This window comes from Diadema antillarum, unplaced genomic scaffold (assembly GCF_040938485.1).
Source record: "Diadema antillarum isolate AM-2024a unplaced genomic scaffold, OU_Dant_1.0 scf00000020, whole genome shotgun sequence".
NCBI classification, from domain to species: domain Eukaryota; kingdom Metazoa; phylum Echinodermata; class Echinoidea; order Diadematoida; family Diadematidae; genus Diadema; species Diadema antillarum.
Genome location: NW_027270909.1, coordinates 1,059,783 through 1,170,596, shown reverse-complemented (window position 1 = coordinate 1,170,596; position 110,814 = coordinate 1,059,783). Strand labels below are relative to the sequence as shown.

At 39.2% G+C, this 110,814-nt stretch overlaps 5 protein-coding genes across 5 annotated transcripts in view; 3 read left to right on the top strand and 2 right to left on the bottom strand.

Annotated features, from left to right (window-relative positions):
* The first annotated feature begins 5,502 nt into the window (after positions 1-5,502).
* On the top strand, positions 5,503-15,593 carry LOC139729381 (uncharacterized). The gene is made up of 3 exons (XM_071640311.1): positions 5,503-9,677; positions 14,271-14,412; positions 15,570-15,593. Exons 1-3 carry the CDS (start codon positions 5,503-5,505, stop codon positions 15,591-15,593), a joined length of 4,341 nt encoding a protein of 1,446 aa, XP_071496412.1.
* Positions 15,594-25,290: 9,697 nt separating this feature from the next.
* LOC139728862 (UDP-N-acetylglucosamine--dolichyl-phosphate N-acetylglucosaminephosphotransferase-like) lies at positions 25,291-36,916 on the top strand. Its single transcript, XM_071639802.1, has 10 exons — positions 25,291-25,341; positions 26,513-26,706; positions 27,834-27,954; positions 29,166-29,379; positions 31,129-31,275; positions 32,075-32,159; positions 33,061-33,249; positions 33,961-34,031; positions 35,049-35,221; positions 36,500-36,916. The coding sequence occupies exons 2-10, from the start codon at positions 26,531-26,533 to the stop codon at positions 36,569-36,571; spliced, it is 1,248 nt and encodes a 415-aa protein (XP_071495903.1). The 5' UTR covers positions 25,291-25,341; positions 26,513-26,530; the 3' UTR covers positions 36,572-36,916.
* A 7,126-nt stretch (positions 36,917-44,042) lies between these two features.
* Positions 44,043-64,307, bottom strand: LOC139728852 (signal recognition particle receptor subunit alpha-like). Its single transcript, XM_071639795.1, has 14 exons — positions 64,162-64,307; positions 61,714-61,797; positions 60,985-61,179; positions 59,768-59,873; positions 58,828-58,975; positions 56,896-57,058; positions 55,295-55,434; positions 52,381-52,490; positions 50,988-51,074; positions 48,290-48,462; positions 47,570-47,783; positions 46,283-46,368; positions 45,376-45,552; positions 44,043-44,602 (listed from the first exon to the last, which is right to left on the bottom strand). The coding sequence occupies exons 1-14, from the start codon at positions 64,276-64,278 to the stop codon at positions 44,474-44,476; spliced, it is 1,929 nt and encodes a 642-aa protein (XP_071495896.1). The 5' UTR covers positions 64,279-64,307; the 3' UTR covers positions 44,043-44,473.
* Positions 64,308-72,742: 8,435 nt separating this feature from the next.
* On the top strand, positions 72,743-99,412 carry LOC139729886 (uncharacterized). Its single transcript, XM_071640812.1, has 7 exons — positions 72,743-72,930; positions 86,325-87,897; positions 88,316-88,430; positions 89,133-89,346; positions 90,934-91,082; positions 91,649-91,951; positions 99,231-99,412. The coding sequence occupies exons 1-7, from the start codon at positions 72,789-72,791 to the stop codon at positions 99,270-99,272; spliced, it is 2,538 nt and encodes an 845-aa protein (XP_071496913.1). The 5' UTR covers positions 72,743-72,788; the 3' UTR covers positions 99,273-99,412.
* An 8,907-nt stretch (positions 99,413-108,319) lies between these two features.
* LOC139728842 (CST complex subunit TEN1-like) overlaps positions 108,320-110,814 on the bottom strand; it is a 3,634-nt gene continuing 1,139 nt past the window's right edge. Inside the window, exon 2 of the mRNA XM_071639784.1 lies at positions 108,320-108,940. Coding sequence (XP_071495885.1) covers positions 108,643-108,940 — 298 coding nt within the window. The 3' untranslated portion in view covers positions 108,320-108,642. The remainder of the gene's footprint in view (positions 108,941-110,814) is intronic.

Genomic DNA, 110,814 nt, shown 5'->3' with positions numbered 1-110,814 from the left:
TTGCCATCGTTTGTCCCAAGATGTATAAAGGAGCGAAGAGTCCTCCAAGAATGTTGATGACCGCAAGGACACCGAAGGTCAGACGTATGAGGCGATCCAACCCACATTTTTCATCCTTGAGAACAAAGATGGTGAAAGTGTTGAGTAAAAGTGCGAGAATAGTGGATGGAACGAGAAGTACCAGTTGACCAGCCAAGAGTGGTAGCGAACCCCGGAGAGGAGTCTCCATTGATGTAGTTGAATTCATCTTGAATGTTTTATTGGCTGCAGAATGTCTGCGGCTAAAACACTACAGCCAAATGGCGTTACCAGGAAAAGTTAGCGCGTTTCCTCCGCAACTTCACAAGTTGATGCAATAGGTCTCCCGATTTATACCATGTATACCTCTTTCTTTCAAGCGCGTGTATAAAACCAAGAGTTTAATTGGAGAGAGAGAGAGAGAGAGAGATACGGATGCTAGCTCGCCTTTTACTGAGACGATCAATAGTGAATTCAAATATTGCATTTTGGATTCCTTTCAGAAATCTGTGACGACGAGCTTAGCAAAGTTATTAATTTTGGTTGACAGTTATTGCGGAGAGCTAATGTCGTATGTCAACGTAATCAACTAGTAATGCCTTGTCGCTGCTGTTCGCTGGTACGTCAAGACGGGTGCAGTGTGTTGTGATACAGTGAATCAGTGCCCAAAACGTTGCTAGGAAACGTACGTCAAACATTGAGATGTGGAAAATATCAACCAATATATTATGCAGGGCACATGATACGTTGTATTTTTGGTGTCAGTCACCAGCGTCTCTACATATGGGTTGTGTATGGAGTCGTTTCTAATGATACCAATAAAGGAGGTGTTAAAGGCAAGCCTAGTACCCCATTTATGATACCTTTATTCTGGCTGTGTCATGTCGCAGCACCAATATGGGTAAACGCTCACAGATACCTATTCATATGAAGCAAATATCGAATTCTATACAAACAGAAAAATGTGTTAACACTATCTAACAAATGTTTTGCTAATCGGGATGCAGGTTGGTCAAACGGGCACACCGTGGCCCCCTGGATTATCCCCAGGGCCCATCAAGTCTCCCCCATCAGAGAATCTTTAAATCAAATTTCTTTCTCTAAAACTAGAAACGATAGAGCCAAATTATCGGTATATTCTATATGTATGATGGGTGTACTTTTAAAGGTTGGTTTGTTGGTGTTAACGAACCAATTTGGGGGCCATATCAAGTTTCACAATCTGATCTTCTTTTTAAAAAACCATAGTACAATTTGTTACAAACATGGCACGTATTCTTGTCAGCTGTTATAGAGTATATAAATGGACACCATGCCGCACTGAAGCCCTCCGAAAGCCTTCAGGTTTGCGACGGTTTTTCGATAATTGAATACCTAGTATATAGTAGGATATAGGCCTACTCGTCTGCAGGACCGTGCGTGAAACGTGAACTTGATGTAGTCAGGTGAGCAATAGATAGACAAACTGGATCTCTTGTTTTCTGGGAAGATCGTAACCTGGAGGGATAGATCTGTATGTATCTAAATATCTCTTGAGACATTCTTTAAGATATGCTTGGTCTATGGCGCCTGCAGCTTTTAATGGGTTCTCTTGGAATGCAAGGAAACCCATGGGTTTCAAAAGTCCGATTCCGTAGAGGTGAAAACGACGCCAATCGAGATGTGGCTTACCGGAGAGTTATATTGTGTGTCCGTTATTCATCTGTGGCTATGCCTTACCATAATTATTGTAGGCAGCTATAATAGAAGCCTGCTGTAAGATGTCAGGTACTCAGTACATACTAGCTAGCCAGGGGCGGGCGCTTTATTTTATCACAATCGGCGTGGAAAGACTCTTCTATAGTTGGCTTTGATGATACCAAGAGCTGTGTTTCTGTACTCAGTATTGGTAACCATGTAGAGTAAACCGTTCCACCACATGCTGCAGATCACAGGAATGTTACAGAGAAAATTGAGCCAATCTGGAACAAAAGCACTTCTCACTGAGACGTGAATCACAAAAGCTAGTACGGATGGCAGCCAAGACGTATACGTTGCTCCAGTCAAAATTGCAGTAGTGCGTACGCTCTTCATGTTAATTCTTCCCCGCTGATGAGGACGTGCTCCATCTCGGCCATGATTGCCATCATAGACATTGGGGAAAGTTTGTTCGGAGTGCGCTACTATCCGTCGTAAGGCGCGCTCGGTGCAGAATGTCTTCAGCGCGGTTCGTAGGATGAAAATATTTGCGCAAGTCGTGATGACGGACGGAACAATCATAACCATCCACAGCACAGGCATCCATTTCAGCTGATTGCTCTTCAACTCAGCGAATTTCGCTTCACAAACTGCCATGTACATAGCTCTATAGGGCAAAGTGTGAGATAGAGTAGCGCTAAGAACTACGGCCACTGCTGTTACCGGTGTCACAGTAAGAACGACAGTAATCACATTCTGTGTGACAATAAGACTGTAGCGCAAAGGACGATAGATTCTAATCGCTCTGTCCACATTGATAATGGTGAGAAACCAGAGAGACATGACTAACGATACGTAAATGCCATTCATTCCTCCGAAACAAACGTTGGTCTTTCCTAGGGTTGGTCCCAAGATATAGAAGGGTACGCATAACCCTCCTATAATGTTGTTGACCGCAAAGAAGCATAAGGTGAGACGAACGAGACGGTCCAACCCACATCTCTCGTCTTTGAGAACAAAGATGGTGAAAGTGTTGATTAAAATTGAGAGAATAGTGGAGGGAACAAGAATTCCCAGTTGACTAGCCAAGAGTGGTAGCGATCCCCGTGGTAAAGTCTCAATTAATGTAGTTGAATTCATCTTTACGTTTTAAGGACTGGTTTAATTACTTGGTACTAGCATAACTTAATCTTAATGCTGCGTCCATGCACGTTGTTATAATCACTATGTCTTGTGCTAAATTCCACATTCGGCAACTCTGTTCTCTATCTGCTCAGCTCAACGTCTGTGGAACTCCAATATCACCATGAATCATTCCACTGAGATTTTTATCAGTTTCCACGGCTGTGAAATTTGAGAAACAATTTTTCGAGTTCACTTAATGCGCGCAATCCCACCTTTGATAAACGTATGTCCGATGATCCATGGCATCTACTGCACTGCATCTCCGGCGGCGGAAAGGGCGGAAAATCGAAAGCTGCAGAAATGATACTATAGTAGCCAGAGATCTTTATTGCCTCCTTACACTGACCAGAGGTGACAAACTGAACTAATAAAGAATGACAGGCTAAAAAGAGCTCCGTCTTTGTCAAGGTATCAAGTCGTCTGTGTCGACATCGATATTACGTACTGTAGGTGACTGATTACTCTGACTGAAATTAAACTTTGTGGAAGTTTTGTAGATGATAACAGAAAAGCAACTGCATTACTGCGTGTGAAAAGGGGGTAGGTGCACTACAAATATCAACTTGCTCTTTAAATCGGAAGCGTGGTATGGCATGGTATCTAATGGTATACTACATGCAGGCCTACATCCATACATCCACGTACAATGTTTATACGACACACCATGGATGGTACATTGAAAGCATCTTATGAGACATAACTATTGGCTTATCTCATTAGGATACCATTTTGGCGGGCATTTCGATACCTTTTTGGGTGGGGGGGGCTGATTTGACAAATTTGTTCCACTGCAATGCAAAGAAAAATGAGAAGTATAGGTTTTCATCCTGGTTTTGACTTCCTAAATTACCTAAAAAGCGCAATTTTCACCATATATGTATACAGTAGAAATACCCTGTGTATTTAGCGGTTCCTGTCTATAAACGCAGCCACCTTCCACCAATTTTTGCTTTCCGTGGTAGATCTTTAACCTGTGCTTGGCTGTGACGAATGTGACGAAGCATATTAAAGGAATATAGGGTCTATAATGAATATGACTAATAACATATTCATTGCACATTATTGTGCTTGGACATAGAGCTGTAGATCGGCCCAGGCAGACCATCCAAAGTAGAAGAGAAGCCAAACTGCTGATGAGTGTCTTTCTTGAAAATGAGAAATGCTGAAATTGCTGAGAAGCTTCATTTTGGGAGACAATGTATATAATAACAAATTGTTCCTGGTAGACAATGTACAGAATAAGAAAGTGTCTCAAAGTGCTGATATGACCCTTCTTTGTACGTTACATAAGGTATCCTGAATTCGATGAGAGGGATCACACTTGTTTTAATGGTCAGCTGTAGGCACCTGGAATCGAGACAAGGGAATACCAGTTGTAAAGAAAAGGTATAACTGGTGGAAGTCTGACACTGGTCAAAACAAGATGAGGAGTGACAGTTTTATCTGCCCCATGAGTACTAGCTTTAAGTTGACAAGGGGGTAATGTGCTGACATTAGTCCCTAGGTGCTGACACTAGTCTTTATTGTGCTGACACTAGTCTTTATTGTGCTGACACTAGTCCTTATTTTGCTGACAGTGCCTTGTGGAGTGTCCACTTCATAATTATTCATCAGATGACCAATGGTCATCTATATGATTGGTTAATTGTGTCGGCAAGGGGAGGGACATCTATGTGCCATATTTAATGTTACATCTTAATTTGGTTTCCAAGAGGGGCGGACTCGGTAAAATAATCATATGCATGAAGCTTGAGAGCCTGAAACAAAACCAGGGTGCAAGACCCCAAAATAGTTAGTTACAACTCGACATCTTCAAGTAGCTCATTGAGTGAAGAATCATTTCACTCCAACTGTACACATCATTTTTCGGCTGAATAAAAGTCCAGCGGACACCAAGGTTCACATACGACTTGTGTGGAATGGGACTTTGATTTTCAACGACTGCCGGTGTGTGTGTGCAGGTGAATGATGCGTGAAAGGTACGCCAACATCCATGAATGTTGAAAACCTCGTTACACTTGGTGGCAGCGGTGGGATGAACTCCCATGAAATTGCAAGCAAGCAACCATCAGTTGAGACTGTTTCTGTGTGATCCAGAAATATCACCTGAGTACCCGAGTAGCAACCATGCTGGTTGTGATGTTGCTGTTATAGAACAGTTTCTTGAGACTCAGAAGTTTGGCGAGTCCCAACATTGAGAGAACAATTTGAAAAGCTAAGCTGAGCTGCATGAAGTCAGTCGTCTGCAACGCAGTTGTGATGTCTTCAACGCTTCCGACATCGGGCTGACCAGGTTGCAGACAGACGCCGGTCCAGGGACGGGCTGAGACGAGGACGTGGACGGTGCCGTCAGGACGGAGTCTGGGACCCAGGAGGGACGAGACTACACTGAGCAGCAGACAGCTGAGCAGGGTGACCACAACACATCGCCAGGGACGATTGACAGGGAGAGCAAAAGTCTCATCGTAGGGGGTAAGTGAGCTTCTCCTGGTCAATTTCACGGCAAGGCAGAGGGGGTAAACAGTACTACAAATAATCACTGTTATATCCTAAGTGTTGTGACAGGTTGTTGTTAAGACTGTATTAAGCATGGAGGGGGAAAGCAACTTAAGTCAGTTAAGAATGCAAGAGTTGAGGCAAAAGTGTGAAGAGTTGGGGCTGCCACATGAAGGACTGAATAGGAACCAGTTGGTTCAGAGCATAGAAGAGGCAAATAAAGGGCAAGTTTCATCTCAGCCAGGGGCGACTGTTGTTAGCACAGATGGGGATGAGGCCCAAAATGCTGCTGCACGCAAAGAGTCTCTAGAAGAAACGCGCATGCGCTTTGAATTAGAAAAGTTGAGAATGCAAGTGCGGCTAGCAGAGCTGGAAAAAGAAAAGCGTGAAAACATGCCTGTCGCAGCACCTGGAAATGCAAGCGTGGTGGAGGGAGGTATTAGGCGGCAACTTCCCTTTTACAAAGAAGGGGAGGATGTAGATGTATTCCTGCGTACTTTTGAAAAAATGGCCCATTTGAATAACTGGCCTAGGGATGTATGGGCACTACAACTGGCCCCACTGTTGTCAGGAAAGGCCAGAGAGGCATATGCCAGACTGTCATTAGAGAGTAGTAGGGACTACGACGCGGTGAAAGCAGCCATACTGCGTAGATATGACCTGACCCCAGATGCGTACCGGGTCAAGTTTAGAGAATTAAGAGTCGACAAAGAAGAGACGTACACAGAATTCTCTGTGAAGCTCTCCGACCTGTTAGGGCGTTGGCTAGAGGGGGCGGGAGCAGACACAGATGCTGACAAATTGAAGGAGCAAATCCTTATGGAGCAAATGTTGAAGCAAGTCCCCTATGACTTAAGAGTATGGCTCCGGGATCATGAGCCGCCAACACTTCAGGCCATGGCGAGGCTCGCAGACCAATATGTGCAGAGTAGAAAAGGAATGGGAAAGCCCCAGGGATACACAGGAGGCAGACAGGACCTCAGATCATTCCCTAAATCTGGAGGAAAGCCCAGTTTTGGGAGCGGGAAAGGGGAAAACATACCCCAGAAACCGGTACACAACCAAGAACAGAAAGGCAGTCGGGGGAAGATACAGTGCTATAAGTGTGGCAAGCTAGGGCACATAGCAGTAAACTGTCAGAATGCTCAAAAATCTACCCCTAAGGAGGAAAGGGATGCAAAACAAGACCCTGCATACTTCTGTAGATCTAGACCCCACAAATTCTTAGAGGCATACACTAGCCAGGCTATGCTAGGAGGAAGAAAGGTGAGCCTATTGCGTGATTCAGGCTGCACCCATTCCCTTGCTAGAGTAGACGTAGTAGACCCTGACCTCATTATCCCAGGAGAGACAATCCATGTTAGGGGTTTATTTATTAAGAAAGAGCTACCAGTGGCCAGAGTACATCTGAGGAGTGATGCCTATGGTATTCAGAAGTGGATTCGTGTGGGAGTGGTCGATGATATTGAAGTAGACATGATACTGGGCAATGAACTTGTCCATGAAGAGGACCCTGAGTTGAAAATGCCCGTAGTGAGTGGAAAGGAAGAGGGCTTTGTAGTGACACGGAGCCAGGCTCGCGTGGAGAAAGAAAAGGTAGAAAACGAGAGAACAGAGAGGGAGAACTCTCAAGTTCGTGTGAGAGACTTGTTCAGCATGAATGAGAGAAATGATGAAGTAGTTGATGCTGACAAAGCTCGCATGGATGGGGAATCTCACGAGGGGGAAGAAAGTAGCCACAAAGCAGGAGAACAGATGGGGAAGAAAGAATCCATAGACTCGAGAAGTAGAGGGCACAGCCAATTAGACATAGGGGTAACAGAATTAATTCAAGCCCAGCAAGAGGACACAGGCCTAAAGTCAATTTGGGAGAAAGTAGAGGAGGAGGATGGAAACAGGAAATGCTACTTTTATGTGGACAAGGGGGTGCTCATGCGTAAATGGTCTGGTGCAAATCAAGCCCAAGGGGAGGGATACAGACAAATAGTGGTCCCTAAGCAGTACAGAGGAAAGCTGCTACATATTGCACATGACAATCTGACGGCAGGTCATTTGGGTGTTGGTAAAACACAACAGAGGCTGATGCAAAATTTCTACTGGCCAGGGATATTCCGGGATGTAGCAGAATTTTGCAAAACATGTGGTCCATGCCAAAAGTGTGCAAGTCAGTACCGGGGAGGGAAGGCAAAACTAGTATCAGTCCCAGTGATCGGCAGGCCATTCAGGAAGGTTGCTATGGATATTGTGGGCCCCTTACCAAGAAGCAAAAAGGGCAATAAATACATCCTTGTCCTCTGTGATTACGCAACACGTTATCCCGAGGCAGTACCCCTCCCCTCAGTAGAGGCTGAAAAGGTGGCAGACGAACTGATAAAGATCTTCAGCCGAGTAGGGATTCCAGACGAGCTCTTAACAGATCAGGGGTCAAACTTTATGTCCCTCCTAATGAAACAGCTGTGTAGTAGTCTGGGTATCAAGCAGCTAAGGACCAGCCCTTATCACCCCCAAGCCAACGGACTGGTAGAGAGATTTAATGGGACTTTGAAGGGGATGCTGAAACCCTACACTACAGAAGGGGATGTGACCTGGGATGAACTCATCCCCTATGTGTTGTTTGCATACCGGGAGGTTCCCCAAGAATCAACGGGATTCTCCCCATTTGAACTTTTGTATGGGCACAGAGTAAGGGGACCCCTAGATATCATTCGGGAGACCTGGACAGGTGAAATTCCCTCACAAGAGAGCATAGTGACGTATGTGCTAAGGAGCAGAGAAAATCTGGCCGCAATCACGAAAGCAGCCCAGACAAACCTAGCCATGGCCCAGAAGAAACAACAAGTGTGGTATGATAGGAAAGCCAGAGCAAAAGACCTGAATGTAGGCCAAAAAGTGCTGGTGCTACTCCCATGCAGCACTAATAAGCTAATGGCTAAATGGCAGGGCCCCTATCCAGTGGTACAAAAGCTGAGTGACGTTAACTATGTGATTGAGATGGGGGACAAAAGAAAGAAACACCGCGTGTTTCATACAAACATGCTGCGTGAGTGGCGAGAGCGGGAGAGTACATTGTACATAGACGTTGAAAGTGCCGAGTGTGAGGAATTAGACGAGGTCATCGAGTCAATGACCTGTGAAGTGTCCCCATCTGAGGTCAAGATACCAGACTACCTCTCAGATGCACAGACGAAACAAGTGACTGACCTAGTGGGGGAGTATAGCGACATCCTTAGTGACAAACCCGGACGGACGGATGTAGTGAGACATGACTTAATCACTACAAATGACCGCCCAATCAGACAGAGGGCGTACCGACTCCCACATGCGTTAAAAGATACAGTAAAGAAAGAACTAGATGAGATGTTGGATGCGGGAATCATCTCCCCTTCTGATTCCCCATATGCTAGCCCCCTTGTGATTGTTAGAAAGAAAGATGACACCCTTCGACTTTGCGTCGATTATCGCAAACTTAACCAAGTAACTGAATTTGACGCATACCCAATGCCCAATATTGAAGCCATCATAGATGAGCTAGGAAAGGCCAAATTTATGACCACGATCGACCTGACAAAAGGGTACTGGCAAGTTCCCCTAACCGACAATGCAAAGAGAAAGTCTGCATTTATTACACCCTTTGGCCTCTTTCAATTCAATGTGATGCCTTTTGGGATGCAGGGCGCGCCAGCCACCTTTCAGCGGCTTGTAGATCAGGTGCTGCGTGGATTAAGCAAGTTTGCGACTGCGTACATAGATGACATTATCATCTACAGTGAATCTTGGGAGCAGCATCTGGTCCATGTCCGGGAAGTGCTAGAAAGGTTGAGAGCAGCAGGCCTAACAGCAAAACCCAGTAAGTGTAAAGTCGCCAGGAGGGAGGTACTCTATCTGGGGTTTGTTTTGGGAGGGGGTTGTGTGAAACCCGAACCAGCTAAAGTGGAGGCAGTAATGAATTACCCGCAGCCTGCAACAAAGACGGATGTCAGAGCCTTCTTGGGCCTAACAGGCTATTACAGGAAGTTCATTCCAAACTATAGCAAAGTGGCAGCCCCACTCTCGGACCTCACTCGTAAAAGTGAACCGAGACTAGTTAGGTGGAACAACGAATGTGGCCAGGCATTTGAGTCCCTGAAGAAGTCCCTTGCTTGCTCACCTGTGCTCAAAAACCCTGACTTCTCCAAAGAATTCATTGTACAGGTAGATGCCTCAGAAAGGGGAATTGGGGCAGTTTTGAGTCAAAGGGATGATGAAGGTGATGATCACCCAGTGGCATACATAAGCAGAAAGTTACTGCCAAGAGAGCAAAAGTATGCCACTATCGAGAAAGAGTGTATGGCAATCGTGTGGAGCATCCAAAAATTCCAGCCATACTTGTTTGGACGACAGTTCCTCGTACAAACCGATCACAATCCTTTGAAATGGCTTCACACGATGAAAAATCAAAACCCAAGACTGATGAGATGGAGTCTGGCACTACAGACACACTCAATGAAACTTGAGCACAGGAGCGGTAGCAAAAATGGGAATGCAGACGGTTTGTCTAGAATGTAATATATCTGAGATGGCATGATATGACTAAGATGGATGAGGAAGTACTTGTAAGTCATATGTCCAGTTAAGATATAACTGTAAGTATGTCTATATGCTAATTGTATGTTAGTTAAAAAGAAATAAAGGCCAAGTTAGGTATCCGTGTAACTGGCTAATTTCAACTCCTAAAGCAACCAATCACGGGAAATATTATACATGTTATAAAGCCAGACTAGGCCCGGTAAGCATGCAATACTTACCTTTTGAATGAAATAATTATGTGTGTCAACTCTGCCTTGCCAATAGTGAAAGAGAGCTCACAATTGTACCCTAGACATGACATGTTGAACATTGCTATCCAAAGGAAACCGTGCATCAAGAGACTGAGTAACTAGAAGTCAAGAGATTCGAACAATCAGCGATGAACCCGAACACACATGCATAATTAACTAGCATGGACACTTTGAAAACTGGAGGTGTGTCGTCATTAAATGTGACTAAATATGCACTGACTAAAGAAATATGATCGATTATGCTTCTGGTGTTATGTACAAATGCATGAGTAATAATGTTTATGTGATTTCTTGATTTATGATTTAATGATGATTGTTTCATTTCATACAGAACAGTGACTCTCAGGTATCCATCCAGCTATTGTAATTGGGATATGAAAAGGGTCTTAATGAAGTGAAAACTTTCAACAGCATTCCATCCCCTTTTCATTGTCTTGGGTAGGGGGATGTCTGTGACGAAGCATATTAAAGGAATATAGGGTCTATAATGAATATGACTAATAACATATTCATTGCACATTATTGTGCTTGGACATAGAGCTGTAGATCGGCCCAGGCAGACCATCCAAAGTAGAAGAGAAGCCAAACTGCTGATGAGTGTCTTTCTTGAAAATGAGAAATGCTGAAATTGCTGAGAAGCTTCATTTTGGGAGACAATGTATATAATAACAAATTGTTCCTGGTAGACAATGTACAGAATAAGAAAGTGTCTCAAAGTGCTGATATGACCCTTCTTTGTACGTTACATAAGGTATCCTGAATTCGATGAGAGGGATCACACTTGTTTTAATGGTCAGCTGTAGGCACCTGGAATCGAGACAAGGGAATACCAGTTGTAAAGAAAAGGTATAACTGGTGGAAGTCTGACACTGGTCAAAACAAGATGAGGAGTGACAGTTTTATCTGCCCCATGAGTACTAGCTTTAAGTTGACAAGGGGGTAATGTGCTGACATTAGTCCCTAGGTGCTGACACTAGTCTTTATTGTGCTGACACTAGTCTTTATTGTGCTGACACTAGTCCTTATTTTGCTGACAGTGCCTTGTGGAGTGTCCACTTCATAATTATTCATCAGATGACCAATGGTCATCTATATGATTGGTTAATTGTGTCGGCAAGGGGAGGGACATCTATGTGCCATATTTAATGTTACATCTTAATTTGGTTTCCAAGAGGGGCGGACTCGGTAAAATAATCATATGCATGAAGCTTGAGAGCCTGAAACAAAACCAGGGTGCAAGACCCCAAAATAGTTAGTTACAACTCGACATCTTCAAGTAGCTCATTGAGTGAAGAATCATTTCACTCCAACTGTACACATCATTTTTCGGCTGAATAAAAGTCCAGCGGACACCAAGGTTCACATACGACTTGTGTGGAATGGGACTTTGATTTTCAACGACTGCCGGTGTGTGTGTGCAGGTGAATGATGCGTGAAAGGTACGCCAACATCCATGAATGTTGAAAACCTCGTTACATTGGCAACCACAGACCCATATCGAGCCATAGGAGACCCAATCAGTGTGTTTTCTGCTTTGCCGCTACGACGGTCTGTGCATGGAGCCGGGTTTTGTAAAAACGCCGGGATTTGTAAAAACTCCTGGATTTGGAAAAACTTCTCGCCGGGATTTGTAAAAACGCCGGGAATTTTAAAAACATCTCGCCGGGAAATGTAAAAATCTCGAAAATTGCGTCAACGGGATTTGTAAAAACGTCTCACCGGGAAATTCAAAAACGTTCAATTTAGGCGGGAATTGTAAAAACGCTGCCGGGAAATGTAAAAATCATGTACTAGTACTTCCACGGTGTTACGTAATGTACCGATGGTACATGTATATCATCTCGATGTCTAACAAAATTCCTCATGAACCTTTACCGTTATAATTTTCCTGTAAACTCCAAAACGTATTTTCATCAAACTTGGCAGATGACATCTTCATGATGATATGATCTTAATTTGTTTGAGTAGATAAGCCCCCCCCCCCCCCCCCCGCCGAAGGGGGAGGGGGGATTTGAAGCCTCAGTGTCCATAAAGTCTGGAATTTTTCCTATTATTAGTCGAACCGAAAAAGGTAGAGTTAGTTAGAAGTTAGAGGTATGAAGACATTAATGACTGCATGAAATTTCGCGTTTGATTATGGCGGATCCATGGGTGCCCTAATTAGGGGGGGGGGGGGATGAGGGGAATTTTCTACATCTTCAGCATCTTCTCGAAAAATCTATGACGGATTTTAACCAAACTTGGCAAATAGTATCTATTATGATGATATTCTCTTAATTTGTTAAAATGACCAACCCCCCCCCCCTCCCAACTCACACCCCCGAAGGGGGAGGGATGCGGGGAGTTGAAGCCTCAGAGTCCGTAAAGTCTGGAATTTGTTATCTTCGTATAGTCGAACCAAAAAAAAAAGAAGAAGACAGAACTAAGTTAGTGATATGAACCTATGAGGACATTCATGACTGAAATTTCATGTTTGATTATGGCGGATCCAGGGGTGCCCAGCTGATTGGGGGGGGGGGGTGTGGGGGAGGAGGAGAATTTTCTACATTTTCGGCATCTTATTGAAAAATATATGATAACACCACCAAAGAGGGAATGGGGGGGGGGGTGTTAAAGCACTAACTTACCTCTATCTGTTTTGGTTTGACTAAGAAACTGAAACATTCCAGAAGGGACTCTGAGGCTTCAACTCCTCCCTGCCCTCCCCCTTCTCCTTTGGCGTTGAGAGGGCATATATCTAAAAAAATTAACATCATATCACCATAAAGATGCTATTTGCCAAATTTGGTGAAAATCCGTAATAAATTTTCAAGAAGATGCTGAAAATGTGAAAAATTAATTCCCCTCCTCCCCCTCATCCCCAACCCCAAATCAGGGCACCTCGGATCCGCCATAATCAAACATGAAATATCAGTCATTAGTGCCTTCATATAACACTATCTTAGCTGTATATTATATCTATTTCTTTATTCGACTTCGAAGATTTAAAAAAAATCCAGATTTTAAGGACTCTGAGGCGTCAACTCCCCCATCCCCATCCCCCTTCGGTGGTATGGGGGGAGTTAGGGCTCATTTTAACAAACTAAGGTCATATTACCATAAAAATGGCAAAGCAACAGCGACATCTGATATCATCTGTTCTTTCTTCTGCGCAGATGTTCTATAGTGGACGATGTGTATCTAGAAGACAATAGGAGTGCAGTTTGCCCCCTGTGGGCTGAACATTAAGTACCGGTACTCGTGAGCTTAACTGCAAAACCAGCATGTTATATATGATTATACTTGCACTCCTACGGTTTTGTTCTGACTGAAAAAAAAAAGCTTTCATTGGTCTGTCTTGCGAGATTTTCTTCTAATCATCATCACTATTATTATCGATGTTTCAAGGTTTTAGAAATGGCGATGTAAGATACAGTGAAAGACTCTTCTGATGATGTTCATAGAGCTTCGTCTGTAATCCTTGTTGGTAAGCATGTACAGAAGTCCATTCCACCACGTACTGCAGATAGCAGGTATATCAGACAGAAAAATAACCCAAGTAATTCCAATCTGGCTTCTTCTTATGACATGAACGATGTAGACGGTCTCCGCTGGTAACCAAGACAGGTAGGTGGCGCCAGTCAGAACAGCCACCGTTCGAAGTCCTTTCATGTTCACACTCTTCCAATAGCTAGGTTCGCTTCCAACCTTCCGACCACAAGGTTCAACGAAGCCCCGATTGGATTTTGCTACGACCCGTCGTAAAGCGCGATCGGTGCGGAACGTCTTCATTGCGATTCGCATAATGAAAATATTCGCACAAGTCGTAATGAATGATGGAGCAATGAAAAAGAGCCACAGCACCGGCATCCATTTCAAATGGCCGTTCGTCAACTCATCAAACCTCGATTCACACACCGCTTTGGTGAGTGCATGAAAAAGAAGACGGCGAGAAAATAGGTAAGTTAAGACAGCGGGAGCTCCCGATATTGGTATGAAAACAAACATAACAATCCTCATCGTATACTGCGCGACGAAAGGAGTGTAGCGCAACGGTCTGTGGATCCTTAGAGCTCTGTCCACATTGATGATGGCTAGGAGCCAAAGGGACAGCATCAGACCTGAGTACGTTCCGTACATCCCAATGATACAGACAGTGTTCTTTGACAGCGTTTGTCCCAAGATGTATAAAGGAGCAAAGAGTCCTCCAAGAATGTTGATGACTGCAAGGAAGCCGAAGGTCAGACGTATGAGGCGGTCCAACCCACATTTTTCGTCTTTGAGAACAAAGATGGTGAAAGTGTTGAGTAAAAGTGAGAGAATAGTGGATGGAACGAGTAGTACCAACTGACCAGCCAAGAGTGGTAGCGAACCCCGGAGAGGAGTCTCCATTAATGTAGTTGAATTCATCCTGAATGTTTTATTGGCTGCAGAATGTCTGCGGCTGAAATACTACAGCCAAATGGCGTCACCAGGAAAAGTTAGCGCGTTTCCTCCGCAACTTCACAAGTTGATGCTATATAAGTCTCCCGATTTATACCATGCATGTATACGTCTTTCTTTCAAGCGCCTGTATAAAACCAAGAGTTTATTTTGAGAGAGAGAGAGAGAGAGATACGGGTGCTAGCTCGTCTTTTACTGAGACGATGAATAGGGAATTCATATATTTGCACTTTGGATTCCTTTCAGAAACCTAGGATGACGAGCTTAGCAAAATTATTAATTTTGGATGAAAGCTATCGCGGAGAGCTCATGCCGTATGTCAACGTAATTAACTAGTAATGCCTTGTCGCTGCTGTTCGCTGGTACGTCAAGACGGGATTGTGCAGTGTGTTGTGATACAGTGAACCAGTGCAAAAAACGTTGCTAGGAAACGTACGACAAACAATGAGATGTGGAAAATATCAACCAATAAATCCTGCAGGGCACGAAATAATACGTTGTATTTTTGGTGTCAGTCACCAGCGACTCTATGGGCGAGGAGTCGTCTCTAATTATGCCAATAAAGGAGGTGATATATAGGCAAGCCTAGTACCTCATTAATGACACTTTCTAGCTGTGGTATGTCATCGCAGTGCCATGATTGTGGGTGAACGTTTACAGATACCAATTCATATGGAGCAAAATATCAAAGACTACACTGTACAAACAGAAAAATGTGTGAAAAACATCCAACAAATTAATGTTTTGCTAACCTGCAGGTATAGGCTGGTCAAACGGGCACACCGTGGCCCCCTGGATTACCCCCAGATCCCTCTAAGTCTCCACATCAGATAATCTTTGAATGAAATCTCTTTCTCTAGAACCAGAAACTATATAGAGGCAAACTATCAGTGTATGCACGTTGAGTGTAATTTTAAGGGTTTGTTTTGTTTTTGTTTTTGTTTTTACTGGCAGATCCAGGCAGATCCCGGCCTTTAGGGGCCGGGACCACTTTGGGGTCCATTACAATTTTCACAATTTTATCTTCTTTTTGAAAACCCATGGTACAATATGTTGCAAACATTATAACACGCAATCTTGCCAGCTGCAATAGAATATATAAATGGACACAATGCCCCATTGGAGCCCTCCAAAAGCTCCCAAGTTTGCGAGGGGGTTTGCATAGTACTCATGTCTACAGGACGCCGTGAAACGTGAACTTGCGATCGTCAGGTGAGCAATAAACGCACCGTGAGTTGGATCCCTTGTTGTCTAGGCAGATTGCAACCTGGAGGGATAGATCTGTACGTATCTTATAGAAATATCTCTTGGGACATTCTTTTGGAACTGCTTGGGTCTATGGCGCCTGTAGCTTTTAATGGGGTCTCTTGGAATGCACGGATGGGTTTCAAACGTCCAATTTCTGGAACTGAAAACGACGCCAATCGAAACACGGCCTGATGGAGAATTATATTGCTTGTCTGTCATTCATCTGCGGTTAGGCCTTACCACATTGTAGGCAGCTAGAAGTCTGCAGTTAAGGTATCACTGCTAACCAGGGGTGGGCGCTTTATTTCATTACAATCGACGCGGAAAGACTCTTCTATAGTTGGCTTTGATGATACCCAGAGCTGCGTTTCTGTACTCTATATTGGTAAACATGTAGAGTAAACCGTTCCACCAATTGCTGCAGATGACAGGAATATCACAGAGAAAATTCAACCAATCTGGAACAAAAGCACTTCTCACTGCGACGTGTATTGCAAAGATTAGCACGGAAGGCAGCCAAGACATGTACGTTGCTCCAGTCAGAACTGCAATAGTGCGTACGCTCTTCATGTTAATGGTTCTCCCCTGATGAGGACGTTCTCTGTCTCGGCCATGATTGCCACCATAGACATTGGGGAAAGTTTGTTCGGAGTGCGCTACTATCCGTCGTAAGGCGCGCTCGGTGCGGAATGTCTTCAGCGCGATTCGTAGGATGAAGATATTTGCGCAAGTCGTGACGACTGACGGAACAATCATAACCATCCACAACACAAGCATCCATTTCAGCTGATAATTCGCCAACTCAGCGAATTTCGCTTCACAAGCTGTCATATACATAGCTCTATAGGGCAAAGTGTGAGATAGAGTAGCGCTAAGAACTACGGCCACTGCTGTTACCGGTATCACAGTAAGAACGACAGTAATCACATTCTGTGTGACAATAAGACTGTAGCGCAAAGGACGATAGATTCTAATCGCTCTGTCCACATTGATAATGACGAGAAACCAGAGAGACATGACTAACGATACGTAAATGCCATTCATTCCTCCGAAACAAACGTTGGTCTTTCCTAGGGTTTGTCCCAAGATATGGAAGGGTACGCATAACCCTCCTATGATGTTGCTGACCGCGAATAAACATAAGGTGAGACGAACGAGACGGTCCAACCCACATCTCTCGTCTTTGAGCACAAAGATGGTGAAAGTGTTGAATAAAATTGAGAGAATAGTGGATGGAACGAGAATTCCCAGTTGACTAGCCAAGAGTGGTAGCGATCCCCGTGGTAAAGTCTCCATTAATGTAGTTGAATTCATCTTTACGTTTTAAGGACTGGTTTAAATACTTGGTGTAACTTAATATTACTGCTGTGTCCACATCACGTTATGATCACTTTAAAAGTGCCAAATTAATTCCACATGCGGCAAGTCTGTTCTCTGCCTGCTCAGCTCAACGTCTGTGGAACTCCAGTATCACCACGAATCATTCCACTGAGTTTTTCATCAGTTTCCACGGCTGTGAAATTTGAGAAACAATTCTTCGAGTTCACTTAATGCGCGCAATCCCACCTTTGATAAACGTATGTCCGATGATCCATTACTGCACTGCATCTCAGGCGGCGGAAGCGGCGGAAAATCGAAAGCAGCGGAAAATGATACTAGTAGCCGGAGATCTTTATTGCCTCCTTGCACTGAGCAGAGGGGACAAACTGAACTAATTAAGAATGACAGGTTAAAAAGAGCGCCCTCTTTGTCAAGGTATCCAGTCGTCAGTGTTGGATCATAGGCTATCTTATAGGAGACTGAATGCTCTGACTGAAATTAAACTTTGTGGAAGCTTTGTAGAAGCTTTGTCTCCTCCACTTGTACACTTAAAGATCTGTAATGATATTTATGTATTATTTCACATGATTACTATATTTGTAATGTGAAATTTTGTTTGTATTTTCATGTCTTGTGCATAAAATTATGTTCGATATTGTTATACTTATTTTCTGTTATGTACAAGTGGAGAAATAAAACTTACTGAAACCGAACTGAAACTAATAACAGAAAAGCAACTGCATTTCTGCGTGTAAAAAGTAGGTAGGTGCGCTCCAAAATATCAACCTGCTCTTTGAAACGGAAGCATGGTATGGTATCTAATGGTATACTATACATGTATACATTGATACATCCACGTACAATGTTTATACGACACATCATGGACACATTATGTCATTTCCTCCAAAATGTAATATAATATGTTTGTATTGTATTCTGAATATTCACCTCACCTATTTGTGGAATTCTTTCATGGGTAATTCATTTAGACAATATCTAAAAAGATATCATAGACTCTATCAATTATATTTCAGAATAATCTGGTAGATCAATCCCCATCAAATATTTCATTTCATAATAGCAAAATAGGGGTAGCGGAACGGTTTTAGTGGTGATGCGGGCTTTTGGCGGGCATTTTGATATCTTTTTTTTTGGGGGGGGAGGTGGTTTGACAAATTTGTTCCACTGCAATGCAAAGAAAAAATAAGAAGTATTGGTTTTCATCCTGGTTTTGATTTCTTGAATCACCTAAAGAGCGCAATTTTCACCATTTACAAGGAAATACAGTAAAAACGACCCTGTGTATTTAGCGGTCACCTGTCTAACGCGACCAGCTTCCACTAATTTTGTTTTCCGCGGTAGATCTTTATCCTGTGTATAGCGACCTCAGATCCATATCGAGCCAACAGGAGACCCAATCAGTGTGTTTTCTGCTTTACCGCTCTGACGGTCATCCATGGCAAACAACAGAGTGATCGCCACTACTCCATTCTCCCGCCATTCAGGCATCGTGATGAACTGGTGAACAGCTTGCTTGCTGTTATGCACACTAGTAGTGTGCAGTAATGGCGTTGTTCAATGCGCGAAACACATTCATTCATATACACAAATGATATAGAGATGTAGAATAACTTTTCTATAGCTGCCACCTGTCTAAAATGGCTTATTTTATTCGTTTCCCTTGGGGGCCACTACACAGGTCGACTGTATCATAATGATATAGGATTTCAGACTTTGACCGCCAGTTTGCATATCTTAAAAGGACGCGATCATTGATGGTTCGAATGCGGTAGCCTACTCTCAAAATAGGGTATTTTTTCGGTTTTCAACATTTCTTTATTTGTAATATAGGAAATATTTAAAATCTAAAATAGGTAGTATAGAAAATAGGCCCTATATTTAGAATACAGAATATATATACAGGATATTTGTGTCAGTTTTCAACATTTCTTTTAATTTGTAATATAGGAAATATTCAAAAGATGTGTTAATCTTTATGGCGATTTTTCACCACTTATAGGAAAACTTGGGGAGCCGTTTCAGTGACTGTGGTTATAGGGTAGACCTAAATCCAATTCATTTGTCTTTTTATTTGGCCATTTTCATGCAGGAAAGTGTAATATTGGAATGTCAGTTTGGGGGATAACAGAGTAAATCCATTTCATTTGTAGGATGATGGGAATTGCCGTTTTTGACGGCCATCTTAAATACATTTGAAATGGCGTATAAAAGCATATAATCATGGTCATTTGGCGGCAAAGCACACACTTATGTCTCGAATATATTATTCTCGTATTCTCTCCAGTACCATTTATACTTGAATATTTCAAAGTCACTTATGGTGGAAAATGTACATTGAGTGTTTGAAAAAAAGAGATACTGAGTCATAATTGTGTCTTTGCGTGTCACGCTGAACTTTATAAGTTTGGCTATCATTCTCTTGGTTTAGTTTGGCATTAGGGCGGTGGTGTGTGGCTAGTGGTGGTGTGTGGCTGGTGGTGGTGGCTGGTGGTGTGTGGCTGGTGGTGGTGGCTGGTGGTGGTGGCTGGTGGTGGTGGTGTGTGTATGTTGCTTGTATGATGTGTGTCGGCTGTGGCGCCACGGACTTTTGATGCGCATCCACTCATGGCGGCCACCAGGGAGAATTCCGCCCGACCATCCATTTCCATTTTCCATTGTTATGTTTAATGGGGACCTATCTATTGATAATTTTCCCCAAAATGTGCGTATTCTTTATATAAATTCATGAGTTGTTAATGAGGATGGGTGGTATGTTAGGTGAAATGAGGGATGTAGCGATATATAATTAGGTTCATTAATTCGTAACAATTTAAATTGGTTTTTTCTATATACATGTGGGTTCATATAACATGAATTTATAGTATTGAATGGTAATATATAAGCTGCCGAGGCTCTCCTGCCCAGTATGGGTTCATATTATATACGTGGGTTTATATAGATGCGCTATGATATACTGGTATTATATCATTACGCATATCATATAAATTCGTAATGATTTATACGTGTGGTTTGTATTTTATAAATGCGTAATAATATAGATTCTAATCAAATAAATTCGAAACTTTAGATATTTCTCTGTTTGTTTTGTAAAACACCAAAGCTGTCACCTAGGAGATCAAATTAACAGACGCCTATCCGGGGGGGGGGGGGCGTTTTTTTTTTTAAGACGGCACAAATTGGGGCATGGCGCGTGTTAAACCTATGGGAAAAACATTGGGTTAGGGTTTTTGGTTAGGGTTTATAGGGTTAGGGTTGGGGTTAGGGTTAGGGTTAGGGTTAGGGTTAGGGTTTGATGGTTAGGGTTAGGATAAGGATTAGGGTGAGATTTAGGGATAGGGTCCCCAATAGATTTTTAGGGTCCCCAATCTGCGCCGTCTAAAAAAAATACGCATCCGGGGGTTGCATCTCTTCATTGACTTCTTGATGGCGTTCTGCATCAGTGATCCCAGAGTACCTTAGTCTTTTCTTGCTAGCCGCTTTCTACAATAATCTAAAGATGACAGTGTTTACAGTGTCAAAGCACGGGTTATAGTCTATCTTCTTGCCCACCGCTTTCTCTAAAATTTAGGACAACATAGCAGTAATCACATTATAAGAGTGATTTTAAAAAGACTTGCGTCCTTTATTGTCCCGATCAAAGTGCCCACGATAAAGCTTCAAAATACAGAATTAACTTCCTCGAAACCACAATCTCATAGTTCTATTGATATTGTATACAACAGGTTTTGAATAGAAATTACAGTTTCAATACTCCTTTGTGAAGACCTGGCTAATTATCCCGTCGTTTGACACCAAGCATTCTTCTGGGATATGAACGAGGACTGAAGTTCAAATAAAAGACTGGGTGGACAATAGATAGTGCAAGCCAGGTTTTCTCTGATTGCGTAAGAATACCAAGGTTAAGTGTTGAGGCTTCTTCCCGTTATTCGCTCCACATTTAGGGCAGTGCGGGCATTATCATGTGAAAGCTGTATCTTTCGTTGACATGGATCAACGAGATTACACAATTCACCATATGGAACGCGTGTCGCACCCAAATTTTTATCTCATACGTCGCAAAAATCCAGCGAAATTTGAAAATGACTGCATTTACAGAAACTGGGGTAGAATAAAAAAGTACTGAATCAATTTCATGATTTTGGTATCATTTTCTTCTGCGGAAGATGCTCTTTCAAATGATGTAGAAAATAATCATTTTTAGAACGCAAGGCACTGAAAATCCACCATTCCGCTTTTTTTTTTGACACCCGGTATAAACGATAATAATATATAGATTTGATAATCTGTATTCAGAAGATCTCGCATTTGTATTTTTTTCCCAACCCAACATGGCTTGAAACCATAGTTTTATCTTAAATATGATAATGGGACACGACATGGATCATTTTAAGGGGTTCTTTTTTCCTCTCTTCGGACAGAGTTGCCCTAATCAATGATGCCCTGGACGCCATCGGTAGATTATCGGAGAAAGTTTTTCGTCATTACGGTATTGTTATCTATTTACCCATTGCTTTTTATACTTTTTTTAATACTCGACATTTTTTCATATAACCCTGAATTACTTCTTTACTTTCTGGTAAAAAAAAAACCCAAAAACAAAAACAAAAAACAAAAACAAAAAACATTGCCGTGAATAATGAATGTGACTCATAGAGACTAATTCGACTAGATGTCGAAATTGAAGGTTATGAGGAGGGATTCTGTTTTCCTCGTCATTGAATTTGTGTAATTTTTCATTCATTGCAATAATTGGGATTTTAAGTTCACTGTAACCATTGTCTTTCAAGGTAATTTGTTGTATGATATTTTTTATGGAATCTATAAAGTAGATGTATTCCGACAGTCTCAATGCTCAACGAATCAGCTCTCTTGAAAGACTTTGCAATGTTTGGGTTGAATTCTCGGGTGCTGTTCGTTATTCAAAAGGTTCGCTATTCCGAAGGTTCGTTAATCCGAAACACTCAAATTCCCTATACCTAGAGGTTCGTTAATTCGAAAATGAAAAAAAAAAGGGTTCTTTAATCCGGACATTTATGGCGTTATACCGAAGGTTTGTTATTTCGGAGATTCGTTAATCCGACAATGAAATTCGGAATTACGAGCTGTAACCGAATTCTCGTCCACAGGTCATCGTATGGTCCTTGTGGTGACATTCATAGACAATTTTAGACATCTCCACGACGTGTTGAAAGACGACTACAAGCTGAAAGACAAAATCCGTGGACGCGTTCATGTTCCGATAGAAAGCAAAATGGCACATCTCGCCTATCTGCAATGAAATTTGAGATGAATGCGCACCGCAGTGGAGGATCCAGAGGGGGCGCACCGCCCCTCCCCCTCTTTGTGTTAAAACAGGAGAAATGAAAAGAACTAAGGGAGGGGGCCAAGTGCGCCCCCTTTCATTTTGTAAAGACGCCTCCCCTTTACGGAATTCCTGGATCCGCCTATGCACCGCACACAGAAATGGTTGACAAGATGGCCGGGCTAACATTAAATTTGCTCACAAGAATATTATTGTTTATTTTTGATCTGATTTAAGACATTTTTCTTTTTTGCTTTTCCATGCACTCTCATGACCTCACAGTGGCGGATCCAGAGGGGGGCGCAACCGGCGCACCCCCCCCCCCCCTTTATTTTTCGTAAAAAAAACCAAAAGAAATACCCGGAAGTGGCACCAGAAATATTGGTCACGCCCCCCCCCCCCCCCTTTACAGAATTCCTGGATCCATCCCAGCCTCAGAGACTATTTTTCTCTCAGAAATCTAATTTTATACGAAGAAAAAAATACAGACAATTAGAATGTAATTTAATTCTTCATCAATATCCAAGCATTTCCTTAAAATAATGTAGGCTATAAATGGGAATGTCCATGTAGGTGCCACAACACAGCCGTGATCGGAGTCTTTTTGTTATAAGTTTTTGGCATTTATTATGTTACAATATACAATGTATAGGCATGTTTTACCATCATAGATTGAACGAAAATGTGTAGTGATACGAACATTGGCTACGCAGTCATTATTTTGCTGGCATGTCACCTTGCATTGGTTTTGTTGAGGACAGTGGAAGTTAAATATAGGACACATGCAGGTCCGTGTCACTGGTAGGTATACAGGCATGTTTTACCTTCACAGTTGGCTCTGCAGAATGAAGTCTTTGAGAACACGAATTTAAGCAGACTTTTTTTTTTCTACCCTATGTGTTCCGCTGATATTTGTTGTTTGTACCCTGCAGAGGTGAACAAGTCAATGTGTCGTGATAATTTTGTGAATGATGTCTGTCACATTGTGGGATCCAGGCGTCTTTGAATGTTTCTAAAGATAAATGGCGCTATTAAATAAATAGTAAATGCTGTTTCATCATCATCATAATCATCTATATAATCTTTATATATATACTTGGTCGTCGGCCCGTGGTTTAGTTTTGTATTTTTTTTTTTAAATAATTACGTGAATTGAGTGATGAGGGTTCTCTGTACCTTTTGGCTGACATTTTAAAACCATCTTTTTATGGTTTTTTTTTTTTTTTTTGTTAGCATAGGTCTAATAACATTTTTAGCCATATCTCTGTATTTGTATTCGTATAAGTGTCAGACTTCAATATCTTCTAGAAAAGATGTTAATGGCAGCAACCTTTTCAATTAGCGTGAAAACATCGTGAGACAAAGGGCCTTCATTAATGGGATATCATAATATAGATTTTCATTGTGGCAGCCATTTTGGATACAATTTAGGCTGATTTGACAGTTTCGCTCTATTGAAATATGTTTGTTGGAAAAAAAAAAGTGCGAGTTATTTTTTTTTTTTCACCCTGGGTCAATATCCGAAATCGCTTTAGAGCACATTTTTCACCACTTCAAATAAATATGTAGGAGATCCCTAAATTTTGAATAACTTGAAGTTATCATGCAAGAATGCAAGATTTGATTCAACCAGATTCGGATTCAGCGACCTATGCATGTAATGAAAGCTAAACAATCATTTTTTTTTTTCTGTTTTTCATCATACATCATGAAATGCATGCATAGGGAGCCTATACATTCGAATTTTGACTGCCACTTCGCAGTCATTGGCGTCCATTTTGATCAAAATCGTCAAGGGTGGAAATGTGGTAGAGTTATCCATGGGCGTTACAGGCCCTGTTTGGATTCAGCACTACAAATCCCTCGAAATATGTTAAAACCGTCATTTTCACCATTATCAGGAAAATAATTACCTAGGAATGTCAGATTTTCCGGCTGTCTTGAAAATTTCAAAATCCTTAAGAATGCAAAACGGTTGCATCATCCAGATCTGTTTTCAGCACCCTCGATATAGGGTAGGCCCTACAACCATAAAAAGCACCAATAAAAAAACATAACCCAGCTGTGTTGGGGAAACTGAACAGAAATAGGTACCTCTTTAACCAAGCTGTTCACGTTTACCACTTTTTCATCACTGACACTGTGCAAAAGTACGAAGGTACCCAGCATTATTTTGATATGAAAAATTAACTTCGATATTTGGTGTCAAAGGCCCAGCTATTCATTTTTTTTTTTACATTGAGCTTGCTTTTGTTTTGTTTTGTCTTGTTTTATGAACGACTTTTACCGTGGGGAAAACACAATGAGCTGTATAGGCCTAATTAATCATCTTGAACATGTTTAGAAAACTTTTTAAAAACGTGAAATATGATCATGAATCGATCAAGTTTCTCACAAATTAGGCCTACTCTATCCTGTATTTTACCCTGTACATATATACATTGACAGGACCAATCTTGTTGAGACATTGCATAAGATTTAGTATGAATTTTTTTCTCCATTGATTTATTAAGCCTTTTAGTGCAACCATTTGGACATAATCACAGTTAAAGAGAAGACAATATGACCTGAATACGAAATACTCCTCAAGTTTGCATCACTCAATGTTGACGAGCTCAACAGGCGTGTGGGTTTCCCAGAGTGACACGTATTCAATCAGCTGAACGATAAACTCTGCAATCTAACCCTTTATTTACACTCGGGAGCTTCCCTCGGTGCGCTTCGCTAGCCGAGCTCACACGCACGTACGACAGCAACTTCACTCTAGCGTTTGATGCCCTCGAGCTCGAAACTAGTCCAGCGACACCGGCACCGGGAGAAGCCAGAAATCGTCAGGTTTGTTTCTAATGATTCAGATGATCAATGCATTTTAGCTGACAGTCCGGAAGTTATTTAAGAAGATTAGAAAATTACAAGTTATTCATCATAAACGGTTTTATTTGTGCCCTGCTCGTAGGTCATGTTGCGTTGCTTTTCAGGTTGGTGAAGGTCGCTAGCGTAAGTCCCAGGCGTGCGAACTCATGTTAGTAAAATCTCTTCCGCTACTTAACCCTTTTTAATGCTATATAATATAGAAGTATTTAACATGAGTGGACTTTCAATTATAGAACATAGCGCATTGTGCAGCGAGATGTTGTGTGCAAGGTATCCCATCCCAGTCTGGATACAAGGGCCGTGGCCGAGGTGTTATGTCAGTTAGAGAAACAAGAGGTCGATTAGAAAGAAGAATGCTTTCATTTTTTTAGGAATGAAATGTCAGTTAAACATGCAAATTCCGCGAACAGAGCTCAGACTCGGAGAAGACATCCAACCAACTTACTGAAGACACTGTTAGTGTTATTTTGACGAGGTCATATATATAGACATTTTCGTGAGATGTAGACACTAGTTTTCATGAATAGAGACCAACGCAAACATGAATGCAGTATAACCCTAGGCCTAGCACTGACTGGATACATTTTCATGTGTTGTTAATTTGTGATCCAACTGCTATTCGCAAGATTTGTGAAAATTAATCCCTCGCCAAAATAACGGCTTGTACATACAGTAAAATACCGACAGGATCTGTATCTGTAGGTCTAGCCTAACTAGGTCTGCAGTACAAAAAGGCTTAAATTAAAGCCTGTGACCTGTGTTTACTATCATCCATAGGTATTCGTACAACATGGAGACTGTATGTCAACAAGATAGCCACCATCACGAGATAGAGATATACGGGTAGGCTCAACTAGGAACTGGGTGTCCCAGTTACTCCATCATTGACGAGGCTTTCTAGCAGTGTGATAACAAGACACCCTTTCACACTCACTCACTTCTGACCGTGGCGTTGTATCAATATTTCTTTTGAAGCAAAAAAAAAAAAATGCTTGAAACACATTTCTGGTACTGTATTGACATTGATGAGTTAAATAATATACTCGGTTATATGTATGGGGTCAAATCAGCATTATTGATCCATTATCTGATTTCCTACGTGAAGTGTTGTTTTATTTTCTTTCCCCTGCAGCAACCTTCACCACAAGCGATGGAATCAAGAACGACGGCCTTTTGGCCGGTCTACGTCAATGCGGCAATGTCCGTCTGTGCTTTCGTCCTGACTCTGCGGTTGATTCCACGATTCTACGACCTCTTCATTGGAGCAGGGATGTTTGGGAAAGATATGAGTAAGAGAGTGCCCAAAGGAAAGGAACCTGCCAAAGTGTGAGAATTTTTTGTCATTATTTCATCAGGAACCTCATGTTGATATTTTGTTAAATATAATTTGTACCATCAAAAGATATGAACAAATCTCTGACAAATGCTGTGGGCTTTTATAATTTCAAAGTGTACTGAAATATAGATCTACTATAAACATAAATTACTGACTGTGTTTTTAAAATCAAGTCACTCTTTTGCCACTTGCTATCGAACCCTTTCCCGAATTTGTAAAAATAAATAAATAAATAAATAAATAAATAAATAAATCATGAGTATGAGTGAAACAGGTGTACATGTATGAAAACTAGTCAGGGTGACAACATGATTACCCAAAACAATTATGTACAATGTTTGTGAGTTTGGTATTCACCAGATTGCGACAAAAAAAGGAGATTACAAGTTATTGTTTGAGTTGTGCCCCCCCCCCCTTGTCAAGTAGAGTAAGTCCTTCATTGTTTACATGTAGAACATAGAAAGTCAACCAGAGTGCTATGGAAATCATCCTTCTGTACTCTGCATTGGAATGTTTTTCATTGCTTTGTGAATGCAGGAAAGTATGAAATAACACTGATAATCTCTAAATATGGTGATCATGATGACACTAATGTTGATAATAAACTACACTTTCATTTAGTGTACACTTTGATAGCATTTAATATTTTGATTTCTTTTAGTACTATTATCATCAATATCATTACTATTGCTATGCCCATGACATCCAATTTCTGTCATTGCAACTAATTGACAAATTATCTTACATCGACGTAAATAGGCACCAAATTGATCAGTGCTTTAGTAGAAACTATGACAACAGAGATTATGGGCATTACCGGCATTACATACTCAGGCAGGATTTGAACCTATAATCTCCTGATCTCCAGACAGGCGTCATCTCCACTGGACCACTAAGCTTCCACCAGACAGCAAGTGTTGGTTCTTATCCTTATAGCATGCAGCGGGTACTGCATAATCATTCAAATTCATTGAATTCTTCTGTCAAGTTTATTTACATCGATGTAGAGCAATTTGTCGATCAGTTGCAATGAAAACAACTCACTGTATGAATTTCATGAATTTGAATAATTTCTACTATTTCTGTACCTTGACTGTCCCTGTGTCTCCCTCTACAGCCCAGAAGGTCTTGGGGTGATCACCGGTGCTGTCTTTCTCATCGTTATGTTTCTCTTCATCCCAGTCCCGTTCTGGCGAATGTGGAAACCTGACAGCAGGGAGGATTTCCCACATGACAGGGTTAGTGTTAACCCGTTAAGGACGGGCTGATTTTACTACAAGCTTTTCCCATAGACAAACCTGCCCGAGTGTATTTGGGACTAGTCTTCAACGGGTTAAAGCTGCAATCTTGTCGTTGGCTCAATGGATACAGGGCTTTGTCTGTTAAACCGTTGAGGACGGTTTGATATTGCTACAACACGCATTTCCCATAGACGCTTGCCCGAGTATACTCGGGACTCGTCCTCAACGGGTTAATAAAGGGAAAGTTTCTCCCAATATACATGTTGATTGAGTTAATAAGGCAATGTCAGTAGAACATATCAGTGAAGTTTGATGATGTTCGGACAATTTAATAATATCATTCCTCCTACCTTCTGAAAGAGGTAAGTCAATTGCTCTGTCATTATGCTAAAAGAAGGAATTTATGCTGAAATCTCTTTACATTTTTAATATAACAATGTTTTGCAGTGATGTCTCAAGCTGTTGTAATCTTATCAACCAGCAGTTGTGATACAAGAATTTTTAAGAATTGTAACTTTTGAAAGGATTGTCCAGTTTTCCTTAAACTTCATAGACTTGTTCTGTTGATAATGCTGTATTCAATCAATCCACATGTACACTTAGTTGAAACTTCCCCTTTAAGTTGTAGTGTTCAAAATAGTTGTAGCTTTTGAATTACCTGTTGGAACAGATCCCTTCAAGCTGCTGCTTGAAAGCAAACAGTCGCTGATAATTCAAAACTGAAGCTTAATTTCTTCAGACCCGAAACTGTGTAAAGGTCAGATTAGAATAGCAAAGTCTGTATTTGTTGGCAGGATGTGGTAGCAAAATTTTACTTGAAGATGACGCTGATATGTAATATCAGAATAACCATAGAGTGATTTTGGTCGTCAAATATCTGCCACTGGGAATATCGTTCTGTCTATTGGTATGCAAATACAGTGTACAGTTAAACCCACATATTGTGGTCACCTACTGTATGCAACCACTAAGAAATTCTCCCTCGAGACAAATGCTATGTTAAAGAACCTGTCTATGATGGCCACCTGTCTATAACAACCACTCCTTTCTTTCTTCATTTTGTGGCTGCTATAGACAGGTTTGACTTTACATGTATGTAGTGAGGATTGGAAAGGGGAGTGTTAAGTCACTGAATGACAAATAGTTACATAAACCGAAACCTAGCAACATTTGGATCCTGTTTGATTTTTCTCTCTCCTTCAATTTAGTTTGTGGAATTCATCGCCGCTCTCCTCTCCATTTGTTGTATGATCTTCCTTGGTTTTGCTGACGACGTCTTGAACCTGAGATGGAGACACAAGCTGCAGCTTCCAACGATGGCCACACTTCCCCTCCTTATGGTCTATGTAGTCAACTACGGCTCGACCACCATCATCGTCCCTAAACCGCTCAATACTTACATCGGTAATGACCTCAACTTGGGTGAGTATGGCACTGTCTTGTAAATCTCCTAAACCTCTTTCACACTGGCATATATGCATCCCTGTGAGTTTTCCCTTGCTTCACAACCTAATGTTTGAAGTAATGAGGATTTCATTTTTGAGCAGCAGAATGAAATATAGGTCTGGTATGTCAATAATATACTAATTTCATTCTTGTAGACATTTCCTTGTTGTAGGGGATTTAATAGTCATATATGTTGTGAGTGTCTGTTAAGTGAAGGAAAAAATTATAATCACACAACTGAAACAAAACTTGGCAGATGCTTACTGAATGCCATGTTACGTGACTTTCCAGTAATTAACATGTCACAGTGATGGGATCAGTAACTATTCATTCAAGCAAATATTACACCAAACTTTAAAGAAAACCTGTAGGTACTTGGAATGGCTGTCTGGTAGAACTGGTCAAAAGTGCACTAGACTGCATAAAAGCTGAATAGCACATTTTTTCTAAATATCCTCATTTACATGCTGTAGCTGCAAACACAATTCTATTGAGAAGCTGAACTTCATAGCAATCTTTGCATTGCTGTTGCTGTACTGCTGTAGTGGAAAGTGAAACTTTCAGCACATGTTCACTTTGGAGCAAATATTTACACACTTTCCTATTAGCTATCAGTGGTCCGTGCTATATTCAGCTAGATTCCTGTGCACACAAGGGTGTTACTCTGCTCTTCCCTTCATACAGTCACCTGTTGGCCTTCCTGTTAGCTTAGTGGCATCAAATGACTTAACTTATCAACTTAACCGTACAAGGATTTCGGTCTTTTAACCCATTGAGGACCAGTCCCGAGTATACTCGGGCATGTGTCTATGGGAAATGCGTGTAGCAAAATCAGTCCATCCTCAATGGGTTGACAATGATGTGGCATTCTTTTTCTTCGTATGGCATGATGTGCCTGGTTGATACCGTTTCCTGAATATTGTGAATCACCTGGAAGGAACTGGTAGGGATCAGCATCAATTGCTTGATTTCTGGCATGGATCAACATAGCAAGAATACAGACAAAAAGGTGATCAAACATTTTAATAATTGGAATACGGTTTGATTGCCCTGCCCAGTCATACTTACAAGACACAGCTGTTCTACCAAGGGGTGCCTGTCTACATTTTAATTACCTCCGCCAAGGGAGGAGGTAATGTTTTCATTACCATTTGTTTGTTTGTTTGTTTGTCCATGTGCAAAATGAATAAAAAAATTATGAATGGATTTGGGTGAAACGTACAGGGATGTTTGAGAATTACACAAGTAAGAGATGATTAAATTTTGGTTGTAATCCGGGAATTTTTATGGATTTTATGAAGGATTTTTGATATTTTGGAAGGTAGGGTCAATTAACTTGGGTGTTCAAGCTGCGTAGTTTTGAGGTTTTCATACAGTACATGCACTAGAGTGCGTGCTCTTGTTTCTGGTCCAGAGCTGGCATTGATGACGTAACAAAAGGCTTCTATATTAAGAAATAAGGCAATATTCAGCATGCTTACGTATGGGTAAAAATTATTGATTTCTACAGAAGAACAAGATCAGTGGTTGAAATGAGCTGCTTGGCGGAGGTCTGTGCTCTCAGAGTGCTTTTCTAGTTATATCTGTAGTTGTGTACTTTGTAACATTTCATGAGCCCACATCACTCCATCACACGTATTCACCAGAGCTGTCAGTAGAATGGTGTGTTCTCACTGCAAATACTATTCAGATTTCACATTGCATCCCATTTGTATCTGACTGCAGGTGTCTTGTACTATATCTACATGGGCATGTTGGCAGTGTTCTGCACGAATGCAATCAACATCCTAGCCGGGCTGAATGGAGTGGAGGCGGGTCAGTCGGCCGTTATCAGCATCAGTGTGATCATCTTTAACATCGTACAGCTCTCTGGTATGTGAGCAAGTTTCCTCCTCTGTGATCTATTGAACTGTTTTTGATGTGTTGGTTGAGGGCGCTCTTTGATTTCCAGTGACTTTGATTAAAGAGAGTCAAGATAAGACAATGTTTTGAGGCCATGAAATGAGTATGACAGCAATCATTTGATCACATCATACATAATGCTTCTCTCAAAGATGGAAGTATGAGTCAGGCTGCTTTATAATTAGTGCCTGCCACAATTAAGATAAAGAGAAAAGAAAGTACACGAACATGGATAAGTAGAGCTTCATACATTGTAATTATGAAGGTACATACATAGCAGTGATCTTTGTGGCATGATAGATGATAAAGCCATTCTTTGCTAATTATTATCATCATCAGAATGTGAAAGTTGATAATTCAGATCCAAAGGAAAAAAAAAAAAAAAGATGTAGGAAAAGGACTTTAGGATTTGAGGTGAATATCAACACTGATTTTCCTCATTCCAACATCTAAACAGATCAACGATAAACAGACTGCCTCCTCTTCTCTCCACATGATTGTGCTATGTGCCTGCACTCACACATGTGTACCATTTGTAAAGAGAATTTTTCTTTCTCGATATGTCATGTTTTTACTAGAGCTGTTTGTCCCGAATGGATGTGAGTTCTAGTGGTTGTATTTCTGGCACCTGAATTGGCAGCAAGCTCTATCTTCAGCAGCAAGTGATATTCCACATTGGCTTAAAGTTGCATTGTGTGATCAGATATATTGAATGAGCACTGAATAGAGCTGATATAAGTTTTCACGTCATGTTTTACTTTTTTAAAAGGAAAATGGACGGAGGCTCACCAGTTCTCTCTTTATTTCATGATGCCTTTCTGTGCGGTGTGTCTTGCTCTTCTCTACCACAACTGGTGAGTTTCTCCGGGCTTTACAGAGTAACACTGCTGTAGCTAGTTAATGCTGGTAACAAGAGTCCTCAATAAATAGTTGTAAATGTTGCAAATTTATGTGATTCTGTGTCAACATGTGTTGAAATGAAGATTAAATAAAGATTTTATAAATTCACATATAATGTAACCTACTTCATTGGAAGGATGATACAGAAGAAAAAAGATATTTTGTGAATTAAAGTCAGAAAATTGTAACGGTTATATTGCCAAAATTTGCTTTCCACATATTTGTATTCTTTTGTGATCTCTGACTTAAAGAGGTAATGTGATTACGTGCCACATTTATTCGCCATGAAAAATAAAAAAGGAAGAAAAAAACAGGGATAATTTTTAGATATGGAGTTATAACATTGCATTTTCACTCCACATACCACGTGCTGGTATATGATTCGGCACACCGTACCCCGGGGTATCGTTGTAACCCAGGGTACGGTGTTGTGTAGTGCCATCTCGTGTCCATTATCATACACTTGTACAATGTTGTCATGACGACTATTTTCTCATCATCAGGGCCGGCATAAATCGGCGCTGCGATAACGTTCCAAATGCTGATTATGTTGCATAATCACAAACAAGAAAATACTTTTGTGTCCCATAATAATACTAAAAGTTATCACTACACAATCATTTTTAGTAACCCATGGTACAGCACTGAAAAAAAAAGATGATTCACTAAAATGGTGAATTTTCATTTGGTACCCCAGGGTACCAAATACTACATCATATTCTGTGGAATGTGGGACACAGGTAGAATAGTTAATGTATCATATTTGGGTATAACTACATTGCACACAATATGGTCTGACAACAGGTATATAGTCTTGACTACTGATGTGTTTCTTGTTGTATTATTCCTTCCCAGGTACCCGTCAAGAGTGTTTGTTGGAGACACGTTCTGTTACTTTGCCGGGATGACCTTTGCCGTGGTGGCCATCTTGGGTCACTTCAGCAAGACCATGCTCCTCTTTTTCATCCCGCAAGTTTTCAACTTTGTCTTCTCTGTACCTCAGCTCTTCCACATTGTACCCTGCCCCAGACACAGGCTGCCCAAGTAAGAAATCTCTCACTTCTCCAGTGATCTGTTAAGAATTATAATTTTCTCTGACTCATGTATCAAAGCAGTCAAATAGGTAACACGATGGCTAGTACACTATGGCCCAAATTCACGAAGGTGGTCCAAATGAAACCATGGTTTAAGCCATGGACAATTTGTATGGAGCGCCAAGTGTCGCATGGCCTATTTTGTTACAAAATCAGTCATTTCGTCAACAAAATGATCATTTCATTAACAAAATGAACATTTCGACAACAAAATGGTCATTTCGTATATTGTTTGCAATTGCATTAATGGCTTCCTATCACATCCAAACAAAATAGTGAATTTTAACACCAGGCTTCATTGTGGAAAGTATACGGTCTGATGTCTATGATCGAGGTCATCAGTAGTTTCCCTTTTATATTTCCTCATGGAGACATATGGTATATCTTATATTCTTGTTTGATATCTTTAAGATTTATTATATTTGATTTATGTCAGTATTGTCTGGGGCAAATTATTTGTTGTGTAGGGCAGCATTTTTTCTCTCTCTCTCTTCTTTCACAACTGTATTTCTTTGCTAGAAATTCTCTGACCAAGAAATATACAAGATACTTGTGAAGAAATGTCATTCTGATGAAGCTCTTTATCTATGAATAGATTTTAATGGTCTCATCTTTTGACTGATATCTACCTTTCATCTTTGAGTGGCACCTATCTTTTCAGATACAACCCAGAAACTGATCTTCTTGGGATGAGCTATACAAGATTCAAGATGAAGAACTTAGGATTCTTGGGTAGGTGACAATACATCACTGATACAGTGAATAGGTACATTACAGGCAGTACAGCTCATATCATGAATAATTACAGTCAAATAAAGCACATTTTCACCATGTCATGCTGCTGGACGTGCCTTAGAATGTATGACCCCAGTCACTGGAATGGTATCGTCATCTACAATGCTTTCTCTTCATTCCGTAACCCTGCTTAAATGCGCTATTTGAAACCAAGTTTTTATGGGGGGTCAATTTGACCCCAGTTAATATAGCGTTAACTCACTGATTACTCTGTAATGCTGTCTGTTCAAAAGTGGGTTTGAGGTATTGTAGAATCACTATCTTACAAATTTCAACAAAGAAGAAGAAGAAGAAGTAGTGAAATGCCCAAGCATTATGCTATGTACTGTATAAGCTGTTATTTTCGCAAGGGTTTAATTTTTGCATATTTCGCCAACCACAGTTGGATCGCAAATTTAACAACATGCAAAAATGTCACCATGTGCTAGGGTAATAGTGTGCTTATGAAGGCCTCTGTGTCAATTCGCGAAAACAACATCTCGCGAAAATGTCCACGCCCACCTCATTTGCGAAAATAACAGCATGTACAGTATTCAGCAGGGAAATTGTATTTTCAGAGCATATTCACATTTTGCATGTGTTTTTTTTTTCTTTTTTCAAAACCAAAGATACATCCCAAGAGGGATTCCAGGAAGATACATCGGTTATTTACTTTTGGCTCCTTTTGTCTTTACTCCCATTGATGCTGAAATAAGATTTGTTTGTGTTTATTGAAAACTTGTTCAATCAACTAACACCTTCGAAGGCTTTACAGATGACCTAGCCACTACTAATAATTCATTTTAAGCATATACCAAACATGTGTTCCTTCACCACACATACAATGTGTGTCCCTTTGCTGAATAAATGACATTAATGTTATGGTATATTTTCAAGTCAGGTGCATAGACAATTAATGATAATTATAATAGGCTTTATAAATGCAAAATATTATTATCATTATCATTAAATCAGGGCGGCTGGCAGTGAGACTATGCCAGCTGGTGGGCGTGGTCCATGTGAGGGAAGGCATCGGGGAGGACAAGGATGAGACGGAGTGTAGTAACTTCACCATCATCAACCTGGTCCTCAAGGTGGTCGGCCCCACCCATGAGAGAACGCTGGTCATCATCATCCTTGTCATCCAGGTAAGGAGAACAAGAACTTTTTTTGAAAATTAAAGGAAACCAAAACCCAAATGCAAATGTGGGTTGAGTGAAAGCAGCAGTTCTAGTAGAGCACATCAGTGAAAGTTTGAGAAAAATGGGACAATCCATTCAAAAGTTAAGAATTTGTAAAGTTTTGGTGCCGTCTTCACTGGATAAGAAGACTAAAAAGTTCATGACATCATGTATGTATGATATAAAGAAAATGTTGACCTATAGAGAATTCCACAAATTCCATTTTTCATTAAAAGTGCACATTCCATCAACTTGATACTGACATGTATACGTAAAGGGTAATTTTATTCCCCCTGCTTTCTGAAAGAGGTAAGTTAAGTGCTCTTTCATTATGCTAGAAAAGTATACATATGTTGAATTTTCTTTATATTTTGTTTGTATTATTGTCCATACATGATATGTTGCACAGTAGTTTCTTATCCAACAGTTGTGGCACCAAAGCTTTGAAAATTCATAACTTTTGAATCAATGATTTTCCTTTTATGAGTAGAACACAACAGTGACAGTGTAAGGAAATATATATTTGAATATTTTCTCTAATCTAGCACAATCTTTATTCCATTGGTACAAGTGTGTATAAGATCCAGTCAAGGAAAGTAAATTCTGCAGACCTTGAAAACATTGTGTTGTTTTGTCGGGATCACTCAACAAGTGGTAGTTGGAGAGCATTGCGGAAGAAGGAAAAGTAGCCTATTCTGAGGCAGACTTATGGAAATCACAGCATACTTACCATGGTACCTTTCATGCCATATAGTGTGTGTAATATTTGAGTAGAAGCTCATCTGTATTGGAAATTCAACTAAGTTGATGTTAAACATCAGGGCCTTCCAACCTTCTCTCGACAAAGGGGTGGGGGGGGGGGGGGGGGGGGGGGAGGGTACAAACTTCCGAAAGTCTATGACCCGCTCATTGACCATCACATGATGAAGGCAAAGACGGGTCATTCTGTAGATGAAGGCGGTAGCATCAACAGCTGAAAATTCTGGAGGTATGTGTATTGAGATCAAAAGTTTAACACCAATTTCAGAGTATAATATTTGTTTAATTAGCAAAAAATATTGATGTACTCCCAAATGTGCAACAGTCAGTACAAACACTGTGTAGTATACCATGTATCCAGTAATATGCTCTCTGTTACACAAATAACTCTGAGTTTTGACTTATTGTTTGATTACACCTGTTTGTCTCTAAACTTCATGCAATTCTCTCCAAAGTTATTCATTTTGTCACATTTTGTTCTTGTAGGCACTGTGCTCCTGTCTAGCTTTCTTCATCAGATTTTACCTGGCTGGCTTTTTCTACGATGTCATCGAATGAGATTCCTGCTTGATCTGGCCTGGAAGCAAATGAAGCAAATCTGGGCTGTCAGCTTGGAAGACGTACTGATCACGTAAACATTTGTTTTATATTTTGAATGAATTGAAAGCTGTTTATAACTATAAGGTGAAGGAAATGTGGGTTGCTATTTGTATACAAACTAAATCATTGAACACTATCACTGTTTGAAACGAGTGTTTGGTTTGAGAGAATTTATCAAATCTACATGAAATTATCATGCCTATTTTGAGAAAAGAAATGATTTTTTTTTTCATCCATGTTTTTACACTTTATGAGAGAAAATGGTAGGGAGAGATATGAAGCAATCTACATTTTAGTAGAAAGTTGACAGTTTTTTTTGGCTGATGATCAGAAGAGAATTAATTCCACAGGCTTTTTACGGTTTCAATTACTTCTGGTTCTCAATTGACAGTATGTCCTTTTTTGCAGCTGCCAATGAAACTTGGCTGCAAAAAGAAAAAACAACAACAACAATGCTGCCTCTGCTTCTTGTTGAATTGAATATATGCAAAAATATCTCCACTCCATTGAACTTAAGTGTTTGAGGAGTGAGAGTATAGATTATAACTTTACATTGTTGTTACCTACACACGTCAGGGACCAAAGATTGCACTAAGAATTGCTTGCCAACTGCTAGGATAGCCTGTAGGCAATTTAGAAGGATCTGCCTAAGTTTTGACAGAAAAAATGCACATAAGTGCGCCAATCAGATAGTTTACCATGTTATGAAAAGAAGGTAGAAATGTGCATTTAATGTTACAGGCACAGATGAAAAACCAGTACTCCATCTCAATGTATTATAATCTTTTCCATAATTCTTGCGCTCTGTTCCAGATAAGAGCATTATGTATAAATCAAAAATGTCCTCTTCCTTTCTTTGTGACTCTTGTATTTCTCTGTTATTGAAAAAAATCCCACCCAACCTTGCAGGTCATGACTAGAGTGATAAGAGTAAGTTTTTGGAGCCATGTGATGGCAGCAATATATCAGTTTTTCTACTACTCAGAATTGTGGTTGAAATTTTTATCAATTATTTGATGGATCTTGACCTATGCCTTATTCACAGAGATATGCTATTACATTCATCTTTGTTTTTGCTCTATTCTTCAATGTAGACCACTCTTGATAAATATATTCTCATGAAAGTTGTTAGCTATGTATACCATATAACTTGTGTATTATTCAAGGCACATTTGGGTGTAAAACAGGCTTTGATGTTTTCAATGGCTGTTACTCAGAGCATTACTTGGAACTTTATGGAGCATCATCTTGCAGATAGTCAGTTTATGAAAGGTTCACTGTACTCTGTGATAAATCAAATAAGTGAGTTATGTCATTTGTTTTATTACTTTGAATAAAAATCATGTTTTATAGATTAAGTGAATGATAGTGGAGCATTACAATATTTTTCTTGTGATTTCTCATAATCATATCTGAGACTTATTGTGAGCAATGTACATTGGACTGAGTATATAAGGAGGATAGTAATGATGATAATAGGTAAAGTAAAAAAATAAAAAGGAAAATAAGTGGAACTAGAATTCATTACTGTTGCCATTTGTTTTGAGACAGGAATGTTGTGTACTACTAAACATAAAGCAAGTGTGCACTTATGTGTTATGCAGAGATGCCAACTTACTTTTTTCCAATATTTTGTGTGTCTTTTTTTTCCCCCGCAAATACTGCAGGTTTCATGGGAAATATCATTTTTCCCAAATTGTATTTACCGAACATGTTTATTGCAGGAAAGGTAAAACTTCTATTTTAACAAAAAAAAAAATAATAATATGAACTTTCCACTGCTTTTGATGCTTGTTTACGAGGTTGGCATCCCGATGATTACGGGAATATTAAGCAAGAATCATTACCGTTCAAAGTAAAATTTTTGATTGAAGGCAGCAGATCCTTCCGTCTTGCCAAACTTTGACAAATACATTCACATAAGACTTCTGGATTAGAATAAGTATTTAGCTGGAGTGTATTTGCAATAAAGATTTTCACCATATTATGAAGACTAATAGGAATGGCTGTGAGTGTGTATCTAATGCCAAAATCGATACATGAATAGTTTGATTGCAAAAAAAAAAAAAGTTAACTCTATTCTTGTCAATTTGAGATATATGCAATTAAACCTGCTGAAAAAAAGGAAAATATGATACTTCTTTATCATAACATCAAGAATAATCCTTTTTGTGCATCAAGTGAGATAATAATTGAAGAGATTTTAGTTGGTTCCAACAGATAATGGACTTACTGTAAAATGTTTCAAAATGGCACTGAAACCATTTTGCAATTAAACTCTTCATATGTTAAAATGCTGCTAGCAAATCATGAGAAATCATATTCTGACCTCTAAAATGCTCATGAATTACTCATATAGTGATGGACTTGAGATGTAGGGGTAATGGCACAGAAGTACTTTTATATGTTAGCATCAAACAGCCATTTGCAGACAACATTGTAGCAGTAAAAATGAAGACATTTTTCTTTTCCCCAAGTGGATGATGAATGTATGAATTGATCTCCTGAAATCTATATTGATACAAATATATTTGCGACAAATGCAATGTGGAAATCAGAAATGGTTTCAGTGTGGTATATCTTCTTCGTCGCAAGCTTGGATGGTATTCAGAGTGTGAAAATGGAATTTTGCTGAATATCTGAGCAGAGAGATGGGAGTGAGATCTTCCAACGCAAAGTGTGAAAAATCAGGTTTACTCTGACTAATGGCAGATTTTCAAACCAGTTTCCAACCAAGTGATATTAGATACATGACTAGATTCATCATCAGAGCTTACAATACTCATACACTTGTACTTGGAAAAACTGCTTTTAAATATACATAGGGGAACTTTGGAAAGTGAAACTGTCCATCACGTAACTTCTTGAAATTACAGAGGATGACATTGAATCTGCAGTAATCAAGAGTGGATTACGAAATATTTGTTGAGTGGAAAACACTCACTTAAACAAATCATAACAGCATCAGCGAAGGCAGATCAGGTTTCAAAAGACTACAAGTTATCTTGAAAGGAGGAACACAAGAAATAAGTCTGGAAATACATAAATGCACCAATATGTACTTGTAATTAAAACATGAGACTCTGAAAAATCGTGTTCATATTTTCTTCTTTATTACCTCATGCTAACATTACCATTGCATGTTGTCATTGGTGGAAATGTCACCCTGCATGTAATGACCATGAATGAACAAAAACAAAACTTGTGTCTCAAGTGAAAAGAATTGGACTGAAAATTCCATGCAATTGACGCAGACAATTATGTCACAAAATTAATATACCTCACTGGGTCACTGCACAAACACATATGACAGGAAATGTATGGTAGTAGTATTGTACAGTAACTAAAAACAAACAAAAATTACACTTGGCATAGCACAGATTCTGGAATGATACTTGCATGCAAAAAAAAAAAAAAAATCATATCAGTCTCCTTTACTAAATGCCTTACAGTTCGTCTTTCAGTGAAATGATACACATAATTGTCAACATTCAAAACAAGGAAATCACATTAATCATTGTGTGATGACTTCATACAGGAAAGTGAAGAAAAAAAAAACATACAACTTACGGTGACAAAATGGCTCCGAAAGTGTTATTAAACCTTATCGGCCAGATAATAATCCATGCTGATATGCTATATGTGGCAAGTTCTTGCTTACGATACCTTGTAATACTTTTTGCAACCAACCGTCCCAACCTTATTGAGCACATCATTATAAGATTGATTTCCCCCGTGACAAATTTTGTCATATATCTATGGTTTTTAAAATCTTTCCCTTAAATATGAATTGATACTGACCATTCCTCAAAAGTTGAAAATATTTGTAGGAAGGACATTCTTGCGCCATAATAATACATTTATGTGCACTTGAGTTTTCATTTTGGCTTGAAATAAATGCCACATTAAATACTATTTGTTCCATTTCATAAATCCCGCATTGACACTAGGTCCCATTTCACAGGCACAATCAAGAGGGAGCTTATCATATTATACGACTGAACATCAACATTATTGGAAAACCCCCAAATAACTAGCCTGCTTACTACAAGGCTCTACATTTAATGAGGTGAATACGGCTGTCCGGATTATCCACTGCAGTGCGTTCAGCTGGTCTTTGTTTTACTGTATACGCCGAATATTTCGCAAGATTTTTATTTTCGCGAATTTCGCGAGTCGGGTGCTATTCGCGAAATTAAAGACACGCGAAAATATTACCTCTGATCCCGATGTGAATGTGACGTACGCATGTACATTTGTCTGTTCAGTACAGGACTACAAGATTGCGAAATTAACAACTCGTGAAATCGTCGGGAGTGTCTGATTCACGAAAATGTAGACTCGCGAAATGTATGGTGTATACAGTAGTTCATTCTAGTACAACAAGGTATCAATTATGACGAGGTAAAAATTAAAGGGTCCTGGTAACCTCCTTCTGTATAACAGGGTTTCCCCTTCCTATCAACCTATCAACTTTCCCCGCACTACGGGGACAACTGCAGTTTGAGGCTCGGCCTGCAATTTGACACCAGAGTTCACATATGATCAAATTTGATAAACACAGCTTGGTGCTTGTCAATTACACACCCAAGGTCACTCTCCCCTCCAAATTCTGTCCCTGGACCCGACATGTTTTGAACGGACAGCGTGAGAAGTCCTGTTAAGCGTCGATATTGCAGGACTTTCCCCACAGTGCGGGACGTAGTGTATACATAAGGATGGACAATTATTCTTAATCACTTTATCACATGTCATCTAAGACTCATAAACCAGTATGGCTTCCATATCAGTTCTTCAGCATGGGTAATGATAAACTTGTCATCAGGCCACTTAAATATCACACAGTGAAATACAAGGTTGTATGTTAGTAAGCAAATAATCAACGTTGGTGAAGGTGATGGGACAAACTATCACTTCCGAGGCGATCTGGATGTAGCTATCTTTCCGAAGCGCAGCTGAGGAAAGATAGCGTACACATTCAGATCGCCAAGGAAGTGATAGTTTGTCTCATTGCCTGAAACTAAAAGTTGATTATTTGCTTTATATTCCACATCTAGGGTCCTAGAAATTCCCATTTTATTCCACATCTGAAACCGTTTTAGCTGTCTTTAGGTATCCATAGGGCTTAGGCTACGTGTGCGCGTAGATGACAAAACAATGAATTTGCTGCGCGCACCGCGCGGCACCGAAGTGAAAGTGCGTTGCACTGTGTACTATCAAGTGACCTAGGTCACATGATAGTCCACAGTGCAACGCACTTTTATTTCGCGCGTACTCATCTTGCGTTAGGACTGTGTGGACTGTGTGGAGATCAGCGAAACAAAAGGGACTATCAACATAGAGTGTAACAAACTTTTCTTCTCGGGTGATGTGATGGGCAAAACTACGCTTCATCACGTGATCAGCTCTGGACCAATCCTATTGCAACATTCTTAGTATGTGGAATATAATTTGTAATAACTGATAGTTAAGTCCTACTTCATGCATATACATATCCATAATATTGCAATCTCCACTGGCACACCTTGCATAAACCACTTTAAAGTTAGGCAGAGAATCTTAGTCACTGACCAACAAAATCTAACAAGTCTAAAAACATGGATCTCCTTGTATGTGAAGTTTACAATATAAATTTTTCATAGCACAGAAATTAATGTCTGATTTTTCTCTATGCTAGAGTTCCTGAATTTTTGTCTTGCAAAAACAAACAAACAGACTGACAAAAAAGGCAGGGTAGTTTAGTCATGTGATGGAAACTAAGCATCAGGTGATCAAATTTTCACTTTTATGGTGTCTAATATGTGCAGAAAAAATATGGTCAAGAACCATGACACACACAATGTACCCTTTCATCATTTATGTGATGTCTGCAACACAAGAAAAAACAGACGTTTAATGTGAGAAAAGAAGATAAGGCTCATTTTACAATGTATGTTCCCTGCCCATCCCCCCCCCCCAAAAAAAAAAAGTCACTAAATTTCTAATAGAGATTGCACAATAAACAGAGATAAAACTAACACTCTGGTTGCATACATTGGATCAGAGTGATAATGCAATAGTTTTTAAGAGAAAGTGAAGTCACCCTGCATTCAATCCGTATTTCCTTACCCACCTCTTTTACTGTATGTGGCACTAGAGGGTGCCATTACCCCATTTTCCACCAACCACCTGTCCAACACACCCCATCCCAAATCCATACCCCCAGGTCCTCACTCAAAAAGAACTATTTCAGCTCAATTGCTGAAGGTCTCTAATTTCCCTTGTCTGTAAACACTACAGGTTTTACTCATATGAGACTCCTTCATAAAATCACTCACATATCTTTTTTTCCTTGTGGTTGATGTTGTTCTTAGGGCATTTTATGAAGCATTTTGTCAGATATTTTTTTTTTCCTGACATATATAAGCTAGTGAAATCCTTGCATCTGATTGGCTGAGAGCAAATTTGCCTTCCTGAAATGCCCCCCCCCCCCCCGATGCTTTTCTTCCTAGAGGATTCACCCTTGCTCCCACATGGAATGTCAACAAGCTAACAGTATTGTGATGCTGCCAGCCCAAAGAAAAAAAAAAAAATTGAACAAACACTCAAGACTTTGACTGAGCTCCTCAATGGTGCGATCTGGGGGGCATTTCATGAAAGAACTTGTCGGATAAAATGTCCGACAAGTCAATCATATCCGACAAGTTCAGAGAAATCAGCCAATCAGACTAAAGAATTTCTCAAAACTTGTCGGATATTATTGACTTGTCAGATATTTTATCCGACAAGTTCCTTCATGAAATGCCCCCCAGACCATAAGGTCAAAGCTGAGATACTACTAGCCTGTATTAACTCCTTGTGTGCCATGTTCGAACACCCAACTCCTTCGACAGCTTGCCAGTTTTGCTCAATCTCATGATCATGCACAAATCAACTGTTAAATCTCAATACAGTGCACTCCTTTATAACGAAGTCCGCAGAACTGGTGTTTTTGTTGATTTTTTTTTATTCGTTATGTAAAAATGTCGTTACAGTCCAACAGTAGGTCACATAAAGAAATATAGATGATAATTTTGAGTCTTAAATTTTTACTTCATCATACTGAAATTTTGTTATAATCGTGTTCATGATAACTTGAGTGCACTATTATGTCACAGTACACTGAAAGCATCATAGCCACATATTTGTCAGTAAGTTTTCTTTCAATTTTCACTACAACTTTGCTGTGCTGCATTTCTAGCACAGATGCATCTATAAAAAGCTACATGGCTTTGAGAAACAGAATGTTTTCCCAAAGCACTCAAGTGTTGCAGTCTCAGAATAATGTGGAACACTGGAGGTTTACACTGTGGCACACAGGGAGGTAACAGATAAACTGCTAAAGAAACAGATTAAGTATTAATTAATGTCATCTGAGTGTGAAACAAAAAATACCAATTTCAAAGGGGCAACTTAGGCCAACTTTCTTCATCATCAGAGACTAAGTGCAACGTTAAATTCATCCCTATAAGTGAATGAATGGTCAGCACTACCATTGTCCACTTCATGCACCCCTCCCTAATAACACAGTTGACCACAGAGTTTAACTTGCTATAGGCAGTACATGTACTTCATATTGAACAAACCTGCCAACTGTATAACTTATTCAATCACCCAATACCATGATCATCAAGCTCCAAAGTGTGAATAAAACAAGTTTTCTACTTTCACAGCAAGGGAGACTGATTAAAATGTTTCAACAAAATTCTCAACTGCTGAATATGTTTTCTGTGATGTTTGTACTTGTAAGAAGGGATAGTAACAGTCCATAAAAGGAGCTATTGACTTTTTTTTTAATTCAATCTCAATGGTCATCATGCACTGCAGTGGTCATCCAGGACTTCAGGCTTTGAGGAGAGCATTGACCACTGCCTGGACATTGAGGTTGCGGAGGTCACGGTAGGTCTGACCAGTCCCCACAAAGACGATGGGCTGACCGGTGGTGTAGGTCATCGAAATGGCTGCACCAACCTGGTTTGGCAAGGAATAAAAAATAAACACAGATTGTCAAATCAGCAACATCCTGGTTGCATTCCACTATTAATCACTTGTAGTAAATTTCCGAATGCAAAATCACTTGGTAAAGTTAAAAATGATTTACTGCCAAGATTAATATCATACTCCATAACATCATATCAGCAATATTAAGCAATATGCCACAAAATGAAAGACAAAAATTACTAGAATGTAGTGTGATCACAACACCCAAATCTTCCTAAAGAAAGAGAATTTTCTTTCCAAACTTGATTTTTTTTTTTGCAGCATTGACAAAGTATCATATCAACTCTTACATTCAAACTATCATGCTCATTTGGATTGTGCAGTGTTACATTGCCTGGAAAGAATTTATTCACTGGATACTACACAATTACACAAGCTGTATAAATAGTGTTAATGTGTTTACTGCAATAATGTTCTACGTGCTATCAATTCTGCAACTCAGATGACAGTTTTCAGTCAATTTTATTGCTCCTGACTGAAAGGCTCCCTTCGTATACAGTGCACTCATGTTATAATGAATTCCTTGGAATCAGCAGTTTTCTTTCGTTATATTGAAATTTCGTCATCGCCGAACAGTAAAGTGTATAAAGATATATAGATTATAATTTGGGGACCTGAATATTTACTTCGTTAGTACTGAGAATTTTGTTATAACCATGTTTGCTATAGCGGGAGTGCACTGTACGGTTCTGGGGTACACAGAACAGCATGAACAGTCCTTTTTTTTTATTCTATCAACTTACTTTGTCGTCAATGGTATCAAACTTTGTCAGGACTATTCCATCGATGAGGCGGGGGTTTTCAGAGTCGGAGTAGTCCGCCAGAGCCCTGTTAAATTTGGTCAGCTGGTCCACAGCCTCATTCCCCACCAGGGCCTCACCCACAAAGAGGACCAGGTCCGGCCGGTTCACTTTGATCAGCTGGGGGCAGGAAGAAGACACAGATGGAAATCAACAAAGCCACTCTGTTTTCTCTTTTGATACAGAACTTTCGACTTTCAGTATGTTTCATTCCAAACTCAACAGATTTCTGAATCAGGACTGTTGACGCTTCAAGATAAATTCAAACTCGATCCAAACTTCTCAAGGCAGCTTTGGAGGAGGACATGATGATACGTAACATCGCTGGAGTGACAAGACCTTGTATCTCAAATTTTGGTGAAAATGACTATTTTTTTTTATTAATGGTCAAATAATCAGTTCAGTGATGTCCTGTCCAAATCCTAACTGTCATACCCTATTGAAAAATGAAGCCACCACGGCATGTCAAAGGACAGGCTATACCATTCGCTATAGCGCTTTGGCCGCTATGTTTTTGGCTCTCCTGAACATTTGACATTTTGTAGATACAAGGTCTTGTCGCCCGGACACGTTTCTGTTCCGTTGAAAGTCAGAAAATCATGGCCCAGAAAAAAAAACTTACTTTCTCACCTTTCCTTTGATCATTTAGCTTTGAAATTTCGGCAGATGACAGACGATACATTTGACTACAAAATTATGCCCAAAAAAGAAATCCAATCGATTTGACCGATTTTGATGATCTGACTTCCAACTCAATTTTCTCAGCTCAGCCCTCAGCGACTTTCGGATCCTTTTGTTGTGGCAGGTCACATATATCCCTTGCATATCTCACCAGGATCTTGTCACATACCTTAGACAGCGCCCTCATAAGGGGTTCGTTGTCCTGCATTCGTCCGGCTGTGTCAATGAGGACGACGTCGAAGCGGCAGTCGCGGGCTGCAAGAAGAACAATGCACAGAAAACACTCAGCATGCTACACTGTACCTCCTACAAAGAATCGCTACCCCGTACGACAGCTTTTGTATAAATATTCTTTATCTAGCCAGATCAGTTTATATGGAATCAACTTTAAAAGGACCAAAATTTGAAGAAGACTGCCATCATGGTATGCTTTTTTGTTGACATACCTTGGCCTTGTGAGCTTGCTATAAATTTTAATCAAATATCTAATGCATTTTAATCTATTCAACAACAAAAAAGTTAAAATCAGAGTTTAAACCAGCATTTAAGATGTACAGTACCAATTGAAATGTGATCTTTAAAGGGATCGTACAGTTTTGGTTGAGACCTAAGTTCAGGCTTCTAACATTTTTTGGTTAGATAATGAGAAACCTCTTATGAAATATGAAAGAGCATGTAATTCCATGAGGAATTCAAAGTTTATTTCATGAAAATTGGTCTTGAAATGGCCGAGATATCCAAAACAGAGCGATTCTAATAAAGAGTGGGACCCACATTTTATTACAGCCGCTTTGTTTTACTTTGTTTTTGGATGTTTCAGTCATTCCAAACCTGATTTTCATCAAATAAATTTTGAATTCCTCTTAAAATGGTATGCTCTGTACTATTTCATAAGTGTTTTCTTGGTATCTCACAAAAAGTTAAAAGCCCAATTCTCATCTCCACCAATACTGTACCATCCCTTTAACTTACTGGAATCCACACATGACATGTACAGTGTATTTACTCTGAGGTGAATTCCCATTACCTGTAGTACTCAAGGGTTTAGTATGAGTCCCAGGCTCTAAAAACTTCGGCTGACGTGAGAAAGTATGACCCTGGCACATTACAGGTTCAATAAGACTTTCCTGATTATTCTCCAGTCATGGTTGTCGTCTGCCAGCTTTAGCCTGTCAAAGAAGTTACTGTATACGCTGTATATTTCGCGAGTCTAAATTTTTGTGAATCGGGACTTCACAACAATTTCGCGAGTGGTTAAATTCGCGATCGTGGAGTCCTGTACTGAACGGAGAAATGCATATGCGTACGTCACATTCATATCAGCATTAGAGTCAATATTTTCGCGTGCTTTTAATTTCGCGAATAGCGGCCGACTCGCGAAATTCGCGAAAATGAAAAACCTCGCGAAATATTTGGCGTATACAGTAATCGACGACTTATTTAGAAAGATTCTCACCAAACTTAATGGCTTCCATGGCTATCCCGGCAGCGTCCTTCCCGTATCCTTTCTCATAGAGCTGGACAGCTGCTTGCCCGGCATGCTTCTCTGGGGGGTGCAGGGCGTTCAGGTGGCGTGTGTGGGTACGAAGCTGCTCAACAGCTCCGGCTCGGAACGTGTCACAGGCTGCTATCAGCACCCGGAAGCCATTCTCAATCAGCCAGAAACAGATCTACGGAAAGGGTTGACGTAGTGAGAAAATTTTTCGTCAATTTCCATAAAAAGTTGGCAAAAAACTGCACGATTTCAGCTGCATTGCTTGATGAACTGTCTCTTCCATTGCTATTAAATAGTGATTTCTTGTTTATACAAACTCTAAGAAATATATCTTTGTTCTCTATAAACTTTACATAGTGGGCTTACAAAATAATGCAGTATAGAAAAAAAAATATCAGGATTTCAGCATCATGTGATAACACTGATAAATATTTTGGCCTCAGTTATTGTAACCTTGATGCACAAGAGGAATGGTTTATGTGTCGTCTACATGTATGTGTTTTCAAGTTGTGAGAATACAACCACAAAGTAATGGGATGATGGTGACCTGCATTCCACAAGCTACGATCTCCATAGAAACTACACCTTGCACAACATGCGGCCAAGCTGGAAAGACCCAAAATGACTTTATAACCACAAGTGACTTTAGAACCACAACTGACTTTTATAAAGTATTCTAACCTTAGCCAGATTGGTGGACTTGCCGACTCCATTCACACCACAGAATGTGATGGAGAATGGCTGGCCGTGAGATTTAGCCTCAAAGGCATCCCGGAGGATGTCCACCCGTCGCCGTGGAGACAGGATCTGGACCAGGGACTCCTGTAGGCCCTCCTTGACAACAGATGTCACTCCTACAGCAGGAAGAAAAAAAGAGGGATGTTAATAAAGGGATGGTACTGGATTGGTTGAGGTGAGAATTCTGCATTTAATGTTTTGCAAGATATTTAAACACCACTTCATGAAATGTTAAAGGGTGTGTACAGTTCTGGTTGAGGTGAGGATTCAACTTTTAACGTTTTGCGAGATATTCAGAAACCACTCTATGAGATGTCAAAGAGCATGCAATTCTAAGGGGTATCAAAAGTTTGTTTGATGAAAATCGGTTTTGAAATGGCTGAGATATCCAAAAACAAGGTAAAACAAAGAGATCCTAATAAAAGGCGTGGCATATCGCCTTTTATCATTACCACTTTTTGGGATATCTCAGCCATTTGAAAACCAATTTTTATCAAATAAACGTTGAATCTTTCTTAAAATTACATGCTCTTTCATATTTCATGAGAGGTTTCTCATGATCTCACTTAGGAATGTTCAAAACATGAATCCCCACCTCAACCAGTACTGTACAGTCCCTTTAAGTCTACAATTCTCAGAGGAATTCAATGTTTATTTAATGAAAATCAGTTTTGAACTGGCTGAGATATCAGATATCCAAAAACAAAATAAAACAAAGGGATTCTAATAAAAGGTGGGTCCCACCTTTTATTAGGATTGCTTTGTTTTGAATATCTCAGCTATTTCAGAACCACTTTTCATCAAATAAAATTTGAATCTCTCTTTGAATTACATGCTCTTTCACATTTCATAAGAGGTTTCTCATTATCTCAAAAAATAATCACCTACACAAATTGGAAACCTTAAACCCTATTTCAACCAAAACTGTCCCTTCCCTTTCAAGACACGGTGGCACAGGGAAACATGGGTGGTCCAATGGAATACACTGTCTAACGAGGGCATTCGAAAACCATGAAGATCCCTTCAGACACATGTCAGCGAATATGAGCATCAAAGTGTACACTCATTGGTATCGTTCGACTCCATTCAAGATTCTGCAGCTGTGTAGGAACTTACATAGAGATCAGTGATAAGGCTGTACACAGTTTGTTGCCGAGATTCTCAAGTATATCCAAGCTGGGCCTGCCTTCCCACTTTATGATGTCTGCACACTAGAGAGTCTTTAAAGGAGAATTAACCCCAAATATACATGTGGATTGAGTGAATGCAACAATAATAGTAGAACACATCAGTGAATGTTTGAGGAAAATCAGACAATCTGTTGAAAAGTGATGAATTTTCGAAGTTTTGGTGATGAGACCACTGGATCAGAAGACTACTACAAATCATGACATCACATATGGATTACGATATAAAGAAAATATGAAGAAAATCCCACAAAATATTTCATATGATAAGTACACATTCCCTGAACTTGTTACCGACATACATTGTATGTCAAGGGTAATATTATTCCTCCTGCATTCTGAAAGAGGTAAGTCTAGTGTTCTTTCACTATGCTAGAAAAGTGAAATAAATGTTTAATTTTCTTTATATTTCTTTATATGGTAGTCCATGTGATGTCAGGATCCATAGTAGTCTTCTGATCCAGCGGTCTCATCATCAAAACTTCAAAAATTCATTCATTTCGAACGAATTTTCAGATTTTCCTCAAACCTTTACTAATGTATTCTACTAATATTGCTCCATTCACTCAATACACATGTATTGTGGAGGTTAATTCCCCTTTAAGCTCTTCCCTCCCAGGTTCTGGAATCCCCACAAACTTTATACAAAACCAGCAAGGCTTCCATAGCTTATGAGTTAAGGTCATCATTGTTACAATGTACAAAGCATCTTTACCTTACAACAACGTAAAGTACGTCATTTCACCAGTCATGAATACCTCATGAACAAAGGCAGTGAAAGAAGTTCATCTAAGACATTCATTATGGACACTGACTACATGTATCTTATCGATGTGTCACATTCTTTTCAAGTCTTGATGTCACAAGAAAATACGCTATTAAAGAAATCATTTTATTGGGTAAGAAAATATTGATGCTCATAATAGTTGAAGAAAGATTTGATAAGTGATTCATTTCATACAGACAGCTGGATTGAATCAGATCATTCTGAAAAGCATTGGGTAGTCTGCTGATCCTACATTAGAAGATTGTTGGACACTAAGTGTAGTGGTCCTCAAAAGAACTAGGGGTATTGATATAACATGATCGCCACACAGTGTCTGCAAAATTTCTACAATCTACCATCTCACCACACAAGAACAATCTTTTAAATGAAATTTGGATGCTGTTATGCAAAACTATGTATGGGTGGGGGTATAAAAGAAAACAAACACTGTAAAACACGATATTTTCGCGGCATGGAATTTTCGCGAATTGCAGCTGACAGCCTTTTTTGCAGCATGAAATTTTCGCGAGTTGCCTCTAATATTCAATGCATATAGTGTAGACAAGAACTTTTGCGTGCATTTCAACTTTGCGAATCTTGGCTCTCGCGAAATTCGCGAAATTAAAATGCACGCGAACATTCCTCGTTTTATAACAACCATTCACCGTGACAAGAATTCAAGACTTACTCTCAAAAGTGCCGAGAACCTTGCCCTCCAGTTTGGTGGCCACAGACTCACACAGCTTCTCAGCAATGTCGCGAGCCACGTTCTTAGCTGGAAGACAGAACAGAGCATCCATGTATAAAACATTCAATAAAGAGAAAGTACTTTAAAGCCCAAACAAAGTTCTGGTACGCCTGCAAAAGTTGTCAAATTTCGCTCCCAAATGTGAACGTATGCTTAGGAAATGTGCAGGATAACGATGTTATAACAAGATATTCGATGGATAACAACGAAAATGTGAAATATTAACCAAAAAGGTTCAGTCTCAGTACTTACCCGAACGGGGTCAGGCTAAACTCGGACTCGGGGATAACTCGGCTTCGCTTTGACGGTGGGATGAGTTGTAATGGTTGTCCCTCTGATTGTACAGTGTTGTCCTATGGGAGCGGCCTGTATAAACTAGCGCTTCGTGTTCTGGCTACTCGCAGTAATGGTCCGAGTTGTTGGTTGTTACAACGCGCGCATCAAAAACCTCTTTTGCGTGCATGCAAAATTAGTGTGCGCCTATCAAGCACCTCTAAAACAATCAAAGGCACTTGATAAACAACAACAAAAATTCAAAAGACCGCGCATCTCAGCAACTGAGGACCGCGCGCTGTCATTTTTGTTTTGTTTGTACAGGATTACATTAGCACGCACTTTCCTGTCCATTCAGTTAGGCCTCATTTGGTATAATTGCATTTGCCAGTAGAATGTGGCGATCACGAACTGCGTGTGAATTGTCTGAAGTAGGGTCGAATTTTTCCCGAGACCGAGTTAGTCTGGAGCCTTCTGGAATAAAAGTCGGTTTTCCTGCTATTATCATTTTTCTCAAAATACTCCAAACCGACTTATCATTCCGGCAAACCGCGTCAGCCAGGTAAGTTTCTTAGTGGACTCTTTCGATATATTGCAAGAAAAAATGAAATGGTACTAGACGGGTTCTCAAGCACTTACCGAAACTTAGTTTTCACTTTAATATAGAGGCCATTAAATTTAAGTCCAAATATGAAAGTGTGGAAACGGAGGGATTCTAATATTTTACAAGGTCCCAGCAACAAAAGTTCTCTGGCAATTCAAGGCAGCTAAAAAATTGTGACTTACGTAATACTATGACAATGCACTATCCTCCAAGAAAGAAACGAGAAAAAAAAACCAAAACAGAAAAAAATAAAATGAAATTTGCCTCTATCATTGCAAATCAGGAGATATTCTTTTTAATTATTTTACATTTACCACAGATAGCAAATACTTCACTGAACTGAAATGTCTGCGAAATTATTGAGAATTTGAGACACAATATTGTAGCTTTCCAAGTTTTTCACAAAGCTTCCACAAAAATCAGAGTAATTTTGCAGCTTTGGGCAATGTGACTCACCGGTCAAGTGGTCTCTCATCTTGTCCAGTACAGGGGCCATAGTTTGCTTGTCCAGTGTCTTAGCCCCCACCAGGCCACGGAACATGTTGAACATGCCAAAGCCTCCAGATCTACAAGCAAATGAGCAAGAAAGTGTCTCACATGTGTGAACATGATTTATAAAATGGGTTCAAGAATGTAGCGAATTGGAAGCGCTGAAATGAGTCACATGTGCGTGCATTATTTTCTTACTAACATGCACGGCCGTGCAAAAAAGCGCGAAGTCACTGACGTCATAATGTTTACACTAGCAGTGCACACTCAATCAGTGGTTACAAGTGCGTTGCGCGCTACTAAACGCGCTGTCAATCCTGTAAACAACTTCTAGTTCGGGCTGCCAGCCGGCCTTTCTTGTGCATAACATGTGGCGTATACCGTGTACGTATACTCTTATACGTACAGTACTTATATGTGCGGGATTTCCGAGTGCGACGTGCGTAAATGTTTGGGACGAACATCTTCGGACATCTTGACTTTTGAGCGAGTGCTACATGTATCTGACTGGTATTGACCCACAAAGGTACATGAAAAATGCTGTTAGTTTTCGACCCATGTTATAAATCAAATAATACACAGGTTTGAGTTTGTGACGTTAGTGGAGATGCAGCTCACTCTCCACTAATGCACTCTCACCTGTGTATTATTATACAAATGATGCACAGGATAGAGTGCGTTTGTGGAGGTGTATAGCGCACTCAAGGGTATTTACAATTGTGAAACATGCACGAGGCAAAGCCGAGTGCATGTTGCACTACATTGTAAATACCCGAGAGTGAGCTACGCCTCCACTAACCCCACGAAATAATCCTGTGCATCATTTGTTTTATAAAATGGGTTGAAAATTCGAAAACTAACAGCATTTTTCAGCGTTTTTCACGTACCTTTGTGGGTCAAGACGTCCGAAGATGTTCGTCCCAAACATTTGATTTACGCATGCACGTCGTACTCGGAAATCCCGCACATACAGTATAAGTATGATGGGGGGTTGGGTTTCCGGACACTTAAGTTCCCGCATGAAAACTTACTTATTTTACATAGAATATGCACCCTTTACCTTAAAGACTTGATATAGACTCCTCATATAGGCCTACTAGACAACATACTCTGAAACGGCATGAGAATTAAGCTGCTAAATTGTTGGATTTGCCCTTCAAAGTGACTCCATGTACGCGTCCGGTCCCACAACGCTTGGTCTACTGTACTGTACGTATACGTATGCCACACATGTTATGCACATGGGAAGAAAGGCCGGCCGGCCGGCAGCCCGAACTACGAGAAGTTGTTTACAGGATTGACAGCGCGTATGCATGCAATTCAAAGGAGCCGCCGCGCGCACAGACGATCGGCAATAGGATTTAACACGCAGTGCAATGGGACTAGAATAACCAAAGCACACGTGACTCATTTCAGCGCTTCCTATTGGCTATATTATTTCATGGCTGCCAATCTCTAATGATCAGACGTGCTGCAGCACAAGAATAACAGACAGATCATGAAGACAAAAAAAAGAAAGAAATGCAACTTGGTCAAGAAAATTGAGACATTGCACTATTAAATGGGAATGCTACATTCAACTTTTACACATTTTCCTACTCATTTCAAAACCACAATTTGTTTTACTTTCCGTTAAAAAAAAAAAAATGTACTTAATATGATTACAAAAATACTAGTTAGCAGATCCTGTGATTGTAAAATGTGTGCATACTCACTGCCTTTCTGAGGAAAAATTTCACAATGAGGTTTACTTCTCCATAAAAAATATAAAAAAAAAAGAATGGGAGAGAGAATATATATTGAAAGTCCATTAGTAAGCACAGAAACCAAAACTGCGGTCAGCAAGAAAAGGAATTTCACTAAAAACCTTGCCTTCAGTGACTATCATAGGAGGGGAAGTTAGCTCAGCTGATAATATGTCACACTCAAGACTTGTAGGAGGCTACACTTGAGAACCAAGGTCACATGAACTTCCTAAAGGTCATGTGACCTTGCCTTTTCTCTGTCACGAGGTAAAACAGTCTGTCCCTCAGACGGGGTAGTCAATCGGTGTGTCATGAATATGAGGACCACAAACATACACACATCCCTAACAGATCCTGCAGCAATTACCACAACAGGAAAAAGGTAACCAAGTGGAGTAGACAACCAAAGTATTAGGTCTGCAATTATACCCACCACCATTTGTGGTTTCCTCTACTCAACCAGCCAGTAGTTTAATAGGATATCCACCAGAAAATCTGTGCTATACAAACGTGACGGGCACTATCCGGTTTTCAGTTTTCTCTTCCAAGTATATAGTAATATTACAAGGGATTCACAGACAAGGTTTCCAAATACTAAAACTGTCAGAAACATGTGACAAAAGTGATACGATGTCACCTGTGCAAAGAATTCCCTTAATCGTTGAAGTAAAAATAAATTTAAAAGCAATGCAAAATGCACATTTTCTATTTGGGACAATAATTTAAGTTCTTAAAGAAATGGTGTAATTTTGGTTGAGATGGGGATTTAGTTTTTAACTTTTACCGGGGTAATTAAAAACCACTTCTTTGGAATATTAAAGAGCACACAATTCTACGAGGAATTCAGAGTTTATTTGATGAAAATCTGTTTCGAAGTGGCTGAGCTATCCAATAACATAGCAAAACAGAATGGTCCTCATAAAAGGTGGGTCCCACTTTTTATTATGACATCTTTGTTTTTGGATATCTCAGCTATTTCACAACCAATTTTCATCAAATTAACTTTCAATTCCTCCTAGAATTGTATGCTCTTTAATGTTTCATATGAGTGGTTTCTATGTATCTCACTAAAAGTTAAAATCTGAATCCCCATCTCACCCAAAACTATACATCTCTTTAAACTTCTAACAGCTTACTTTGGTTTAGTTTTCTGGCTGACAGTCTCAGCTACTTCCTCCTCCTTCTCCTCTTCTTCTTCCTCCTCTTCCTCTTCGTTCAGTCTATCGCCTTCATTGATGTTAGGAAGATCTCCCTTCATGGTACCAACCCAGGCCGCCTGTCCAGAGAACAAAGACAGAAGAGACTCCTTACCAATACAAACTCTCCTAAATGGGTCAACTAAAATTCACTTCATTGCAACTGATTGACAAATTGCCCTACATTGAAGTAAATCGACCAATTTTATCGACGTATTTCATTCATTTAAAATTCACTTTTTAATAAGTGCAAGTACTGTATACTGTACAAGCTTTTATTTTCTCATACAAATAATTTTTTGCGAATGAAGAGGTCACAGACATTTTCACAAGATGTTGTTTTCACAAACTGGTGCTGAGGCTATCGTAGGTGCATCATTACTCTAGTGCATGGCAACACTTTCACATGTTGTTAAATTCACAGTCCAACTCTGATTTGCAAAATTCACAAAAAATTAAAGCCCTTGTCAAAAAAACAGGTTGTACAGTCCGCAATAACTTGAGCAAGTCTAATTTTTTTAACGAAAACAGACTTTCCAACAATTTTGCGAATGGTCAAATTTGCAATCATGAAGTATCACCATGCACCTTGTTCAGATACTGCATACTTAGTACCAGTACATGTAAGCGTGCATGTGACATTCATGTCAGGATCAGAGTCAATATTTTCATTCTCTGTTTAAGGGCTCGTATAGTTTTGGTTGAGACCTAACTTCAGGTTTTTAACCTTTTGGGGTGAGATAATGACAAACCTCTTACGAAATATGAAAGAGCATGTGATTCCAAGAGGAATTCAACGTTTATTTGATGAAAATTGGTTATGAAATGGCTGAGATACCCAAAAAAGAGCACTACTGATAAAATGCGGGATCTACATTTTATTACGATCGCTTTGTTTTATTTTGTTTTTGGATGTCTCAGCCATTCTAAAACCGATTTTCATCAAATAAGCTTTGTATTCCTCTTAGAATGGCATGCTCTGTACTATTTCATAAGTGGTTTCTTGGTATCTCGCAAAAAAGTTAAAAGCCAAATCCTCAGCTTCACCAATACTGTACCATCCCTTTAAATTCACCAACACCGCTGATGCTTGAGAGTTGCAAAATAAAAACCCTGCAAAATATTTGTCGTATACACCACAATAGAAAGGTACTTTACACTAAAAGAGTTACATTGGGTATATACATCCACTGCATACACCTTGCTTACATGGAAGGAGCTACACTACACAAATAAGACCACTTCATATACCTTGCATACACTTGAATAATGACGTACACTGGGTAAATATGCCCACTATACACAAGTGTACACCATGCATACACTGAAGGAGCTACATTGTACACCATGTAAATTAGACCACTGAATATACAATTGTACCTTGCTTACAATGAAAGAGCTACACTGTGTACATAAGACCACTACATACACTGTACACCTTGCTTACACTGAAGGAACTACACTGTGTAAATGAGACCACTACATGCATCTTGCTTATACACTGAAGAAGCTACACTGTGTAAGCTCAAAAAAGCACTAACCTCATCCTTGAGATCAAACTCCTTCTCTCCGTTCTGGGCGTCTGATGTTCCATTGGTCTCTGCCTTATTACTCCAGTCCAGTGATTCCATGTCCTTATTAGTCCCACCTGCTGGCCATTTTGTGGCCTGTTTGGTCTTCTTGGTTGGCTTGACCGTCACTTTACTGTTCACAAGAAAAACACACACCAGTTAACAACATTGTTTTAAACAATGCCACCTGTTACACTTAAAGGCATAATTTACCTTTGGCAGATGAAACAAAAACCTAGCATTATGCTTCAAAATAGTTCTAAAATGCGAGTTAACGATAGAAACAACCAATGTATTAATGAAGTATTGTTAAATATACAAAATGTGAAAAATAGTTACAATACAAATGTTTCCAGATTAAACTATCTACAGTTATGGTTTAATAAGAAAAATAATAATAATAATATCTACTTATATTTTAGGCTTTATTGCACAAATTTATATGGTAGGATGTTTTGTGACCTACACATATGCATCAAAAAAGATATCGATATCAACAACAGTGATATCTTGAACATTTTATAAATCACTGCTCCCAAAGGTATTAAAACAAGACCTTTAATCAACTGCTGCTACCATACCTACAGTCTCTATCATTACAAGTACATTGTAGGACCAATGTATAGAGCATATCCTATACAGTTGTATTTAGTGAGTCTAATATCTTGCGAACTGGATTTTCCCGACAATTTCAGGAGTGGCTAAATTGGTGATCATGGTGTGCAGCATGGCAGGAGAAATGTACATGCGCACGTCGCATTCATGTCGGGATCAGAATTAATATTTTTGTGTTTAAAAATTTGAAAAAATAAAAACCCACTGAAATATACGCCATATACAGTACTTCATATAATCATTACTACTACTACCACTAGCAGTAATAATACATAACTATTACTGCCGCTATGAAATACTACAGTTGCTACTACTACTATTATCATCACTATGTCATCTTCTATTTCCTATTACGGTACTATTCAACTTCCACTACTATAATACTACTACGATCTACAGCTACCGCATACTACACTAACATTATCACTGCTACTACAACTATTATTACTACTACCATCACTAAATCATCTACCACTACTTCTCCTACCACCACTACTTCTCCTACCACTTCCACTTCCAATACTACTTCTACTTTTACTACATTACTGCAACAACTATTACAATTACACATACTATCACTAAGTTATACCACTATAAACACTAAAAGAGTACTACTAATACATGTGAACTGCTACCTCTACTACTACAGTCGACCTCTCCTATCTGGACATGTCAGGACCCGGCGCTCATCCGGATAAGGGATTTGGCCGGATGTGGGAGACTCCATGTTCAATATACTCAGCTGCCTACCCAATAGTGGCTACATAACATATACACCGTACATGTAACCTATTGCAGGTAGCATTAGCTAAAACTCTTTCTTTGCTATAGTATCAGCCAAAAATTTGGGGTAGCTTCCGAATGCACATTATTTAGATGAAAATTTGATGTGAATGCATGTTGATTATGTTGGGAATATAATTCATGTATACAGTAGTTTGTGAAGGAATTTTGTTTGAGTTTGAAATCCCCCTTTCTCCCGTAATCATTAGATTTAAAAGAAAAAAAAATCACACCAAGATCGCACCCGGATAATAGAGAGATCCGGATAAAGGGAGGCCAGGTAGGAGAGGTCTGACTGTATTACAGTGGACTCCCCTTGTAACGAAGTCATCAGGAATGGCAGTTTTCTTTCGTTATATCCGAACAAATAAACAATAGAAATACATAGAGAGGATAACATTGTGGCCGTAATTTCTACTTTGTTGTAACCGGAATTTCCTTATAACTGTGTTCGTTATAATGGGAGTGCACTGTACTATTACTACTACCGAGGGCATAACTCACGGTGACTTCTCGGCCTTTTTCGGTTTGTTACGGTTGAACATCTTCTCCCTATTGCGCATGATAGTCTCCTCGTCCAGACTCCCCCCGTCAGTGCTGTCAGGCTGCTTGCTAGTTTTCTTACCAGCCTGAGGGCTTGCTTCACTCTTCCCTGTCAAACAAAGAGAGAGTGTCAAAAAGTAGAGACATAGCAATTCCAGAAGGCTGTACACATCTATGAATGTAAATATGTCCACAATTTGCGTCATAGTGTCTGAGCACGCATATGGTGATGGAGATTTATGTTGACAAAACATAGATTGACCTCTTTTTTTAAAAGGTCCTGTTTACCTTTGGGAACAGTGATTTTAAAAATTTTCAAGATATGACATTTAATGCATATGTGTAGGTCTGTTGTACCACAAAATATTCTATCATATAAAATTTTCGCGATAAAACCTAAAATATAAGGAGACCTGTATTTTTCTCAATAAACCGTAACTGTAGATGGTTTAGTATGTAAACATTTTTAGTGTATTGTTCACATTTTGTATATCTAACAATACTTAACATCGATTTTACCAATTGAAATTTTTACAGTGGTTGTTTCTATCCCTAACTCACATTTCAAAACTATTTCAAAGCACTAATGCTGGGTTTTTGTTTCATCTGCAAATGGTAAATTATGCCTTTAAAAGGTTGACTCCTGGTTTCAATGAACTTGTAAAATCACAACATAACACACCAGCCTGGCTGTCACTTTATGTCAACACATGGTAAGACACAACTAAACACACAGGACTAAACTTATCACTGTACAATCATGGAACATTCACTGTAAAAGATCATTGTATTTAAAGTGCCTAGTCAAAATCTGATGCTGACACACTTGACTCACTTTGATACAACTTGCACAAAACTTATTGTATACAAAGATTTTTGTTGTTGTTGTTGTTGTCTGTACCTGACTTTTTGGCTTTGTTACTGGCATTCTTCTCCTCCTTGTTAGGATCAATGATCATAGATCCCACGGTTTTCTTGGATTTCTGGGATTCTTCAAAAGTTCGCATCTACAGTAGAAAAGAAAAAACAACAAATGAAGAGTTTGTTTGCAAAAACCAATAAGTCCATATTTGCCAAATGGAGATATTTGTGATTAAAGGTCAAGAAAAATAAAGAGAATAATAAGAAAAATTTTGCTTCTTTTGACCATAACTTCAAAAATGTACCTATATATGTAGTGACCAATATATCATTTAAAAGGTATTATTTTGTACTTTATGACAGAGACCGTACTTCAAAATCTTCAAAAATGGACTTATCGGTTTTTGCAAACAAACTCTTCAAATGTTTCTTTTCTTACAACATTTTGTCATATTCACTTGGAACTTCATACCACAGACACTAAGCTGGATTGCACATGTTCACTTGTTACACATGGTATTTCAAAATAAACAACCCTCTAAAGGTATGTGCCACTGCCTGTATTTTTTCATCTCTTGTCAGTTGAGAACTAAAACATAACTGTCCTTATACATGAATTTGTACTACTCTGATATTCATATATAAAACAACAAAACAAAAACAAGAAAAACAACAAGAAAAACTATTGCATCAAGTTATTTGAACTGCAACTGATTGTCAAATTGCCCTTCATCAATGTAAATAACATCAATAGTCCCCCCCCCCCCCCCCCCCCCCGAGTATGTACGCCAATGATTTTTATATTTTGGCTTCTACTAATTGACAAAGTAAATTCCAGAAGACATACATTATACCCATCATGCCTGATGTGCAATATCTTATTTGACATAGCAACATGTACAATATCACCTTCTGTTATTCTCAGACTACCATACTTGTATGGGTAAGTTATGCATAGACTGCATCAATCATTTTACTTCAAGTTTAGATTTGTACTTTATTGAGTTGCACATGATAAAATGCAATACCCATATCCTCCAAAATTCACAAAATTGAGGAAAGAATATGATGTTTAGTTTTAACTGCAAGGTATTTCACAGCAACATATAGCAGAGCAAAAGAACAATCATAATCATGATGTAATTTGATCAATATGACTTCACATCATTCAGAGCTACATGCCTGTAGCATACATTGAAGCTCCAAATGCTGTACATCATGAATAGCATGAGAAAATACTACAAGTACCACACTTACCGGCTTCACTTGCTTGGTTCCAGTTTTCTTTGTCTCAGCTAGCTTGAGCAGCCGATGAAAATCTTTATCAAAGTCAAATGGACCAAATATCCTTCCGCTCTTCAAATCATCCTTGTACTTGTCTCGGAACTCTTGGTGAATATCATCGATGAACTTGTCGATGTACGACAGCGATAAAATATTTTGGTATGCCACCTGCAAAAGAACACACCATTAAATGCAGAATATTCCTGACCACAGCAGGTTAATATTTATAACTTACAGTGACAACAGAAGAAAAAGAAAAAGGAACCACACACACACACACACACACACACACACACACAGCTCCACTGCAACATTGATGCAAACATCCTAAAATGCTGCATTACATCAGAACAGGAAGTTGGCTTTCCAGAATCTTCCCGCATGTTCTCCAAAACTGCAATATTCTAAGGGGTTTCATCAGGCTTATTACATGACTATTGCACTAGACAACTCGATCTAGGGATCATACTCAATCATTGAGACTATTGAACTGTGGTAGGAGAAAAAGAAACTATCACATAATACACATTTCTCAGTAGGTCTATATAACTTACCGGTATAAATCTTATCACTTTCTGCATTAAAATGTCATTCAATCAAAGTTCAGTGCAGGAGTCAGATTTAATTCATTTTGAATTAGTAACTCGGTTATAGTTGGATTCACTATCTTTTAATGTGACTTAGCAGCAGCATTAAACTTACCACAAAAATGAGCTCAAACTCATTGTCAAGTTTGTACTTCAATGTCAGAGCGCCATGGCTGTAGGAGTTGCTGCCTCCCCGCTCCTATTCATCAAAAGAAATACCGGTACATGGAATCAGTTAGTCTATTCATAGGGTATCAGGGGCCTGTTTTAAGAACAATCATAATTCATTATCTTACTTAGTTGATTTCTATCATAAGTCTATGGCAGCCTGTGTGGTAAGGAAGTTTGTAATTGATTGTACCTTTTGGTAAAATGGAGCCAGGGAGTCCACTGGTCATTTTCTTAACGAACTACAAATTCTAGTTGTTGTTGGGTTTTTTTCTTCCTGAAAGAGCTGTTTTCACAGCTAAGCAGCCTATCCAGCAGATAATTACTATTCTCTTTATTCTTGTTTAAAAACAATCCACAACTAGCATTCCTAATCAAATTACACTCATGACAAAAAATAATGATTAAATAAATAACAAAAGAATTCTTCAGCAAAATACAACTTTTTTAATGTTACCAAACATCCCACGTAAGATTCAGATAAACAGAAGACCAGCCTTGAGGGGTCTATAGAAAAACAGAACAGTACAATTTATAGATGGTCAGGCATTCATTAATTCTCTCTTCTTCTTTTTTTTATTCCACTGTGGCATCTTTTAATACATGAAGCACTTGACAGACAAGATTCTTTTACATGTAGGACCTACAATAAGTGTTAAGACCTCTGGAATTAAAGCCATCCACACTTCAACCATAACGCCACCCAAAATTTGATCACCTGCTACATGTAAAACCTATATGCTTCTGCGGGTGGTCGAATTTTGACATGTGAGGTCGAACCTTGATGCTGGGTTTTTTATGGCTGTATATATATATCTTCAAATGGATTAGCCCGTAGAAGACTAGTCCCCAGTATTCTCGGGCAGGTGTCTATGGGAAATTCATGTTGTAGTAAAATCAACCCATCCTCAACGGGTTATTACTATATAGTAGACAGTCTAGCAGAGTATGCAACTTGTAATACAGTCACACCTGTTGCTGTACCAGTACATGCTTCGCACATCGTCTAGTCAGGCTAGAACAGTAGCAGTATTGTAATTGTGGGTAAACTCAGCCTAACTGTAAACTCAGCCGCTCACAACCCCATTACAAGGGGCCGCGTTTACCCACGAGGCTGAATTACCCACAAATATCGTAATGCACTAAGCCGTCTATTCCAAACATAAACTGATATTGTATTAAAATTTGATAAAAATGCTACTTCATCATAAACATAAAATTAAAATCAAAGCATTTCATTTTGCACACATGATTTTTATGCATTCATTGTAATTATCTGCTAACACGGCTAAGGAAAATTAGAACCTCAAAGGCAAATCAGAAATAGAACAAACTTATTTTCATTCCGACCAGGCCGAGCGAGACTAGGCAAGTCAAGTCAAGTCACTCATTGTCTGTGAGATGCGAGTATTAGAAGTGATGATCAATTACAATGCATGGCCCAATGCCAGGATGGTGTTTTAAGTCGAACTTAAAATTTAACTATAAGATTGACTAAAAAATTATTACAAATTAGGGTAGGCCCTTATGCTGTGTGTGTGTCTTCAATGTTGTCCAACTTTGTAATAAAAATTAAGATTTTGGAGATGGCTTTTTCATGTAGCCATTGATATATAGATACAAGATAAGATAAATAACAATGGAATCATTCTGTAAACATTAGGCCCTACTGATAATTTGACGTGGGTGGTGATTTAGAATAGCCAGGAATCTGATGAAATTGAACAGGGAAACCAGTGCCAGTGCAGTAGTGGTATTAGTGTAAAAGTGGATATTTTTGCGAGACTAATTTTTCGCGATTTGCCGTGTCAGAAGACTTTCGCGTGTTTTTAATTCCACAGAATCAAGACATCAAATCAAGTACTGACTACTGGAACATATGGCATGCAAAAACATTCGCGTGCTTTTATTTTTGTGCTAGCTTCTTGTTGCGCGAAATGCGCGAAAATTTCAACACCGCGAAAATTTCCACTTTTACAGTACCATAATTCGTGAAACACCCCCCCCCCCCCCCCCCCCCCCCAAAAAAAAGCCAAGCTCAGGAATGGGATGGCCGATGCGGCGATGGTGTGCAAAAATTTACAGCATAACAACTAGAATCTAGACTTTAGTATTGGTGTAGATCTTTGCCCTACTGTTCATAACCCATCATAACAAAAGGGCTTCTCCATACGCTACGTGTAGGTTATACGTGTCAAACTACTGCAATCTGCAATGTGCACGTGTACAAAACCATTGTCTACTACATCGATTGTAATGATGATCAGCCTTCATACGTACATCGTACACTGTGCCACTGTGGTGGTAAACTACTGTACGATATCTATACACACACAATCGCTCTCTCGCATTTCGACATGAAGAAAAGGAACGCATTTTGCGACAGTATTCTTACCTGGAGGATCACACTCTTGATGAGTGAGTTTACTGGGGTGCTGAAGGCTTGGCATGTTCCTTGGAAACACCAAAGAACGATGCCACCTTTACTAAAAATCGTGAAAAGATCGAGCATATTGTACCGACCCCTTCCTTCGACGTTGCTATTTCGCAATCTTCGCCTATAAAAAGCGCCTATGTGTTATGTTACATGCAACATAAGCACTCAACGTACGGTACGGTACGGTCGTGCAGTGCACGCAGTGTACAATACGTGTATAATGTTGTTGTGTGATTATTAATGTGTCCGCATAAAAAGGAACAGCGCCAGCTATCTGTGGGGAAAGTGCATGGTGTGATATGATATGGACCACAGAACTCTTACACATGATATGGACAAGGTCAAATGAAAACCACATATCAGTTCTGTGGGGAAAACACAGCGACACACACACACACACACTCGACATGCGGAGAATCATTACAACCTACAACAATTGAGGAAAGCGGAAGTTCGCTACAAAATAAATGACTGCGGAGGGAAATTTATTATTCGTTCCATATCTAATTTCTTTCTTCATTGTGGTATCACTCTAGATCGCCATCCTATTGAATGTGCGTTTAAAGAAACAACAACAGCAACACCAAATCATTCTGTCTGCACTCATTTTATAAGGAAAACATGGCATTTGCATTATTCCATGAAAGATCCGCATTCAATATTATAATACAGATTTCACTTTTTCAAGAATCCCAACATCCTGGTTGATGTAAGACACACACATGCATGAATACATACACATACACATACATAGGGCCTACATGTATAATATTTGCATTACATGAGTTTATGTGTGTGTGTGTGTGTGTGTGTGTGTGTGTGTGTGATATCTTTTTTTAGAGTATTTACATAACCAAGGGTTTCTGCAAATGTCGTTTTGCCAATTTTCTTGCTATTTATCAGCTTGCTTCTTTTTATCTTTTCTTCGAACACTGTTTTGTCTTCCTTGAGGCAATTTTTCCATTTTAAACTCTTCGTTTTTCAATTTGCCTTAAACACTTCCGGTTCATCATTCATCTCCTCCTTAGACTTCTGCTCTTCTCCCTCTTCCTCCTCCTCCTCCTCTTCCTCCTCTTCTTCCTCCTCCTCCTCCTCCTCCTCCTCTTCCTCCTCCTCTTTAGCCTCCTCCTCATCCTCCTCCTCTTCCTCCTCTTCCTCGCAGCTGATCCTATATCCCCACCTAATTCCTCCTCCTTTCTTCCCGCTTCTCCCCTTCCTCATCCTTCTCTTTCCCCGTCTCCTTCTTTCCTTCCTTAGCCCTTCGTCACCTAGTCTTCCCCCGGCTCCTCTTCCTCCTTCTCATATACCCTCTCTCTTGTCATGTGCCTTCTTATCACAAGAGAGCTCGTTAGGCCTATTAAAGGACAAGTTCACCTTCATAAACATAAGGATTGAGAGAATGCAGCAATATTAGTAGAACACATCAGTGAAAGTTTGAGGAAAATTGGACAATCGATGCAAAAGTTATGAATTTTTAAAATTTTTGTGTTGGAACCGCTGGATGAGGAGACTACTACAGCTTGTGAGTCATATGCGTACAACAGTATAAAGAAAATGTAAAGAAAATTCAACATATTTTCACTTTTTTCGCATAATAAAAGAGCACTTGACTTGCCTCTTTCTAAAGGCAGGGGGAATAACATTACCCATAACATTTGTCGGTAACGAGTCGGGGGAATGTGTACTTTTTTCAAAAGATGAAATTTTGTGAAATCCTCTTTATATTTTCCTTATATTGTTGTACGCATGTGACATCTAAGTTATTTACACACTGCAGTAGTCTTCTCATCCAGCGGTTACTGCACAAAAACTTCAAAAAGTCATAACTTTTGAACGGATTGTCTGATTTTCCTCAAACTTTCAATGATGTGTTCTACTAATATTGCTACATTCTCTCAATCCTTATATGTTTATGAAGGTGAACTTGTCCTTTAAACTCCTTGACTCCGATCCTTGTGATGGGGCCTCGTTTCATCAGTGAGGTCGCCAAATATTGCAACAGCTGCATTTGTGTTAGTTATACCATGGGATAAACAACATTGATACTCACAGCTGATTGGTTGATTCCTGGCTTCTCCCTCAGCAACTTCATAATAGATAATAAATGACCACATGCAGCAACAACTAAACTAACAATAGGTTTGCGGGTTACTTCCGGGTTGTTTCACAGAAACTCAGTCCAATTATTGCAACTTAATCGCTTTATGAACATGCAGTGATACTATACTCTCTATATCATTATTTTGATTTTGCAGTTTGTTTTGATAGATGTATCAATATTGATTGGCTAACCGCAGAAAGCATATCAGTCTCGTAAGGGAATGTTTGATTACTTGTCATTGTAATTATAGGAACATTTCGGTACTTAGCCTTTTATTTGAATGGAGTACTGATACACCACTTATGGATGTCAGAAACTACACAGTATTATTATCATCCTACTTTAATTTAGTCTGATTAGTCACTGGTCCCATTTAGCCGCATTGTTGTAAGTGCAAGTCTTGTTTATATCTTGTTGTAGATAAAAAGGTGAGTTTTGTAGAGGCAATACCGGTACATATATAGGCAATGCCAATGATTTATTAAAGCACTGAATTCCTTCCCTGTAATGGAGTGGTGGTTTCAGTTCTGGATAATAGCATAATTAGAACGCAAGAGGAGAAATATACACAATTGGATACAGAGAGGGAGAGAGAGAGAGAGAGGGGGGGGGGGGGTGGGAGGGAGAAAGAAAGACGGGGAGGAAACATACACACACATATAGTATAAACACAAATATTCACGATCCATGATGATGCATGCACGAAGGTTATTGTGTGGTATGTTGATACAGAATATATATAACATCGCATATGAATTAACTTCATTCTTGTAATTAAGTTGGGATAAAAACAGCCAATCAAATACACAAATATGGAATATTATTTATCATAACTTCAAGAATATTTCTTGTTATGTCACAAGTGAGGTTTAATGTAATGATTGATATTTTTTTTCTTTTGATATTGGGTTTAGCCAATTTTGCAATCAAAGGCTTCATGACGGACTATCTTACACACAAAGTCACATGTATATCTGACACACGTATGTACAACGACAAAATGCTAGCACAGTACAGCGGGGGGAGGGGAGGTACTATACGAGTATCCTGATGTATAACGCACGGGGATTATGCAAAATAAACAGCGGTGCGGCGAGTATCAGGCATATCAATAAATAAGTCATTCCAGGAACTACAAAACTTGACCATAAAGACAAACATACTAACACTGGGTGTTGCTCATTTTCTATTCAGATGTAGACAATGAGAAACATTGACGTTATATAGCATCTTTATAATGTTAACTTTACGGGGCAGTATTGCTAGAAATATTGGATTAAAGGACGCATTTAAAATTTAATGTGTTCAGGTTGACTTCAATAAAATGAGTTACACAAACAAACAAACATATTTCCTTTTACGTGTAACATGAATATATCACCACGCCAGGAAATTTTTGTCAAGAAATTAGCAAGTCAATTAACTCCCTTCTGAGAAGTGAATCCACATTGCGACATCATTATCATTATCTCTACAAATATTAGGTTGGAGAGTTATAAGGATGTGATTTTTTCTTTTGGATATACGTTTCTTTGTGGGGGTTATGGGGGAGCATGTGAGCATAGGGGATTGTACCGGTATAGTTAAAATAAATTAGGTGAAACTTAATGATTTTTGTGTATGCCTGGATAATGTTATGATTTCGTTCTTATTGCAATCCTGTGTAGTTCCTCCTTGAGTGCCGGCTATACTCATACAAGTTACTGATGAAAGGCAAACAACCTGGGCATTTAGAAAGAAAGATAAATAATAATTATATCTCATAGTCTATATTAAAAATTAAAAAGTTTAGTGGTGGGATAAATTACTGGTTGCGAGAGTTAACATCTCTTATTTTGAAATCAGACATATAGAATAACATAACATCAGTTGACATAATTGAAACGTTTATATTTACACATTGCACAAAAATAATACATTTACATTTTACGTTATTGCAAATAATAGTATGAAGAATGAACAGTCGAACAGCACACAAAACAAAGGCAAAAACAGAGAGAGAGAGAAAAAAAAACAACATCCAACAACAGCAAAGTTATCTGATATAATTATGTAACTTTCAGTCAATATTCATTTTCCAAATGCAACTATGTGCGTACGTGCATTAATGATAATCGGGAAGCATTTTAGAACCATGCACTGCTTTCAAGACAATCACTTTTCCGTTTGTGCCTTTTTGAATTAATGGGTGTACTGCACTCACTGTTGAAAAAATGAAGAAAATCACATTTCTTTTTTTTTTGACCAAAATCACAAGCACAGACAGAAATATACACACTATCAGAGAGAGCAGAAAAATGTCATTATCTAGATGTTATGAAATGATAAGGTACGACGGGCATGAAGACGTACTGAGTAAAAAAAAAAAATGTTAGTTATTAAAGGCATAATTTACCATTTGCAGATGAAACAAAAACCCAGCATTAGTGCTTTAAAATAGTTCTAAAATGTGAGAAGGGATAGAAACAACCACTGTAAAAATTTGAATCTGTATAATCGATGTTAAGTGTTTTTAAAATTCACAAAATGTGAACACTAGTTATGATAAAAATATTTTCAGACTAAACCGTCTACAGTTACGGTTTATTGAGAAAAACACTAATATCTCCTAATATTTTAGGTTTTATTGCGAAAATGTTATATGCCAGGATGTTTTGTGATACAACAGACCTACACATATGCATCAAATGTGATATCTTAAACATTTTTAAAATCACTGCTTCCAAAGGTAAACTGGACCTTTAACCGAAGTCCTTTGTCAAAAAGAAAAAAAAAACTTTGGCTACCATAATTAAAAGTCCATTTTCTTTCTTCTTAAACCCATCACCACGGCAGTCTCCTGAAGCAAGGGTATTTTCGTGGACATTATTAAACATTGACCTCCTTATGTGCATAATGCTTAGTCATTATCAATTGTCTTTATCCTGCTACAGTCTCAGATGTGGTTCATTACGGATAAAATATCAGTTCATCGATAATTAGCGATGTCCCGTGTTTCGATGATCTAATTAAGCGTGACAAAAAAGGTATATTGTATTTCAATTGATACTCTAACAAACTGATACTTTCTGAAAATGATCGCATAATCACATGAAACGTGAGAATCCGGGAGAAAGTGAAGGGGATATATTCATTCTGATGCCTTCTCCCATATCGATTGTATTCTCGCTACTTATAAGTCCATTGCAGTTTGTAGATATGTCTTAAAGACTCTTAACCTGTTCTTCCCTCACTTATCCCCTTTTCTCTCCACCATCATTTCCCTTTCACTCCCTTCTTCTCTCCTCTCGGAATATCATATACCTATCTCCCTCCCCCCTCCTTCACTTAATCACACACGTATACACACACAAGCAAAATATACTTGCTCTGTCTCCCTTTCACTCACACACACACACGCACACACACGCACACGCACACACATACACACAGACACAGACACACACACAGACACACACACACATCCACCCACATACTGTACCTATCTCACTCTCCATTTCCTTGTGCCGTAATGCCTTTTGCAAGTCAAAGAAATAGGTCACTTACAGACCTTCTACATTTACCAATATGATGATCTCTCCTCTTCTCTCAAAACTATAACCAAGAGCATTTGGACAGAGGGGAGACTTCAGGGTATGCAAGATAATAAGATTTATTATGCAAGAGGTTTAAGTGGAAATAATTCACGTAATTAAGATGAGAGCCCACTAAGTGTACGGTGACTGATCCCCTATCTTTCATAATCTCAGATGACCTCACCAACTTATATACGAATATAGGCCTACAACCATATTGGGTACAGAGCTGGTTTCAAAATTAACAGGGACTGGGATAAAAAGAAAGAAAGAAATTTTTCAAAATCTATAACAAATCATAATGAACAAGAATGATGACATGGCAGCCTCACTATAAGAATGCATGAGTAGGGGCTCAATTAGGAAGCAGAACAAAAGAAGAAAGCATGCATAAATTCTACACAGATGAACTTGTTAAGCACGTGGTATAAATGTGAGGCTCCTATATATGCCATCAACACTGTTCAGTGTAATTTGGAATATTGGTTTCTCTGCTCAAGGACCATTATTATAGATTATATAAATCTATACATGGAGCTTTTGATTTGTGTACTCCATGATGTGAAATTATGAAAATCGTCTGGAATGCATCTTTAACGCCTATACACTAAATGAACAACTGTTCTCCCCTCTCTCTCAATCCCTTTTTCTCTCCTTCTTTCTCATCTATATTCTTAGAATACTAAATGTATCTTATATACACTTCGTTTTGAGTAACAGACCCCTTTCAGTGTAGCACAACCAATCTTTTTAAAGATCATAGCCTCTGCTATTCAAGTTTATGTAATTATTGTCAATCGATATTCGATTAAAATAATACCATAATAGCTTTGTACATGGAATTATTCCTCATCCAATGGGACTTAAATCCCTGTGTGGTTTGATGTGATGTAGCATATTGTCTAAAGTTAATCTTATAATTATAATCATTGATATGATTTGACTGATGTTCCTCTCTTTTCCATATCATGAAATGAAGGGCTCTTTTTTTTTCTTTTTAAGGTAATATCAGACTATTTTTTTTTTTTATCTCCATGTGATCTCATGGAGTCTCTACGACCTTCAAGACGAAATACACTTTCATCTTTTAACTATTATGTGATATATTCGTTAAATTGATTTTTATTTCTATATTTTCTCATGTCGAAAAAAGGTACAAATCTATATGAACTGAAAAATTAAAACAATGGAACGTGCAGAATAGAAATTAGTGATGTATCTTTACTATCTACATTATGCAGGAAGTCTATGATTTATTGATCAGTTATTTACAAGTAGAGTTCAAAAGTTTGTGTCTTTCGTGCTAAAAGACGTGTTTGACAGGCGTGTGTATATCATGATGATCATTAAGCATTATCATTATTGCACGATATGATAAGAAACTCACATTAATCCACGATACGTACTTACCATAACACGAACAACCACAATCACCAAGATCTACGATATGCGCATAATCCAATGAATATTGGATTGTCATGAAAGTCATATAGCATTGTGTTGTATATATTTGTCTATTTATCTATCTATCTATCTATCTATCTATCTATACACTATCTATGCATCTCCCTCCCTCTCTCTCTATTTTATTCATCCATCTATCTATCTGTAATATATTTCTGTGTGTGCGTTGGTTTTTGCATGTGTTTTTGGTGTGTCTGGGCATGTGTGCATATAATGTGTGTGTGTATAGTACATAATAATATAATTCACAGAAGGTTACATAGGGCCTACACTGTTAGTTGGCATTCCTCGGTTGATGACAACCACACTGGCACAGCACACAGACACAATGCAGTATATGGTGCGTTCTTCGTATTGATCATTGGGTCACCTCCAAATAGTGTCTTTCTCCTTGCAATCTTAACTCGCCCATGCAACAATACTGTACTCTCTTACCCGCTATAGATTTTTTTTTTTTTTAAAATCCAGCATACGGGCATGTATTATATGTATGTATACACCCCCCACACCCACACCCACACACGCTTACACACACACACACACACACACACACACACACACACACACACACACACACACATATATATATATATATATATATTATATATATATATACATACATACATATATATACATATATATATATATATATATATATACATATATATATATATTATTTGTGTGTGTGCGTGTGTGTGTGTGTGTGAGTGTGTATGTGTGCAAGTAACTATTCAAACAGAAAGATAAGACAGAACGACATCTAGTATGTATAGAAGGATGACAGGTATTCTTGGGTACGACACTCTTGAAAATATCCTTTTTACCAAAATACATCAGGAAGAGCATTCGACACTTTATTTGCCATGTCTCATCTTTCATCTTTATATCATGTTAAAATCTTAATTTTGCAATCATCCCTATCTATGAGTGTTTTGTTTTCTAAACATCTTCGAGATTTCGATCAAAGATGGGAAACGTAAGGTACAGTTGTTGATACAGTTGCACAGTTATTTATATTTTTTGTAGGTCAGAGCAGAGTGATGTGATCCGGCCATTTTTAGAACGCATTACTCAGCTTTGTCGAAATGTGGAAGAATTTATTGTGTAAGTCCATAACAAACATATCTACCATACCTGCGAAGTGTTATCTCGTGAATTGGACAACCAGGCATGCCAGGCGCGTCCAGTTCAGTGGCACGGCGGAACGACGTCATTACGAAATACGGGAAAGTCCCCTCGCACTCCCGAATCATCACCTTCCAAGCTCATTATGCACTGCCAACCAATCAACGTACGAGCTCGCACCATAAACATGCATAATTCATACTTCTCTAGTATTTGCTCCGAGACCATAGCACTGGAACTACGTGTGATTTGCATCTTCCGACACTAACGACAGGTTTCCTGAAAAAATCGCAATTGTTTCGCCAGCTCACGCTGCCAATATGCCATCAATCGGAGCTGTAGAGAACACACATTTACGAGACGGTGCTTTTAAGCCGGTTTGCAGCATTATTTCAGAGGAATTACCACATCAAACATCGACATTGCCGACCAAGTCGAACTGTAACGACTGTACACGCAAAGGTAATGCAATTTACCCGCATTGTGTAGTGTCAATATGATTTTCTTTAGAGCTGAGGCGAATGTATACGCAGTTCTATGGCTATGCGAACTACAGTTCCCCTTCCATGCATGCAAATAAGGAGTACAAACGTAGGCGTAGTGCAGTACTTCTGTCCTGTGCGAACTTGATGATAATCGTGCAGCAAAGCTCAGGGAAGCCGCGAGCCGTGTGTATAGGGACTGGGCCACTGGACACTGTGTAGTTATTGATTTGTGAATGTAAACTGTTTGATGTGCATTTTGAATAAAGCCAATAAAGGTAGACCATTGCCATTATTATGGTCACTGGTGATGGACAAACTCTCAGTGCAAAAAACACTAACGTAGAATGTGTGCAGAGCTCAGCAGAGAAGCCGCGAGCCGTGTGAAAGCGACTGGGCCACTGCACTGGGCTGTGTGAAGTTATTGTATAATACAATAACTATTTATTAATGTAAACTGTTTGATGTGCATGTGAATAAAGCCAATAAAGGTAGACCATTATGGTCAGTGGCGATGGACAAAGTCTCAGTGCTAAAAACACTAGACGTATGAACCTCGATAGAATGTGTGCAGAGCTCGATCAGATCAGAGTCAGAGATCATCCGGAAGCCGTGTGTAAGCGACTATGCTCTGTGTATTATTCACATGATTACAATAATTACTTAGTATATGAATGTAAATTGTTTGATGTGCATGTGAAAAAAACCAATAAATGTAGACCATTATGATCAGTGGCGATAAATAGACAAAGTCTCAGTGCAAAAACACTAGACTTGTAAACCTCGACAGAATGATTAATATTGATTGTTCCCATAAGTTTACGTGTACTCTTGTTGGATGATCTAAACGTAAACAACAACAGACTAGTACCAAGTGTGAGTAGGCCCCTATCATGAATCTTCCTAACTGCCACCAGCCCCAACACGCAGTGTTGGGGCTGCGCATTGTAGCAGACATGATCATGACAGGCGAAGTATAGCGCCTAAAAATCAATATGAAATCGCAAAAATTCCGCAATATGAAGACTTACAGGTGAATATGTAATGTTGAAGACTGACTGCGTTCAACTTTTGGTTCTGGTAATAGTCCCTTTCTGCTCGGTTTGATGAGTTAAATGCGACTCGGTCGAGAGGAACTCGGGAGAACTACATCTTATACAGTAAATGGATTTGAGATTTGTGCGCATGCGCTGGCCATCAAGTCGTGTAGCTTTGTGGCAAGGCCTTATCATACTGTTGGCAAACCCTCTTGCTGTATAATGCGTTGCTTTCTGGGTGGGTGCGCGCGCGCACGCCTTGTCAGAAGGCTAAACGCATTGCGACTCCGCCAGCACATGAATATTTACGTGCGCAGTGTACTGCATACTGATTTCGAAAATGGTGAATGGGATGGGGAGCTAGGACTACGGACCCGTATATGGCCGTGAAAAAAACGTTTTTTCAAGATCATTGGACCAATGTGAACAAGAACAAGGTGAACGAAGGGTATTAATTAGATAAGAATCTTATGTATACTATAAAAGTACGTTTTTTCCTCGTGATATTCGAAACCTACGGAGGTGCGAAAATCTGTGACAGACTGTGTATGTTTTTCAAGCTTACCGATATAGCACTCTATTGACTCAGGACGCTCCCACAGTGTGTAACTGTGTATACGGAGCGTCCCGGGGTTAGAATCTTCCAAGAGGTAGTTGTTTACAGTACAGTATTGTTTGAGATGCAGGCAGTAGACCAAGTGTCTACTAGTGTAGTCTAGGCTGCATGAAATTCACTTCAGTTTTTTTTCCTCATACCTCACACTCAGAAGCCTTACATTTAGTGACAAGCTTTTTCTGATGCCTCACAAAAAACAAACAGACAAAAAAACAAACAAACAAACAATCAAACTCTGTAATTATGGATTTCCAGCCACCAAAAGTCACATTTTGGAAAAATCTTAGGTCTTTTACTTTCATCAAGTGAGATCTAAAGTAAAAAAATTAAAACCTTATAAATAATGCTTTAATTAAGCATATGCACGGGATTGTACAATTTACCTCTTAAAGTTACTAAAACTCCCAACTGTAACCCCTTTTCCGCCGACCTCATCCCCTGACCCCCAACTGCTCCACCCCATCCGGCAGTCCTCATGTGCAGCAAAATTCCAGTACTTGCTGCTCCCTGGCCTTCACAGAGCATGTAGAGTAGAAAGAATGTGATCATGCATATCATATTCATGAGTCATCAAATAGCAGTGGCTGATTGGATAAACATGATCACATGATAACAGACCATTTGTACTGTCATCCCATGGGAGAACATTTTTGCGCATGAATTTGTACAAACAATTTATGGCAAACAAGGGAAGTAGCACATTGTGATTTGAGAGCAAACAACATTGCACAACTGAGGTGCAACGACACCAAAGCTTCATGCAAAATCGTGCACAGTTACAAAGCAAGCTACAGTCAAACCTGTCTTAGTGGCCACCTGTTTATAGTGACCACCTGCTTCTAGCGGCCACTGAAAAATCCCCCGCACGAAATTTCTGTAATAAACCCTTTATATAGTGGGCACCTGCCTTTAGAACACTGCCAGCAGCCACTCATTTTGTATCTTGTGGTGAATACAATGTATGTAACTGCATATACAGCGGCCACAAAAATTTAGCTGAACCATTAAATCAGCCGTGAATACGTGAGCTTTTTCGTTCATTGTGTGAATTCTACCAAGTCTTATCAAAAGAACAGTTCTATAAGTACTAGTAAGCTAAAAGAAAATTTAAAATGAAGTACACTTACATGTATGATGTACACAAAAAAAATCCCATATCCCAAGTGTTGAAATTCAAAATGGCCACTGACCTGTCTATAATGGCCACCTGTCTACGAGTGGCCACTTTTGTTATTTCCCTTGAATGGCCGCTATAGACAGGTTTGACTGTATTTGCACAGGATGGTTATACTGCAAAAATGGGTTACAAAGTGGCTATCGTTTGAAATGTGCTATCCTGGGGAGATTTTCGATTTCCTCAATAGCAATTCAAACCCTTCAGATGAAACATTTAATATGCTACATCTGTATCCCCCAACAATTTACTACATGGTATCTGTATATAATGGCAACATGTCATGTTACTGTAAAACGAGGAATGTTCGCGTGCATTTTAATTTCGCGAATTTCGCGAGCGCTAAGATTCGCGAAATTAAAATGCATGCAAAAGTTCTTGTCTACACTATATGCATTGAATGCCAGTGGCAGTTCGCGAAAATTTCATGCCGCAAAAAAGTCTGGGTCTCTTTCCTTCTGCGAGTGCACTGATAGCCTGAGCTAGACTCAGCAGGAATAGCAACTTGGTGTACTAGAGTTTAGATGACTGTCTCTTTATCTTCTTTTTTTTTTTCTTTTTAAAAATTAACTTCTTTATCCGCAAGTTAAATAGCTCAGATAGACCAGGTGAAGTTTCCATGGAACAATTGTTGATGTGTAATCATAATTTTCCCCATTTCTTCTTTGACTCTGATCAGGATCTGCCCATGAGAGTGAAAGTCTGTAGTAGTAAAAAAACAACAACAATAATGGGCAAGTCCAAGATATCGCGCACCTTACGTATGGGACATTCAGAGATTTCAAACCTCTGAAAAGTAATGAAGGAGCACTTGGATTTTACTGTTTATCATCAGGAGGACTGGTAGCCCTGAAAAGAATATTGTGTTAAAGTTTGATGTCATTTGACCTTGGGTTAATTATTTTATTAAGAAAAATATGGCAACTTACGTATGGGACCAGAGAAAAACTGGATTTTTCAAAATAAAGTTTGAATTGAAAATTCTCTGAAAGTACCTTACTGATCAAGTTCTGTTTAGAAGTGAAGAAAGGTACAATACTGAAGTATCTTTCAGCAAAGTTTCACTGCAAAAGAATGGCGCATATTTTCATGAAGTTGGTTTAATTAATGAAAGCACACCTTACGTATGGGACATGGCTGAACTTACGTATGGGACATTTGTCTTTAGTGCACAAGTGTATTCATGGGAATGACTTTAAATTTCCCCATAGTGTCATATTCAGTTCCACAAATCATACTACAACATGTAACAAATGAAACAGACTTCTAAGTGGGTACTTTCCCGGTTCAGATACCTAACAAAAGCTAAAATAAGACAAATAAAAGTAATTACCAATTTACAATTAAATACAATGTCTTAGTTTGGATTCCGTCATGCATTAACACTGTCCTCATGATGTCTACACATACAGATACAGTATACTGACAAGTCTCTATTTCTAGCCCATTTGTAATACTCTGGTCAATATTTTTTATCAAATGAAAAAAAAATGTGCAAATTCTAGCTTATGACCTTGATGTAGCATACATGCACATGTACCATGACTAATTTGTAGTCTTGATAATTTCAACTGTAAAATCAAATGTCATGTACAGTGTAATTTGCACATACAGTTTGAAGTGGGTACTTTCAGCAGTTTTAGGCTTACCTTGCAAGTTGTCTAAGTTTTTATAGAGCTTTGTAATTGTTTGAAATGCAGCACAAAACACAACAACAACAAGAGTAATTAATTTTGCTCTGTAATCATCATGTTTTGCCATGTGAATTTTAGCTTCTGCAAAATCAATCCAATTTTAATGAAACTTTTAGAGTTTAAAAGCCGTGGTAGAACAAAGAGATAGAAGAATGTATGTGCCAATGCTGGCTTTTTTTTTTTTCAAATTGCTTGGCTTCAGGTCTATGAAACCAAAGACGACAAAATTTGTGTTTGTACTTTGTACATACATACATGCTTGTGTAGTGATACAGGAAAGATTATAATTTGTACATTTAAATCTTAAGAGAAAATGTAATTCTAGATTTGAAACACTCAAGTAACTCACTGATCTGAAACTTACAAGTTTGATAAATTCTAATAACCTAATTTGATCATACACTATGAGATTGCAATGCTTGTTGATAATTGTGTAGATGTGGGGTACAAAGTAAGTATGAGTTGATTAAGGTGTCTCAGAGCACATCTGTCTCTTCAAACGCAATATAGAAAAGAAAATTGAATTCCCTATTTGTTTGTGTAATTTGTGTTATTAGCACTCCAACCACAGAACCAGTATTGATATTGTGGTTCATGGCAAATGTAAACTATAGTCTTCATTTTACAGGATTTTCAGAAATTATGTTCATGACCTTGATAAGTCATGACGTATTCTGAGGGTGTGCAGTTGAAATATTAAACATCATATCAAAATAGAAAGTATTCTTGTAGGGTTTTTCCTTTGCTATCAACTCAAGCAATGACAAAGTTACCTGCTGTCACCTCAAGTGATTTTTCTTTTCAGTAAGACCTGTAATGTTGTCATTGATGAGAACCATAAGCACAATTGTTTTGATTTCCCTTTTTAGGCTGTACAGCCTGTAGTACATGCTGAACAGTGTACTGCACCTAAAATGACACTTAGAAAATCCCATTCTCTAGGACAAAGTCATTTTGTAGAGAGGTAAAGTTGAAAATGATAACTGAATTAAGAAAATGTTCAATATCAAAATGTTAAAAGGAGGAATATTAATTGAAGACCAGCTGCACAGCCTGTAATGAAAATAAGAAAATACAAGTATAAATGATTATTCTTTATTTTCCTTTCTTAATCATAGAATGACTCAATAATGCTGTTCTTACACTCTCCCTGAAGTCAACTAAGTAGGAGAGGTATATATATAGACATATCCTTCAGAGTAGGTGCAAAGATAACCATTAACCAAACAAATGTAAGGACATATAGCATCCCTGTCAAAAGGCAGTTTTCCCATTCACTTTGCATGTAATGTCCCATACGTAAGGCATTTGTCCCATACGTAAGCAAACTTTAATTAGTTTTAAGATGAAGGACTAATTAAATTTCCACATTTAGTTTTGCTAATCTGGAGTTAAAATGAATAAATTAGAACTTCCTAAAGTATGATTGGTCAATGTTGGAAATTTTCAGAAAAAACTTAAAAAAACATACTCAAATCCTTACGTATGGGACACTTCGTTCTGGGAAAGAGCATAATTTGCATAATTAATGTGCTGACCTTGTCTTACCTATTGGAAATTATACTAGCTCATACAGGGGTCATGTCCATAAAGGAACTAGGTCAAGGACAAATTCAACTGATTTTAGATGAATATTTTTAATTTGTCCCATACGTAAGGTTTGTCTTTAATTTATGCAAATTAAGGCCATATTTCTTGCATAAATTTGCATAATTAAATATTTTCTTTGCTGGAAATATATAATTTAACTCTTTGGCTACAACATGATATCAATAACTTTTTGATTAAATCAAGATGAACTTTGAGCATCTGAGGGGACATTATCTTGGACTTGCCCTAAAACAAAAAACACACATTATGGGGACAGAAACAAACAAACAAACCAAACCCACTTAACAACCAACAAGTAAATAAAATGAGAAGAAATGGGTGGGAGTACTTTGCATGAGATCAATAAAACTTTGTTATGAAATGCTGTGCATGACTTAGGGTGGTGAGTTGGATCAGTCGGTAGCGCGTTTGCCTCCGACCCAAGCGACCTGGGTTTGAACCCGAGTCTGGACTGAGCAATGTTGTGTTTTATCATACCCTCCCTCGGATAGGACATTTACACTTTGTAAAATGGAGGTCCCGTGTATGAGAGAAGCACAACTCATGCATGTAAAAGATCCCGCCTCATTCATAATTCATCGCAAAGAGCAGGGTGTTTAACCTGGTGAAGTGGTCCCGCCTCACATCAACTGGACCCCATGGAAGACCAGCTTAGCGTCTGAGCTGAATATGGGCTATCCAGCCATCTTCTTGGATGGATGAACAAACAAACAAACTTTCACGTTGGTTTTATTTCCAGTACCCTCAAAAGAGGTAATTGTAGATCCCATCGATCATTATTTTGACAAAGAGGACATTAAAATCAAGACCACACATCAATGTGCCTGGAATGATTGCATTGTTCAGCGGCTCTCAATAGCAGTGTATTACCCCCTATTTAGACGCATGCCATTTTATACCAAAACTCGAAACTGAAACAACATGAATCATCGTATAGCCGACAGACCATTCAGACACTAATTTCGACCGTTCTGGGGATAGATGTGCAGTTTCCCACTGCGCATGCTTTTATAGTCATGAGTGACAGCTGTGGGGTCACCTTTCGTGCGTACTCCCATAAGTCCTGCCCAGTTACTTTGGTATACCATTCTATGGTCATCATACGTTCAGACGCACATGGAATTCTGATTCATTACCAAGTTCTAGTTCAAAATGATGCTCTGACCGTCGTTTCACTACACGTCGTTTTGTTATACATACGTTGTTTCGTTAGTCAGTGTTCAGACGTATAAATTCATCATATAGCTATACCATTTTGGTATAGCTATACCGTTCTAGTATAACTGTTTGGCATCTGAATGCCCTGTTAGATGTTTGAAAAGCTATCAACCACAGATCTCTTCACATCTCATGGTAAGATCTACACAATGCACACACGTATTCATCATACAATGTATGAAAAAGGCATAGTGATACATTTGTTGTGAGCATGCAACATACACATACAGTACACCTTGTATTAGTTATTGTTACAGGCTTGTATGATGAGTTTACATCTAGTGTATACAGGATTTGTATAAAGATTATTGCAAATGTTACTTTGTGAACTCTTATTTTGACTCACGAGTAATACCCTAGAGACAACTTGTATAATTTATCTTTTTCAAATTTGTTTGACCTAGGTCAATATTGTGATATTTTGGAATGCTGATTAATTAATGAGTTGTTGTTTTATTCATACACGGGTTAAAATACTTGCAGACAGCCGTTAGGCTGTTTTTCAACAAGTCAGTACGATGTACATGTGTACAGAAAACAGTGTACAATCAACGTAATACATACACATACGGTACACGTAGGCCTTCACAATACTATTACGATGAAACAAAAAGATGAGAAAAAAATACTCAGCACAACGAGTGAAATGAGTTTAGAAACTAGTATTGGGTATCGGGAGTAAATAATGTTGCCTGTCTTGTCTTGATATTTGAAATGATATTGACCTCAAGCCATTGAAAGGAGAATGGACGGGAGTTGAGCACTACATTTTACAAACAATTTCTCTCCCAATGCTAATGCAGGATAGCAACAACATTGAGTCTCTTGACTGTTTTCTTTGATGAATTAGTATGTGTTCACTTTATGACTAATAGCTGACTTTATAAAGAAATGAAACATAATATGATTTTTATGTCTTTCCTTAGAAGTGTGTGCAAAGAAAGTTTGTTGACAATTCTTACAATGTGCCCCATTTCAGTGAATGTGGCTCGCGTATGATTTCACAAACATGAGTGTTCTTTTGCTGAAGTTTCACACATGGTTAAATTCATGAAATATTGCATTTCTTTAAAGCTCAACGAAGTGCGACATGAAGAAAATGTTCATAAAGTGTCATTCTATGGTGTCAAGAAATGAGATAACACTGCATATTTTTAAATCAACCCTTTGTGTAGTGCGTGAACAAAACCAAACAACCACCCTTGATGTATTCTATCAACTTTCGTTTTAATTTCCATGGCACTTGATGGTAATTATTTACTGTAAAATACAGAAAAATACCTTTGTAAAACCCTCTGCAAAGTGTTGGAATAGAAAGCAAGTAGTCCTGTGTGTGCTTAGGATATGAACAGTGAAATTATGCGAACCCCATTCAATGACATTTGGTTTCAAGACATTGATGACACCCAGTAAAAACAAACCACAGTGTTATTTGGATCACAGAACAAAGGACTTGCTGTGGACAAAGTCCACTCTCAGACTGCCTTCATGTACCGTAATTCTTGTTGTCATGTTTCTAAACCTGTGAAGATGTACAGATCAGTGGTCAGACCCTAAAATGGCTCTCCCACTGACTGCTAGTTTGAAATGATAAATTTCATGTAATTGCAAAGGGCTACTGTGTCATGAAGACCATGGCCAATCAATCAAAGATGCAGTTCCTAGCTACTGTATTACACTCAAAACAGAACATGTGATTCACAGGGAGGCTGTTAGTCAACGGAAAAAGAGGAAAGGTCAAACTCGGCTCCACCTCCTCAACTGTAGCATAAATTAGCTTCACATGACATACGGTACATTAATGTGGATTGAGTGCAACATTAGAACACATCAGTGAATGTTTGAGGAAAATCGGACAGTCGATGCAAAGTTATGAATTTTTAAAGTTTTGGTATTGGAACTGTTGGATGAGGAGACTACTAGAGGTTATGATGTATGTGTGGACAACGATATTTAAAAGAAAATAGTTACGTTCAGACGGCAGGCCCTAACCTCGAGGTTAGGAAACCTCGAGGTTTCGCTCTTGCCCCCTAACTACGACGTGTGTCCACACGACGAATCTTAACCTCGAGGTTACGAAACTTCGAGGTTAAGCTTCTGCCCCCCGTAACTACGAGTGGGTCCCACTCGATGTTAAAAACACAAAACCGGAAGTTTCAGCCCACACTGTAACAAGGCGTCTATTTATTCTAGTCGAACCCTGTTGGACTCGCTTACGGGGACTCTTTTTCTCTGTCATGGTATGCAGAGATAGCACTGCACTGATGACTTTATGCCTTTATGAAGATATTCGTCGAAAACATTTTTTAGCGTCGGAGAAGAATATAGAATACAGTTTGATAGCGAGTTCGATGTGTTCAGTTTCAGAGATCAAGCACATGGGAAGAAAAGATGATGCTGTTGTGTCATGCGTCATAGGTTTTTCACGTGTGTTGTATTTGTGGTGTACGTTTGGGAGGTTGACCCGGAAGCAGAGGGAAATTGTGGGGGCCGGAGTTTACGGCGAGGTCACTCTTAACTTAGAGTTCGTTGTGTTTTGTGTCCACACGGTGCTTAACTACGAGTGGGGACCCCCCGCGGCTCGTGGTTAGAGCGCTAACCATAAGATTTCTCGTGGCTCGAAACTTCGAGCAAACCTCGAGGTTTGCTAACTACGAGTGCGTCTTCACGGTCCCTAACTACAAGCTCTAACCTCGAAGTTTCCTAACTTCGAGGTTAAGGGCTCCCGTCTGAACGTAACTAATATGAAGGGAATTCCACAAAAATTCACTTTTCTAGCATTTTAATGAAAGAGCACTTGACTAAACCGCTTTTAGAAAGCAGGGGGAATAATTGCTACCCTGAACATCCCTCAGTATCAAGTTGATGGAATGTGTAATTTTCAGGAAAAATGAATTTTTGTGGAATTCCCTTCATCTCTTAATTGTCCCCGCCGAACGAGTTCGAGCAGGGGACTATGAAACGGGCTCCGTACGTGTGTGTGTCCGTGTGTCTGTCCGTCCGTCTGTCTGTGCGTCCGTGTGTGATCAAAATGTTCAATTTGCTACTTCTCTGTCATTTATGAGCCAATTTTAATTCTGTTTGCTTTACATGATAGCACTACATGGGAGCTTTGAAACTTCTACACAGAATTTCAGTTGTGACCTTTGACCTTGACCTTTGACCTATATTGTACATTTTGCTTCAAAATGCTACTCCTTCGCCATTTCTAACCCGATATCGATTCCGTTTGCTTTATGTGATGGCACTAGGTGAGGGCTTCAAAACTTCTACACAGAATTTTGACCTTTGACTTCTTTGACCTTTGACCTTGACCTTTGACCTATATTGTACATTTTGCTTCAAAATGCTACTCCTTCGCCATTTCTAACCCGATTTCGATTCCGTTTGCTTTATGTGATGGCACTAGGTGAGGGCTTCAAAACTTCTATACAGAATTTTGACCTTTGACTTCTTTGACCTTTGACCTTGACCTTTGACCTATATTGTACATTTTGCTTCAAAATGCTACTAATTCGCCATTTCTAACCCGATTTCGATTCCGTTTGCTTTATGTGATGGCACTAGGTGAGGGCTTCAAAATTTCTACACAGAATTTTGACCTTTGACTTCTTTGACCTTTGACCGTGATTTTTGACCTATATTGTACATTTTGCTTCAAAATGCTACTCCTTCGCCATTTCTAACCCGATTTCGATTCCGTTTGCTTTATGTGATGGCACTAGGTGAGGGCTTCAAAACTTCTACACAGAATTTTGACCTTTGACTTCTTTGACCTTTGACCTTGATTTTTGACCTATATTGTACATTGGCTACAAAATGCTACTCCTTCGCCATTTCTAACCCGATTTCGATTCCGTTTGCTTTATGTGATGGCACTAGGTGAGGGCTTCAAAACTTCTACACAGAATTTTGACCTTTGACTTCTTTGACCTTTGACCTTGATTTTTGACCTATATTGTACATTGGCTACAAAATGCTACTCCTTCGCCATTTCTAACCCGATTTCGATTCCGTTTGCTTTATGTGATGGCACTAGGTGAGGGCTTCAAAACTTCTACACAGAATTTTGACCTTTGACTTCTTTGACCTTTGACCTTGATTTTTTACCGATATTGTACATTTTGCTACTAAATGCTACTTCCGGCGGGGACATATTTTACGCACCGCGTAATTTCTACTTTTCCTTGTTATTTTTAAGATTGGTCAAAGATTACAACTCCACTCAGCACTAAGATATCTTATGGTTTATGCTCTATCCAGAGGATGCCCGGGGGAGGGGGGGGGGGCACTTGTAATTTTGAGTCGAGTAGACGCGATAATCTACAAACTCAAAAGTGAGTGTGATCTGTCTGTGAACCCTATTCCCCCTTAGCTTACAGATGAACATGCTAAACACAAATACTTTACACACTGCATGCAGCACACTTCTGTACATAGTCTTGCATTACCGGTATCTGGTTTATCACTAGCACTGCTTCAAAATTTATAAAGTATTCTGTACAAACGTTGTTAACTACAATGTACACTGTAGTTCTTTGGTCATCATGACACTTTCTTTTCTGTGGTTTAACTTTAATCATCAAGTGGGACCCTTGCTTGAAAGAAAGATCTTCAAGAATAGGTATTATGTGGATGATCATTGTACGTTTTAAGCTCTTATCATCAGATATCGTATTGGATTGATGATTCTCCTCCCTCATGAACATACAGTGTAGCTTTAGAATGAGAGTGAAGGGGTCAGATTACAACTATTAACTCAGAATTGAGCAAAACTTGATCAGAAAACAACCCACATCCAAGACTGGTGGAGGGACATTTGATGTGAAAGCGCTTGATGAAACACAATTCAAGTTTTCTTTTGATCTTTACAGCTGTATATCAGGAAATGTGTTTAGCTATGCGTGTTCACAAGCAAGTTCTTTTTCTACTGTGACAGCTGCAAGAACCTGTGAAGGTTTTGCTACATGTAGGCCTGATGCCAACGAGGTCTACAGTGGCGACTGTAGGCATGCATTCGTCCAGATGTGGAACCTCGCAAGTTTTAAAGTGTTTTGTGATAGCTGCTGGGTAGCAAGAGATTTGTGACTATATTGCCGAGCCACAGAGTCTAAGGAACTGATTCATACTTCCTAGGAAGGTGTGTGTACATAGTGGCACGGGAATTGATTCATGCCTAGAAGGGAAGTGTCAGTTTTACCGTTCATGACCCGCTTTTTGGAAACAGGAACTGAACCATAAAATATCACGTGCAGGTTCTCTATTCTCACATATTATAGCACAACGTGTATGTAGCACATAGTGTTTATATTCATTTTACAGAGGGACACATACATTGGATGCATAGTTGTCAACAAGGCTTTATATTAAGATCTGTGAAACTGGCAGTTAAAACTGACAGTTGTTTGTTTTGCTCTGTGTTTGATATCTCTGATTTCCATTGCTACAGCTGCAGTTCAGTGATGAACTGATGGTATTTATAAACCATTTGAGGAGAAAAGTTTGTATCCATGGTAGTAAGATTGCAAGATGTCATGTATGATAAAGGTTCTCTTAAAAAGTAAAATCCTATTCCATCTTCAATTCTATGCCAGTGTTTGGAGCAAACTCAAATAAACAGAAACAGTTTTCCAAATATACCACAGGTTTGCTGTCTCAATTTCTGATAAAGAGTCAAAGGAAATCTTGTCTGTAGACAAATCAGATTGGCCAAAATGGAAAAAACCAAAAAACAAACAAAACAAAAACAGAATGAGGATAAGCAGAAGGAAAACACGTCAACATCACCGTGGCAACAACTTCAGTTGACTTTAGGTGCAATACAAATCTGATAATTTCAACTCTGATGCCGACAGTATGCTCACTCATTGGTATTTGCTGCATTTTTACTATCTTGCATAATCAAGTGCCCCCTTTACAGGATAATACATCATGGCTGGTTTCATTAATGTGAAATTCGATTTAATTTCATCTCACTCCTTGTAACACGGATTATTTGTTTCTTTTTATTTATCCCACTACCAGGTGAATGTGAGAGCAGCATGGCACCCAATAAGAATGGAGAAGTTGAAGCCGACTGCAAAACTCCAACTCCGGAACAGGCAGAGAAGGCATCCTCACTGAGCAGTCCACACACTGAGGAGAATGGAGCAGCATCCCCTGTACAGGAATCTGGTTGTCATGGTGACAAGGTGATGGAGGAGACTGAAGGAGAGTCCAACTCGGAGAACAGCCAGGCCCATGAGGAGGAGAGAGACAAAGTTGCCCCTGATCCCAAGACCATGTCAGCCTCTGAGAAGCGAGAGGAATTCAAGAACAAGCGCAGGGCCAGCTCCGTGGAAATACTGGGTCTGTCCAAGAAGTACGGTCCAATCAGGAACCAGGGATCGCTGGCGACGGAAATTGAAGAGCACTTTGACCACTTGATGCAGAGGAGGAAGAGTTCTCCAGCAAGGTTGGGCTCAAGACCTGCCATTTTTGGAGACGTGGTGGAGAACTTGGATGAGTCTGGGCTTGCTGCAAAGATGGAGAAGGTTAGCCTCTCTGGGGAGAGTACGGAACCAAGGTTTGGGGATCGTGTCCTGAGCGAGACCAAATCCAGTGAACTGACGGCTAAGGGCCCCACCCATCCCTCCCTGTCTTACCAGAGAATGGCACCCTACCCAAAGCCTACTATGTACGTACAGCAGCAGCAGCACCACGGTACCATCTATCAACCTGTCCTCTCACCCTCCTACCCTCAGAGTCAAGTCCCCCACTCCCTGCGACCAGAAGGCAAGAAGGTAGCCATACCTGGTATGCCGTCCTGCAGGAAAGTCGTGACTGTGTACAACACCCACAGCAGAGGAACTGTTGTGGAACACACGATAGACAACATGCCAAGAAGTCAGCACAATCCACAGCGTTTACCAACAGAGTCCGAATACATTTTTCCAGTTTCGCCAACGTCTGACATCTCGTCTGTGTCAGGTGGTAGCCCAGCCCCCTTCAGCCCTGATAATAACAGCATGCACACAGCGCCCTCTCCGAGCCAATCCCAGCCATCCCCATCTGCCATGTCAACATCACCAAACTCTCCATATTCCCTGGAATCTGCCATCAGCCCGCCACCAAGTGTTGGCTCCAACATCTCTGGAGACTCCGGGATCTCCTCACCTCCCCATGAGAATCAGTTCACAACCTGCACGCCAACAAACAGCGGAACCCTCATCTGCAACCCCAGTGTGCAGCCAACTCACCCAGATGTGATTTACCCCTTTGACACACAGTTCCTCATCAGGGGACAAGATGACAGGTACCCCGTCTACTCTCCACCCCTCTCGAATGACGAAGAATGCATCAGCAACATTGCGCAGGCACTCAGGACCAGTGCTGACAATTACACGGCTCAGACCCAGGGTCTCCACACTGGAAACCAGGCCTACCAACAGTCCCAAGTGGCCCAGCAGCCGGTACAGCAACACATAATGCCATACATGCAGCCCCAGCCACACCCGCAGCAAATGCCTCTTACCTACAGTCCGCCAGCCGACCCGAAAGACATCGTCAACAACATGCCACTAGATGTTTTGTGTGGTCAGGATGAGGATGAAGACACGTGAGTGGCATTGTGAATATAAACCTAGTGTGTATGGGGAGGGGAAGGGTTAGGGAAAGGTTTTATCCTTTTCTTGTAGGACCACTCATTTACCATACTAGGCCAGTAAATGTGAAATTTACGCCATATATTTTGTAAATTATTTTCAAAAATTTTGGCAAGTTGGATGCTATTTGTGCATTTCAGAATGTTCAAAAATATCAACTCTGATCTTGATGTAGAAGCCACATCGTATCCCTCCCTCTCTCTTACCCCTCTACCACCCCTCTACTCTTCTCACCCCTCCACTATCCCTCTTACCCTTCCACCCTTCCTACCACTCCACCACCCTTCCATCCTCCTACCCTTTCATCTCGGCGTTTGAATCAATAAACTTAAAACTCATCTCCTCCCCAATTCTTGCTTTTCTTATTTGTAGAGCCCTCCATATTGCTATAAGCCAAGGGGATGAGAACCTCTGTAACCTCATCCTTAAACGTCTTGTCGAATCCGGCCGCGCAGATGCCCTCAACATCAGGGACAAGCTAGGGCAGGTTAGTATCCAGGAATGAATTAACCAACTATGCAAACAACAAACAAACAAACAAACAAACACAATATGTAATAAGTAAACAAGTAAAACAGAATTTATGGTTGTTCCTCTAGATATCTTTATAAATAGAATCCAAAGTCACTGTAACCCATGTTTGCCATTAATACAAATAAAAAAACAGTCACATGTATCCTGAATTAATCACTCGCTAGTTTATTCTATGCTCTTAGAATTTTGAAAAAGCATGAAGTTAGTTTCCCTCTTGAAAGTATGTAGTGAAAACATCTTCACACATCCAGGTCAAGGACAGACTCAAGGACTTATGAGTTTGGTGATTTTTGTGCTTGTTTTATTGTTCTTTGAAGTGTTTCATGTTTCAAGTGATTAGCAATAGGTTTGAGTTGATGATTCTTTTAAGAACTATGAAAACAAAACATGGTTCCATATTCTCCATCGCCCTGGAAAGTTTGAGTGATTTTTTTTTTATTCCAGAGAACACTGTACCACCTGTCAATGTCTTGAGGCTGTAGATGATAATTATGTCTTAAATTATGCATTGTTTGATGGATGACAGAAAATGAATTTTTGCTTGTGATCTTAAAGAAGAGACTTCCTCTTTCTATTAAGAGCATTTTATTCGTTCATTTCATTAGCGCTTGTTTCTAACTGAATATGGTTTGATGGTTGTTCCCCTATTAAACAGACGCCGCTGTACATCGCCGTAGTAACCAACCAACCAAACCTGGTCTTTCGACTGGTGTTACATGGTGGTGATGTCATGATAGCTAACAAGGAGGGTTCCACACCCCTGCACTATGCCGCTACCAAGGGGTACTCACATGCCCTCACGGCTATCGGGTGTGGTCTTATCGAGGGTAACCACACCCGCTGCAACATCAACGTGGAGAACAAGAATGGTGAGCAAATACTTGTGGTGATCACGTGATATGATCAAGTGATATGATCATGTGATATGATCATGTGATATGATCATGTGATATGATCAATGAACTGAAATGTAGGGAGTATGTGCATTTCAATGACTCTTTTTTTTTTTTTTCAACTGTAGCCAGATATTTTTTCAAATAAATGGGCAATATAGAAAATTTCCTTGTCCAGTTGCTTGAATTGTTTTCTTTATAGTGAATGTTATTATCATCATCATTTTAACTTGGCATGTCATAAATAGATACATTACTAAACACATTGATAACCACTACGTATCATGAAACATATGTGTACAGTTTCATTTGTATTGATGTGAGTTGCCAGAGTACATCAAAGGTTAACATGATAATGATGGTCCTTGGAACTCCCTTAGGCCAATGAAAACCCAGTATGTAGTAATGTGGAGAGTAATCTCTAATAGTACTATTTTCTTACATTAGTGTGATAACCAGTACATAAGGAAATAGACGGATTATCAATGCAGTGACTGATTTTACCATATTATCTTTACCCATTGAGGACGGACTGATTTTGCTACAACATGTATTTCCCATAGGCACCTGCCCGAGTATACTCGGGACTCGTCTTCAATGGGTTAAAGAGGAGAATCACAGTTTGATTTTCTGATATTTCCAATCGTGCAAGAATATGAAAGAAAAGTGATTAACCCCTTGTATGCTGTGAGTGCTGATGACATAGAAATCTCCAGAGCAGTGTACACTGTCCAAAGTCCCTGGCACAGAAAGGGTTATTAAAGGGATCATACAGTTTTGGATGAGACATAATTTCAGGTTTCTAACATCTTTTGGTGAGATAATGAGAAACCTCTTATGAAATATAAAAGAGCATGTAATTCTATGAGGAATTCAACGTTTATTTGACGAAAATTGGTTTTGAAATGGCTGAGATATCCAAAAAAGAGCGATTCTAATAAAGTGTGGGACCCACACTTTATTACGATCGCTTTGTTTTACTTTGTTTTTAGATGTTTCATCCATTCCAAACCCGATTTTCATCAAACAAACTTTGAATTCCTCTTAAAGTGGTATGCTCTGTACTATATCATAAGTGTTTTCTTGGTATCTCGCAAAAAGTTAAAAGCCCAATTCTCATCTCCACCAATACTGTACTATCTCTTTAAGGTGCAGTTTACCTTTGGGAGCAGTGATTTAAACAAATGTTCAAGATATCACATTTGATGCATATGTGTAGGTCTGTTGTATCACAAAACATCCTACTAAATAATATTTTTGCAATAAAGCCTGAAATGTAAGGAGATATCAGTATTTTTCTCATCAAAGCATATTAAACTCCAGATGGTTTAGTCTGGAAACATTTTTGTTATAACTATTGCTCACATTTTGTGCATGAAACAATACTTCACATTGATTATACGAATTCAAATTTTTACAGCAGGTGTTTCTATTCCAAACTCACATTCTAGTACTATTTTGAAGCACTATGGCTGGGTTTTTGTCTCTTATGGAGATGGTAAATTATGCCTTTAAGAGATAGGGCCTTAGATATAATTCTCCTTCTCCCCCCCCCCCCATCAGGTATGTCACCCCTGCACTGTGCCATCCAGGCTCACGGCAGAAAGGAACAGGTGTACGACGGGAACGTGTGTCGTTATGTCACCAAGACAGTGGACAGTGTGGACACGGTCAAGAAACTGCTTGGAATGTATGCTGACCCCGCCTTCAAGGTTAGCTCTTTGTCTATGGAATCTTATCAGATTGAGGTCTAAAGACAGTACATATAAATTCTGCTATCTCTTCACAGACATATTGAATACTGTCACTTTTCAACTATGCACCCCCCCCCCCCCAGTAAAACTCAATCATGTGACTCCTTGAGTATTTAAACTTGAACTACGAGGGCAAATGTAATGACTACAAAATTAGTGTTTGAAGGTATAGGACAAAATTGATAGTAAGAATTATTTTGGACAGATTGAATGAGAAATAATTGTAAACCTGCCTCTTAAGAAATGCATAAATTGCTGTAGAATCTGTGCTTGCTTAAATTATCAGCTTCCTATCATTAGGGCAATAAAAGGTGGCACCGGATTATTAATGTTTATAACATAATTTGAGCCATTGCAAAGTACCAAATTGAAAGTTAGTCATTGTAATCTATGAGGCTCAGATGTTATGATACCTGCTTAAAAGGCCTGAGAGGTACACTTAAACTCGGATCAATTTACTGCAGAAGTTTTAGAGCAATTAGTCGATGCATCATGATTTTTGTTTGTTTGATGTATGATCACAGGACAGTCGCAGTGGATACTCCGCCCTTCACTATGCTGTAGAGCTGCCGCCGAATCCTAACGTCACCAGCAACCTTCAGATCATTGAGATTCTCCTCGACTCGTCAAATGATGCCCAGGAACTTCTGGCGGTGAGTACGTACTCCAGCAACACGCCCCTCCACCTCATTGCTGGCCGCAACTACCCCGAGAGCCACATCGTCAGCGTCATCGACCTCCTCATCAAATACGGCGCCGAGATCACGGTCAAGAATGAGGAGAGACAGTACCCCCATGACTTGGTGGACAAGAAGAACAAACCAATGGTCAGTGGTCATCTCATACCTTTCGTTTTACTGTCCAGATACCACCTGCTCATCTTTGATACCCTACTTTCGTTTCCAGACAAAGGAATGGTCATAGACAAATAGCCAAGAATCAAAGAACTAATTGATACAATACTATGCAATGCAATACAATACAATACAATACAATACAATACAATACAATACAATACAACATTTGCCATACCATACCATACCATACCATTACCATACCATACCATACCATACCATTACCATACCATACCATACCATTACCATACCATTACTATACCATTACCATACCATACCATTACCACACCATACCATACCATACCATACCATACCATACCATACCATACCATACAATACAATACAATACAATAAAATACAATGAATGTTTGATGCACTCTTCCCACAATGCTCAGAGCACTTGCAAAATTTCACAAATAAACACAAAACAGAAAATGGAATATAAGTTAACACAGGCATGTACACAATTTACTCATAGAAAGAAGTCAAAATCAAAAACAAAACCAATCATATGCTGAAAGATGGAGATTTGTATAAATAGAAATATTCTCCTCAATTTTTTTTACTGCATTTTCCTATAAAGAGAAGAAATGAGAGCAGAATCCTCAGGACCTGGAAAAGAAAAATTACAGACCAACATTAGATGTGTTTTTTGTGTGTTTGTGTGTGTGTGCCTGTGTGAAATGTTCCTTTCTCCATGGAAATTTGGTCTCTTTTTGTCTGTATGAATTTATCTTCATGAAAATGTCTTGCAACCACCAAGCAATTAGAGTACATGAGGTACACAATATAAAAATCTTGATACTCCAGCTGAAATTTTACATTCTTTCTGTGTACATTTGTATCTTGGCTTGGACGTAGGTTTGACGTGTGAAATAATGTTTATTACTTAGTGGAAAATGAGCAAAGAAAGTTGGATTCCATTGGGATTCGAACCCGACACCTCTGGATTGCTAGCCCGGTGCTCTACTGTCTGAGCTATAGAAAGCCCTATTTCAGTGTTCGTCCCAGAAACCCCTAATTCTCAAAGCTCGAAAGGTCAGAAGCTATAAATAATGTTTGATGACCTTGGAAAATGAGACACAAGAAGTTCTCACACTCTCCTTGCTTCCCGATAAACTTCCAAAAGTTTATGCACATAGTCACACTACCAACAAAACTACCCATAGTTTCTGTGAAGTGAAACTACCCATAGTGGCTGTTTTTAACTTGCGTGCTCCACTTGAGCAAAAAACATGTGCCCTCCTTGAAAATAAAAACATGCCAATGTGCAACAGCACCCGAAAGTATGCACAGTCTGTGTAACCAACATGAAGTGGATCTAATCATGTGATAGGAAGTTTCAGAGGAAGTTTTGCCATTATATTCTCGAGAATTTTGCGGTCACGCTGACCAAACTACGCTAATCTACATATGTAAATACTGGTTAGTGAAACTACGCTAACTAGAATATATGCCAGTTCACAGTTCCATGATTCTGAGCATGTGCAGATAAAGGTCATTGCAGACCTTCTCTTGAAATGGATTTGCAACTGAGGCATTCAAAACCTAGACAGGGTTTCATGACAACTGTTTTATAAAGGTGTTTTCACATCAGCCCGATGTTTTGACTTGGGGAAATTAACCTGATCATGAAATAGCGCGCTATTTGATAATGTGAACACAAATTAGCACGCTAGTTGTACAGCTCTTATCGAGAAAATTTCTCGAGTCCAACTCGGGAAATTTCTGAAATAGCGGGATAACATAACGAACTAGCACGCTATTTGATCATGTGAAATCGCCTCAAGAAATTAGCGCGATGCATCCCATCATGCCTAGCATGTGTGACCCGAAAGCATGCGCTCTCCTGGTATACCCGACACTGTTTGCGCATGCTCACTGCTGTCAAATTAGCTTTAAAAAATTTTGGGCTAATTCTCTTTAGGCTGCTGTGAATAGGATATGAAATAGCGCGCTAATTTGCGATTGCCAAAAATATCTTGATTTTTGGATTTTTATCGGGCTGATGGGAAAATGCCTTCTATGAACCAGGTGCAGTTGGTATTTACAGGTGAATGTGTATTCTTTTCAGCAACATTATAACACACATTTTCGCCGAGCACCTGCCTAAGTATTCTCAGATCTAGTGTTAGGGGGTGAATGCTTGTGTTTTAATCAAATGGTATTGTGAACAAAGATGAAATAGAAACAACAACTTCAAAATAAGCTTGAGAACAAACTTTAGAGCAAAGTACACCAACAACAACAATAGCAAAAACGTAAGTGTGTCATGTCCACAAGAGAGTGTATTGCACTGAGAGTGACAGTTATGACATGAGAGGGAACTTGGTCTGTGGTTAGTGTTTGAAGGAATAGAAGTGAGCACAGGATATTAACTGATGTCTTTTTTTTCTGTGTATGTCAAGAGCTGAGTTGTATTTCCTGACTTCCAGTAAGACTTGAGGCATGTTGTATGTAACATGCTCATTTCATACACTGAAAGCAAAGTGTCAAGTTGATTAATATCATGTTATTGTTGTGTTCGAGTTTGTTGTGTACACTTAATTGGGGGAATTTGTGAGAGAGAGGAAAAAAATGTACCGGTACATGAAGGTGTCTTGTATTGTAGATCTCAGCATTGGACCCTTATAAGCAGAGTCTTTGGTTTTTGAAGTACAAAGACTCCACTTCATACGCTGGTTATATAAAAGACACACATGGCAGTGAATTCACTCCAAGTGTTATGATTAGTTATAATTTCCAACTGTATGTCACACAGATACATTTCATCCAACTATTTAAAAATGATAAAGATCAGCTTTAAGGCCCACAAGTATTTCACAATGTTTTTTCTTAATGTTCATTCATGATATTGCAGAATCATATAAAAAAGAAAGGGAACTCTGTGAAATCCTTTTTTTTTCCTTTCTTTTTTTTTGAAAAGCACACATTCCTTTGACTTGTTACTCACATTTATTAGAGGAGATATTATTCTCTCTGCTTTCTGGAAGAGGTATTAAGTTTAATGCTCTTTCATTATGCTAGAAAGTTAAGTTTCATGGAATTCTCTTTATATTTTCTTCATGCAGTTCTGCAGTGACATACACATACATTGTACATCACAAACAGTTGTAGTCTTCTCATTCAGCAATAGTGGCGCTAAAGCTTTAAAAATGCAAAACTTTTGAACAGGTTGTCTGATTTTGCTCAAAACGCGCCACTGAATATAATGTTCTACTGATTTTGCTGCATTCACTCAGTCCACTTTAGAGAAACTTCCCCTTTAAATGTGCCCCTCCATCCCAACAAGAGACATGTCCTGTTTGGCATTGAGCCAGGATTGTTTTTGATTGAACCCCCCCCCCCCCCCCCCCATTTGAATTGAGATTGATTTAGTGTAATGCACTTTATGGGGAGAATACCTTCAACTCTGAAGTTCCAATTATATCACTTTTAAACCAGAGAGAGATGGGACTGGGAAGGGGATATTTGTACTAGTACACCTTTGTGGTCAATTATCAGTGTTTATTTCCTTCACCAAAGAGATGGAGTGTTTCTCCCAGGATATGTAGCCTCATAAATCTGTGATGTTTCAAGTCCACAAATGAAATGAAAAGGTCTTTCAATTACTTGAGAATAGTTTCCTTACATCATTGTGATCTTTTCTTTCAACCGTAACAATCATCAGTTGGGTAGCTTTGTTTGAGCTGAAACTGAAACCAGTTGATACATTAAAATGCGAAATGATACATTCAGTGACATTTATGTATCCAGGTGGATGGAAACAACAGTACTTCCCCTTCTAGGATCTAGGATCTGTCCACTGTACCAGTAAATTGTTACCTTGTCAGCTTGCCTGGTACCAGTAGCACCCTTCGTAGGGTGTCCACAAAACAAGAACATTCTGGGAATTTACCCTGCTGGGATACTGTATACGCCATTTATTTAGCGAGACTAAATTTTTGCGACTCGGGACTTCCCGATGATTTTGCGAGTGATTAAATTCGCGATCGTGCAGTGCAGCACACGATGCATAGGCACCTACGTGCACATCACATTCATATTGGGATCAGAGTCAATATTTTCGCATGTCTTTAATTTCGCAAATAGCGTCTGACTTGCAAAATTGGCAAAGATGAAAAACCGCACAAAGTGGAACTTGAAACTGGCTCATTATAACCCTCTTAGCACCAGTCTCCTAGAATGCTAGTGAGATTGTATGTAGACACGTTGCCTGTGGGACTAAAGGACTTAACTTCTCCCAGCCAGTGAAGAGATGTATATCAGTCATGCTCATGATACCAGTAGTAAAGAAAAAAAAACATTCAATGGCTTTTCCTTTTTCCTTTTTTTTTCATTTATTGATTGGGTGGTGGGTGAGGGTAACATTTGGGGCTACTTGGGGTGTTCCCCTAAAACTTCCCCAATGGAAGTTTGTGTACAGTACATTTCAGACAGGGTCGCCTGGATTACCGGTCTTCACTTAGCCTCAAGTCCAGGCTCTTTATGACTTTTTTTTTTCATGTCGGTGGGTGTGCTATCTCTGTGTCTTGATGTGTCAGTTACAAAATTACAACAACAACAACAACAACAACAACAACAACAACAACAACAACTATAACAACAACAACAACAACAACAACAAATTATATTTTTAAGCCTTGATATAAAAATTCAGGCTAAATGAAAACTTAATTTAGAGGGAACAGTGAAATAACAATGACAACAATAAACTAATAAAAACAATCATGATATTTGTGGGATCATGATATTAAAATCATTATGTTGATGAGAGTGAAGCATAGAGCAGAAATTAAAAGCAATATAAACATATGTACAATTATATTCCACATACTAAGAATGTTGCAATAGGATTGGTCCAGAGCTAATCACGTGATGAAGCGTAGTTTTGCCCATCACATCACCTGAGAAGAAAAGTTTGTTACACTCTATGTTGATAGTCCCTTTTGTTTCGCTGATCTCCACACAGTCCACACAGTCCTAACGCAAGATGAGTACGCGCGAAATAAAAGTGCATTGCACTGTGGACTATCATATGACCTAGGTCACTTGATAGTACACAGTGCAACGCATTACACTTCAGTGCCGCAGGTGCGCGCAGCAAATTCATTGTTTTGTCATCTACGCGCACACGTAGCCTAAGCCCTAAGGATACCTAAAGACAGCTAAAACGGTTTCAGATGTGGAATAAAATGGGAATTTCTAGGACCCTAGATGTGGAATATAAAGCAAATAATCAACTTTTAGTTTCAGGCAATGAGACAAACTATCACTTCCTCGGCGATCTGAATGTGTACGCTATCTTTCCTCAGCTGCGCTTCGGAAAGATCTAAAGCTGCATCCAAATCGCCTCGGAAGTGATAGTTTGTCCCATCACCTTCACCAACGTTGATTATTTGCTTATTACAGAACAATGATAATAATAAATATGAGAAGGGAAAGGAGAAGAGGTGATTGAAGAAGAAGAAGAAGAAGGAGGAGGAGGAGGAGGAGGAGGAGAAGAAAAAGAGAAGAAAGTGGAAAGCAGTCATATTGTCTGGAGAAAGTCTTGTCCTACGTCTGACAAAGTACAAGGCCATACAGTGGGTAAATCAGCCCAAAGACTTGAAGCAAGACTAGCTACTGCCTAGAATGAGGAAGTACTTGTACAAACAGGGGAAATCCTCACATTCTCTTTTTCTTTTTGATGATACAATGCCGTAAGATATTCTGTGCAGACGGTTCAGACTTTAACGAAGTATAAGTGATAGCCATTACATCTAAATATACTGGAGATAGGGGATAAGAGTTGTATTTCTGAAGGCAATAAAACAATACTTTTGTCCAGACTTCTTCTTCCGTTATAATGGTCTGTTAACAATTAAAAATTCTTACCTCTGTTATTTATGGATAACTTTGTTTCAGTGCTACTTGAAGCATACAGCATGCCAATAAAAATCATGTTCTAATTTATGAGTGAATGATTAAAGAGTCATTAATGATACAGTTTACCTGATGGTGTCCATAGACTGATACCAATTAAATGTGAAGATTTACTGTTAGTGTTTGACATTTACGAGGAGTTAATTGATCATCTCCCTTCTTAAAGGAGACCTCTGGGTGATTCTCAAATTTTTACATTTGTACAACTATAAATCAGTTATACTGAGGACAGAGTTTCAGAATTTGTGATAATTGGGATGAAGAATAAGAATATTTTCAAAAAATAGAACAAATTGCAATGAGTTGGGGCTCAAGGAAGCAGAACTAAAGAAGAAGGCATGCATAGATTATAGACAGGTGAACTAGCAAACAAGCGGTATTGTTATGGAATATTACACTGCTATCATTTCTGAAATATGTGAGCCTTCTATGTCATCATCCTTGTTCAGTGTAATTTGTTTAAGGTTTTTTAAAGTATTGTTTCTCTGCTCAAGAACCACAATAAATTCCACAAATCTATACAGGGAGTTGTCGATTTATGTACAACATGATGTGAAATTATGAAAATCGTCTGGAATGTCCCTTTAAACAAATTTCTTTCATGTATGAGCTTTGTTGATACGTACGGAGAAGTCAAATGGTGAAAGCTAGAGATTATTAAGCAGAAGGGTGAAAATATTAGGTATTAATTTTCTTCAATGTGTTTGCTCTCTGTACATCTTTGTGATCTTACAAAAATTTCATTTGTACAGAGGGCGGACAAATTGAAGCCACATGATGTTAATGTCTGATAACTTTATCAGTCCTTGGTGTATCTCGTGTGAGAACCAACTTGTGCCCAAACTCTTTTCAGGGCATTCGGATATCTTGGAAGAACTGTTGATAAGATTATAGAATACATTTTCAGAGATCTGTTCTTGTTCATTTCTATTGCAATGATTCCAATGGATGATATGTTTGTCAAGAATTTTAATGTTTAGGAAATGAGAATGCAACTTACAACTTGTACCTTGCTGCTATGACTTCAATATGCATTACACCTTTACATTAATATCATAATTTTACCTCACATTAATATGTGATAAATGTTATGCATGTGCAATTTTGTAATTTGCTGATATTAAAAAAAAAAACCGAATGCTCTAGAAACATATTACATACATATTTACATATATGTTTTTAAAAGTACTCTAGGAATGGATAAGATAATTGATGTTTTCAAATGGATGCATAATTCAGGATTGATTACATTGTGGATCAATTTTGTGTCCCATCTGCTAGGATTTAAAATGCCATTCTTTGCTTTGCTTTTCTTCATTCATTGTAGGCCTGGTCCAGATTGCAGGGAAACCATCTCCAAGGAAAGTAGACCAACATCAGATTCAATCAAGACTAGGAACTGTGGAGCGGGGAGAATTGAGGACCAAGCCTTTACACATAGAGGACCAGCAGAGCAGAGAGAATTGAGGACCAAGCCTTTACACATAGAGGACCAGCAGAGCAGAGAGAATTGAGGACCAAGCCTTTACACATAGAGGACCAGCAGAGCAGAGAGAATTGAGGACCAAGCCTTTACACATAGAGGACCTATCAGGGGTTCTATCAATGGCACCTGTATGATGTTTGGGGATGGAATGATTTTATGGCACCTTGAAGAGAGACAGCGATGTAAAGAGAATGATAAATACAGCCCCAAACAAACCCATTGTATGTGAGGATCATGTTTTTTTTTTTAAAGAAAGAAAAGTATTTATTTGTATCAAAATCAATGTACAATTTATGTAAACTTGTGTTGAAATCAAGCAAGCAAGTTATTTTCAGTGATTGTGTGGTGCTTAGTATATCTGTTGTTTCTGCAAGTAGTTAAAAGATGTTAATTTAAAGCTGTTTATAATTTAGAATGCACCCCACCTCCACCTAATTGAAGGTAATATGTGTACATACTCTTAACAAAGGTGTTTGGGAGTGTACTATTTAAACAACAGCAAATTTTGTATGGTGTTACTCAAAGAGATTTAACACAGTGCATACGAAATGCATTCTTTTTCATTCACAGAGATGAACCTGGGGGTGGGAAACAAATTGTGTATTCTGCATGCTGAAATAAAATGGTGATTAAAGTCAGGTGTATGTCAGTGCCACAAATAACAAGAAACTTTACAAATCTATTTTTTTACAGAGATTATTTCTAGATATGGAACTCTGTTTCTTTGACTGATATTCCCCGGCTGTGTTAAAGACGATCTGTATTGTATAGACAAATCAGAATACTGGAAAGATATGCAAGTCATATTTTTGATTCTATTTTAAAATCTGGCAATGTGTATATATAAGTGTACAAAGTTCTGATATTTTATATGTGATATACATGTATTTTTGTGTATGTGTCCTTGTGTGTGTGTGTGCATGTTGTGTGTGTGTTCATGTATGTGTGGATATGAGTGCATACTAGTGTAGAAGAATGTAATCAATTTTAAAGCAAAAAGATGCTACTTCCATGGACAATGTGTAGCGTGAATGTATTTCAGTCTCTCAACTGATGAAATAGAAAACAAAAAAAAAGAAGCAAAACTATTTTTGGTGCAACACTGAGAATTAAATCTATGGTCATAATCCTGATCAAATCTGTAATTATGATTGATGATTCATAGATATTAAAAGGCTCACTAAATATGTGTCACTGTAAGAAAGGTGTTCTACCTCTATTGGCCTCATCTTTCAAACTTTGATGTAAAAAAAAAAACAAATTCTCTGATGACATCAACGTTTTAGACTGTAGATATTCCACTGAAATTGTTTTGTGGTGTTTGGAAATTTACGGGGTAGTAGTTCTTCCTGTGAAAAGCTTCCAAAAGTAAAGAGAGGAAAACAGGAAGAATTATCATTGAAATCATTGAAAGTTATCATTGAAATGTTTACCCCGCGATACAGATGGTGGATACAATGGTATTAAATACGCTATTTGGTTGATGGATGTGATGTTGCAAGTTGCCCATCAAAATGAGAATTCCCTATCTAGTTCTGTGTGACTGTAGAGCCTTGCACCTAGTGCAGTGTGTTCAGATATCTATTTGTATGACATTTAGTCTTGCCCGTCTGTGTATCATGTATTTCTGGGGAATTCTTAAATAAGACACGAAATAGATCAGTGAACTTTCATTGTACATGATTTCATTTCATAGCTGTAAAAAGAGCTTGCAGAACCAGGTGATAAATTGTTATGAAAACATTTATGATGGTGAAGTGCTGACATTTGAAAAGTAGGCAGTTGGATATTGAGATTTGCAATCCACATTGCACAACAGACTGTTGTTACAGCAGCCGTTGACGTTTTGCTTGAAAGAAAAATATTTTCCTGCCTGTAAACCTGCCAGTTAATATCGAAACCTGACTCAAGGATGAATGAAATAGGAAATAACACTTCTCCCAGTCAACACTTTGAGTGACATCATTGCGATTTTTAGTCCAATTAATTATGAATGAGGGAAGAATTGATGTGGCTAGATATGAGGCGGTCCCTGTCAACAAGTTGATGTCACAAGTGCGTTAGTCTTGGCAAACTTCCATACTCCATATTTCATGGCATATTCTCGTCAGTGGTGTACTTTTGGTGTTATTTTTCTGCAAGCAGGCAAAGATATCTCATATTAGCCTTCTGAGCTGTTACGTGCATTCTTTGTACCAGTAGCGACTGCAGTGATTATAAAAGATCTCTCATACATTTGTATATATATCACCTTTCAATTCAATGTCGTATTTTAAAAGGCTTTAATACTAAATATTGCCACCAATCCCTGGAGACCCGGAAGCCAATTGATTGTTCTCTGTCTCAGTGTCTTTGTAGGTTGTAAATTTGAAGAATGTTCAGCTTGCATTCAGGAAGACAGTTTCATTTTGCTAGGCATTGTGGGAAGGGGCTGTAAGACTCTGTCTTTATACCTGGCATGAAGTGTCAAAGCACCCGGGGACTGGTTGCATAAAACTTTTACTTGAGAAAAACTCTGGTTGATTTTTCCACATTAACGTAATTTTTTTCCTATGTTAGAGTCGATGGCAGCATCATGCTAACACGAGTTTTCAGTTCTTACCACTGTTTTTCTCTTGATAAACATTTTATGCAACAGGCCCCAGATGGTGATCAATCAGAAATGGGAGGTAAACAAATAAAATGTGAATCGTGCAGCCACTTATAGACACAACTTCCACTGATCCTGACAAGAAATCAAGCAATTTAAAGAACAACTTTGTTTGTTTTTTTCAAATACCTTTAGATTTGGATGCAGTACAGTGTGGTGTGAGCTGGGATATTAATTCACTGTGTTGAATACCACCTTGTTACTTAAAGTGTTACAAGCTAAAATGTTTTCAAAAAAGTGCAAATGTAGCTAGATCAATGAATTCACCATGGAGAGATATCACTTTTTTTCCCCTCTCAAATGATAAAAACCTTATGGTTCTGTCTGAAATATGCCACTTATATGTTACATTGCTTCTGTACCTTGAGTGTTAAATTGCCTTGTCTTATCTATTCCAGAAATTATAAATACAAGATGGGGAGCACTCTATGCGAATGATTTCTGTAAAAAAAAAAAGAAATGAAAAGAAAATGAACACATTGGCTTCGGATAGGGCAGGGACTCTGTAATATAGAGAGTACAGATCAATTCCCGAGTGTATTGTTTTGTTTTGTTTTGTTTTGTCAAAGGAGCAAAACAGACATTTGTACTAATGCACTGCATCTCAGAAATTAATATTTCGCCAGCCTGAATAGCCGAGTATTGCTTTGCCCTTTGCTGGTGGTTTGTTTTTGTTTTTTCTTTTTTTTTTAATCCTAAATGAGTCAAATTTGTTTTTCAGTCAAGCAGAATTATTCCAGATTTCCCTTAGATGTGATCTCTTTGTCAACTTGTCTTTCTATGAAGCACAAACATATTTCTCATGTTTTAATCTATGGAGGCCCATTGTGCGTTATCAGTGTAAATCATATTTGATATATGCCCATTGGAAATATATTTGATAGCAAGCGATATATAAAAGACATGTATATTATGTGAATATATCGAATGTCATAATTGGTATGTTGTATGAGTATCTTACTTGTCATCATTGTACAGTGTGTCATTCCAGCAGTATGTGTCCTAGCCCCTATTTTATGGACCAGTGGCTTGCTGTGAAAAAGAGTTGTACATTGTACGTGTATATATTTCAACCTCTTTTTATGTGTTTTAATTGACAAAGAAATATACATCTGTCGAAAAGGCAACTTACGGTGCGTTCGAGCGCTCTCCTAAATTAAACCGAACCATACCATATCCAGAGGAGCGCTTGATTGCTCCCAAAGTGTACCGCACTAAACCGAACCGAGCCAAAAGTGGACCACCTCACAATGTGCTCTAAAAGGGTTCCAAATGCACACCAGAAGTTGGCATGTGAAGAATACGCATTACATACATATATGTCATAATGCAAACAGTTCATTCTCTTTGTTCAGAACATCTGGAAGTACAGGTTAAGCATCCTGGGTGAATGACCCTGTTGCTAGGAAATATGTGACCTCCTCTAAAAATAACTTGTGAGGAAGGCTTTCCCCACAGAGCACTCAAACGCTCCAAATCTGGCACGGTATGGTTCGGTACACTTTGGATTGGTTTGCTTTTGAGCGCTCAAACGCACCCTTAGAGACTTCATTTAAGATTAATCTTTTTTTTCCAAAAGTTTGAAATCTCAAACTCTCTATCTTGTAAGATAATTTTTATGACTCTCAATATTGCCTTGTTACATCGAAACCAGCAAGGTGCTTTCGAAATTGGTAATGTAATCTTGTGTCTTATAAAGTATACATGGTCATACTTTCTTCTTATATTGTATATACTCTGTGATGAAATCATATCAAATGTCAGACTTTAGTCCAGTTAGATAGTGGTTAATATTCCAATGTAAATATTCTGAAAGACTGCTCATTGCAAATTATGTCATGCTTCATATATATTATATATGTCATCCAGTCAAATTACATATTATTTCATGCATTCCAATTGTTAGAATTTGGCATAGGTCGTACCAGGATGACAGTCAGTCATAAAAAAAAATTGATCACAAATACGATTTTCAAAATACAACGTATGCTTTCTTTGGATCTTGTCATGAGGATTTAAAAAAAAAATTCTTTGTACATGTGCCTCTGGTCAGATCATTGATATGATATATAAAATACATGTATCATAGATGTGCACTGTTAAGATGTGTTGACTTAAAAATGTTTTTTTTTTTGCGTTTGTGTAGGTGCTTAATAATAGCGAGCTTGAATGTATATAATTTCTTTTCCTAGTGTAATGTGTGTCTGCATATTTGTAGGGGAAAATGACTACAGCAGAGATGCATATGTCGGAATTCTTTGTAAAACTATTAAAGCGAGTGCCTTTGAGGCAAACACACACACACATACCCGGTACACAAAACCATGCCCTAGGGCAGAAATTAGGCACACAGTGTAATGAAAATTCAACAGCAGATTATTGACCTGTTTCGTACAGGAACCTGGTGGCCTGCATTTTAAGTCTAAGGGTACAATTGTGTTTCAGAGTTCAGTATGGAACAGGTTAATTCAGTGTCATGCAAAACCCACACGACTCTATTTGACCAGGGAGGGGTAAGAGATACTGATTGGACAGTATTGTAAATACCCCGGGTCTAATTGTACAGGTGCATAGTGGAAGGAGTATAGTCTTTAGATGTATACATGTCCTTCTGTCATGATAAAAGTACTTGTGTCTTCTCTCTTGTAGTGAGCATGGTGAAATAAAATGGGATAATTGAAGAGCTGTTTGTGACCAAACTCTGTAGTCTCTGGTTTCAGTTTTGAGAAGCGGTTTCTATGACAACAGCAGGTGATGTGTGGGAGGATACCGTATCATTGGTTGAGAACCAGAAGGGCTTTAACACAATGTTGGGTGCATTGAGTTACTGCTGTCCTGTTGTACACATTATGGTGTCAATTTTACATTTTTCATTTCCAGTAAGATGTTACAAATTATAGCCACAAGGGCACTATTTGTGGGATCTTCCCACCTCCCAGATTTTACCCAATATTTGAAACAATGCTTACAAATCTACCCACTTTCGATAAAATTAACTATTTATGTAATGAATTTTTTCCGTTTTTATATATGCTCAATTCTTACAACGCGATAGTGCACTTCTAGTTCTCAGCTGAAGATATCTTGTTCTTAGATCGAACAGTAACAAAGCCATCAACAGTATCAAAATATCTACAGTTCCCGAGGCATCAATGGAACAGAAACTAAACACGACATGGAAGACTAATGACCAGCATTGTTTGAAACATCCAAATACTGTTCATGTAGAATGGATGCTTTATCTCGGGTAAGGCATAACATCTGACTATTACAGAGCAATGCAATATTTTTATCAGGTACAGAAATACCTTGCATGACTGTTAAAATAGAACACTGCTACACAATGCTCAAAAGCAAATATTGGGTTGAATTCACATATTTCCAAACTTGTAAAACAACAACAAGAGATAAAACCAATTAGTTAATACCCTGGTAACTAGTACAATGTAGCACAGCATCATTATTGCTCATGAACATTAAATCTTTTAAAAGTATCTATCATAAAATGTCTGAGTTCTCAGTCAAAAGTTTACATCACAAACAAAATGGAGTGAACAGATACAATGCAGTTTTGGTTCAGTTTTTATTTCAAATGGTGAAATTTGCACTAGCATTTAAGTTCCAAATGTACACAGGATAACACAATACCACCTTGGAATGACCACTATGATTTATTACGTGCGAGTGTGTGTGTATGTGAAGAGTGTAGGAGTGTGTTGTGAGTGTGTGATTGTGTTTGTGTTGTGTCAGTTTGTCTGTGCATTGTGTATGTATGATCATGTGTGTGTCCATATGGCCGCTTACACAACCAAACCAGAATATGAACAGACACTGTATATAAACTTCAGAGATTCCAACTCTCCCGCTTTCGACGGGACGTCTCCCGCTGAAAGCCCATTTTTTTTTGCAGAATCTCCCGTTCTCCCGCTTGAGATGATTTCTTACTTAGTATCATTGTATGTTGAAAAATAAGCCTTAGATAGCACGAGAGAGCATCTAGAACCATAGACCGTGAGGGACTTCGCGCTCGTGTGTGCGCTTTGCGCACATCAAGTTGGAGTCTCCCCTTTGCTAGGGGTTTCGGGCGGGAGAATCTCCAGATCAGAAGGTGCTTGGGGTTGGAGTCTCTGAAACTTGCAAAGCATCGAAATTAAACTCATGGAGAAATTCATCTTCCTCCAAAGAGCACAGTGGCAAGAAAAGGCAATTAAGTTGGCAACCTGTCAAAGTGAGAACATTATCACAGCTCCAATATCAAGCACTTTATTACCTCCGCCAAGGGAGGAGGTTATGTTTTCGTTACCGTTTGTTTGTTTGTTTGTTTGTCCGTGTGCAAAATAACTCAAAAAGTAGTTGACGTATATAGACGAAACTTACAGGAAAGGTTGAGAATGACACAAGTAACAAATGATTAAATTTTGGTAGTGATCCGAGAATTTTGGGGGAATTTATGAAAGATTTTTAATATTTTGACAGGTAGGGTCAATGAACTTGGGAGTTCAAGCTGTGCATTTTTGAGGTTTTCAAACGCGCACTAAAGTGCGTGCTCTAGTTTCTTCTAGAGGCGATGGAAATCACTGATCATCAGTGATTTCCATCGCCTGTCTATGGAAGGGCCCAAAGAGCTTTTCCCAAGTGGTGGAAAGGAGAAAAAATAATCTCTTTGGGAAGAGCAAGATCATTGGTGGAAAGAAGCTGCTTGGCGGTGGTCTGCGCTCTCAGAGTGCTTTTCTAGTTACTGAAAGTATTAATGTTTAAGACCATGATTTTGATTTGCCAAGTTGGAAGCACCACTAGTACTTCTCTTTAGGCTGGGGTGTCTACAAACTTAAACTTAAATCATGAGGGGGGGGGGGGCTCAAACAAAGTGACTGAATGTCCCCTAAAATGAGTACAGAGTACAATGCACATCAAGAGATAATTTCTAAGAACATTCCAGCCACATTCTTTACTAGCATAACGTCAGTCCAGCAGCTTCAGCGGCATTAAAATCATAGCGTGATAAGTACTTCACCCAACTGGGAGGCACAGTATAATTTCGCTTTGTACCCGTACACGTACCCGGTAGTATGCTCAAGCTTGCCTCCAAGTCTCCTGATGAGGGGTGCTACTCCCACATGATCAAATCTGTACCTTTTGGACATGTGTTTATCATCTACACAAACTCAAATAGAATGGTGTGGGCATATCGTATGTTGAAAAAAAAAATACAACAGGACCCTCCGCAATGATAACTTAAAAGATAGTGAATCAATCCAAATACAATTTCAGGGTATGAAACTATAAGTCATTAACCACATTTTGTAGAAAGCCCCATTCGATTTGCTTCAGTGGTCAAAGAAAAATGAGGATTTTTGTAGAGCATGTCGGGAATCCCTTCCCTCCAAGTTCTATCCATTGTGTTCACACATTAATATGCAGTTCCAACAGCATCCAAGTGCTAAACTTAAGAATCACATCCATGACATGCTTCACAACGATTCACATTTCTCTGTGACCACTTAACCAAATTGAATGAGGTTTTCTGCAAAATATAGGGAAGATGTTATCTTTTTAGACCCTGAAGTAGCATTTAGACAGTTTAATCATATTGGAAGTTATCAATGCAAAAATCTGATTGTAATTTTTTTGGAGGACATACTGTAGAGTGAGATCATCAGGACTGGCCAAAACAATCTTACAAGGCACAGTGAGAGGAAAGGGGGCAATTCAAGAGGTAGACCAAAGAAGAGATGGGAAGATAACATACAAGACTGGACAGGCTTAAGGTAAAGAGAGGCACAAAGAAAGGCAGAGGAGAGGGAGGAATGGAGGAAACTGGCTGTGAAGTCTTCTGTGGCACCCCAACGGTCTTCTTGACTTCGGGATATGTAAGATTTGAGTTTGACTAGTCAAACAATCGTGTCTCAAGGCAGGGTTCGAAATTGGCGATGGTCCGCTGGCCATTGGCCACCCAAAATGTCGGACTAGCTAAAAATCATAAAATTCTGAAGTAACTAGTCCGTCTGGCTAGCCAAAATATTGCTTCAGTGTCAAAATTGATTCTAAGTAGTCCGCCTGGCTAGTTAAAAAAAAGTTAAGTGCGACCCCTGCAAGGTCCAATTTACAAATCTTCCCACTTCCCACAGTATAAACAGCATAGAGTATGGGGCAGACGGATTTTGATTGCAGCATTTCTTTTGTGTCCATGCCAAGCACAACATTCAAGAGGTCGGACATGACACAACTACTGTCAAACATGATATTTTTGCAGCATGAAATTTTCACAAGTTGCCTCTAACAATCAATGCATATACTGTAAACATAAACTTTTGCGTGCATTTTGATTTCGCAAATCTTGGCTCTCCCGAAATTCTCGAAATCAAAATGCATGCAAACATTCCTCGTTTTACAGTTATAAACTGAACAATGTCCCTTTGTGATAAGAGTTAGCCTTGGCAATACAGAACTAGTACGGAGCAAACATCTTTGGCTATTTAGGTTTTTAGTACTTCTGTCTATTTTACATTGTATAGGAATGTCAAATGAGCTCTGTTCAATGAGATAAGTACAGTGACTGTTGAAAGACGAGTAATGTTCCTTCTTTCTCGTCTGAATGCCAAGTCAGGTTCCTAAAGGCTCCGCAGCTTCTCTGGACGCTAGATACCGCCTCTGTATTTCCACAGCATTGTAATACATTGTGGTGTCGATCCCATCCATGCACCGTACCACGCGTGCCTGCACCACCATGTCTGCAGGAGTCGGTATTTCTGGGGGCATCTCACCGATGAACTGGGACAGTGACCCTGCCCTCGCCTGGAATGGCTCGATGAGCCGTGTGCTGATGGTCAGCTGGTGCGTTTGATTTTGTTCAGAAGATGTAATAATGGCAAGCTGTTTGACCGGGTTGTACGTTGTAAGTCTGAGATTAACAAAGAAAAAAAAAAAAAAAACATTCATAGTCTATTTCATTCAAATCCAAAAATAACCACATGGTTGTGGAGCTTTGTTTTTTAGTCACAACAGAAGATTTTGAGAGACTTGCACACAGAATGAATAATGTTGATTTGGATGTGGTTAACTCTGCACAAGACATAATCATCTGGATAGGGGAAAAGGCATCATCTTGGGCAATTTTTTTTTTCTAACATATCATGCAAAAGGCCAGACATTTTCTATCTAACTCCTTGAGATTCCTTGGCTTCAAATGGACAAAGTTGACTATATTTTACATTCATTTTCATTATATGACTGTTGACAACAAGTTAATAGAGAGTAAATCAATCATTGCAAGATAAAATGCTCAGGGATAAAATTGTTCTCTCAAACTTGATCACTTGATTTGACTGATGTCCAGAGACGCCAACCCCAAGCACCTTCTGATCTGGAGATTCTCCCGCCTGAAACCCCTAGCAAACGGGAGACTCCAAGTTGATGTGTGCGAAGCGTGAAGTTCCTAGGGTTCTAGATGTTCTCTGGTGCTATCTAAGGCTAATTTTTTCAACATACGATAGCAACAAGTAAGAAATCCTTTCCACCGGGAGACATAGAGCCAGGGCGGGAGAAATCAAATCTCCAGCGGGAGAACGGGAGATTCTGCAAAAATGGGTTTTCGGCGGGAGATCTCCCGTCGAAAACGGGAGAGTTGGAGTCTCTGGATGTCATTGTTTAATATTCAAATGTTTTGAAGACTATATTCTTGCGAATCTTGAATCAAACATGTACGACCACAATTTCACCTCTTAAAGGCTTTCATGAAGTCCACATACTGAAACAATTGCATACCTCTGGTAATACATGTAATGCACTTGTCAATGTAATGACTCACCCCACTACCCCCGGACATGGGTGCGTCATTTCCTCGTTTGGTCCGTCAAATTTGTGACCCAGGTGTGCGTCATTTTACCAGCTATGTCCGTCAAATTTTTGACCGAGAGGTGCGTCAAAATCCCATCATTGTCGTCAAATTTTTGACCGAGGGGTGCGTCATGGTACGTCACTTGGCTATGGAAAATAACACGCATTATTCTGAACCGAGGGGTGCGTCATGGTATGCACTTGGCTATGGAAAACTGCACGCATTTTTGCACGCTACCAGTACCGGATACACGTACGTACCGCGAGTGAATTTACAGTGAGCGCTTTCCCGCGGCAAGTGAGAATCAAAGTCGGGAAGCGTTTTGGAGTAGGCCTAAGAGGGAAAAATGCTTGCCCGAATCTGGCAAGCAAATGATTTAAAAGCCACCCTTTCTCCTCACATTTTCTTTCCAACAAACTCATGAAATTACGCATACTCAATCTCAAGCCAGACGGACTGTTTAGCGATATAACGATTTCAACCTCACAGTACTAAATAGTAAAATCAAAGATCGTATACGGAATTCCGCATACGATCTTTGGTATACCGTTGCGTGGTGCGTACTGCGCGTACCTGCAGTATAAGCCAGGCAAGTCGAGTGTTAGTGGTGCGCGACTCGCTCGCTAACGCTGTCATGGCTGTGCAATTCGCAAGTGAGCAGCGTGCTCGTTATTCCTCATCGAACGTACATCGTCCATGTGTTGCATTCAACCGGACTAGAAATGGCCGCGCACATACAGCGCATCTGCAGACAAGTCATGGCCAGGTGACTATGGATTGCATGCACATACATTCGGAATATCGTAGCAGCAGAGTGATGTACGGTGAATGACGGTACGGTGCTTACAGGGCCAGGGTAAGGGAAACTTGCCGAAACTTTGACAAATTGTGTTTACGAACCGAAAGAAAATGAAATTGCGTGAATAAAGCGTATGCAA

What these genes read in the sequence shown, in the direction of transcription:
- LOC139728852 (XM_071639795.1), bottom strand. Translation starts at nt 64,278, where the DNA reads ATGCTCGATCTTTTCACGATTTTTAGTAAAGGTGGCATCGTTCTTTGG. An exon ending in GATGAGAGACCACTTGACCG is followed by an intron (nt 51,075 to 52,380) that starts GTGAGTCACATT and finishes TCTGTCTTCCAG; the next exon opens with CTAAGAACGTGGCTCGCGAC. An exon ending in GGTTCTCGGCACTTTTGAGA is followed by an intron (nt 48,463 to 50,987) that starts GTAAGTCTTGAA and finishes TTCCTGCTGTAG; the next exon opens with GAGTGACATCTGTTGTCAAG.
- LOC139728862 (XM_071639802.1), top strand. Translation starts at nt 26,531, where the DNA reads ATGGAATCAAGAACGACGGCCTTTTGGCCGGTCTACGTCAATGCGGCA. An exon ending in GAAGAACTTAGGATTCTTGG is followed by an intron (nt 34,032 to 35,048) that starts GTAGGTGACAAT and finishes TCATTAAATCAG; the next exon opens with GGCGGCTGGCAGTGAGACTA. An exon ending in TCATCATCCTTGTCATCCAG is followed by an intron (nt 35,222 to 36,499) that starts GTAAGGAGAACA and finishes TTGTTCTTGTAG; the next exon opens with GCACTGTGCTCCTGTCTAGC.
- LOC139729886 (XM_071640812.1), top strand. Translation starts at nt 72,789, where the DNA reads ATGCCATCAATCGGAGCTGTAGAGAACACACATTTACGAGACGGTGCT. An exon ending in CAGGATGAGGATGAAGACAC is followed by an intron (nt 87,898 to 88,315) that starts GTGAGTGGCATT and finishes TCTTATTTGTAG; the next exon opens with AGCCCTCCATATTGCTATAA. An exon ending in ATGCTGACCCCGCCTTCAAG is followed by an intron (nt 91,083 to 91,648) that starts GTTAGCTCTTTG and finishes GTATGATCACAG; the next exon opens with GACAGTCGCAGTGGATACTC.
- LOC139729381 (XM_071640311.1), top strand. Translation starts at nt 5,503, where the DNA reads ATGCAAGAGTTGAGGCAAAAGTGTGAAGAGTTGGGGCTGCCACATGAA. An exon ending in TTACTGCCAAGAGAGCAAAA is followed by an intron (nt 9,678 to 14,270) that starts GTATGCCACTAT and finishes GATGATGGCTAG; the next exon opens with GAGCCAAAGGGACAGCATCA. An exon ending in TGACTGCAAGGAAGCCGAAG is followed by an intron (nt 14,413 to 15,569) that starts GTCAGACGTATG and finishes TTTTACTGGCAG; the next exon opens with ATCCAGGCAGATCCCGGCCT.